General features: G+C 39.1%; 1 protein-coding gene across 1 annotated transcript; it reads left to right on the top strand.

Moving 5' to 3' along the window:
• The first annotated feature begins 72065 nt into the window (after nucleotides 1–72065).
• On the top strand, nucleotides 72066–134493 carry LOC124993561 (uncharacterized). The gene is made up of 6 exons (XM_047565446.1): nucleotides 72066–72071; nucleotides 72198–72308; nucleotides 128852–130350; nucleotides 130918–133243; nucleotides 133307–133770; nucleotides 134144–134493. The coding sequence occupies exons 1-6, from the start codon at nucleotides 72066–72068 to the stop codon at nucleotides 134247–134249; spliced, it is 4512 nt and encodes a 1503-aa protein (XP_047421402.1). The 3' UTR covers nucleotides 134250–134493.
• The last annotated feature ends 9686 nt before the right edge of the window (nucleotides 134494–144179 follow it).

Genomic DNA, 144179 nt, shown 5'->3' with positions numbered 1-144179 from the left:
CACCCTTTTAAATTGTTAAAATTTACTTTAATCATTCTTTTGAACAGGTGCACATGCATATGATATAGATTGCATACAGTGAAAATAATCTTTTCTACTTATTTCTACCAGTTTCCTAAATAGCAATTCTTTTTTTAAAAAAACTTTTAAATTTATTCTAATTATGGTCATTCATGACAGTAGAATGCATTTTGACACTTCGTACACAAACGCTAAATAGTAATTCTTAAAGCTGGCAAATAACTATTAACATCCTCAGTAGTTATTACAAATGAAGTCAAATAAGGAAACAGTTGCTTTTCTCATGCAACACAGGTCAGGAAAGGGGTGTATTTAAGAGTTAAAGAAATGCTCAGTCCTGAACAAAACGGTCTTAGACTGGAAGAGGCCCAAACATGATAACAAAATGCTTATATCAGGAAAACCTAATTGATTTTGGAGAATTATTCTTCAGACTACCCAGCAGAGGTTAAAATTGAAATTTAAATAATTTCAAAAATAAAGAACTAGCACAAGTATCAAGAGAGAAACCAGTCAATGGAACAGAATAAATAGCCTAAAAAGAGACCTTGAAGTATATCAGAACATAATACATGATCCCAAAACAACTCAAAAGTCAATAGAAAGAACCATTATGAACAATTATATACCAACAAATTAGAAAACCTAGAATGGATAAACTTCTGGACACACATAACCTAACCAATGAACTATGAGGAAACAAATCCTAAGCAGACAAATAACAAGGGATAATATCGAGTCAATAATAAAAAGTGTACCAAGAAGAAAAGCACAGGAACAAATGGTTTCACTGATGAATTTTACTAAAATTTTAAAATACTAATATTACCAGGTGTGGTGGCACATGGTTGTAATCCCAGTGACATGGGAGTCTGGGACAGGAGAATCAAAATATCAAGGGCAATCTGGGCAATTTAGCAAGATCCTGACTCAAAATTAAAAGAAAAAATTTAAAAGGGCTGGGAATGTAACTCACTGGTAAAGTGGCCCTGATGCTCCAAAAACGAACAAAAATAAATAAATAAATGATACATAAAAAATAAAACAAACTGAATACCAATTCTTCTCAAACTATTTCAAAGGACTAAAGGGAGGGAATTCTTTCAAACTCATTCTACAAGGCCAGTATTACCCTGATTATCAAAACCAGACAAGGATGCAACAATGACAAAAAGAAAACCACTGATCAGTAACCCCAATGAATGTAAATACAAAAATTCTCAACAAAATACTAACAAATCAATTGCAGCAGCACATCAAAAAGATTATATTTCATGATCACTGAGTGATGCACACCTGTAATCCCAGGAACTGGGAAGGCTAAAGCAGGAGGGATGCAAGTCTGAGGCCGGTCTCAGCAACTTAGCAAGACCCTCTCTCAAAATAAAAAAATATATAAAGGGCAGGGGATGTGACTCAGTAATAGAGTGCCCTGAGGTCCAATCTCTAGTACTGGGGAAAAAAAGAAAGAAGAAAAAAAGAAAGAAAGAAAGAAAGAAAAAAGAAAGAAAGAAAGAAAGAAAGAAAGAAAGAAGAAAGAAAGAAAGAAAGAAAGAAAGAGAGAGAAAGAAAGAAAAGAGAGAAAAGATTATATACCATTGTATGCCATGATCAAGTTGGGTTTATCCCAGGTGTGCAAGGATGGTTCAACATACACCAATCAATAAAAATAAATCACATCAGAATGAAGGACAAACATGATATTATCATATCAATAGTAACAGATAGTATTACAAATTTTAAACTTCTCTACAGGGCTGGAGATGTAGTTCAGTAGTAGAGCACTTGCCTAACATACTCAAAAACCTGAGTTTGATCATCAGCACTCCAAAACAAAAACAAATGAAAAAACCAACCCACAAAATTTTTCTTTTTATAAAATAAAAAACATTTTGAATGTTCATCTTTTATAAAAGATAGGAATACCTAAGCAGCTTGAACATTTATCTGAAGGGTACTGATTACATAAATTAGGACATATGTGTAATATTATATACATATTAAATATGATGCTATATATTTTCTGAAAAAGTGAAGGCTTTCCAATTCTCCTGATCCTGGGACAGAAGCACTTAAGTTAGGTATAGAAGATTTCCTAGAATAACCATGCACTTTTATTCCCACCAAAAAATTTGTAGCTTACTAAGAATGTTATTTTATGTCCTTTTTATGTCCCCAAATCTATTTCTGTCAATTGCACTTGTTATAATTTCACACTTAAAATTATGATTATGCATGCTGATAAAATAACTGATACAGCCAGATGTGGTGGTGTATGCCTGAAATCCCAGTGGCTGAGATAGGAAAACTGCAAGTTCAAGGCCAGCCTCAGCAATTTAGTGAGGCACTAAGCAATTCAGTGAGACTCTGTCTCAAAATAAAAAATAAAAAAGGCTAGGAATGTAGTTCAGTCAGTAAACTGCATCTGGGTTACATCCCCAGTACCAACACAACAAAACAAAAAACAAAACAAACAAAAAAACTTGGTATATTTAAGTAGTATGCTTTGAAAAGCCTTTTCAATAAAGATAAGTCATGAAGACTTGATGTCAAATTAGGAAGAAGCAAGGCAATTTTTAGAAGTTAAAAAAATATATATATACTTTATATTCATAGTATAGTATCTTTAAATTATTAATTCAGTACAAAAAAATTGAAACTGGAAATTCTGTATGATCTATTATAGGTGTGGTTATTTAAGAAAGATGATGTAGAAATTCTCTGGAAGGAAACTAATAAACAGTAGTTATCTATGGAATCAGAAAGGAACAAGATTTTTCACTGTATGGTTTTATACTTTTTAATTTTGTTAACCACATAAAGTATATTGTATATTCAAAAAATAAAAGATTTTAAAGTTGTAGAGTAATAAATAATAACAATAAGAGGAGGGAGAGAGAGAATATGAATATGAATGTATGACAGATTTGCCTGGTTTGTTCTGCTTTTATTTATTAACACTATTGCTGTTTGGCAAGTGATCACATACTTTTCATTCTGATGACCAGGTGCTTCACAGATATACTTTCAATAACTAACAAAATGATGTTAATAGTGTGCATTTACCAAGCATCTTTCATTTGAGAATCTCACTGACTTTTACTATTCCATCATGACACATTTTCTTTTTCTGGTACAAATGATAAAATTGTCTTGTAATATGGTTAAGTGACTACTCCAGATGACAATGTAAAATTAGTAACAGGGCCAACGAAAGAACCTATTTGTTATTGAGACACAAGTACATTAACCACTAAATGGCAGCACCTCTGACCTGGTACCTATTTTGGTCATCAGTACAAGAAATTTACAGAGAGATTTTGTAAAACATGTTTAGCATGATTCTTGAGTACTGACTCAGGACACTGAGTAAGTCAGTGCTACAAATTAGTAAAAAAAATATCAAGAGGAAGGACAATCTCATGAGAGAAAACAAGTTTAGTTTTGGTTGTGCTTAGCCTGTAGGATGGATAACCAGATGGTAATAGATAGGAAATTGCTAGTCTTATGGGCCTAGAATTCATCAGAAATGTCTGAGCTGGGCATCATCAATGCACAAATGATAGCTACAACAATGAAAATAGATGAGATTGTTTTAGGAAAATGTACAGAGTAAGAAGAGACAAGGACATACAGAAGAGCACTAAAAAATATCATGGAGGAAGAAATTGCAGGGAAAGAAACTGAAGAGTGGTCACAAAAGTAGAGCAATAGTTCTATGACATAAGATTGTTATACAAGTCAAGATTTGATGATGGCCAACAACACTGCACATAAGATAGTATTCAAAGAAGAAATGTTCATTAAATTAGGTAACATGGATGTCATTTTTCTTAAACTGCACTGTTAAGATCACCAGTCATAAGGATAGATAACAGAATTCAGTGAGTGAATGTAACTCTTTTGAAAATTTCAATGTTCTTGATCGCCCCCCATAATTACAAGTAATTGGAAACTAAAATAATGAAGGAATATTAATTACTTTTTATATGCCACAAACTACTAGACAAATTTTGTATACTATTTTAACTTTTGCGTCAAGATTTATTTTATAAAGTACTATTATCCTCATCTGAACAGACAAGAAAGGCAAGGCTCAAAAAAGTTAAGTAATAGTGAAGATTGACTGACATCTATATTTTCTAATGCTTTTCATATATTACCTAATTCTCACAGCAACCCTATGATGTGTGCACCAGTGTATATAACTTACCCATTACTACATACTTAATGGTGACACTGAGATTAATCTGTGAGCAGTGCAGTCAGGTCTGATCCCAGCACCTCAAGAGGCTGAGACATGAGGATTGCAAGTTCAAGGCCAGCCTCAGCAATTTGGCAAAACCCTAAGCAACTCAGTGAGACCCTATCTCAAAATAAAAAAATAAGAAAGCCTGGGGAAAACAGGATTTTATTTTAAAAAGTCACTGGACATATTTAAATATGTTTTAATACTATAGCTACTTTGGAGCATCATTGGAGCTTCTTCAAACCTGGTAAAACATTACTGATTTAACTGACAATATCTTCTAAAGTTTTAATTTTTAGGTATAGGCCATAAGAAAAAAAACCTCACTTAACATTCATTTTAAGTAAAAGTGTCTACCTATGTTTCTGTGGAAGAAACTGCTTGCTAGTAAAATTGTGCTTCTTGAAGAAAAAGCCCTACCTCCTTGTGTTGCACTCACTAAGTGCTCTTCCTGGCATGAGGAATTGGCTCAATTCCATCTTTAATTTTACTACACATTTAACAATGTCCCCTTCTTACAGAAGGGATTGTGCATCTGTGCCTTTCATACCAGTTGAATCATAAAACATGTTGTGTGCTATGTGTTTATATATTTAAGATGTACATTTAATATCAAAGAGATATTTGTTAATTTATAATGTATTTGAAACTTATGTTTTTTCATTTGTAAAAATGGGTTGTTTAAACAATCAAGTCTTGTCATACAAGTTAATAAAGGTCTACATTCCCTTATCTGTAATTATAATTTCAAAATTCAAAAAGCTCTGAAAACAAGGTTTTCATAAGTTTGGTGATAAGATTTATTTGCTTACTAATCTAATCTGAACTGATATTGAATCTATTTATTCCATTCATGTATTTTGCTGCAGAAATATTAACATGTTTGATTATAGGGCAGGGGCAATTGTGCCACAGACTCTGAGGGCTAATGTTGAAAAGCACCCAGAAACCACTCCAGACTCAGGTACTCAGGCGAGAGATTTTATTAAGTGGACAGGCAGAGTGTCTGCCCCCAGGGTGAGAGAGAAAGAGAGAGAGAGAGAGAATGAGTGAGTGAGAGAGTGGAAGTGAAGAGAAGAGAGAGAGAGAATGGCAGGGGAGCTATTCTTAAGCAGTGGAATTTCACAGGCTAATAATAATGGACCAATGGCTAGTGAGGAGATTTGCAGGCTAACAATCTGGACCAATGCCTTGACTAGGAATTTCATGGGCTAGTAATCTAGGTTGTAAAATGGTGTGGGGGAGAGAGAATAAGGGCAGCAGCAAAATAGCAGATCTGATGCCAATAAATAAAGTATGTGTTATGCACTGAATTCCTTTCTAAAATATGAAAATTTCATGATTCTGAAACATCTGACTCCAAGGGTTTCACATAAAGGATTGTGGATCTCTATCTTATTAAATAATTTAGAAGGTATTATTTGTTTTAAAAAAAATGTGAAATGCTTTTGTATTCTACTTTTTTACTTTGTGTATTAAATAATTTTTAAATCCTCCACCCCCCCCCCAAAAAAATTCAGCTCTTGGGACTCGGGTTGTAGCTCAGTGGTAGAGCACTTGCCTAGCACATGTAAGGTCTTGGGTCTGATCCTCAGCACGACATGAAAATAAATAAATGTATGTGTCTATCTACAGCTAAAAAAGATTTAAATTAAAAAAAAAAAATTCACCTCTCGCCAGACGCAGTGTTGCATGCCAGTAATCCCAGTGGCTCATGAGGCTGACAGGAAAATCGCAAGTTCAAAGTCAACCTCAGCAAACGTGAGGCATTAAGCAACTCAGTGAGACCCTGTCTCTAAATGAAATGCATAATAGGGCTGGGGATGTGACTCAGTGGTCGAGTGCGCTTGAGTTCAATCCTCGGTACCTGCTCACCCCCCAAAAAATTCTGCTCTTTAGCCGACAAGATGTCAGCTTACGATCTGACTTCCTTAACAAGACTCCCAAAGCAAGAAGTAAAATCAAGAAATCAATAAATGGGGGCCCCTCGAATTGCACGCACTGTCTGACCTTAGTCTGCTGTGTTAATTGACAGAGCAAAGTCCTTTGGGAGATTCTTTCACATTTCTGTGTGGATTCTTCATTGTCATGGGGAATAAATCTTGAAACCCACTCCCCAGAAGGTGAAAAAATATTCTAGACCTCTTCATTTTCCATCCAGTGGACCTTGACCCACATACCCCTACCCCATCCCCAGCAACCGCAGCTTCCATTGGCAGTTTTGCCAGGTGTTGCCTTGAAAAAATGACTACAGGACAGGATTGAGTGGTTGCTTTGGTGGACATGGACTGTTATTTTTGTTCAAGTGGAGCAGTGGCAAAATCCTTATCTGAGGAATAAAACTTATGCAGCTGTACAGTACAAATCATGGAAAGATGGTTGAATAACTGCAGTGAGTTATGAAGTTTCATCTATTCTGGGTTACTAGAAACATGTGGGCAGATGATGCTAAGAAGTTATGTCCAAATCTTCTACTGGCATAAGTTTGTGAGTCTTATGGGAAAGTTAACCTCACCAAGCACAGGGAAGCCAGTGTTGAAGTGACAGAGATAATGCCTCATTTTGCTGTGATTTAACATGCCAGCATTGATGAGGCTTATGTAGATCTGACCCGTGCTGTACAGGAAAGACTACAAAAGCTACAAGGTTGGCCTATCTCAGCTGACTTATTGCCAACCTATATTGAAGGATTGCCCCAAGACCTTAAAACAGCTTGAAGAGACTGTTCAGAAAGGTACTTCCATAGCATCATATTGCTTCTCCTTCCTGCCTTTGGAACCTGCTTTGCTTGATCATGCTGATTCTTCTTGGAATGGTTAAAGGAAACAAAATACATCCCGAATGAATTACAAGTGTGGAAGGATATACAAATTCTCTTATCTTTCTAGGTATATGCATGTTGAGAAACTGTGAAATTACATGAAAATAAATAACTCCTTAGATATAACTAGGGTGGGTTAGTGTTATTAATAGAAGGTAGAAAGTTGATGAAGCACTTCCTTCATCCTCAGATTAATTTACATTATTATAATTTAGTTTCTTCATTTGTAAGCAGGGTAAGTTTTTCTTTGTTTTGCTCCTGCCTTGTTACTGGGGATCAAACCCAGAAGGGCTTTACCACTGAACTACATCCCCAGCCCTTTTTATTTTATTTTGAGACAGGGTCTCACTAAATTGCTGAGGCTGACTTTGAACTTGGGATCCTCTTGCCTCAGCCTCCCAGGTAGCTGGGATTATAGGTGTACACCTCTGCACCTGGTCAGGTGAGCTCTTTTAGGAGAGACCTTCAAATATATGAAGTTGAGCCATTCAAAACTTTTAATCAATTTCTTGCACATTATCATCAGTGGACTGTGCAAGGTTCCTATTGTTTTATTTTACTACTTTTCTCCTTCATAGCGTTTACCCTGTTTCCACCCCAGTGATGTATTTGATATATATTAGATATGTACATACCTTAGAAGTTCTACAGTATCATTTTATGTATGTGCTTTTTAATTATAAGATGTTATTATACTATAATAAATCCCATTTAAAATTTTTTTTCTCTCAGCGGTGATTTTAGAGGTCTATTCTTGGTTGTATTTATAGGTAATTGATGGTTTTTACCTTCAGCATAATCCTCCTGCCTCAGCCTCCCAAGTCTCTGGGATGACAGGAGTATGCCACTGTACCCAGGTCAGCTCTTTAAATGATCCTGTTTTTTCTACCTTCCAAGTCCTTTATGAAATGGGACCTCACCTTCAGAACTTGCTTTGAATAGAAAAATTCTAATGTAAACAAACTTTCCCATTGGATTCTGAAAATATTCTGAAGATATTTTTCAGAGGCAATATACGTATCTTTCTAGAGGGAGAGTAACATTAAATTCTATCAAGTATGAACACTTTCATGACAGGTAATTAGATCTTTTGCAATGTGACTACCAGCTGAGAATGAATTCTGATAAAAAAGAAAATGAGTTTGTTCAGGAGAAAGGATTTCCAGGTTGACATGGGAGGATATGAGTGTTTTTAAGTACACAATTATGCATATGTTTGTGACGTTTGATTTTAAAAAGAAAATACTAAACCCCAAAGTCTCACTACAAAATTTTACCCAAAACGAAACCTATTGCCAAAGATAAAGCAAAAACCATTATTATGGAATTCTACTGATTTTCAAAACTCAAAGTTATTGGAATAATTGAGGATATAAAGAAAAAGAAATTCAACATCAAATAAAATTGATAACAAAAACACAAATTAAAATTAAAACTACCACTCAGAAACATCAACCACTCATCTACAAAGTAATGTTCAAAGATCTCATTTTAATTATTATGATATTATCTAAAAATGATGATATCTTGCAGTTATTTCTCAAATATGTCCTGGGATGCTCCTAAGAGAAAAAACCCAGTGACTTAAATACTATCTATTAACTACTGATGCTAATATTCTCTTCTTTTCACCTCTTGTTTTCTCTAGTCACTTCTAAAACTGCCAGTTTTCACGTAGATTTTGAGGATGAATTCTCACCAGCCTTGTGAGTAAAGGATATAATTCTTTCATCCTATTACTAATTTAAGTAAAGATAATAATAACAAAAGTCTAAATTTAGGAAACAAGATGAAAAATGCAATTCAAAGAGAATCAGATGAAGGAATGATGATTTTCTATCAGGAAAAAACATTAATTACTCCAATCTCATCAAGCTTATATAATTATCACTGGATCACTCTGGTTTCTAGGCAAAAGAATTTCATGATGGAAAGTACATTCAATGTAAGCAAGCACATTGGAGTTTCACCTTCTTATTCAGTAGAAACACTTCCTGGATGAAAGTCAGAAATAACACACTTTTGCCTAAGCTGTTTTTCTCTCTTTGTTCTACCTATTTGTGTGGGTGTGTGTGAATTATGGTTTTAAACCAAACCTAAGATTTAGGGAGGGGAATGCCTCCTGACTGTGGTTGAATAAAAAATTGTCTGGGTTGGGGTTGTAGCTCAATGGTAGAGCACTTTCCTTGAAAGTGTGAAGCACTGGGTTCAATCCTCAGCACCACATAAAAAATAAATTTTAAAAAATGGTCCTCCAAGATGTCCACATCCCAATTCCCAGAATCTGTGAATGTTAACTTTTATAGCAAAGGGGACTTTGGCAATGTGATTAAATTAAGGATATCTTGGTTGATGCAGTGGTGCACACCTATAATCCCATGTATTCAGAGGCTGAGGCAAATTCAAGTTCAAGGTCAGTCTGGGCAATTTAGCAAGACTCTGTCTCAAAAAAAAAAAAAATGACAAGGCCAGGAATGTAGGTCAATGGTACAGTGCCCCTGGGTTCAATACCCAATACTACCAAAAAAGAGAGAGAGAAAGAAAAAAAAAAATTAAGGATCTTGAGATGGCAAGATTATCCAGGTGGGTCCTATGTAGTTAAAGGAGTTCTTCTAGAAGGTATTGAAGATGGAGGAAGGGGCTAAGAACCAAAGAATGCAAGGAATGCAATTCTAGAAGCCAAAAAGGCAAGGAAATGGAAGAATTCCCTAGAATCTCCAGAAGCACAGTCCTGCAGACACCATGCTTTCAGCCTAGTGAAATTTATGTCAGAATTCTGATTTCAAGAACTATAAAATAATCAATTTGTATTGTTTTAAACCATTAAGTTCATAGTCATTTGTTAAATAGTAAAGGTCAGAGAGTGTTCATGTACATACACAAATATTATAGATAAGAATACAAATTGTCCATGATTGTTTCTTCTATGATTTTTAAGTTAAAATTGAGACAAAAATGTTTTGAAGTTCACACTAAACCACTTCAGGAAAAATCCCTAAACAAGTCAGTTATCAGCTCATTCTCCTGGATGACTTGATGTACTTTAGTGGAAAAGTTTGAATTGCTGTCCTAGAAGATTCTCAACTTTCCTCTTAAATCTCCAGCATTTTCTCAACATAGTTTCCAACTCACTAAAAACTCAAAACCAAATGTAAGTGATTGAAAGAACAGGATAGATGCTGAATCAAACTGGGCAAGGAAAACATCAGAAGTGTCAAACTCTATTTCTTGGGCTCCCAATGGTTATGTTGCACACTTATCTTCATTTCATTTCTTTTTAGAATACAATTCCTTCCTTCCTCTTTTCAAGGACAGTCATAGAAAATGGCAATGATTTCTTCAGGGAACTTTAACCATAACTGTTTTATATCATGTAAATATCTATGGTGGGGGTCCTGAATTAAAATTCTACTACCAATACCCCAAACTAATCTCTTTAGTTCATTTTTGGAGCTATTTTAGAAAAGTGAATGAGGGAAGTAAAGGCAGACAAATAAAATCCACAAATAAAATCAATGATAGATAGGGTATAGGAGTGTTATCTCAAAAATGAGGGCCAGATGAATCTCACTCTGCTCTTCTGCTCTGAAGGTCTTGTGAACAAGAATTTATTTAAATTGTAGATGTCAAGTTTCCTTAATCTTATCTCATTAAACATAGGTCACCAGACTTCTCTTGTTCTATTTCTATACCAAAGGGACTAAAGTGGTCACTAAAATGCCATTAATTGTTAAGACTATGAGAAACTGCCATCATAGAAACCAATGGACTGCTAACTTGTCCTAAGTGACTCTCCATCTGTGTTCCATCAGAGCTAACCTCAGGTCTTCTGATACAGTTTTCCAACAGGCTACAGTCAAGTCTTATATTCCTGAAAACCAGTCTGGCTTAACAGGTGACTCAGCATGTATGTGTTCTGATTCATTCTGCATTAATTTCACAGCATTAACTGTCAAAAACTAGCATGATAAATTCCATGAGCAAACATCAAATACCCTATCATCCTATGGCTTTGCTTCCAAAATTATATAAATGAAATCACAGAAACTTTGAACATTCAGATCTACTAATAGCCTCATCTGGATGATACTAAAGAACTTTTCCTTCTCCACAATAACATGCCTTGAGTTGCCAAAGCTACAAAAGAATGTGACTTTTATTCTACAATATACCCAACAGTGTATATTTGGCAAATATATATATATATATTTGTAAAACATACTCATCTAGAAGAAAAGTAAAAGTTTTAAAAATACTGATTTACATGATTAGTCTGTCTTCACCTTGTTATTATCCTCTATCCTAATGATATAATTATCATTTTCAGAGAGTTGAAATACTAAATTTAATTGATGCACATACACAGCAGTTGGATTAATTCATTCATGCCTGAATTTTTGATGCAGGTAAAGAGATCACCATGGAGAAATCAAATATCCTTTCCCTATTCTTTAACCACACTTTCAGCAGGGAAGGTTAGTTTTTCCCTAGCTTAAGCCTGTTTGGTAATAATTATTTGTATGGCATCACCTTTTATTCACAAGTAGTCTTTACCTGGACACAATTTACTAGATTGAGAAGTTTTTGGAAGAGTAGGTTTCACAAGTACACAGAATGTTTCTCCCTTAATCACCTTAAATTAAAAGCATGTATTTCTTTTTCTTTTTAAAAAATTTTGAACTTTGTTTGTTCTAATTAGTTGTACATGACAGTATGGCATTTATACATTTTGATAGATCATACATAAATGGAGTGTAATCTCTCATTTTTTTGATTATACATATTGCAGGATTCACATCGGTCATGCAGTCATACATGTACATGAGGTAATAATGTCTGTTTCACTCTACTATCATTACTTTCCCCATACCCCTTCCCGTCCCTTCACTCCCTTCTACCTAATATAAAGTAACTCTATTCTTCCCTATCCCCCCCACTTATTGTGAATTAGCTTCCATATATGAGAGAAAATATTTGGCCTTTGGTTTTTTGGGTTTGGCTCATTTCACTTAGCATGATATTCTCTAACTCCATCCATGTACCAGAAAATGCCATAATTTCTTTAAAGTTGAGTAATATTCTATCATATATATATATATATACACACATAATAGTCCATCATATATATATATATATATATATATATATATATATATACATTTTCTTTATCCAATCATCTACTTAAGGGCATCATCTAGGTTGGTTCCATAGTTGAGCTTCTATAAATATTGATGTGGCTGCATCTCTATAGTATGTGGATTTTAAGTCCTTTGGGTATAAACAGAGGAGTGGAATAACTGGTTCAAATGGTGGTTCCATTCCAAGTTTTCTGAGGAATCTCCATACTGCCTTCCATAATGGTTGCCCCAATTTGCATTCCCATGAGCAATATGTGAGTGTACCTTTTTCCCCACGTCCTCACCAATGCGTATTATTGCTTGTATTCTGGATCATTGCCATTCTGACTGGCATGAGATGAAATCTTAGAGTAGCTTTGATTTGCATTTCTCTAATTGTTTGAGATATTAAACACTTTTTCATATATTTGTAGATTGTGTATCTTCTGTGAAGTGTATGCCTATTTAGGGATTAAGGTTCAACTCTAGCTCAATCTCTTCTCCAGAGGTTCCAAATGATCTGATCCAGTATAACTCCTTTATTAGAGCTCTCATAGCATATGTCATTGATATACCATTCCTCCTAGTAATAGGAGAAATAGATAAATTGTCACATGTGTCTAATGGTACTCATGTTGGACAAAGCAGGTCTATAATCACCCAGACAGGTTGATGAAATTTGTGGAGGAGGAGGAGGAGAAGGAAGAAGAAAAAGAAAGAAAAAGAAAAATATCCATCTAGTAGAAGAAGTGATAAAGCTATAAAGGAGAAATAGCTGGGCATAGTGGACTGTGGCAGAAGAATTTCAAGTTCAAGACCAGCCTCAGCAATTTATCAAGATCCTAAGCAACTTAGTGAGAATCTCACTAAGTTGATAACGGTTGGGGATATGGTTCAGTGGTTAAGTGCCCTGGGTTCAATGGCTCAATCCCCTGTAAAAACAAACACAAACAAACAAACAAAAAAAAACAAAACAGAAACAGCTGTGAGGAGAAAGAATACTGAGAAAATCTTCAGACTGAGGGTTGCTGTAGCCAGCTGATTTGCCCATTCACCCTCCCCATCATGGGTTCTGACAGTAGTAGTGTTCCTGAAAGTTACAAGGGTACATTTCTATGTTTTGTGTGTGTGTGTGTGTGTGTGTGTGTGTGTGAGAGAGAGAGAGAGAAGGAGAGATTTTATTGTTTTTGGTACTAATAATTCAATTAGTATAAATTGCTCAAAAATAATGCGATTACCTTGTTTTGCTACTAGTTCTATGTGAACTGTTAACCCTTACCATGATCAAAGGGAAAAGGGAAAGAAATAGGGAAAAATATGAAATGAAGATAAATGTGAAAAAAATAAAAATAAATAGGGAGGGGAAAGAAAGGTCCTTTCATTGGCAAGAGTACCATTGACACTGCCTAACTGTAAGAGTTGTGATCAAATTGTTAGTGTTGGGCAATCCAAGATGGTGGACTAGAGGGTGACTGCATCTCCAGTCGCTCCAGAACCCAGGATTCAAGAAGGGGAGGCATTGAGAGGCTCGGACTAAATTAGAGCCACGGGTGAGTCTCCCCCACCGGGTAAAGCTCGGCCTGCGCAGCAGGCCTGGATAGAGGTGGCTTATTGGAGCAGGGCAAGGCAGCTAGAGTCTTCCCCAGGCAGCCCTGCGCACTCCGGCGGTGGGCCCCTCCCACACGGCCATCTTCTCCAGCTTCTCGGAGCAGGCCCCCAGTGACAGCCTTTCTGATCTGAACTAGCTCCAAGTCCCGGAGACAGCGTGGCATTCTCTGGCCAGCAAGCGGCTTCAGGGACCAGGACAGGGCAGCCAGGGACTTCCCCAAGCAGCCCGGCCCCGTGCGGTGGGAGGCGCCTTTCAAGGCTAGCTTCTTGGAGCAGACCACCCAGTGAGAGCCTTTCTACACAGAGCCAGCCACAAGTCCCCGAGCCAAAGGAGAGCTTTGACCGGCAAGCAGCCTCTGGGATCAGGGCAGGGCAGCCAGAGACTTCTCCAGGCGGCCCTGCCCCCTCCAACGGCAGGCTCTTTGCACGGGGCGATTCAAGATGGGGGAATAGAGGGTGACTACATCTCCAGTCGCTCCAGAACCCAGAACTCAAGAAGGGGAGGCATTGAGAGACTCAGACTAAAATAGAGCCACGGGGTGAGTCTCCCCCACTGGGTGAAGCTCGGCCTGGGCAGCAGGCATGGGTAAGGGCAGCTTATCAGAGCAGGGCAGGGCAGCTAGAGTCTTCCCCAGGTAGCCTTGCACGCTCCGGCGGTGGGCTCCTCCCACATGGCCAGCTGCGCGGTGCAGGCCCCCCACTGAGAGCCTTTCCACACAGCGCCAGCTCCAAGCCCTGGAACCAGAAGGGGACTAGAGGCAGCTTTCTGCGGAAACACTGCATTATCAAGTTCCTCCAAGACTTCAGGCTACTGAAGGCTGGGAGGTGATACACTGGAAATCTACAGGGACACTATAAGCCAATAGAGGAAATCTGCAATATCTCAGGGTCCCACTGACATCTGACCAATATGAGAAAACAAGGGAAGAAAATGTCCCAAACAAACCTAGATACTATATCAATAAAACCCAATGACAGCACAAAGGAAGAAATGTCAGAAAGGGAGTTCAGAATGTACATAATTAAATCAATCAAGGAAGCAAATGAGGAGATGAAAGAGAAAATGCAGGCATTGAAAGAGATGAAAGAGCAAATGCAGGCATTAAATGATGGCACCAAACAACAGTTAAAAGACCAAATATATGGGAAGCAAGAATCATTTCAATAAAGAGTTAGAGATACTGAAAAAAAAACAAACAGAAATCCTTGAAATGAAGGAAACAATAAACCAAGTTAAAAACTCCATAGAAAGCAAAACCAATAGGATAGAACACCTGGAAGACAGAACCTCAGACATTCAAGACAAAATATTTAATCTTGAAAACAAAGTTGACCAAACAGAGAAGATGGTAAGAAATCATGAACAGAATCTACAAGAATTATGGAATATCATGAAAAGGCCAAATTTAAGAATTATTGGGATTGAGGAAGGCTTAGAGAAAAAAAACCAAAGGAATGAACAATCTATTTAATGAAAAAATATCAGAAAATTTCCCAAATCTGAAGAACGAAATGGAAAACCAAGTACAAGAGGCTTATAGGACTCCAAATATACAAAATTACAACAGAAACACACCAAGGCACATTATTATGAAAATACCTAACATACAAAATAAAGAGAGAATTTTAAAGGCCCCAAGGGAAAAGAATCAAATTACATTCAGGGGAAAACCAATAAGAATATCAGCAGATTTTTCAATCCAGATCCTAAAAGCTATGAGGGCCTGGAACAACATTTACCAAGCCCTGAATGAAAACAGATGCCAACCAAGAATCTTATACCCAGCAAAACTTACTTTCAGATTTGACCACAAAATAAGATCCTTCCATGATAAACAAAAGCTAAAGGAATTTACAAAAAGAAAGCTGGCATTACAGAACATACTCAGCAAAATATTCCATGAGGAAGACATGAAAAACAACAATGCAAATCAGAAATGGGAGGAACTAGCCTAAAGGAATAACCAAATAAAGGAGAAACCAAATCATGTCAAAAAATAAAAATGAGTCAAATGACTGGGAATACAAATCATATCACAATAATAACCCTGAATGTTAATGGTCTGAACTCATCAATCAAAAGACATAGACTGGCAGATTGGATTAAAAAGAAAAAGCCAACAATATGCTGCCTGCAAGAGACTCATCTCATAGAAAGAGATACCCATAGACTAAAGGTGAAAGGATGGGAAAAAGCATACCATGCACATGGACACAGCAAAAAGGCTGGAGTATCCATCCTCATTTCAGAAATGTGGACTTCAAGCCAAAACTAGTCAGAAGGGATAAAGAAGGACATTACATGCTGCTTAAGGGAAGTATAAATCAGCAAGACATAACAATCATAAATATCTATGCCCCAAACATTGGCTCATCCACATACGTCAAACAAATCCTTCTCAATTCCAGAAATCAAAGAGACCACAACACAATAATACTAGGCGATTTTAATACACCTCTTTCACCACTGGATAGATCTTCCAAACACAAATTGAATAAAGAAACCATAGATCTCAATAACACAATCAACAATTTAGACTTAACTGACATATATAAAATATACCATTCAACAAAGAATGAATACACTTTCTTCTCAGCAGCACATGGATCCATCTCTAAAATAGAACATATTTTATGCCACAAAGCTACTGTTAGCAAATACAAGAAGATAGAGATACTGCCGTGTACTCTATCAGATCATAATGGATTGAAATTAGAAATAAATGACAGAATAAAAAACAGAAATTTCTCCAATACCTGGAGATTAAATAATACACTATTATATGATGAATGGATAACAGAAGACATCAGGAGGGAAATAAAAAAATTCATAGAAGTAAACGAGAACAAAGACACATCATATCAAAATCTCTGGGACACTATGAAAGCAGTACTTAGAGGAAGATTTATTTCATGGGGCGCATTCAACAAAAGAAGTAGAAATCAACAAATAAACGACTTAACACTACAGCTCAAAGCCCTAGAAAAAGAAGAACAGAGCAATACCAAAAGTAGTACAAAACAGGAAATAGTTCAAATCAGAGCTGAAATCAATGAAATTGAAACAAAAGAAACAATCAGAAAAATTAACAAAATAAATAGTTGGTTTTTTGAAACAATAAACCTTTAGTGTGATAAACCCTTAGCCACACTAACAAAGAGAAAGAGGGAGAAAACTCAAATTACTAAAATTCGGAATGAACAATGAAATATCACAACAGACACGATTGAAATACAAAACATAATTAGAAGCTATTTTGAAAATCTATACTCCAACCAAACAGAAAACCTCGAAGACATCAACAAGTTTCTAGAGACATATGAATTACCTAAACTGAACGTGGAGGACATACACAACTTAAATAAGTCAATTTCAACCAATGAAATAGAAGAGGTCATCAAACGCCTACCAACAGAGAAAAGTCCAGGAACAGATGGGTTCTCAGCTGAGTTCTACAAAACCTTTAAAGAAGAGCTCATTCCAATACTCCTCAAAGTATTCCATGAAATAGAAGAGGAGGAAACCCTCCCAAACTCGTTCTATGAAGCCAATATCACCCTTATACGTAAACCAGACAGAGACACATCGAGGAAAGAAAATTTCAGACCAATATCTTAATGAACATCGACGCAAAAATTCTCAACAAAATTTTAGCAAATCACATACAAAAATATCTTAAAAAGATAGTGCACCATGATCAAGTGGGTTTTATCCCAGGGATGCAAGGTTGGTTCAACATCAGGAAATCAATAAATGTCATTCACCATATCAGCAGATTTAAAGTTAAGAATCACATGATTATTTCAATAGATGCAGAAAAAGCATTTGATAAAATACAGCACCCCTTCATGCTCAAAACACTAGAAAAAATTGGGGTAGTGGGAACATTCCTTAACATTATAAAGGCCATCTACGCTATGCCCATGGCCAATATCATTCTAAATGGTGAAAAATTGAAAGCATTCCCCCTAAAAACTGGAACAAGGCAGGGATGCCCTCTTTCACCACTTCTATTCAATGTCGTCCTTGAGACTCTAGTCACAGCAATTAGACAGACCAAAGAAATTAAAGGGATACGAATTGGAAAAGAAGAACTCAAACTATCCCTATTCGCTGATGACATGATTATATATTTAGAGGAACCTGGAAATTGCACCAGAAAACTTTTAGATCTCATAAGTGAATTCAGTAAAGTAGCAGGTTACAAGACCAATGCTCATAATTTCAATGCATTTTTATACGTAAGTGATGAATCTTCAGAAAGAGAAATTAGGAAAACTACCCATTCACAATAGTATCAAAAAAAAAATAAAATACTTGGGAATCAATCTCACAAAGGAGGTGAAAGACCTCTACAATGAGAACTACAGAACACTAAAGTAAGAAATTAAAGAAAACCTTAGAAGATGGAAAGATCTCCCATGTTCTTGGATAGGCAGAATTAATATTGTCAAAATGGCCATACTACCTAAAGTGCTATACAGATTCAATGCAATTCCAATTAAAATTCCAATTATGTACCTTACAGAAATAGAGCAAGCAATTATGAAATTCATCTGGAAGAATAAAAAACCCAGAATAGCTAAAGCAATCCTTGGCAGAAAGAGTGAAGCAGGGGGTATCACAATACCAGATCTTCAACTCTATTACAAAGCAATAGTAACAAAAACAGCATGGTATTGGTACCCAAAATAGACAGGTAGATCAATGGTACAGAACAGAGAACATGGACACAAACCCAAATAAATACAATTTTTTCATACTAGACAAAGGGGCCAAAAATATGCAATGGAGAAAAGATAGCCTCTTGAACAAATGGTGCTGGGAAAACTGGAAAACCATATGCAACAGAATGAAATTAAACCCCTATCTCTCACCCTACACAAAACTCAACTCAAAATGGATCAAGGACCTCGGAATCAGACCAGAGAGCCTGCATCTTATGGAAGAAAAAGTGTCCAAACCTTCAACTTGTTGATTTAGGATCAGACTTCCTTAACAGGACTCCCATAGAACTGGAAATAAAAACAAGAATCAACAACTGGGATAGATTCAAACTAAAAAGCTTTCTCTCAGCAAAGGAAACTATCAGTAATGTGAAGAGAGAGCCTACAGAGTGGAAGAATATCTTTGCCACCCATACTTCAGATAGAGCACTAATTTCCAGAATCTATAAAGAACTCAAAAAACTCTACACCAAGAATACAAATAATCCAATCAAATAATGGGCTAAGGAAATGAACAGACACTTAACAGAAGAAGATCTACAAGCAATCAACAGATATATGAAAAAATGTTCAACATCTCTAGTAAGAAGAGAAATGCAAATCAAAATTACCCTAAGATTTCATCTCACCTCAATTAGAATGGCAATTTTCAAGAATACAAGCAACAATAGGTGTCGGCAAGGATGTGGGGAAAAAGGTACACTCATACATTGCTGGTGTGGTTGCAAATTAGTGCAGCCACTCTGGAAAGCAGTATGGAGATTCCTCAGAAAGCCTGGAATGGAACCACTATTTGACCCAGCTATCCTGTGGCGAGCCGCCTCGCCACCATGACAAGATGGCGCTGGTTTCCTGAAGTGCTTTCTAGGTAAACAAGCCCATATTTGGTTTAGCTAACTGTTGCAAATGGGAGCACCTATGAACATAAGCCAAGTGGCAGGAGTAGATTAGCTATTGCAGAGTATAAAAGTGTATGAATTCGGCTCAAGAGAGAGAAGAAGAAAAACCATGGTTTTATAATATTAAGGTCCTTATTAAACTGCTGAAGGAAGATTCCTGTGTCGTGCTTTCTTGCGGGCGAGGGACACGACAAGTGGTGCCGAAACCCGGGAATCAGAACTTTCAGTGGTCAGGGGGTACACCGGTAAGTACCACAGGTAAGTGGGGTCTGTGGAGCTTCTCTGAAAGAGAGAGCAGGAATCGACTTTGCATAGTCGATCAACAAAGATTTAATCGACTTTGCATAGTCGATCAACAAAGATTTAATCGACCTTGCATAGTCGATCAACAAAGAAAAATATTTTGTTTTCGCTTTCATTCTGCTTGCTCCTATTCTGCTTGCTCTGAATGCTGCTTTCATTATGGGCAATTCTCCATCTAGTTCATTAGTACAGTCTTTAGATTTTTTGTTGCGCTCCAAAGAGCTCAAGGTCAAACGCAGCACTTTAGAAACATTCCTTGTAAGAATTGATAAGGCAGCCCCATGGTTTGCTGTCTCCGGAAGCTTGACTCCTGCCAGTTGGGATAAGTTGGGAAAAGATTTGGATTTCCTTCAGGAGCAGGGACAATTGGAGAAAGGGGTGATACCGCTATGGAAATTAATAAAAGGATGTATTCTTGATGGTAGATGTCAGGAAGCTATTCATAAAGGACAGGAAGTTCTTGAACAACTACATGAGGAGAAGTCCGAGGATTCTATGAGTACTTCCAGTAAACATAGTGCAGGAGAGCAGGTTTATGGAACTATTCCAAAGAGGAGACTGTACCCAGATTTAAAAGCCCTTAGAACACCAGAAGAAACAGGGGAGTCAGAATCAGACGGTGATGAGGAAGTGAAAGAGCTAATGCAGCACTTACGGAAGGTGAAGATAAAAGAAGGGGGAACTAAGAGGCAAAAAGATTTTAGACAAAAGGACTATGAGGAAGAACAGAAGCCAGCTCTAGCCTATGATCCTCCCCCATATGTGGGAGGGGTTCCAGGCACGGGTAGAGCTTTTAACTCTGCAGCTTGGAGGGCTGCCCATGTAGAGTTGGGGTTTGCCTGTCCTGTATTCCAGGACAATGATGGGGGAAGACATCAGGAACCCATAAAATTTAAAATGATAAAGAATATAGCAGAATCTGTCCGCACTTATGGTGTGGATGCTGCTTTTACTATCGCCCAAATAGAGGGGCTCAATAGATTCTGCATGACCCCCTCGGAGTGGGCCAGTTTAGTGAAAGCTTGTGTTTCCCCAGGTAAATATTTAGACTGGAGAGCCTTCGTGTTAGAGGGGGCCAATGAACAGGCTGCATGCAACCAAGCTATGGGCAAACCTGCCTGGGATGTGGATATGCTTCTGGGGCAGGGTAGATTTGCCAATCAGCAAACAGGCTTTCCATTAGAGGTTTATGAACAAATTAATAAGATCTGCATTGCTGCCTGGAAAGCACTCCCTAATAAAGGAGAGGTACGAGGTAACTTAACAAAAATTGTCCAAGGCCCCACAGAAGCTTTTTCAGATTTCGTGGCTAGAATGGTAGATGCAGCAGGGAAGATCTTCGGGGATGCTAATGTAGCTATGCCTTTAATTAAACAATTAGTATATGAACAATGTACAAGAGAATGCAGAAATGCTATTAATCCATTTAAAAGCAAAGACATAGAGGCATGGATGAAAGCTTGTAGAGAAATAGGTGGCCCATTAACAAATGCAGGCTTAGCCACTGCCTTCCTTCGCATGGAAGGACTATTAAAGGCTTTATTAAAGGCTAATGGAGCACCTTTAGAGGTTTCCTCAGCTAGGAAGTTTTTAAAAGCTGTAGAAGACAAAGCCCCTTGGTTTTTAGATAAGGGCTTGTTGGATCAAGAGAAACTATCACAAGAGACAGAAAAAGGCCCCCCTCCTGATCCCTTCCACGCAGCTCCATGGCCACCTAGGGAGGGAACACCCATGTCCTTGAAGCAGTCCTCTCCCTAGGCAGAGAGCTCAGCAGCTCCATTCCTCAAAAGTAGTAAGAAATAATGTTTTGTGATTTTCTGCATTCAAACCTAACCTGATTTCTCAACCAGGAAGAAAAAGGGTTAAAAAGTCCTGGATGATCCTCCCTCCCCCTTGCCTGGCCTTGCTGAAGCCTGCATTGGAATGTAGGCTGCAGCGGTCTCAGCGGGAAAGGGAGGTAACCTGAAGATAAGAAAAAGAAAACAAAAGGGTGTCTGTTTTAAACTTCTGGGTTGCTACACAGAACTAACTCATTTTCCAGGATTCTTGTTTTGTTTTGTTTTTCTTTAATGCTGTATTTTTGAGCTCATAATTTTGATCCTGCATACCTAGGTTAATGATTTTTTTTTCTTTTTGATCAGTTCTATTTTTATTCAACTAAAGTTTTTGAACATCTGTTACATTGCAATGGAGATTCACCTATAAAGTTACAAGGCCTTTGATTTTGTGTTATGTGTATGTTGTGCTGTCTAATGTCATGTTTTGTCTGTATCAAAACTGAGCACTCCTAAAATTAAAATTTAAAAATGGATCCAAATACTTTTATTCACATGATTTAAAAGGCTTCAATTTAAATTGGGTAAACTAATAAAAGTAAAATGTCTTTAGAAATAACTTACAAGTCTCTAGGTGGTCAAACTAATGGAATGTTGATGTTAAACAATGTCTAATATCAATTGTTTCTAGGACTTTTCTTCAACAGGAAAGAGACAGCAAATACTGTTCAGGACACCTGCCTGCTTTCTTGGTTTTTACAGAATAAGTGAATTAGAGTTAACATATATGGGATTACTCAAATGTGTTTGTTGGTGACATCTGATTAATTTGCAAAATTAAAATGCTCATTGTTAAATAACATCAAGTACTCTTAACTCCTTAAATTCCATGGAGTATCATACTTAAACATTATTGGTGTTTTCATAGGGTTTAAACTTGCTTTGTGTCATCACTAAACTAAAAACAAGGTTACTAAGAGTTATGTCCTAACAAGTGGAATTCTATATACAAAGGGTTCTAAAGGTTTCGACTGTGTTTCAATTAGAGTACTATAAACAACAAAATATTTAATCTTATTAAAATAGAGCAATTTATCTAAATTCAGAAATTTCATAAGAGTTGTTTCAGAATGTGAACAAAAAGGGGTCAACAGATAGGAAAGAGAAAATAAAAGGGTCTGGGTATGGAAATATATTTAGTAAAAGGGAAAAGGAAATGTTTCTGGGTAAGAAAGTGCTTGTGTGATGAAATACATGAGGGTCTAAGTAAGTGCTAAGAAAGTCTATGTAAGTAAAGGGCAAGTTTCAACATGTTTGTGTGAAACTAAGTTGGTTGTGTGTATGAGAGACAGTTAAAGCTATTTAAGGTTTTTCCTAAGGTGAAATACTAATGTTCTGATATAAGCCAAAGTTTAATCTACATGGTAAAATAACAAGGATTTCTTAGAAACACTAATTTACTCTTAACTTTGTGTCTATTAAGTTTTATTCTTTAGAACAAGGAATTTATTAAGCTCAGCTATTCTCCAGATTAAACTTGTCTGTAATGGTAATCTTAAACTTATAAAGAGTAAATTTTAATTAGGGATTTATTTCTATCATTTAATGTTCTATTATAGGACCTGCTATCAATGGGGTACATGTAAAATTTGTTACTTTTTACATTGAGATAAAGAACTTCAAATATAAATGTATTTATAAAAGTTAGAGCCTGACTTGTTTAAAGGTTAATTTTGTGAAACATAAAGGTATTTTGCCACTTTATCACACAAAAGGAGAGTTAAAAATTCTCTCAGCCTTTCTTTAATTCATGTTTTAGATACAATGTTAAATTGTGTTAATTATAAAGTTTATATAGACTCAGGAAACAGTATATGTAGACTACTTAATGATATTTAAGGAAGAAACAAAGATCAACATCAAAATTAGAACACTTAAGATTTGTAAGGAGTCACGCCTTACCTGAGATAAGGCTCTGCCTCCCACCTTACTGCATGTTAGAGTGACTCCAAAATAAGTCAGACTTCAGCTTATTTAAAGTTATAATCAAAAGATTGGTTTTTTTGTTGTAAAATTACTATGATCTCAAATAGGGAATATAATGTGGTTCTCAGTCAAAATTCAAGATAGCTATTATACAAGCAGAATATATTTTTACTCTTACTTATTTCATTTTGTAAAGCTGTTACCTATTAATGTTTTGCAGAAGTAGCTGCTTCAAGAACACGCAACCTAGGTAACTTGTGATAATAACAAATGGATGTAACTCATATTGCAGAGTTTGGTTTCCTAAAATATGTTCATGTCTCAGTAGATACTTTTTCTGGAGTTATGCATGCCTCTGCTTTGGCAGGAGAAAAAGGCCATCATGTCGTCTCCCATTGCCTAGAGGCTTGGGCCGCCTGGGGCCTTCCATGCTCCTTGAAGACAGATAATGGGCCTAACAAATAGTGGTAACAGATACCAGAACAAATAGTGGTAACTTCCAGAACTAATACAGACTCCAGTTAGATAAAAGGGTAAATAACTGTAAAGTTATGGACATTGAAGTTAAAGCCCAGTACTCTTACTTTATGACTAGTGAGACTGACTTGCTGGATAATTAAGATCAAACTTAGAGATTGAAATACACAAGGCAAAATAGACCAGTATTTGGATCTTTTGCCCTCAGTCATCCTAAACCCAGGGAATAAGAGGACTTCTCTAAGGAACACTTAAGGTGTTGGAAACTGTAGGTGCCATCAATCCTAACAACAAAGTTTCATCTTTATTTACTCAGTTACAAAATTTGATTTTGGGCCGTTCTGCACCCTTTTATCCTGTACATATAAGAGCTCATACGGCTCTCCCTGGACCTATTGTTGAAGGAAACGCAAGGGCAGATGCCGCTACCCACACACTTTGTTTTCTTTCTTCTCTTGACAGTGCTCGAGACTTTCATAATAAGTTTCATGTTAACTCCCAAACACTTCGTAAGTGCTTCTCTATTCCTCGAGCAGAAGCGAGACAGATTGTCTTAGATTGTTCCCATTGTGTTCCATTTCACCATCTCCCTTCTCTTGGTGTTAACCCCCGAGGCTTGCGACCTCTTACGGTTTGGCAAATGGTTGTAACTCATATTGCAGAGTTTGGTTTCCTAAAATATGTTCATGTCTCAGTAGATACTTTTTCTGGAGTTATGCATGCCTCTGCTTTGGCAGGAGAAAAAGGCCATCATGTCGTCTCCCATTGCCTAGAGGCTTGGGCCACCTGGGGCCTTCCATGCTCCTTGAAGACAGATAATGGGCCGGCGTACACTGGTCAACAATTCACCTCTTTCTGCTCCACTATGGGAGTGCAACTGACTCATGGCTTACCTTACAACCCCCAAGGTCAGGGAATCATGGAGAGAGCTCATAGAACGATTAAAAAACTTTTGCAAAGACAAAAAGGGGGAATAGGAGCAAGCCGTACTCCTAAAGAGCGTTTGTCTTTGGCTCTTTTTACCATTAATTTTTTAACTTTGGATGCACATGATAATTCTGCGGCTGACAGACATTGTTCGCCGCCTGCCCCCCCTTTTCTATTTCTATTATCAAACAGTTCGGAAGCGATTTTAAATTGTTCTAATGACAATATTACCTGCCTGCTTTCAGAGTGTTGGAACGGTAGTGAATCTGTTGCTGTGATTGTAAAAGTACCCACTTTTGTACCTGTCCCAGTGGAGGTCAATCCAGATAATTTTCCGTTGGTGAACCTCTTCAGAGAAAAGAGAGACTTTGGCATTACCGCAGCCATAATAACTGCTATTGCTATCTCTGCTGCTGCAGCCACTACCGCTGCTCTAGCCATGACCAATCAAGTTCAAACAGCACAAACCATTAATCAAGTCATACAGCAAACTGCACAGGTGCTGGAATCCCAGGACCGCGTCAACAGACATATCCTATCAGGGATTTTGGCGGTGAATCAAAGGATCGATTTACTACAAGTACAGTTGGATGAACTTTTCAACATTGCACAAGTTGGATGCATCGGGAATCATAAACACATGTGTATAACTCCAGTAAGATATGAAGAAGCAAAGAATCAAAGCCACTTGATTTCCACCTTTCTTGCAGGCAACTGGTCCCTAGAAGCTGAGAAGATGATGAATCAACAATTATTGCAGATTGCGATTTTAAATGACACTCGTGTTGAGCCTGTTACTTTGAGTCAGTTCTCTAACTGGCTCACCTCTGCCTTTAGTTATTTTAAAGAATGAGTTGGTGTGGGGATCTTTGGATGTATTTGTTTTGCAGGCATTTGCCTTTGTCTTTGGTTTATTTGCAAGCTAAGAGTGCGTCAAGCACATGAAAAGGCGGTGTTAATTCAGGCTGTGTTAGCCATTGAACAAGGGGTGTCACCTTCTGTGTGGTTGGCTAATCTGGCATGGGAATAAGTGACATTTTTAGTATATCTCTGTTAGAGTTAGAATTATCATTTATGCTAGGTGTCTGCAGGGTATTGCTGTAATTAATATGTACTTTTCTTTGAGGACTGTGTATTTGCATCCTGGGGATTTCTTGTACTAATTAAGGCTTCAATTGCCTTGTAACTTCCACCTTTGATCTTGAGCTATAACAATGATGTTGAAGGAGAGAACTGTTACTGTGTGCCTTGTGTTCATTATGGTGCCCCTGTATTGTGCAACATTGGCAAGAAGGGTGATGTGTTTTCCTACCTTTGGCCTTTGCAGTTGCACAAGCTGGATAAGCTCCCCCAAGTATGGTTTTCCATACCGCTATGTCTTCATGGACGCAGGATGCGAGGCAAAGCACTGCACTTGAGAGTTTTATTTTGAACCTCAAGGAAGGCATGCCCTATTGCAGGTGGGTTTGATGTCCACGTCCCACCCTACGAAAAAAGGCATCAGCTTAGGTGATGTCAGGCCCGGAGAAGGCTCCACTCTGGGACTGACGTTCACTATCTGCCACTTTTGCACAGTAGGATAGGGCCTCTACCTTCACCTGTGTTCATAAAATAAAGAAGGGGGAGCTGTGGCGAGCCGCCTCACCACCATGATAAGATGGCGCTGGTTTCCTGAAGTGCTTTCTAGGTAAACAAGCCCATACTTGGTTGAGCCAACTGTTGCAAATGGGAGCACCTATGAACATAAGCCAAGTGGCAGGAGTAGATTGGCTATTGCAGAGTATAAAAGTGTATGAATTCGGCTAAAGAGAGAGAAGAAGAAACACCATGGTTTTATAATATTAAGGTCCTTATTAAACTGCTGAAGGAAGATTCCTGTGTCGTGCTTTCTTGCGGGCGAGGGACACGACACTATCCCACTCCTTGGCCTATACCCAAAGGACTTAAAATCAGCATACTACAGAGATACAGCCACATCAATGTTCATTGCTGCTCAATTCACCATAGCCAGATTGTGGAACCAACCTAGATGCCCTTCAGTTGATGAATGGATAAAGAAACTGTGGCATATATAAGCAATGGAATATTACTCCACCATGAAGAATGATAAAATTATGGCATTTGCAGGCAAATGGATGAAATTGGAGAATATCATGCTAAGTGAGATAAGCCAATCTCAAAAAACTAAAGGACGAATGATCTCGCTGATAAACGGATGAGGACATATAATGGGGGGTTGGAGGGGTTAGCGTTAGGGTTAGGGTTAGGTTTAGGGTTAGGAATAAGGAGGGTGGTAAGAATGGAGGAAATAGGGACTGTATAGAGGGAAAGGAGTGGTGGGAGGGGTGGGGGGGAAGGGAAAAAAAATAATGAATCAAACATCATTGCCCTATGTAAATTTATGATTACACAAATGGTATGCCTTGACTCTATGTACAAATAGAGAAACAACATGTGTTCCATTTGTATATGATAATAAAAATAAATAAATAAAATTGTTGGTGTTTTCATTTCTTGAACAAATATTCATTGATCATCAAATATATGTCAAGAACAATGTTAGGAAGCAGGGTTTTGGTGGTTAAAGAAGGAGAGTCTCCACCTCTTAGGGAACTCAAAAAGTTTCAGGCACTTAACAGGTTAGAGATACCTTCTAAAGAAGTTGTTAAAGGATAACTAAGCTTTCCTGGCAAAGGTGGAGATACTGCAGGCAGTGTGAAGAAGCAGGAAATAAGAAGAGCAAGAAAGATATGAAACGGCCAAATGTCATGGCTCTGTAACTAGGAGATTCATGAGAGATAACATAAATTGAATACTGGAATTCTGAGTAAAATGCCATAGTAACTTTGTTTCTCAAAGATTAAATTAGTAGCAGTGTGGAGAGGCTATTTGGAATTGGAAAACTAAATTTAGACAGAAAGTTTGGCTAGTATAAAAAGTAATCCCCTAATGAGGGATAACACTAGTCTAAATTGTTTGTATCTGCCCAAAATTCACAATGTTTTCTTTGGTAACAGAACTCTTGATTAGTCATCCCTCTATGAATTAACTCTGGTTCATGAGGTTCCAGAAAGCTCTCATCTGACCCTAGGATCCAGGATTGGGTATATAATTTAGACTCAGCTCAGTAGCATATTCCATACCTTGATCAAAAGAACAGGAAAATAAATCAGAACAAAGAGAGTCAGTCCCAGGATTTTTGTTTTTGCCAAAGTTACTGAAACTGCATACTTATTTCTTGTTGGGACTGCAAAAATTTGGAGTTGCTAAGGGTTATAAAAAAGTTTGCCTGGTGATGAAATCAACACATCAGGAAGCAGAGTTCAGTAACAGGGACAAATATTTGACATGGAGAACTTAGATTGATGATGCCTAAAGCAAGACTAGCCCCTGAATTTTTTAAGAAACATAAATAGAGAAAAAAGAAGGCTTCAAAGGAAAAAATCAGGAACAGAGTACAGAATGTTTGGATATGGGAAATGGAAAAGAGGGAAACATCAAATTTCACTTTGAGGCTCTGGCTCTCAGATTGAGTGGAAAATGCTATTAATTGAGACAGAGAACTGGAAGAGAAGTTTTTGGTTAGCTGAATGGTTGTAGTTTAAACACACTAAAATGTATCTTAGCACTTAAATTCTGGTTCTATCTGGATTATTGCACCAGGTATACTGAAGGGTGTACGTAGCTGAATTCCAAGCTCAGAAGTAGACTTTATAGCCTAAGGCTGTCTGGGGTGACAGAACAATGCTAGAAGGTCCATTCCTATAACTGTTTAGTAGTTTCAGTAGATGACATCTATAGAGAAACCCTAGGGAAAGTTAATAAAATGCATTATGGCATTTTGCTAGCAGACAGCTAGCTAGATGGAAAACAATAGGGAACATATGTCATAACTACACTCCCAGGTTGAAGTTAAAAATTAGGCAGCCAGGCATGTTAGTACACACTTGTAATTCTAGCTATTCAGGGGGCTGAAGTAAGAGGATTTCAAGTTTGAGGTCAGCCTGGGCAACTTACTGAGACCCTGTTTCAAAATAAAAAATGACAGGACTGGGGCTATAGCTCAGTGGTAGAGCACCCCTGGGTTCAATCTCTGGTAATTCCAGAAAAAAACAAAAGCCCTACACCTCAGTACCCAATGTTTTCAACTCAGATAGAGGAGCCATGGAAGGAGGAAGAACAGCTCTACTCTTGCAAATAGTAACTTGTGGAGCACAAACCTACCATGTTTCAAGAAACCTGGAGACTGGATGGAAGTAGACAATTCTTTGCACTTAGTATGTACCAGGAACTCTTTGAGGAGCTTTGTGCACATTATATAGAATTCTCACAGCAAAGTGACATTAATGTGGACAATTCTTTGCACTTAGTATATACCAGACACTCTGTGAAGAGCTTTGTGGACATTATGTAGAATTATCACAATCTCTCTAGCTGGCATTATTCTTCCCACTAATTCAGGATAATTAACTTGAAAAAGCAGAGGAGCTTGGATTCAAATGTAGGTCTATCTGACTTTAAAGTTTATGTGTACTTTCACTATATCAACTACTTTCTGAAAATGTACTAAAGTTCTATTCTTTATGTTTAAAAATGATTCCATCTCATCAAGAAGACTGTTTCTGAATTGGGTACTGAGTGGCCATAGAAAGGTTATGTTCCCAGTGACCCAGCCACAATATCCCACTTCTCACACATAAGGCATGTACTTACCAGTTGTCTATGTGGAGCTAAGGAGGCCATCAGTACCATGAAGTCTCATGAAACAACACATTCGAGTCCATCAACTACTAACAGAGAGAAAGCCTATAACAACAATATGAATGACTGTGGGGAAAGCCCCACTGATTAAATTGTTTTGACAAAGTTAGCTAGTTAAGAGATAAGCATCAAGAAAGTAACAGACAGGCAAAGATATTGGAAAAGAAGATGTGCTATTGACCGAATGACAGTCACAGAATAGTATCTATCTATATATTTCATTGTCACTATTAGTATACCTAGAAGCAGCATAGTAAAGATATTAAAAGTTCAGATTCTGGAGCCAGACTGCCTGGTTAAACCCCAGTCCCAACAGAGATTCACTGTATGACTATTTATCCTGTCCATGTCTGAGTTTCTTCATCTGTGAAATGATAGTAACCAGAGTACCTACCTTATGCAATTGTTAAGAAAATAAAATAAATTTATATACATAAGGCTCTTAAAACAGTGCCTAGCATATAGGAAATAAGTGTTTGTTAAATAAAAAACTAATACAGCTCCAGCTTAAAGGGAAACTGAACTTAAATTTGTCACTCAGTCTGCCCAACATGAACTAGTAAAGAAAAATCAAAATGACCCTAAAACTTAAGATTTCACAGACATCTGGAGGAAGACTAAACAACCATATATGAATAAGTAGAAACTGAAAAATGGAAAAGAGAGTAAAATGTTCAGTTTCATTTAGTACACATCAATCATAGATCTCCAGCAAGAACTCCAAAGTTTTGTCAGTTCAGACTTTGTTAAGCCAGCCACAGGGTACCTGTGACATAAAAGTGGAGTCACCATTAAAACAGCAAAACCTCCACCCAGGCACATTTTAATTCTCCCCTGATGATCTTTTCTCAGAGTTAAATCTTCCACCTCTAGATTTTGAACCTCAGCTACTCCTGAGACCATAAAATTATCTGAAATTGCTTCTAAATGTCAAGCAAAACTCCCATAAGCCACATTCCTGCTGTAGCCCTGTCACCATGCCAGCCTCTTTAAGAGGTTAAGATAAGTTTTGTTGTTGTTATTGTTACTGCAGTGATAGTAATGGAACCTAGGGCTTCCCTCATGCTAGTTAAGTACTACTGAATTACACCTCACCCTAAGTAAGAGCAGTTAAAATGAAGCAAACCCAAATAGGAGAAACACCTCTACAGATTTCATTTGATCATTTGGCAAAGCAGTTTTTAAAAAATTAAATCCCAGGATTTGGGGTATAGGTTAGTGGTAGCATGTATGAGGCACTAAATTCAATCCTCAGCACCGCAGGAAAAAAAGAAAACACTGAAGTTCCCTAATTTCCAAAAGACATGGACTCTCTGACAATAGTTCCATATAAATGTGCACTTGCTTAGTTTGCATTGTGGGGAAGAAGCGAAAGGTTGAAGATGAAAAGTAAATGAGAAAGATCCTGTGACTCAGACAGGGGATTCAACATTGACAAAGGGCACACACATAATTTCTGGGTTCATCAGCAAGTCACCATCCCCACGGCATTGCCATTACATACACTCACTTTTCATCTACAGGCCCTTCTTCCCCACACTCATTCCTGCCTTACCTTCTTCCTAGGTTACTCATAACCTCTAACCTTTGCTCCAAGAAATTCTTACCTCACCCTCTTATATTGGTCCAGCCTACTATCACTGCAAGTTTCAGCCAAGGAACCAGTATTGTCCCCTGCTCTTAGCTGTAGACTCAGGCTGTCATGTCCCTCGCCCGCAAGAAAGCACGACACAGGAATCTTCCTTCAGCAGTTTAATCAGGACCTTGTTACTATATAACCATGGATTTTCTTCTTCTTCCTTGAGCCGAATTCGTACACTTTTATACTCTTGCAATAACCAATCTACTCCTGCCACTTGGCCTTTGCTCATAGGCGCTCCTGTATGCAACAGTTGGCATAACCAAAAATGGGCTTGTTTACCTAGAATGCAGCCCAGGCTTTAGCGGAAACCAGCGCCATCTTATCATGGCAGCGTGGCGGCTTACCACAGCTCCCCCTTCTTTATTTTATGAACACAGGTGAAGGTAGAGGCCCTATCCTACTGTGCAAAAGTGGCAGATAGTGAACGTCAGTCCCAGAGTGGCGCCTTCTCCGGGCCTGACATCGCCTAAGCCGATGGAGCTTTCCAAGATTCTTTATTGTTCTATTGTTCCCGCTCAGGGGAGCACACAAAGAATATATATAGTAAGGCAGCCAATCAGAAAGCTATACAGACAAGGCACGAGCTACATGCATGATCCCAATGTGTAAGTGTATGGGGCATGAGCAGATCACGCGCTGCACACGAGAAACAGGAGCCAACAGTTAAGTACTTCCTCATACGGCGTCAGCGCGACTCCTGCTTATTGCGTCATCAGTATGTGCCATGGACCGTACGTTGGCAAACTGCCAGCCGCCATCCTGCTTAGCCTGGGGCTAGGGGTCCCGGGTACCCCGACATCAGGCCTATAAAATTTCACTTCAGCACCTCAGACCTTTTCTCCCACTCTCAATATCCACTTCCACTTCAGCAGTCTCGAATCTGAGCGTCACACTTTTCTGCTCAATGAATTTGACCCACCCCTCCTCAGTTCCAAGTCCTGTCCAGCCCTGCCAATCCCTCTTCACAGAAATTCTTCCCCAACAAGTACCCCACAGCAAGCACCCACAGGTTTGTGCACCTGGCACTTCTTGCCATAATGTCGAAGACCTCCCAAACCTCTCGGTGCTCAAGCCCCTCAACAGTTCCCAACTCCCTTCTAGCCCACCAGCTCTCCTCAGGCAGGTTCTTCCCCCAGCTGCCAAGATCCACTCCCACATATTCTGATTTTTTAAAAGAAGCTGGAACCTAGGCTGGGGTGTAGTTCAGTGTCAGAGTGCTTACATAGCATGTATAAGGCTCTGCAAAAATAAGCAGCTGAAATCCTTTCCAGGTACAATTTCCTAGTTTTAAAATGTTGTCATTTTGGGGGGGGCAATAAATTTTTGAAAATTTCGACATTACACAGGTCAAACAAAATTTTTCTGTAGGCTACAGGTGGCCTTTGGCCCTTAGAGTGTTAGTTTGCAAGTCCAGGCCTAAAGCTGTGGCTTTGAAAACACGGAGGTACAGATTATAGTATTAGGACAAGAGAATCAGCGCTGATCTGTGATGAACTGGATATGGTAAGGGAGGGAGAGGAAGGGATCAAGGATAATTCCATGAAAAACTAATCACTATTAAAAATAACATGACTTTTAGGAATTTTCAGTCTTGGGAAAATTTGTGTGTGTGTGTGAATTAAAAGTAAAATGAGAGAAGCTTTTAATGAAAATTATGATTTCATTTATATAAAAGTGCTCTTTGTTAAAAATTTTCTCATATTTTTCTACTAAAATATTTATGCTTTTTAAGAAATGGACAAGAGTAGTCACTGAGATTTCACTACTTTCTGCCTCTACAAATGTATGAAATTTACTTTTTGACATACAGTATAATCCTAAAGTAATTCAATGTAACCTCAAAATATACTTACTATAATACAAAGCTGTTCCCCTCACCCTTTCTATTGCATCACAACCTAGCTTGTCAGTCTGAAAACTGCTTTCCCCACCCTTTCCATTGCAGCCATTTCCCCACTTCCCAACTACTGTCAGTCTGTGAACATCCTAGCTAGCTATTGGTTCATCAGTCAGCTTGCAAGTATCCTTCTCCATTATTGGTCCCCTGTTAGCCCAGCGGGATTCTTAAAGATAGCTTCACCACCATCTTCTCTCTCTTGCTTTTCTCTCCCCGACTCACTTTCTTCCTCCTCCTTGCTTTCCACTCTCTCTAGCATGTGCCCTTTCTCTTTCCCTTTCTTTTCCTCTCATTTTCTCTCTTACCCTGCAGGGAGATGCTCTGTTTACTTAATAAACTCCCTTATGTGATTTCCCATGTCTGGCGTGGTTTTCGTGGGATTCCTTACATTGGTGCCGTGACTTGGGATGGGTTCTTCCACTGTCTTTTGAGCAAGTGGAACCCCATCTGAACCACAGTGCCCCCCGGACACAGCTTCACCTTCCATTCTGCCCGGATGCTCTGCTCTGCTCTGTATCCATCACCAGGCTTCAGATTGGTGAGTCCCCCAGGCGAATTCCCCTAGGCCGATTCACCCCCAGCCACGACTGGCCCCTTAGTCAGTCTTATCTGCTGGGTAGATTCCTGATTTTATGGTGGAGATTCTCTCTCAGGGTTGAGGCTCATCTCGAGCTCACACTCACACTTGCACTCATACTCGAAAACCCTATATCAGGTCCTCAACTCTTCTCGGCTTTTGCCTGACCCCACATTGATGTTCATGTGATGACACCATCTATGTGCTGCCTTCTCATCTCCAGTCGACTATTCTGGCCTCGGGATTCCCTGGTCACAGACTCGGCTGTATCTGTCTCCACCATGGGTTCTGGGTCCTCCATTCCAGCAGATTCACCCCTGGGAACCCTTCACCTGACCCCAGGCTTAAAGCCATCAAAACTTGATTATTTTTGGCCACAGTACCCTTTAGATAATCAATCCAAAATGTCCATGTAATGGCACACAGCTTCCGTGAGCGAGTGGGCAGATGGAAAGGGATTCCTTATCTTCAATTCTCTTCTTTATTGCACTTCTATGCTCTTCCTGAAAACTCCAATGTCTCCTTCTTCTCCCCCTCTTAATCCCTCCTCCTCCTCCAACTTTGACTCAGTTGTTTCTGTTTGCATTTTTTCTGCTAGAACCTGTTAGACCCTTTCAGATCTCAGTCAAGGCTTACGTTGAAATGTAAATGGAGGAAGGCACAATGGGAGACCAGTCTCAAACCCAAGGAGAAAAAAAATATCCATTTTAAATTTCTCCTGGGCTGCAGCACAACACTTTATATCTCCCTTTTTCTCTTTTCTCTGCCCTTCTCTTTCCCATTTTCTCATGCTATAATTAATGGCCATTATCATTTTTCTTCTAGGACTTTTGTTTTTCTTAAATGCTATATTTTTGAGCTCACAATTTTGACCCTACATACCTAGGTTAATGATATTTGATCCGTTCTTTTTATCTAACTCTAGAGTTATTTTTGAACATCTGTTACATTGCAATGGAGATAAGCATTACAAGGCCTTTGCTTTTGTGTTAAATATAAGTGCGCATAAAATGCGCATAAAATTTAAAAATGGATCCAAATATTTTTAATTCATATGATTTTAAAATGTTCAATTTAAGTTGGGTATACTAATAGAAGTAAAATGTCTTTAAAATTAACTCACAAGTCTCTAAGTGGTCAAACTAATAAAATGTTGATGCTTATAAAATGTCTAACATCAATTTTTCTAGGACTTCTTCAACAGGAAAGAGATGGCAAATACTGTTGGTACACTTGTCTGATATCTTGGATTTTTTACACATGTCTGATATCTTGGTTTTTTTACAATAAGATAAGTGAACTAGAGTCGACATGTATGGGATTACTCAAATGTGTTTGTTAGAGACATCTGATTAATTTAAAAAGTTATTCCATGGAGTAACATACTTAAAAACATTATTCTTTGTATATTAAATGTGTTCATATTTTCCAGATATACAAGTCTTTAAAGCAGAAAATTTATCAAGCTGCTATTCTCCAAACTAAACTTGTCTGTAATGGTAATTTTAAATTTATCATTTACTGTTCTATTATAGGACATATCATCAATAGGGTATATGTAAAATTTGTTACACTGAGATAAAAGAAATCTAAATGTAAATGTATTTCTAAATGTTAGTGAAAGCCTGATTTGTTTAAAGGTTAATATTGTGAAAGCATTTTGCCACATTGCCACACAAGAGGAAAGTTAAAATCTCTCTCAGCCTTTCTTTTTTTTTTTTTTTTTTTTTTTTTTTTTTTGGCGGTGCTGGAGATCAAACCCAGGGCCTTGTGCTTGCAAGGCAAGCACCCTACCGACTGAGCTATCTCCCCAGCCCTCTCAGCCTTTCTTTAATTCACGTTTTAGATATAATGTTAAATTGTGTTAACTAATGTTCATATAGACTCGGGAGTCAATATATGTGAACTTCTTAAAATGACATTTAAGAAAGAATGTAATGCTAAATAGCAAAAATGGGACAACAGTGACTGAGATTGGGGTCTCTGACTTCATGACTGTGGCACGCCTGGTATCTGAGAGTGTTCCTGTGCAGGTGCACAAGATGTCTACCTGCTGTGGCAGTGCCCTCCCTGAGGAGGCTCTATACAGGAGTACTATCAGCTCTGACATTGATCTCAGACACATAGCTCTTGGGCAGGAAGGAATTATTTTCCTAGATAACCAGTGTTTCATCAACTCCCTTCTCTGGTTCCTGCCCACCTTACAGTAACTTTGGACAGTGGACTTCCTTGAGAGCGACACAGAGCTCCTAACATTGCACTTTGCAGGTCTGGAAAAAGTTACAGTAATGTCCTAGTCTCTGTAACTTTCCTGAAAACAAAGAATTATGCTTACATACATATATAAAGATTGCTGACATAACTCTTTAGGTCTGCATTTCCATCAGAGAACAGAGTTCCATCTGATAGCTTAATCTTCAAAATATGTGTTTATAAACCTTTATTTTCTAATACTCCTTTGTCCCTCACTGAACTTGAGAATTTGGTCATGTTGGTCATGGCAAAAGAGGAAGCCCCGCTTTACCTGAGATAAGGCTCTGACTCACAACCCTGCTGCACATTAGAATGGCTCCAAAGTAAACCAGACTTTAACTCATTTAAAGTTGTGTTCAAAAGTTTGATGTTTGTTGTAGAGATTACTGTGATCTCAAACAGGGGATAATGAATAACTCAGTCAAAATTCAAGATAGCTATTGCACAAACTGAACATTTTACTGTTGTGATTCCATTTTGTATTTTCCTTGTAAACTCTAATTGTTGCCTGATCAATATTCTGCAGAAGTACTGCTTCAAGAGCGAACACTGTAAATTAACTTGGAATAGTAAGCCATCACCTATAGGACAGATGATGTAAACCCCAATTAGATAAAAGGGGGTAAATAACTAAAGTCATAGACATTGAAGTTAAAGCCTGGTACTCTTGTTTTATGACTGGTGAGAATGACTTGCTTGATGGTTAAAATCAAACTTAGAGATTGAGATTAAATACAGAGGTCAAGAAAAGTCCATATTTGGGTCTTGCCCTCAAAGTCAGCCTGAACCCAGGGAACAAGTGTACTTCTCTAAGGAGGTTTGCAACTCTGGGTCACACAACCTCCTGATCAAGGAGTCGATGAGGCCACTAAAGGAAAAGCCACTCAGTGCAACTGCTGCAGAGGAGGGTCAAGGAAAAAGGGAGACATCCCTGGTGCTTTCAAGGGAAGCCACCTCATCGAGGAGACCCTGCCTAAACAATGGCACTAATGGAGCTAAGAAGCTGCTCTTACGTTCTCTATGAGTGACCCCTGTGGGAACTCAGTTCACTCTTTAACAGACAGGAACAGGTCACTTTGACCAGCTTGATCTTAAACACCTAGCAAAACAGTTAAAACCAAAATATAGCATTCTTAGGCATTTAAAAGAAATAATAGTTTAATGTAACTTAAGATGTACACTTGTGTTAGCCCACTGGAATAAAGACTAAAAGCTACAAAAGAGAGATTCTTAGGCAAATGTGCCTGATAACTATCAAGAGAAACTGCCAGAGTCAGAAGTTTTAATCAGTTTAAGGCCTACAGACACAGGTAGGCTTAATCTATGTTTGCTAGTATCTCTACTAAATGTCGTGTTTACATTCCTGATAACCTAGCCAATGTTAAAGTTCCCAAATAAAGGCCTTGTCCTCTCCAGCCTTTGCTAGGCCTTGTTATGGGAACAACTCAGTTCTTCCACCCCCTGGTGAGGAATTATTGACTTCTGTCATCTTCATGATATTCATTGGCATTTTCCAGATTCTGCAACATTTATATTGTATCAATCTCATTTCAGTACTCATATCTTTTTGTTCTTCTGTCATAGAAGCACCCATCCCCAAATGCCTTTACAACCTGCTCTTCCCCAATCAGACTTCTACCATGGACCCCTCGATTAACCCAAATTCTAAAAAGGGAACTCCAAACTGCTTTCCCCACACTGCCCACTTCCAGCTCGAAGAAGCCAGAACGGTCATTGCCCCCCTTTCCCTACAGCAGTAAAGGAGTTTAGCAAGAATTGGGTATAGGCAGTTAGTGTAGAAATTGGGGACAGTTAAATTGAGGAAACGGAAGTCCATGAAAACATCTGCCTCTGGAAGTCTGGAAATTGAAGACTGCCCCTGGGAGAATGGACTTTTTACATCTCACCTGCAAAACCAGCCCTAGTCACTTAGGCAGGAAGGAGAGAGAAGGTGAGAAAGAACTGGAGAACAAAAGATTTTCTTATAAAAACAGAAACAGGGGAATGTAATACAAAGGTGCTCCCCCGCCCTTTCCATTGCAGCCAATTCCCTGCCTCCCAACTACTGTCAGTCTGTGAACATCCTAGCTAGCTATTGGTTCATCAGTCAGCTTGCAAGTATCCTTCTCCATTATTGGTCCCCTGTTAGCCCAGCGGGATTCTTAAAGATAGCTTCACCGCCATCTTCTCTCTCTTGCTTTTCTCTCCCCGACTCACTTTCTTCCTCCTCCTTGCTTTCCACTCTCTCTAGCGTGTGCCCTTTCTCTTTCCCTTTCTTTTCCTCTCATTTTCTCTCTTACCCTGCAGGGAGACGCTCTGTCTACTTAATGAACTCCCTTATGTGATTTCCCATGGCATAGTTTTCCTTACACTTACAGTCAGTTTTATTAGGAAATCCTAAAACTGTGATTATAGTAAAAGTTTTGGAAAACAGAATTTTGTTTTTATTTCCACATCTGGGCTACTTGTATTTTCTTTAAAGCAATTAGTAAACATGACAGTAATCTACACTGTGTTTCCATACCCTGTGCTTTTCCATCATCTTAGACTGTCATAATCCTATATCCCTTGTGTGTAATTCCATTGCTTCCCTTATTATCTAATTTCTTTGCATCTCTCTATATTCATAAAGAGTATTATTTAAATTTTTGTGCTGTAACATTATAAAAAGGGTATTAAGTAATATTCTGTGGGGTCTCACTTTTTTTGCTTAATATTATATTCATAAGATTCATTCATGTTGTTATGTGTCACTACAGTACATTGATTTTGACTGCTGCATATTAGTCCATTGTGTGAACAGTTAGTTCATACATTTGTCCATTTTATCACAGTTTATTCATTCTCTCTCCCATTGATAGGCATTTGACTTTCCAGAGTTTTGCTCTTGTAAACTTCTGGGAATAGTCATATAGGTCTCCTCTTATATTTAAGCAAGAGTTTCTCTTAATTGCATGGAATTGCTTATTCTAGTTCTTGTTTTAATCATGGATTGGTAGATGCATAATTTTAAAATAACTACTTATTAAATTATGGCTACTTAAGCCAGGCACTATGGCCCATGTCTGTAATTCCAGCAGCTCAGGATGCTTAGAGAGGAGGATGGAGAGTTCAAAGACAGTCACAACAAAAGCAAGGTGCTAAGCAACTCAGTGAGACCCTGTCTCTAAACAAAATACAAAATAGGGCTGGGGATGTGGCTCAGTGGTCGAGTGCCCCCAAGTTCTATCCCTGGTATCAAAAAAGCAAAACAAAACAAGCACAAAAGGATAATTATAGTCAGTTATTTAAAATAACTAATTAATTAACTAAACAAAAATACCATGTTTGGAAACTGATGAAAGTACATGATGAACCAATTTTGTGCATCTGAGATCCAAATACAAAAAAAATTGCCGAATATACAAAAATATCTGGCATCATGGTTCAATACTATGACAGAAATGCACTGGTCTTAGTTGGAAATTACTGAGTTTTTAATAAATTTTTTTAATTTTTTGCAGGGCTAGACATAGAGCCTAAGCCCTCTCACATGCTAAGTAAGCACTCGACTAATGAACTACACCTCCTTCCCAGAATTTGCATTTTAGAAGTCACAAAACTTGAAGAGGTTTATCTGATCCTGATCAATCTCTTTGATTTGAAATTTACCACAATGCTATTTTTACAAAAACATTCAGTCTTAGAAAACCATTGGTAGAAAGTCAATTTCACTCAAGGATTATTTAATCAAATAATGAATTTTTAAAACCACATTACATTTACATATTTGCCAAAATTTGCATTTAAGGAATAGTATTCTTGAATATCCTAGACAAATAGCAATATAGTCATGAGTATGTTCTCTTTTAATATATTCACTAAAATTATTTTTATAGTATTCAAATTTTAAAAGATTTGCGATGTCTTCCACTGACCACATACACACACATACACACACACACAAAGAATTTGTTCTGACTAGTGTATTTACAGTCTCAAAATATCTCCCAACAGATGACTTCATTATAAATGGGGGAAGATACAATGAAGAAACCTAGCAAGCATCACCCTAACCAAATGATCAAAATTAAGATCACCAATAAGACAAAATGACTCATGTATCTCCTTACGTTAGACATTTAAAAGGGTATGATGTGACTTCATAGTATTCCTGACAAAAATAAATAACCTCAATCTAATCACAAAGTAATAATGAGACAAAACCAAATTGAGTGAAAATCCATGCAACAACTGCCTTCAGACCTCTTAAAAATGTAAATGTCAGCTGGGTGCAATGATAAAGGCCTGTAATCTCAACTACTCAGGGGACTGAGGCAGGAGAATAGTAAGTTCCAGGCCAGCCTGGACAACTCTTAGTGAGACTCTGTCTGAAAATATTTTTTGTTTTAAAAGAGGGCTGGGAACATAGTTCAGTGATATAGCATTTGCTTAGCATGGGTAAGACCCTGTTCAATTCCCAGCATGGTTAAAAAAACAAATAAAAACCATCAAGGACTAATAAAGGCTGATAAACTTTTTTTAGATTAAAGGAGAGGCAGATCAAAGATATGTGCAATGTGAACCTGAATTAGATCCTAGACTGGAAAAAAATTCTATAAAGGCTTTTTTAGTATTGGCAAACTTGGATATGGACTATATATTGTATAATGGTATTACATTAATGTTAAATTTCCTGAACTTGATAGTTTTAGTATGTTTATATTAAAGAACATCTTTAGAGATATATTTTAAAGAATCATGTTTTCTGTAACCTTCTCCCAAATAAACAGCAATAATAATTATGTCTATCTACCTATCTATATGTAGAAAAAGCAAACGTGGCAAAGTTTTAATCATTTGTAAATCTATGTGAAAAGTAAATGTGTATTCATTGTACTATGTTTGTGACTTTTCTTTAGATTCAAATGTTTAAAAATAAGCAAGGATCTTAGTATGGTTTTATTTTTTATGATGTATCCTGATCAAGATAATCAAAATGTCAGTGTTTCACATAGGAATTTCTTAGCTTAGAGTGATTGAATTTTGAATATATTTTAAAATTAAATTGTTTTCCCTGTAGTTTGCCACTTTTATAAGTCTTCTTAGCCAATTTTGCCAAATGACCAATTCACTCAATTTACCAAATATACTGATTTACCAAATTCTTTTTCTTTAATCATGCATATTTTTGGTTTTAAAAACTTTTGAGAGCCAGGGGTGTAGCTCAGTGGTAGAGCAGTTGCTTAGTCTGAGGAAGGCCTTGGGTTTCATCCCCAGTGCTGCAAAATATTTAAAAAAAAAGAAAGAAAGAAAGAGAAAAAATAATTTTTGCCAAGTTTTAATTACCTGATTTTTGTTTTGTCTTTACAAAAAATTTCTACCCTCTCTAAGCTTTTAGTATTGGTTTGTTTATTTACTTACACATGAAAGGTTATTTCATCTTGGACAATGCATACAAATTTGGAATTTTTAATTTTTTTTAAATGAAAATGAATAAACACTTATATACTGAGCAAAATCTTAACAGCTGAGGAATGTTCAATTTGTCCTTGCTCCAACTTCTTACAGTTTTAGCTAGATGCTGAACCCAGAGGAGAGATGCTCTATGTGAGAGAACAGAGTTAGTCCACAGAGCAGATTGGGCTCCTCATCCCAGAGCAGGGAACCTGAGGAGCAGAGAAGCATAAGGAGAAATAGGAATGCCTAAAGGCTCCATGACCCTAGAGTTCTGGCTCCACTGACCCTTCCTAGACTACTAATCAATCCAGTATGAATTGAGGGTATCTTTAAAAAAATTTTTTAACTGTATATGGACACAATGTTCTTTATTTTTTTTATGTGGTGCTAAGGATCATACCCAGAGCCTCACAATGTGCTAGGCAAGTGCTCTACCACTGAGCTACAAATCCAGCCCTGAGGATATCTTTTTAATAGAAATAAATTTTACCTAAATAGGGGGAAATTATGTGATTTATGAAAATTTGTTTAATTTTAGAAAATTCTACAGTTGGCCATTCAAGACCCCCATCCTGCCCAGAGAAGGCAAGACCTAAATAGGAGACAGCTGAGAGGTCCAATCCCTGAGTCCAAGAAAAATTCCCCTTCAAGTTCTCCTGTCTACCCAAAGCAGCTTCACAAAATTAGAGGAAAACTGATAGGGATTTTGGGATCAGAAATAGTCCTTTAAACTTGCTAGCTGGAGTGGGCAGGCTCCTCAATAACTCCTGAGCTTTTTTAAAGGCAAGAGCTTTGCATCTAGTACTATCTTGAACATAGTAGGATCTCAAACTGCTGAATGAATGAATAAACAAATGAAGAGGAGTATAAGGCCCAGAAGTGCTCCCAAGATCACATGTTGAATGACTGAAATGAGTGAAAAAGTTATCACTCAATACAACTGAGGTGTTCCACAACTTTTTTTTTTGCTATTTATTTTTTTTTTTTTTCATTTTTATTGTAAACAAATGGGATACATCTTGTTTCTCTGTACACACCATTTGGGTAATCATACATTTACCTAGGGTAATAGTTTTTGATTCAGTTATTTTTTTTCTTCCCCCCCACCCCTCCCACCCCTCCCACCCCTCTTATCCCTCTATACAGTCCCTCCTTCCTCCATTCTTGCCCCCCTCCCACCCCCCTATATGTGTCATCATCCACTTATCAGCGAAATCATTTGTCCTTTGGTTTTTTGAGATTGGCTTATCTCACTTAGCATGATATTCTCCAATTTCGACCATTTGCCTGCAAATGCCATACTTTTATTATTCTTTATAGCTGAGTAATATTCCATTGTATATATATACCACAGTCTCTTAATCCATTCATCAATTGAAGGGCATCTAGGTTGGTTCCACAATCTGGATATTGTGAATTGAGCAGCAATGAACATTGATGTGGCAACATCTCTGTAGTATGCTGATTTTAAGTCCTTTGGGTATAGGCCAAAGAGTGGGATAGCTGGGTCAAATGGTGGGTCCATTCCAAGTTTTATAAGGAATCTCCACACTGCTTTCCAGAGTGGCTGCACTTATTTGCAGCCCCACCAGCAATGTATGAATGTACCTTTTTCCCCACATCCTCTCCAACACCTATGGTTGCTTGTATTCTTGATAACTGCCATTCTAATTGGGGTGAGATGGAATCTTAGGGTGGTTTTGATTTGCATTTCTCTTATTACTAAAGATGGTGAACATTTTTTTACGTTTGTTGATTGCTTGTATATCTTCTTCTGTGAAGTGTCTGTTCATATCCTTAGCCCATTTGTTGGTTGGGTTATTTGTATTCTTGGTGTAGAGTTTTTTGAGTTCTTTATATTTTCTGGAAATTAGTGCTCTATCTGAAGTATGATTGGCAAAGATTTTCTCCCACTCTGTAAGCTCTCTCTTTGCATTGCTGATAGTTTCCTTTGCTGAGAGAAAGCTATTTAGTTTGAATTTGTCCCAGTTATTGATTCTTGCTTTTATTTCTTGAGCTATGAGAGTCCTGTTAAGGAAGTCTGATCCTAAACCGACATGTTGAAGCTCTGGACCTACTTTTTCTTCTATAAGATGCAAGGTCTCTGGTCTGATTCCAAGGTCCTTAATCCATTTTGAGTTTAGTTTCATGCATGGTGAGAGATATGGGTTTAGTTTCATTCTGTTGCATATGGATTTCCAATTCTGCCAGCACCATTTGTTGAAGAGGCTATCTTTTCTCCATTGCATATTTTTGGCACCTTTGTCTTGTATGAGAAAATTGTACTTATTTGGGTCTGTGTCCATGTCCTCTATTCTGTACCATTGATCTACCTGTCTATTTTGGTGTCAATACCATGCCGTTTTTGTTACTATTGCTTTGTAGTAGAGTTGAAGGTCTGGTATTGAGATACCCCCTGCTTCACTCTTCCTGCTAAGGATTGCATTAGCTGTGTTCCACAACTTTTATCTCTACAACCCACTTTACCTAATTGTTAGCAGTCCAGAGGATGAAGGTTATAGGGTGGAATAGTAAAAATCAAGACCCTTATGCCAAAACACAAAACAAAACAAACAAAAAAAATTGTGCCAAGAGAATCCATGCTATTCTCTGTGACAAGCTGAATATTATTATTTTTTTTATTTATTTATTTTTTGCAGGACTAGGGTTTGAACCTGGGGGCCTCACACATGTTCAGAAGGTGCTCTACCACTGAGATACATCCCCAGCCCTTCTTGATCTTTCTTAATTCAAAACTTCCTTCACCATTAAAGTTCCTTGTACCTCTTGACAGGTATGTCCTGATTCACTCTTCTTTTACAGTTATATTTTTGGCACCGGTAAGAAAGTCAGCTTGACCTTTGAGAATAAGGACTTATGAAATTTCCAAAAGCTTAATAAAAACCGTACATTTCTTCAAGTCTATCCAGGCTTACACACACACACACATATACACACACACAATGTTATGGTTCTTTGCTTACATTTAAGAACCATAACTTCCTGGAACAACTCTTGGTTTTATTCGTGCTACAGATACAAACAACATTCACATGTAGTTTATTGTTAAGGTAACTCCAAAATTACCACTGCAACCCTCCGCTCTGAATTCAAACGTGGAAAGGGAAGATGGGAATTGATGGGTTTTGTTGTTAATGAACATTGGAAAATAAGTTCTTAACAAACACAATGTACAAAACAAGAAATATTTAAAGATATGGGATTACCAAAGCAAAAAATAACCAACTGAGTCATTGCTGTTGAAGTTGGAAATCACATGACGTGACATTTCTAATTAAGCATAAGCTACTGTAGTTTTGAGACACTTTCAAAGTTCTGGTGTGTTTCTATGCTAAAGAAATTTTCAGAATTGAAAAGATGATCAAGATTTATTTGTGAATACGATAGCTACCTCCCCCACTGCCCTTTTTTCCCCCTTAGATGCAAAATGTCTGAGATAGTTTTAAACTGTTATAAGGATAAAATTACTGAAATGCTTTCATATGAGCGCTTTGAGAGAGAAGTAAGAAGGAAGGGGGATCTCACATTTTGCAAACGGGGAAAATTATTAAGCAGGGATTCACCAAACACTGTTTTCTTGTTGGAATAGTTAGAAAAAGTCCCGAATACTACCAATTACCAGCACAAATGAATTAGAGAAAAAAGCAGCTAAATAAGCAGAGGAACTTACCTTCCAAGGGAAGATGAGGTGTTATTAAGATAGTACCGTGCCAAATACTTTGAGAGTGTTGAGAGGTGGTGCAGATATGGTAACAATAATATTCACTTATATTGTTGAGGTGACTCAGTAACAGTCACAGCAGTTTTTGCGTTTGGACGCGGCAACTCCGCATGCGGCAGGTGGAATAGCCTGCCCGGGAGAGGAGAGCTGAGACGCTGTATTGCAATCCACTCTCTCAGGGGTCTGCTCGGCCTCCCCAGGCTGTAGAGCAGTAGGGTGCGCAAAGTTGTGTGTACCGAAACATAGCGGGGAGTCTTTCCATACCCGGAGGGACCGAGGGACACGCAGTATCATGGCATCATTTAAAACGTGATTTTGAAGTTCTCAGGGTCTAGCATCCCCCAACTGGGGCCAAAAGAAGAACTGTTAAGGCTGCGGTCCCTGCCAGCGCCCAGGGCAGTGGCTCCAGTGCGGCGCCCCCGACCCCCAAGGGCCGCTAGGAGCGAAAGCGGCGTGGACCGCTCTTGCCAACTGCAGGTCTCCGTAGCCCCTTCCCCAGACCGCAGTCGCGCGCTGGAGGGCGAGGACTCACCAGCGCGTGCCTGTGCAGCTAGTCTGCGCGCAGAAGTGGAAGGTGGCCGGCCTCTGACTCTGGCCTTCCGAGTTGACTGTTCCAGCACGGCGTCTTTAGCCATGAACAGGTTGGTAACCAGTTGGTGGGATCTACCGCTATGCCGCCGCTGTCGCCGCCGCCGCTGAAAGCCCGCAGCAATGAGAAACTGGACAGAGTCAATGTCTTTGGGTGAGGGGGCCGAGTTGGCTCGAGTTGGAGTCGGGGAGGTGTGGGTGAACCAAGTGGCGCGAGCTGTCAGGGAAGGGGCGGTTGGGAGGAACCAAACTGGGGGTCCAAAGGGGAACCCGGAGCGTAGGCTAGACACCTGATGCCGGGGGTCCAGCCCTAGGGATCCGGGTCCCCTAGGTGGAAGCGGTGTCTGATGTGGGGGCGGGGGCGCCGCGGGCAGACGTTTGGAGGGTCCGTGGGTGCGTGTTCGCTCGTGTTTCCGGAGCGGCGCCACCACTCGCTGGTTACCCCGCTCTTTGTCAGAGAAACTGCGGTTTTCCCTGGAGCGTGTTCTCGGAGGGCGTTATCGGAGGGGAGGCTCTGGCAGCTGTGCTTTCTCAAGAAAGGTCTGAGCTCAGCTGGGTCTGTGATCCGTTAAAAGGAGTGATTCCTGACAAGGGCTTGTTGGGCGTAACTGCCTGGCTTCTGACTGGCGCCCCTGGGGACCTAAAGCGTCTGTGGGAATATCGTTAGGCAAGGACCACATCAGATGTGTGTTAGGTGTGTCTAGAAAAGCACATTCTCCTTATCCTGGCCCCAAAGTAATCAGCTAATTAGAAAAAGGAAGCAAAACCCGAGGGATTTATGTGGATCGCTGAGAAGCAAGGTGAAATGTGTGTGTGTGTGTGTGTGTGTGTGTGTGTGTGTGTGTGTGACTGGGGTCGGGTCCTGCACATGTAAGAAGATTGGCATGATTTTGGTGTGATTACATGAAAGGCAGGATTGGAGATTCATTTAAAAATTTAAATTTAGCACTACTGAGGCATCAGCCTTTGTGTATTTGTCTTAGCTGGTCCAAAATTAATTACATTTTTGTGGGGATTCTAGTTATGGTAGAAGATGTAATCAGGTATGCCTGCTCTATCTTTCCTGCAGTTTTTCAGAGATATGAAAAGTGATGTAAGCTCTAAATATTTATTTAGGATAGTGTTCAGCCAGAGAACATTCTTTTGGTTGCCATTTCTTTCCATTTGTTTTATTTTCTTCTGTTGTGGTTTATCAGGAAAGTTCTTGGTCAAAAGTCAAGAACATTTGTTTTCTGGATTGCCACAGGTCAGAACCCAGTGTGGGAATTAACTAAATTATCAGAAATAATATACTTGCCTTCAAGTATTGTCTTACTGCTAGTCAGTAGAAAGCTTGAAAGAAATGAAGAATCTTTTGACCTAAAGCTAAGAAAATGTATAACATTATTTATTGAGTGTTTACTGTCTGCTAGGCACTGAACTAGGCATTTTATTTGTTGCCTTTGGTTTATCTTCATAATAACCCCATGAGGATTATACCCTTAGTGATAAACAGCATGGAATTTAGAGCCACACTGCCTCAAGTTGTGATGTTGCTTCTTCTGCCACTTACCAGCCATGTGACTGTGGGCAAGTTACTTGTCAGTCAGTGTCTCTTGTTAAAAGGTGATGGTAACAGTTTGTCCACTTCATAGGTTTGTTGTAAATATTAAATGAGTCAGTATGCATGTATAAACTACTTAGAACAGTTCCTGGTACACAATATAAGAACTATACTTTATTTTTATACACACTATATATAAGCCATTGTTGTTATTCACATTTTACAGAAACCCGAGGCATAGAGAAATTAAGTAACTTGCTCAAAGTCATATAGCCAAGCCCATAAATGATGGAACCAGGATTTCAGTTTGCCCCAAGAGCTTCAAGCTATAGGTGATGTAGGGAAATGTTAACTATGTATTCTCATAACTAATCTATTTCTTAAGTATTTCTTAAGCTTATAATTTTTGTTTTTTGTATGTATTTGTATGTATTTTCTTTGGTAATTATGATATTCAAATAGATAAATAAAAAATTTTGTTTTCTCACACTTCAGCAACCTTCTACAGAAAATAGAAGTGGTGAACGTCAAGTAAATGTAATTTATGAAGTGCATTATTCTGTGCATAAAACAATAGAAAATGGAAGAGTGTAACTCTGTAGTTCATGTTAATATATAAAGGTTTCTAAGTTAGTATGGAAGAGAAAGCTAGAGGAGGAAAGGTTATTTCAAGTCTTATGTTTGGTTTTCAGTCTGACATGATTGTGTCTAGGTATAATTGTCTTTTACTACCCCTACAAACAAATCTGTAAATTTATGTTTTTAACAAATTTACAAACAGGAAATAGATTTAAAATGCAATCTTGAAAATGTCTTCAGAGACATTGGAATATTGGAGAATTGAATATTTAAGAGCAATTAGGGGAAGATACAAGACGGCAGACTAGAGGATGACTGCATCTCCTGTTGCTCCAGAACCCAGGATTCAAGAAGCGGAGGCACTGAGAGACTCGGACTAAAACAGAGCCACGGGGTGAGTCTCCCACACCAGGTGAAGCTCAACCTGGGCAGAAGGCCCGGATAGGGGCAACTTCTCAGAGCAGGGCAGGGCAGCTAGAGTCTTCCCCAGGTAGCCCTGCTCCCTCTGGCAGCGTGCTCCTTCCACGCGGCCAGCTTCTCAGAGCAGGCTCCCCAGTGAGAGCCTTTCTGCACAGAACCAGCTCCAAGTCCCAGAGCTAGCAGTGAGCTCCAGCCCACAGGCAGCTTCAGGGACCAGGACAGGGCAGTCAGGGACTTCCCGAAGCAGCCCTGCACCCTCCGGCGGCAGGCTCCTTTCACAGCCAGATTCTCGGAGCAGACCGCCCAGTGAGAGCCTTTCTGCACAGAGCCAGCTCCAAGCCCTGGAACCAGTAGTGGGCTAGGGGCAACTTTCTTCAGAAGCACTGCATTATCAAGTTCCTCCAAGACTTCAGGCTACTTAAGGCTGGGAGGTGATACACTGGAAATCTACAGGGACACTATAAGCCAATAGAGGAAATCTGCAATATCTCAGGGTCCCACTGACAGCTGACCAATATGAGAAAACAGGGAAGAAAATGTCCCAAACAAACCTAGATACTGTATCAATAAAACCCAATGACAGCACAGGAGAAGAAATGTCAGAAAGGGAGTTCAGAATGTACATAATTAAAACAATCAGGGAAGCAAATGAGGAGATGAAAGAGCAAAAGCAGGCATTGAAGGAGGAGATGAAAGATGCAGGCAATAAATGATCGCACCAATCAACAGTTAAAAGACCAAATACGGGAAGCAGGAGATCATTTCAATAAAGAGGGATTTTGAAAAAAAAAACAAACGAATCTTTGTAATGAAGGAAACAATAAACCAAGTTAAAAACTCCATAGAAAGCATAACTAATAGGATAGAACACCTGGAAGACAGAACCTCAGACATTCAAGAAAAAATATTTAATCTTGAAAACAAAGTTGACCAAACAGAGAAGAAATCATGGACAGAATCTACAAGAATTATGGGATATCATGAAAAGGTCAAATTTGAGAATTATTGGGAATGAGGAAGGCTTAGAGAAACAAACCAAAGGAATGAACAATCTATTCAATGAAATAATATCAGAAATTTCCCAAATCTGGAAAACCAAGTAGAAGAGGCTTATAGGACTCCAAATATACAAAATTACAACAGACACACACCAAGGCAAATTATTATGAAAATACCTAACATACAAAATAAAGACAGAATTTTAAAGGCCGTGAGAGAAAAGAAATTACATTCAGGGGGAAACCAATATGGATATCAGCAGATTTTTCAATCCAGACCCTAAAAGCTAAAAGGGCCTGGAACAACATTTACCAAGCCCTGAAAGAAAACAGATGCCAACCAAGAATCTTATACCCAGCAAAACTTACTTTCAGATTGGATGACTAAATAAGATCCTTCCATGATAAACAAAAGCTTAAGGAATTCACAAAAAGAAAGCTGGCATTACAGAACATTCTCAGCAAAATATTCCATGAGGAAGACATGAAAAACAACGATGCAAATCAGCAACAGAAGGAAGTAGTCTAAAGGAATAGCCAAATAAAGGAGAAACCAAATCAGGTCAAAAAACAAAAATGAGTCAAATAACTGGGAATATAAATCATATCACAATAATAACCCTGAATATTAATGGCCTGAACTCATCAATCAAAAGACATAGACTGGCAGATTGGATTAAAAAGAAAAAGTCAATATGCTGCCTGCAAGAGACTCATCTCATAGAAAGAGACACCCATAGACTAAAGGTGAAAGGATGGGAAAAAACATACCTTGCACATGGACACAGCAAAAAAGTTGGAGTATCCATCCTCATTTCAGAAATGTGGACTTCAAGTCAAAGTTAGTCAGAAGGGATAAAGAAGGACATTTCATACTGCTTAAGGGAAGCATAAATCAGCAAGACATAACAATCATAAATATCTATGCCCCGAACATTGGCTCATCCATGTACGTCAAACAAATCCTTCTCAATTCCAGAAATCAAAGAGACCACAACACAATAATGCTAGGCAGTTTTAACACACCTCTCACCACTGGATAGATCCTCTAAACAAAAATTGAATAAAGAAACCATAGATCTCAATAACACAATCAACAATTCAGACTTAACTGACATATATAGAATAAACAATCCAACAAAGAATGAATACACTTTCTTCTCAGCAGCACATGGATCCATCTCTAAAATAGAACATATTTTATGCCACAAAGCTACTGTTAGCAAATACAAGAAGATAGAGATACTACCTTGTACTCTATCAAATCATAATGGATTGAAATTAGAAATAAATGACAGAATAAAAAACAGAAATTTCTCCAATACCTGGAGATTAAATAATACACTATTATATGATGAATGGATAACAGAAGACATCAGGAGGGAAATAAAAAAATTCTTAGAAGTAAACGAAAACAAAGACACATCATATCAAAATCTCTGGGACACTATGAAAGCAGTACTTAGAGGAAGATTTATTTCATGGGGCACATTCAACAAAAGAAGTAGAAATCAACAAATAAATGACTTAACACTACAGCTCAAAGCCCTAGAAAAAGAAGAGCAGACCAACACCAAAAGTAGTAGAAGACAGGAAATAGTTAAAATCAGAGCTGAAATCAATGAAATTGAAACAAAAGAAACAATCGGAAAAATAACAAAATAAATAGTTGGTTCTTTGAAAGAATAAACAAAATTGATAAACCCTTAGCCACACTAACAAAGAGAATGAGGAAGGAAACTCAAATTACTAGAATTCGGAAAGAACAAGGAAATATCACAACAGACACAAGTGAAATACAAAACATAATTAGAAGCTATTTTGAAAATCTATACTCCAACAAAACAGAAAACCTCGAAGATATCAACAAATTTCTAGAGACATATGAATTACCTAAACTGAACAAGGAGGATATACACAATTTAAATAAATCAATTTCAAGCAATGAAATAGAAGAGGTCATCAAAAGCCTAGAGAAAAGTCCGGACCAGATGGGTTCTCAGCCGAGTTCTACAAAACCTTTAAAGGAGAGCTCATTCCAATACTCCTCAAAGTATTCCATGAAATAGAAGAGGAGGAAACCCTCCCAAACTCATTCTATGAAGGCAATATCACCCTTACACCTAAACCAGACAGAGACACATCAAGGAAACAAAATTTCAGACCAATATCTTAATGAACATCGACGCAAAAATTCTCAACAAAATTTTAGCAAATCGCATACAAAAATATATTAAAAAGATAGTGCACCACGATCAAGTGGGTTTCATCCCAGGGATGCAAGTTTGGTTCAACATCTGGAAATCAATAAATGTCATTCACCATATCAACAGACTTAAAGTTAAGAATCACATGATTATTTCAATAGATGCAGAAAAAGCATTCAATAAAATACAGCATCCCTTCATGCTCAAAACACTAGTAATAATTGGGGTAGTGGGAACATTCCTTAACATTGTAAAGGCCATCTGCGCTAAGCCCATGGCCAATATCATTTTAAATGGTGAAAAACTGAAAGCATTCCCCCTAAAAACTGGAAAAAGGTAGGGATGCCCTCTTTTACCACTTCTATTCAGTATCATCCTTGAAACACTAGCCAGAGTAATTAGACAAACCAAAGAAATTAAAGGGATACTAATTGGAAAAGAAGAACTCAAACTATCCCTATTCACTGATGACATGATTATATATTTAGAGGAACCTGGAAATTGCACCAGAAAACTTTTAGAACTCTTAAGTGAATTCAGTAAAGTAGCAGGTTACAAGATCAATGCTCATAAATCCAATGCATTTTTATACATAAGTGATAAATCTTCAGAAAGAGAAATTAGGAAAACTACCCCATTCACAATAACATCGAAAAAAATTAAATATTTGGGAATCAATCTCACAAAAGAGGTGAAAGACCTCTACAATGAGAACTACAGAACACTAAAGAAAGAAATTAAAGAAAATCTTAGAAGATGGAAAGATCTCCCATGTTCTTGGATAGGCAAAATTAATATTGTCAAAATGGCCATACTACCTAAAGTGCTATACAAATTCAATGCAATTCCAATTAAAATACCAATGATGTACCTTACAGAAATAGAGCATAAATTATGAAATTCATCTGGAAGAATAAAAAACCCAGAATAGCTAAAGCAATCCTCAGTAGAAAGAGCAAAGCAGGGGGTATCGCAATACCAGATCTTCAACTCTATTATAAAGCAATAGTAACAAAAATGGCAGGGTATTGGTACCAAAATAGACAGGTAGATCAGTGGTACAGAATAGAGGACATGGACACAAACCCAAATAAATACAATTTTCTCATACTAGACAAAGGGGCCAAAAATATGCAATGGAGAAAAGATAACCTCTTGAACAAATGGTGCTGGGAAAACTGGAAAACCATATGCAACAGAATGAAACTAAACCCTTATCTCCCACCCTGCATGAAACTCAACTCAAAATGAATAAAGGCCCTGGAATCAGACCAGAGACCCTGCATGTTATAGAAGGAAAAGTAAGTCCAAATCTTCAACTTGTTGGCTTAGGATCAGACTTCCTTAACAGGACTTCCATACACAAGAGATAAAAACAAGAATCAACAACTGGGATAGATTCAATCTAAAACGCTTTCTCTCAGCAAAGGAAACCATCAGTAATGTGAAGAGAGAGCCTACAGAGTGGGAGAATATTTTTGCCACTCATACTTCAGAGAGTGCTAATTTCCAGAATATATAAAGAACTCAAAAGACTCTACACCAAGAGTACAAATAATCCAGTCAACAAATGGGCTAAGGAAATGAACAGACACTTCACAGAAGAAGATGTACAATGAACAGATATATGAAAAAATGTTCAACTTCTCTAAGATAAGAGAAATGCAAATCAAAACTACCCTAAGATTCCATCTCACCCCAATTAGAATGATGATTATCAAGAACACAAGCAACAATAGGTGTTGGCAAGGATGTGGGGAAAAAGGTACACTCATACATTGCTGGTGGGGCTACAAATTAGTGCAGCCACTCTGGAAATAAATAAAAAATACCAATCATTATATTAGATAAAGTGAGCATCCCAATAGATGAAGAAGGCACTTAGTAAAATTCAATATCAATTCCTCTTTTAAATATACATATTGAAACAAATTAGAAGTGGACTTCTTTAATCTGATAGAGTGTATCTACAAAAAAAACTGTGCAAGAAATCATGTTCAGTGGTGAAGTGTTGAAGCATTCCTTTTAGAAGCAGAACAAGGCAAGGGTGCTTGCTATCACCACTTAAATTTACATTTGAAATTGAAGATCAAAGACATAAGAATGGGAAAACAAGAAAATACTGACATTATTTTCAGATAAGATGAGAACACAGGAAACCCAAAAGGACATATGATAGTTTATTAGAATTAAGAAATTTAGTTTACTGGATACAAAATCAATGTGCAAAAGTCAATTATTTCATTAAATGATGACAACAAATAGAAAATGTAATCTTAAAAATCTACACTCAAGCAAAACCATAAATTACATATAAGTGACAGAAAGTATAATGCTTTATGCAGAACACTGAATATTTTATTGAAAAGATTTTAATTTTTAATTGGAAACTGTTTATGGATAGAATAGTTTAAATTGTTGAAAAGAGAATTTTAAATGACACTATTTTGAGTTGTGGGTGTAGAGTACTTGCTCACCATACACTGCCAATTTTTTTAACTCATATTTATGAATTTATGAAATACTGAAGTCAGAATATATAGTCCCTAGAAGCTGTAGCATGATTTCCTAGAAGCCATAAAGTGATTTATATACTAATTCAGTCCCTTTTGATGGCAGTTTTGGTTTGTGTATATCATTCAGTCAATAAGGAACATACCCACCAATTTGTTACTCTTAAGTTCTTTGTGGAGATATGCTTTCTATGGAGACATATTTCTTATCCACTTCTAATGAGATTGCCAATCAAGAAACCTGATTAAATTCTAGAAAACTCTTCTCACTTGTATTTGGAGCTCCTGAAATCTTTTGCTAAAGATGAGAGAATAGTTAAAACAGAAAAGCAATTTCAGGTATTTTCCTTTGGTATATGGGTGTTGAAATTATATCAAGTTCTACTAGCAGGAGACTTATTTGAACTAGGAGTCTCTTCATTGCAAATATTACTCAGGGATTTAGACACCACCACCACTCCTCTGTTGCAAATTTCATCAATCTGTTATCTAGATTTCATTGCAGGCTTTGTTTATATTTCAGAGAATGGATGTTTTGCTTGAAGCTGGGAAGGTGGGTTTTGGCGTATGAAAGGTAATTAAGGTAAGGAGGACCTTGACAACTCTGGCTGTAAACTGGAAGAAAATTGGGCAAGTTATTATTATTGTTGTTGTTATTCTTATTACTATTATTACTAGGGATTGAACCCAGGAGCAGCTAACCATTGAGCAACATCCCAGCCCGTATATTTTTTTGAGACAGAGTCTCATTAAGTTGCTTAGGGTCTCAGCTAAGTTGCTGATACTGGTATTGAGCTCACAATTTTCTTGCCTCAGGCTCCCAAGTGGCTGGGATTACAGGAGTGCACCACCATATCCAGCTTTTGAGCAATATTTTTGAAGAAGTGGTAGTCTTGACAGATATTTTCTGCTAAGCTATCTTAGGAATGAGTTTGGTGTTGATTAGTGTTAAAAAAAATGGTGGGGCCTGATGCTGTGGCTTAGTAGTGGTAGAGTAGTGGCCTAGCATGTGTGACACCTTGGTTTCAATCCCCAGTACCATAAATAAATAAATATTTGCATTTAAGCTGGGTGTAATGGTGCACACCTGTAAGCTCAGGGATTCTGGAAGCTGATGCAGGAGGATTGGCAATTTCAAAGCCAGTTTCAGCAACTTAACCAGGCCTGAGCAACTTAGTGAGACCCTGTCTCAAAATAAAAAGTACTGGGGATATAGCTCAGTGGTTAAGCACCCCAGGGTTAAATCCCCAATTCAGGCCCTATCATCATGCTTCTGGGAGGAAGAAGAGAAAAAAATAAAGAAGTCAAAGATATGAGTGGATACTATAAACCTCTCCATCTTGTTCAGGATAATTTTGTGCAAATATGAGTATTTTCTATGCAGATGAACTTTAGTGTATAACTTACAACCTCATTACTAACTATAAGAAGAGCAAGTGTCATACCAAATTCTATCACACACCTAGAAGAGAGTTAAGCAAACATTGAAATGAAAGCTTTCCTCCAGCCTGTTCTGTGACTCACTATAATCCAGGGCTCTTGGTCCTGTAAAGTGCTCTGCCTACAACCTTACCTGAAAAGTTCACTTGAGGCAGAGAGGGAAACATTTCAGAGGCCAGGATTTGTTACCCTTAAAGATGGTAGCATGTAACCAGACATTCTCCTTGACCAGTGGCTCTATTCAGTAGTCTGGATCATGAAGGGATCGATGAGGACCATTCCTAAGGGTTCAAGTTGCAGGCTGCCCTAGTTTCTTACACTCTGTTCTTGCAAAAGACTGCAACATCTCTCAAATTACATTAGCCAATCCAGATAGCTGCAATATCTGGCTGCAGTGGCACATGCCTGAAATCCCAGAGGCCCAGGAGGCTGAGGCAGGAGGATCATAAGTTTAAAGCCAGCTTCAGCAATTTAGTAAGGCCCTAAGCAACTCAGTAAGACCCTGTCTTTAAATAAAATATAAAAAAGGACTGGGGACGTGGCTCAGTGGTTAAGCGCACCTAGATTCAATCCTCAGTCCAAAAATAAATACATAAATAAATAAATAAAAATCTTGAGAGATCTCATCTACAATTTACATAGCTTCACCCAATATTAGCATTTTCCTAATCACTGAATTTCTTTTTTTTTTACTCTATGTAAATTTATGATTACACAAGTGGTATGCCTTTACTCCATGTACAAACAGAGAAACAACATGTATCTCATTTGTTTACAATTAAAAAAAAGATTCCTGTGGTGTTGAATAAGATGTGACCTATGAATAAAAGCTTTTCCACATTATTTGCATTTATATGGCTTCCCTCCAGTATGAAGAGTCTGGTGTTGAGTACAAGTAGAGATGAAATTAAAAGGTTTGCCTTGTTCTTTACATTTGTATGGTCTCTCATCCCTATGAATCCTCTGGTGTCTAATAAGGGCTGCACTATACTTAAAGCCTTTGCTACATTCCTTACATTCATATGGTCTCTCATCCCTATGAACCCTCCAGTGTACACTAAGGTCTGTACTACACTTAAAGCCTTTGCCACATTCCTTACATTCATATGGTCTCTCATCACTATGAAAACTCTGGTGTTGAGTGAAGTGTGAAATTGGTGTAAATGCTTTCCCACATTCTGTACATTTGTACGGTTTCTCTCCTGTATGAATCTTCTGGTGTTGAATAAGGACTGTAGTATACTTAAAGCATTTGCCACATTCCTTACATTCATATGGTCTCTCATCACTATGAACCCTCTGGTGTCTAAAAAGGTTTGTACTATACTTAAAGCCTTTGCCCCATTCCTTACATTCATATGGTCTCTCATCACTATGAATCATCTGGTGTTGAGTAAAGTGTGAAAACTGAATAAATCCTTTTTCACATTCTGTACATTTGTAGGGCTTCTCAGCAGTATGAATCTTCTGGTGTTGAGTAAGGAGTGAGATATATTTAAAATCTCTTTCACATTCCTTAAATTTGTATGGTCCCTCATTATTATGAATCCTCTGGTGTTGACTAAGGGCTGCATTACACTTAAAACCTTTGCCACATTCCTTACATTCATATGGTCTCTCATCCCTATGAATCATTTGGTGTCCAATAAGGACTCTTCTATACCTAAAACCTTTGCCACATTCCTTACATTTATATAGTCTCTCATCACTATGAATCTTTTGGTGTTCAATAAGGGCTCTACTACATGTAATGCCTTTGCCACTTTCCTTACATTCATATGGTCTCTCATTACTATGAACACTCTGGTGTTTAGTGAAGATTGAAAATTGTGTAAATGCTTTCCCACATTCTGTATATTTGTAGGACTTCTCTTCAGTATGAATCCTCTGGTGTTGAGTAAGGCTTGAGGTGTACTTAAAATCTTTTTCACATCCTATACATTTGTATGGTCTCTCATCACTATGAATCCTTTGGTGCTCAGTAAGTTTTGAGATGTAAATAAATGTTTCTCCACATTCATTACAAGTATAGGGCTTCTCTCCAGCATGATTCTTCTTGTGTTTAATAAGGACTGACTTTTGATTGACATCTTCACCACAATCTTCACATCTGTAGGGTTTATCACTACTGTGAAAAAGGGCTGAGAAATCCTTAAATGCCTTAACACATTTCTTAAATCTGTATGGCATTCTTCCCACCTGAATTTTCTTGCACTGAATAATTCTTGTGATTTTATTTAAAGTTCTTCCACATTGTTGATATTTGCAATCCTTTCCTTGAATATGGATGCTTGGAATGATAAATTTTGAGCACTGATGAAATACTTGTTTGCATTTGTTGCCTTTGTAAAACTTCTTTGTTAAATGATCACAATGATATTTTCTGATGGAATGAACATTTTATTCCCAGCTCTGATGAAAATTCTTGGGTTTGATGAGAATACATCATCAGAAAGACCAGGTTTCTGTAGTTCTCCAACATCACATCTCTGTATAAATTCTGCCAAGCAGAGTCCAGGCATTCCCATTCCTTTTGAGAGAAATCAATGGCCACATCCATGAATTCAATGGTTCCATTTCCTGGTCTTCACTCTGCCCCGCATTCTCCCTCAGAGTCTCTCCTTCCCTGTGTCGCACAGAAACCTGGGGCTCCTGAGCACAGGAGGAAAAGCCAGAAGTGGATCCAGAGAATGGCAGCTCCGAGACAAAGGCCAGTGCTCCTAATCACTGAATTTCTGAAAACCAAAAAACTTGGTACAATAACTAACTATAGACTTTGTTCAGATTTCACCAGATGTTCACTAATGTCCTCTCTATGTTTCAGGATCCAATTCAGATGCCACATTGAATTTAATATTATTGAATTTTTAAGAAAGAGAATCTGATAATCTCTTTCTTTTGAATCCCAAATGCTTGGCATAATGACACCATCAGGTCTCTGGGAAGTGTTCAAGACATTCACATTAATTTTCTGGGGTTGCCACATAATGTACCTCTCCCAGTGACACAGGACAAGTGAATCTGAGAAGTAGTTCCAGCATGTCTGTTCATGAGCACTCGGGAAGATGGGCTCCAGTGCTGAAAGCTGAGTGCTGGGCAATTGTTTACTCTTGGGTTTGTGGTACCTGTAACCAAGGGAGCAATAGGGAAGCTAACATTTCAGGGAAGTGGAATGTTGGAACCAACTAAGAAATGCAAGATTAGGTCACCAGCCCTAAATAAAGCAAAGAGAAAGGAAAAATTGTTCAAAAATGTTTTGAACCCCCCATGGTGGCAAGTACCTGTAATCCCAGCTAATTTGGAGGCTAAGACAGGAAGACTAAAACTTCAAATCCAGTCTGGGCAATTTATTGAGACCCTGTCTCAAAGTACAAATCAAAAAAAGTTTAGAGCATTATGATTTGCAAGGTGATGAAAAAAAGTACCTCACACAATTTAGGAGCCAGATAGTAGGTAATGAAAACTTGTAATCTAATTCCTGTGGCCAAGGATGAAAGATGGGCTAGAAAGGAGCACACCAGAGGAGGACTATATTCACAGCCTGAGAATGTGACTTTGAGATATGAAGGACTTTTGGGAGTGACACCCGATTATATATATTCATGATGAGGCCTGTTGGTGTGCTCTTAAGCCCTAAGTTCTAGATATGTGTGAAAGAGGAATATTCTGCCATTATATAAAAGAAATATACAACAAGCAAGCTTTCTCTTGTTTAACAAACACCAGGAGAAAGGATGGAAATCACCTCATTTCAGTGGTGAGTTAATCAGTGTGTACCTAAGATTAATGAAGAATCGAATATAGTATTTGTGTAGCAAATCAATGATTGGACAAAAACACTCCAGACTTTATAACTCAGGTTGGGGTGGAGAGTTTGAAAACAGAAATAAGATACTTGCCACACAGAAGAATTGCAAATAGTTTACACTGAAATCTGGAACCCCATTTTCCTAAGCTAATAATGGTTTCTTGCAACTAACTACTTTGTGTAGAAAGGTTTAATATTATAATGTGCATTCTTATCACATACTATGTTGTTAGTTTATAGAGTGATTACCCCCAACCCCCAATTTCTTGAACATAGTATCTTCATGTCTAGGACCTGGTCAGTCATGCTATTAAACAGTAAAACTTGGAATAATGTCAGTTCTGTAGTACATCGCATTCATAAAGAAGGAAAAATCAACATGAACATTTGATGCAGAAAGGGCATTTTACAAAATTGAATACCTTTCCATGATTAGAAATGAAACACACATGCTCAAACACACACAGATAAAAGGAAACTTCCTCAACCTGATAAAGGGTATTTATGAAAAAAGTCTAACATCATATTTATTAAAGTTACAGTCACAGAAATTAGACAAGAAAAAAATTTAAAAGTATCCACTTGAGAAAGAACAAAAGCTATCTATTTGCATATGGCAAGATCTTGCATCTAGAAAACCCTAAGCCAATTCCTGAATGAACTCCTGTAAGTTGGGAGGCTATATGGAAGGCTGAGACAGGAGGATCACAAGTTGGAGGCTAGCCTGGTCAATTTAGTGAAACCATGTCTCAAATAAAAAAGGACTGGGGATGTAGTTCAGTGGTACATTGCTTGCCTACCATGCATATGGTCCTGGGTTTGATTTGATCCCCAGTAGCACAATCTCATACACACAAAAAATCCTAAGGAATACATACGTGTGCACACACACACACACACACACACACACACACACACACACAATTATAATTAATGTTTCCTTTCTATTTTATGAAATAGTTTGAGATGTACTTTGTATTGTTCAGGCTGATGGGTTTTCTCTTCTCTCATTTCCAGCCTTTGCCAGGAAGCCAGCCAGGTCAGTTGCTGTGATTATTACTGTTGCCAAGTTTTAAGGGTGAGAAAAATGCTAAGTGTCTTGCCCAAGGTCAAAGAGCCAGAAATTGTTGATTCCTGAGCTTGGGTCTCCAGAGAGCAATGCTTTTCTCTACCAGCAGGGATTTGTCCCAGCTCCTCAGAGCCTCCTCCACACCTCCAGGAAACACACTTCTCTGAACCTAAGACAGGCATGCAGAACAGCTGTAGGAAGCAGCAAAAATATATTTATGAATATATAACAGGCATGGGGGTCTTGGCACTCCCAACAGGAGTGAGGGCTCAGATACAAGAGGCACCCATGTGGGGATCAGGAGATGAACTTCAGGTGCACATCCTGGCATCACTGGGTGTGAAGGGGTGAATGGGAGGCTGAGCCCCCAGGGGAGCCTCCTGCTGTGGCATTGGGTTGATGGGAAGCTAAACACAGTCAGTACATGAGGGCTTTCCCTAACCTCCACCCTGCTGCTCACAGTCAAGTCTCTGAGCCCCTGGAAGCAGGACAAAGGAGGGGGCTGGCACCACAAGTCACTGCAAGAGTCTATGGGAGCACTGTGGGTTACCCACACCACTACACCCCTAATGCTCCACTCTATATTTCACATGGGACTTCAAGTAAAAACTTGCATTAAAAAAAAAGAATCTCCTTTAAAACATAAACTACTGGACTAGTCTCAGTTCTCATTAATTGCTGAGGAAAATGAGGCCCAGAAAGGTAAGGGACTGACCCAAGGCCAACCAGCAAGTTTAGCAGTGCAGTCCTTTCTCTTTTTCTATCCAGGGACACCTGGGTATGCTCTGAAGTCCTATGACCTGGACCCTGCACCCTTCAAGACCATCTCTCTCCTTAAGCTCCAAGTGCTTCAACTTCAGGGCCAGTGGACCTCAGGGTCTTCCCCCAACACATGTGCAACCCACAGACACACCTGTCCCAATGCACACCTGCTACACCTCATCTTCTGTAAAGATGCAGCCTTGCTGCTCCCTTGGGCCTTCCCACATGTGTGGAAACCCAGAGTTGGAGACCTGGGCCCAGGATGGTCTGTGGGATGGTGTAGAGAGGAGTAGATCGGCGCACACAGGACCGCCATGGGTCCCATTTGGTTCCTTTCTCTGCAGCCAGACAGCTTGACGCATATACCTGGGGAGTGACAGGCCAAATGCAAGGGGTCATTACCCACCTTGACCTGCTCTCCCTGACCACCTCACCCCTCAGCTTAGAAAGCACAGAGCTCAGGTCTCTCATCCAGGAGCCTCATCAAGTCTGCAGTTCCCCTCTACCCCATTTCTTGCGACAAGAACCAACAAAGGCAAGGAAGAGGGAAGTTTCCAGAGTGCCCTAGAGAAAACCCCAAAGGAAAGGAACAGTGAGTGTCAGGGCTTGGAAGCTGGAGTAAGGGACCAGGGAAGAAGACCCAGCTTCGCCCCACTTCATCAGCCCCAGGGTCCACCACTTGAGCCTCTGATTTACCAACTCACTTGGGTCCCAGTAACGCACAGAGGGTGACATAGCAGTTGCTGGCACAGCCCTTGTCAAAGGGGTTATCACACTGGAGGGAGATGGAGATGGGAAGAGCAGCTCAGAACCAGCAGGATTGGGCAAGACCATCTCCCATTAACCCTAAGTTGGTCAGTTAAGACAGGACTCAACCCAGGCCTGTAGCCAGACTCCAAGGACAGGGAATACAAGAGTGACCCAGGACCTCCTGCCTTCCTGGGCTCTAAGGAAGAGTGACTTCTCTCAACCCACTTGCGAGCAGCTCTCGCCAGATGAGTGCTGACACTACACCCACCTCTCCTGCCTTTTCAGGCTCCCTCATCACTTTTTACCTCCCTTTGCCACATCCTTGCTCTGTCTCCATTGACCACACATGTTCTCCTGCCATGTATTTCTAGATACCTTTTAGGATCTTCCTTGTGCTGCTCAACTGATCCAAAGATGGTGTCAACACTCCACTCCCACTTTCTTACCTCTCAATTTTTTCTAAAACTATATACTTCATTGAATTTCACTATCTGTGAGGGAAGTGGCAGCAGGAATGCCCAGTTACATTTTTCAAATAAAAAATCACATGGTCCAGGAAAATCTGTACTGAAGGCCTTCAGTACTCAAAGCAGTAAAGGTCACACTCAGAGATCAAGTCCTCCCCTGGACACTGACTTCCTTCTCCTCTCCCTTATTCCACTTTCTCCTTCCCCTAAATTCCTTCATCAGCTTCTCCCCCTCCTCCTCCCAGACCAGATTGAGTCTTACCCCACTTAAAGAGCTTTAGCTAGCATATATTCTGTTACAATGGGAAGTGGCCCAGCAGCATCTCTGTCCACTTGCAACTCTGCCACCACCCATGCATACAGACTTTGATCTTCAACACTATTCTCCACTAGAAGGAAATAGGATTCCCCATCAGGACAGCTCTGGAATATCCAACCATGTCCAAAAAGCAACAGGATTAATTGTGCTCCATGAGGTTCTGCCTCCTTCAAGGTGTTCACAGCACTTAAGAAACTAGTATCCTACAGATACAGTGGCACACACCTGTGATCCCAGTGACTTGGGAAGCTGAGGCAGGAGGATCACAAATTCAAGACCAGCCTCAGCAACTTAGTGAGACCCTATCTCAAAACAAAAATATAACAAGTATTGGGGATGTATCTCCAATGGTAAAGAACCCTTGGATTAAATCCCTAGTACAAGGAAAAAATAAATTAATAGCAGAGTATCAATAAATTTACAGAATTATTTTAAATTTACAGAAAGAATTTTCAATTATTAGACTTTTGCCATGGAACCCTCAAGTGACCCAAACATTCCTAAAAGGAAAACCCAAACTACTTGCCCCACATTGCCCCCTCTCAGCTTGAAGCAACCAGAGCAGTCATCATCCATTTCCTCTTACAGCAGTAAGGGTTACCTTCTCAGAGGAGGAGGGATTGAGGCAGGGGGTACAGGGAACAAAAGGACAGTCAGTGTAGATAGTGAATGACTGGGTCAAGAAGATGGGGTGCTGATTCAAGAGGAAATAAAATGCTAAAACCTCCAGAGTACTCCCATCTCCTCCAACTTGTTGCCAAGTTTACCTGCCTCCAGGGAATTTTTCCTCCCAAAACGGAGTTGTTGATGAAGTGCCTCCTGGGCTACTCCCTTTCTCCCTTTCTGGGTAGATATGGAGAGGCACTCCTGGAAGATTCCTTTCCCATCTTTTGGCCACGTAGTTAAGATAAGGGGAGGGGGGCATGAGAAGAAAGGATAAAATGGGAAGGTCAACTCCACTCCTTCAGGCACCAACTTGTAACCCTGCAGCAACCCAGGCAGCATCAACAAAGGATTCTCTAGTAGGGGTGATGGGAAATGAAGAAAAATAAGGAGACAAAAAAGACACAGATAATTTCACAGAAAACTAGGACCAGGTGGGAAAACTGCACTCTGCTGGAGTACCAGTGACCCAAAAATAAGTTTATTACATAGTGTCTCAAAATCAGGAAGTTAAACTATGAGGCATTGTAAATCAAGACTTGTAAGTTGTCAGAGGCTTCTTGTGCATCAAAAAGTTACAGAGCTAGAAACATTTTTCAGCAGCTATTCTAATATTGCAGTGCTGAGAATATTTTGTTATAATCCTGCTATACCAGGACACCCATTGTCCTGGGACCTCTGATAACTGTTAGCATTAGAGCCAAAAGTCAAATCTGATAACATCCTCTCCTTTGACAAGGAATGTTTCCTAAGCATGGCTTTGTCAATACCAGAGAATCAACCAATGATGCAGGGCTCATCCACTCTCCATATTTCTCCATTTTCTGTTTTTTAACTGAAACTGATGCATGTAAACTTGAAGGTGTTAGAACCTGGATTGGATGAGCTTGCAGCTGATTCCATGAAAAAATAAGAGAACAAGCCATATGAGATACTGTTGTGCCCAAAGGCTCGAGACCCCACAAAGACCACCAGAGACCATGATCAAAGCAAGCAACAAAGAGTCATTTATTAGCAAGCTCAAGCCTGGTCCTCTGCGTCCTTAACCGGTGATGCTAAGAGAGGCCCCGAGCCCTCGTTAGTAGGGTTTTTATAATAAAAGGCAAGCAGTTTTACAGTGTTCTTTTAATTGGTTAACATTTGAACAGCTAAACATTAGTCCTCCTCTGGTTGGGTCCTGCCAATCTATTTGATTTTCATTGGGTCCTGCCAGAACTGAACGGTCCTAGTGGAAGAAGGGAGGAGGGAAGGGGTGAACTATGCAGGAGATGAGTCGGGGCTAAGCCCCACTCCCGTCCTTGACGGATAAGGTCTCTAGGCAGCTGCACATTCCTTGGACAAATATCTCTTAACAACCTTGGTAAGCACAAGGGCCCAGCAGTCCTGTTTGTCCTTGAGACAGATAGCAGCACAGATACCACCCTGCTCTCAACATTCCCCCTTTCCAAGAACATTTAGAGAGCCAATCTTGGGTCTCTATTGTTTTAATTCTTGCTGCTTAATGGGCTGATATTGGGCCTTTAGCACCATTAGCTGTACTGTATTTATTCTATCTTTAACAAAAGCAATTAACTTATTGATTATACAAAGTCCTATAGTTAAAGCTAGTAACAACAATAATAGGGGCCCTACCATAGCGGACACCAGAATAGTTAACCAAGGGGAAAAATTGAACCAGGATTCAAACCAGTTCTGACTAGTTTCCCATTCTTTCTTTCTGTTTGCTAGTCCTTCTCTGACTTTTGCCATGCTATCCTTAATTATTCCAGAGCGATCTATATAAAAGCAACATTCTTCTCCTAGGGCTACACATAGGCCTCCTTGTTGTAAGAATATTAAGTCCAAACCTCTTCTGTTTTGCAAGACCACTTCAGCTAGGGAAGTTAAAGATTGTTCTAAATGAGAGATTGAATCTTCCAAACGCTCCATGTCTGCATCTATCACTGCTCTTAGATTGGAGTAATGTCTGTTCTGAGTAACTAAGGAAGCTACTCCAGTTCCTAACCCTCCCAAGCTAGCCCCGAGCAGCAGACTAAGGGTTAATGTGGTATTAGGTTCTCGTTTTTGTCGAATAGGGTTCTGTTTCAGGCCCCATCCTTGTTCAATCATAGTCATAAAACTTTGGTGCTCATGGTAAATTAGCCGCGGAACCAATCTGACTAGAACACAATAATCCTTTGACTGTTTTAACACACTCCAGTGGACGCAGGGGGTGAGTCCAGAGGAGCAAGCCCACCAAGTATCGTTGTGGGGGATTATAAAAGAATTTTCTTCCTCCGGTTTGATTTTCCATGTCGAATGACAGAGGGACCGGCTGGCATAGGGCACTGCTCCTAAACAGAGCCCTTGCCCTGACACTTGTTCTAGGGTTAGGGACTGTGTAGATCGCCAGCAGCAATCCTGGAGCTTGGTGGAGATAGTAACATGTGCTTGCACTGCTACTTCCTCATAATAGGGGGGGGACAGTGTCATAGCAGAGCCAGCAGGACCTGGTCAAATTAGGATAGGTGACATTGAGCACCAGGAAGGACCAAGACAAAAGGCTCAGAAGGGGATGAGCTTCCATTTGAATTGGATCCACAATTGACTGTTCATGGGGTTGTTTAGTTCTTAAGTAGAGGGTACTTAAGGAGTGGGTGGTCAGTTGTGGGGTATTTGGGAGGCTAGTAACTAATTTAATAATTTTTGGACCTTGGGTGGGGGGGATAACTGGAACTCTTTGGGCCAGAAGGTGTAAAATGGGGTTAGGCCCTAATGGCTGGGTGAAAAACTTTATAATCATCCGAACAGTGAACACTACCCCCAAATCAGGTCCCTCAGCATAGAGGCATAACTCCCATGATCGGGTTCTTATCCACTGTTTATCCCGCTTTCCCTTATCAGTGAAGGCGATGGAGAGGGGGTTACACCTATTGTTACATGAAACTGTTTTTTTTCCCTCGCTTGACTTCAATTAAGTCACGAGAGGCTTTTATCCAATAAGCCTGCCCTGTAGTTTCACATCCCCACTTAGCACAGAAATAAGATTCTTCCCCTCCACATTCTTTCTGGTGAGAATAACCAGGGCACACGTAGAAGGGGAGACGCTGAAGTTCCTCCCTCCCGCGGGTATAAGCACAGTTAAATTTTCTTGTTCTCCCACTAACTGTATCTGTAAGGGCCCGCTTACTTAGATATAATTCTTCGTTAACACTGATAGTGCCTGTTCCCACCGAAAAAGCCCTGTTTGCTAAGGTGCAAAGGTCTACTTGCAGTTCAGGCCACCATGTCCATAAAGGGTGGTGTTCAGTCACAGTCAGGTTGGGAACTTTTGCCGCTGGGTTGGTTACTTCCCAGGTGATTTCATAAGGCTGATATGGGCTGAAGTTGGTGGCTCCAAAAACTGGAGCTACAGCTATGGTTATGGCCAGAATGAAAGAACAAAGCAAAAGCAAGAACATAGTCACAGTCTATGGCGGCAAAGCTTGATCTTTAGCGGGTTGTCCTTAGACCTGTCCACTCTCCAGGCAGAGTCATCTAGGGCAGGAAGCACGATGTCAGAAAGGAGTTCAGTCAACTTGGCATGGGTGTGATGAATCCAGGAGGCGATACCGTCGACTTTGAGAGCAGTGGGTGTAGTCAAAATGACCATGTAGGGGCCCTTCCACCGTGGTTCCAAGTTACTCTGTCGATGTCACTTCACTAGGATCCAATCACCCAGGTGGAAGTTGTGAGGAACAGGAGGTGGGCCTGACTCGTACAGACTTTTGAGCTTAGGCCAGACTTCTCTGTGGGCCCTCTGCAAGGCCTGGAGGGAAGATAAAAGTTCAAAATCATCTACATTTTCTTCTTTTAAAAGCCGCTCAGTCAGATCAGGGAGTATTGGAGGCGGGGTCCCAAACATGATTTCATAAGGGGTGAGTCCCATCTTATAGGGAGAATTATGCACCCGATATAGGGCATAGGGAAGGAGAGCCACCCAGTTACCGCCAGTCTCCAGGGTTAATTTGGTTAAGATCTCTTTTAAAGTTCTGTTCATTCTCTCTACCTGTCCTGAGCTTTGGGGTCGATAAGCACAATGCAGTTTCCAATTTGCCCCAAGTACTGAAGCCAGTCCCTGACTTACCTGTGAAGTAAACGCTGGCCCGTTGTCAGACCCTATCATCACAGGAAATCCATACCTTGGCAGGAGGTCCTCTAAAATCTTTTTAGCCACTATCTGCGCCGTTTCCCGCTTGGTGGGGAATGCTTCAACCCATCCTGAAAAAGTACCTACAAAAACTAATAGATATTTATACCCATACCTTCCAGGTTTTACTTCAGTGAAATCAACTTCCCAATATGCCCCTAGCCTATCCCCCCTTAATCTATTTCCTGATTCCCACTTGCTATATCCTGCATTTGTTAACTTACAAACTCTGCAACTTTTGACAATCTGTTCTATCTTATTTTGCACACCTTTAATTCTAATTCCTGCTTGCAGCATCAAGTCCTGTAATTTTCTTGTCCCCATGTGGGTGGTCTGGTGGAGCCTGTGCAACACTTTCTGCCCCATCAGTTCTGGAAGTATTATCTGGTTTTCAGAGTCTTTCCACCATCCATCTAAGCATTGGGCTAGTGGTTGCTGGCAAATCCATGATAAGTCCTCTTCCGTGTAGGTTGGGTCTTTTGGGAGGGTTCGTGGGCCAGAGTCTGGGAGTTGAGCAACCGTGATCAAGTCTCTCTGGAGGGCCACTTCACGTGCCACCTTGTCTGCTAAGCAGTTGCCCCTGGATACTGGATCAGATGGTTTTTGATGCCCAGGGCAATGTACGATAACCAATTTCTTGGGTAACCAGAGGGCGTCTATCAGGGACACAATTTCTTCCTTGTTTTTAATAGATTTCCCCTCTGCGGTTAGCATTCCCCTTTCCCTGTAAATAGCCCCATGAATATGGGCAGTTGCAAAGGCATAACAACTGTCCATGTATACAGTCAATTTTTTGTCTTTTCCCATCATTAGAGCCTTAGTCATGGCTATCAGTTCTGCCTTCTGGGCAGAGGTGCCTATTGGTAGGGGCTCAGCCCAAATTACCTCTGTCTCAGTCACTACTGCTGCACCCGCATACCTTTGACCCTGATATAGAAAGCTGCTCCCATCTGTGAACCATACTGCATCTGCATCAAGCAGTGGATGATCTTGCAGGTCTTCTCTAAGCCCATGAACCTGGGCTAGGATTTCTGAGCAGTCATGTATGGGTGTGTCCAGGTCAGGGTCAGGAAGCAGTGTAGCAGGGTTGAGGGCTGAGGGTGCCTGAAAAATAATTCTGAGAGGATTAAGCAATAGGCTCTGATAATGTGTGAGCCGAGAATTACTGAGCCATCGATCTGGAGGTTGTCTCAGGATTCCTTCAATAGCATGTGGAGTGATCACATGTAATTCTTGTCCCATTGTCAATTTATCAGCATCTTTTACATTAAGACTGTGGCCACAATCATACATAGGCATGGGGGCCAGCCCGCAGCCACCGGATCCAGTTTTTTTGACAAGTATGCTATTGGTCTCCTCCAGGGGCCTAGGTATTGAGTCAAGACTCCTTTTGCTATCCCTTTACTTTCATCTATATAGCAGAAGAACGGTTTAACGACATCGGGAAGCCCCAGAGCTGGGGCTGACAAGAGGGTATCCTTGATTTGTTGGAATGCTGTATCTGCTTCTATTGTCCAATTGAAAGGCTGCTTGTCTTTTGTGGCCTCATACAGTGGTTTGGCTAATTCCGCAAACCCTGGAATCCAGAGTCGACAGAAGCCAGCCGACCCGAGGAATTCCCTTACTTGGCGTGGGGACTGGGGCTTTGGGATTCTTAGAACAGTCTCTTTGCGGGCTTGGGTCAACCATCGTTTACCTTCCCTTAGGAGATAGCCCAAGTATGTTACCTCAGGTCTGCAGATTTGAGCTTTCTTTGCTGACACCCGATATCCCAAGGTGCCCAGTGTCTGGAGTAAATTTTCTGTTCCTTGGATACATTCATCCCAGTTTTCTGCAGCTATAAGGAGATCATCTACATATTGTAACAAAGTTAGGTTGGGATGATTTTGCCTGAACTCACCCAAGTCCTCATGTAGAGCTTCGTCAAACAAGGTGGGAGAATTTTTGAATCCCTGCGGCAATCTCGTCCAGGTAAGTTGTCCATTGATACCCTCATCAATGTCTGTCCATTCAAAGGCAAATAGCTCTTGGCTCTTTGGAGCTAGAGGCAAGCTGAAAAAGGCATCTTTTAAATCCAGCACCGTATACCATTGTCTGTAAGGAGGAAGCGCACTCAGAAGTGTATACGGATTAGGCACAGTAGTGTGTATGTCCGCCACCCTTTTGTTTACTTCTCTTAGGTCCTGAACTTGGCAGTACTCATTCGAGTTGGGCTTCTGTATTGGAAGCAGGGGGGTGTTCCATGCCGATCGGCAAGGACGTAGTACTCCTTGGTTCAGCAGTCATCGGATATGGAGGGTTATTCCTGTTTGAGCTTCCCTGGGCATGGGGTATTGTTTAACTCTAACGGGGTTAGCTCCTGGTTTTATTTCTATATAGAGGGTGGGCCGATGTTTAGCTAACCCAATTCCCCCAGTCTCTGCCCAGGCATCTGGGAACCGCCATACCCAGTCTTCAATGTTTTTATCAGGGGATTGTGGCTGCTGGTGTAACCGATATTCATCCTCCAAAGTAAGAGTTAGCATAGGTAACAATTTTCCTTGCCCATTGGTTACCTGGGCACCTTCGGGGTGAAAATGAATTTGGGCCCCAATTTTGGTTAATAAATCTCTTCCCAACAAGGGATAGGGGCTGTCGGGTATGACTAAGAATGAGTGGGACACTTTTCCCGTTCCCAAGTCTACGGTTGTCCAAGGGCACTTTTTAATCCCCATAGCCCCTTGCACCCATGAGGTGCTTGTTGATATCTTTCCTTGAGGGTCAGTCAAAGCTGAATATTGAGCTCCTGTATCCACCAAAAACTGCACTGGAGTCCCCTCCACTTTCAGAGTTACCCTAGGTTCAGGGAGGGGTTCCAAACCCCGTCGCCCCTAATCATGCATTTCATCTTGGGTGACCAGGACCAATGGTCTCCTAGTTGTCCATTTACCATCTCTGGTTCTATGGTTTCTTTTTTTAGGGCAATCTTTAGCCCAATGGCCTTCCTCCTTACAGTAGGCACACTGATTCCAACCCAGATCATGCACTCTGGAGTTCCCAGGTGGTGGTCAATTACTCGGGAGTCTGTTTCCTTCTTTTTCTGCTCTCCCTCCCTGCACTGCTACTGCTAATGCTTTGGTTATTTCCCTAGTAGCCCTAAGCTGCTTTTCCTCTGGTGCATCTCTGTTATTGAATACCCGCTGGGCTATTCTCATTAAGTCTTGAATACTTTTCCCTTCTAAATCCTCTATTTTTTGTAACTTACACCTTATGTCCAGTGCTGCCTGGTTAACAAAGCTCATTACTACTGCTGCCTGATTCTCTGGGGACTCTGGATTCATAGGACTATACTGTCTAAATGCCTCCACTAATCTTTCTAAATAAGCTGAGGGTGATTCCTGTTTTTCTTGCATGACTGAATACACCTTGGCCAAATTAGTGGGTTTACGAGCTGCTGCCCGGAGACCCCCCATTAGAGTCTGGCGATAAACCCAGAGTCTCTCCCTACCTTCAGCCGTATTGTAGTCCCATTCATCTTGCAGAGGCCTGGACAAGGGGAAAGAAGCATTAATTAAGTCAGGGTTTACAGTAGGTTGTCCATCGTCTCCGGGGACCAACTTTCTGGTTTCCATCTGGATTCTTTCACGCTCCTTGGTTGTGAACAGAATCCAGAGTAGCTGCTGACAGTCATCCCAAGTGGGTTGATGAGTGAACATGATGCTATCTAAAAGGGAAATCAAGTCTTTAGGGTTGTCGGAAAACTTAGCATTTTGATTTTTCCAATTATATAAATCGCTTGTAGAGAAGGGCCAATATTGAAGCCGGGGATTGCCAGCATTGTCTGGCGGCCCAGTTTCTTGGAGCAGCAGAGCAATTGTGGAATCTGGAGCTTCTGGTCAGGAGGAGCCGGCTGCCCACTGGGCTCGGCTCCACGTTCGCCTTGCCAGCCCTCCCGAGCCAGTTCTTTCTTCCTCATTTCCAGCTTCAGCCGCTTCTCTCTGTTCTGCAGCCTCCAGTCCTGAGTCCTGAGGAGGAATAGGGGCTTGCATATAAGGAGGAGGATTAACAAGAAGGGGGTCTGGATCTTCCTCTGGGAGAATAGGGTGGGGAGCTGTGGGCTTTTCTGATGAATCTAACTTCTTTAGGGCAAGCATCTTAGTTGTGGGGGAGGGCGGCAGTGGTAGGAAGGGAGAAAGCCAGGTTGGAGGGTTATTATCTACCAAGTTTTCCCAGGTTAAAATGTAGGGGATTTGATCTGGGTGGCCAATTTTTCCTGATTGGAAGGTTTTATTTTTGACCTTTCGGATAGTTGGAAGGTGGAAGGTTCCCTCTGGGGGCCATCCCACTTGAAGGTGGGCCAATCCGACTTGCAAAAAGTTACAAGTTTTCTTTTACTGATTTCAACTGACAAATTACGTGCTCTGGCTTGAACCTCCTCAAAATGGCTGACCATAATAGTCAAAGGGGTACTTTGAGTTTGGTCCATCTCTATAACAATTAGATATCCAACTATTGAGAGGAGGAGAGATGTAAAGGTTAGATAAGAAAGAAACCGGGCCAGACGACACCGATGTGGGTTGGAAATGTTGTCACAGCAGAGAGCTGCTGCTGGTCGTCTATCCGGTTGAAAACCTGTTTCCTGTATAATTCCAAAAGGATGAAATGAATTTGACCATTGATTAGTATTACTCCTTTCTATCAGGAGATCTATAGACCCGTTTTCCTCCAGATTGGAGATGAGAAGTTTGAGAGTGAGGAACGGTGTGTGGCCGCCGCCGCCGCCGCCGCCGAAGTGTTGGAGGAGGAGTTGGGAGTGAGGAACGGTGGTGAATTATAACAGACTAACACAATGAAGAACTTAATAGAAGGCAAGAGTAAAGACCATATAATACAATACACAAACAGACAGACACATAGCGCGCCAAATCAAAAATTGGCTAGCTGGTACTTTGTCAATAAAAACAAACAATTTCTGATTATATCAAAGAGTTGTCCAGATGCAACACAATGCCCAAATGGGACAAAGAGTTACCCAGATGCGACAAAGTCGCCCGAATGCAGCACAGAAGCTTCCCAGATGCAGCACAGAAGCTTCCCAGATGTGAGAGTCACCCAAATGCGACAGAGTCGCCCAGATGCAGCGCAGAAGCTTCCCAGATGTGACAGAGTCACCAGATGCGACAAAGTCGCCCGATGGGTCAAGGGGACATCTCCCAAGACCCTGCTGGGGTCCTATAGTGCATCCGCCAGGACTATGCCAGCCCAGAACCAGAATCTGCAGGCAATCCAGACCAGAAAACACACGGCAATGCCTTACTCACCAGCCAAAGGTGTCACTTATGACTCTATGATCAGGTGTCTGGGTGGGCTTGGGGCATCCCAGACGAGCCCCCATATGTTGTGCCCAAAGGCTTGAGACCCCACAAAGACCACCAGAGACAACGATCAATGCAAGCAACAAAGAGTCATTTATTAGCAAGCTCGAGCCTGGTCCTCTGCGTCCTTAACCGGTGATGCTAAGAGAGGCCCCGAGCCCTTGTTAGTAGGGTTTTTATAATAAAAGGCAAGCAGTTTTACAGTGTTCTTTTAATTGGTTAACATTTGAACAGCTAAACATTAGTCCTCCTCTGGTTGGGTCCTGCCAATCTATTTGATTTTCATTGGGTCCTGCCAGAACTGAACGGTCCTAGTGGAAGAAGGGAGGAGGGAAGGGGTGAACTATGCAGGAGATGAGTTGGGGCTAAGCCCCACTCCCATCCTTGATGGATAAGGTCTCCAGGCAGCTGCACATTCCTTGGACAAATATCTCTTAACAACCTTGGTAAGCACAAGGGCCCAGCAGTCCTGTTTGTCCTTGAGACAGTTAGCAGCACAGATACCACCCTGCTCTCAACAATACCTTGCAGTATGTTTTAGCATGTTCCACGGATTGAAATCATTTAGGTTATTTAACAACTTTTCTCCAAAATTGTCAGAAGATAGCATAGAAATCTTATTCTTTTGACTAGCTTAGAGGTAACAGTGTAATTGTAAAAAGATCTAAACTAACATTGTTATGATTCCAAATACCTATTAGATGCATCATTTTTTTTAGATTTCTAAATGTTCTTTTTTTAATTTATTTTTATTGTTAACAAATGGGGTACAATTTCTTTCTCTGTACATGAAGTAGAGGCATACCATTTGTATACTTATATGTTTACATAGGGTAATGGTGTTTGATTCATTCTGTTATTTTTTCTTTTCCCTTCCCCCCACCCATCCCACCCCTCTTTTCCCTCTGTACAGTCCTTCCTTCCTCCATTCTTGCCCCCCTCCCACCCCTCTATATGTGTCATCATCTGCTTATCAGCAAGATCATTTGTCCTTTGGATTTTTGAGATTGGCTTATCTCACTTAGCATGATATTCTCCAATTTCATCCATTTGCCTACAAATGCCATAATTTTATTTTTCTTATGGCTGAGTAATATTCCACTGTATATATATACACCACAGTTTCTTTATCGATTCATCAATTGAAGGGCATCTCAGCTGGTTCCACAATCGGGCTATTGTGAACTGAGCAGCTATGAACATTGATGTGGCAGCATCTCTGTAGTATGCAGATTTTAAGTCCTTTGGGTATAGGCTGAGGAGTGGGATAGCTGGGTCAAATGGTGGTTCCAGAGTGGCTGCACTAATTTGCAGCACCACCAGCAATGTATGAGTGCACCTTTTTCCCCACATTCTCTCCAATACTTATTGTTGCTTGTATTCTTGATAATCACCATTCTAATTGGGGTGAGATGGAATCTTAGGGAAGTTTTGATTTGCATTTCTCTTATTACTAAAGATGGTGAACATTTTTTCACGTTTATTGATTGTTTCTAGATCTTCTTCTGTGAAGTGTCTATTCATATCCTTAGCCCATTTGTTGATTGGGTTATTTGTATTCTTTGTGTAGTTTTTTTGAGTTCTTTATATATTCTGGAAATTAGTGCTCTATCTGAAGTATGAGTGGGCAAATATTTTCTCCCACTCTGTAGGTTCTCTTTTCACATTGCTGATAGTTTCCTTTGCTGAGAGAAAGCTTTTTAGTTTGAATCTATTTCCAGTTATTGATTCTTCCTTTTATTTCTTGTGCTATAGGAGTCCTGTAGAGGAAGTCTGATCCTAAGCCAACATGTTGAAGATTTGGACCTACTTTTTCTTCTACAAGATGCAGGGTCTCTGGTCTGATTCCAAGGTCCTTGATCCATTTGAGTTGAGTTTTCTGCAGGGTGAGAGATAGGGGTTTAGTTTCATTCTGTTGCATATGGATTTCCAGTTTTCCCAGCACCATTTGTTGAAGAGGCTATCTTATCTCCATTGCATATTTTTGGCCCCTTTGTCTAGTATGAGAAAATTGTATTTATTTGGGTTTGTGTCCATGTCCTCTATTCTGTACCATTGATCTACCTGTCTATTTTGGTGCCAATACCATGCCATTTTTTGTTACTATTGCTTTGTAGTATAGTTGAAGTTCTGGTATTGCGATACCCCATGCTTCACTCTTCCTGCTAAGGATTGTTTTAGCTATTCTGGGGTTTTTATTCTTCCAGATGAATTTCATGGTTGCTTGCTCTATTTCTGTAAGGTACATCATTGGGATTTTAATTGGAATTGCATTGAATCTGTATAGCACTTTTGGTAGAATAGCTATCTTGACAATATTAATTCTGCCTATCCAAGAACATTGGAAATCTTTCCAACTTCTAAGGTTTTTTAAATTTCTTTCTATAGTGTTCTGTAGTTCTTATTGTAGAGGTCTTTCACCTCTTTTGTTAGATTGATTCCCAAGTATTTTATTTTTTTTGAGGCTATTGTAAATGGGGGTAGTTTTCCTAACTTCTCTTTCTGAGGATTCATCACATGTATAGAAATGCATTGGATTTATGAGCATTAATCTTATATCCTCCTACTTTACTGAATACACTTATGAGTACTAAAAGTTTTCTGTTAGAATTTCCTGGTTCCTCTAGATACATAATCATGTCATCAGCAAATAGGGATAGTTTGAGTTCTTCTTTTCCAATTCATATCCCTTTAATTTCCTTGGTCTGTCTAATTGCTCTGGCTAGAGTTTCAAGGACAATGTTGAATAGAAGTGGTGAAAGAGGGCAGCCCTGCCTTGTTCTAGTTTTTAGGGGGAATGCTTTCAGTTTTTCACCATTTACAATGATATTGACCATGGGCTTAGCATAGATGGTCTTTACAGTGTTAAGGAATCCCTATTTTTTCTAGTGTTTTGAGCATGAAGGGATGCTGTATTTTATCAAATGCTTTTTCTGCATCTATTGAAATAATCATGTGAATCTTGACTTTAAGTCTGTTGATATGGTGAATTACATTTATTGATTTCTGGATGTTGAACCAACCTTGCATCCCTGGGATAAAAACCACTTGATCATGGTGCACTATCTTTTTAATATATTTTTGTATGTGATTTGCTAAGATTTTGTTGAGAATTTTTGCATCAATGTTCATTAAGATATTGGCCTGAAATTTTCTTTCCTCGATGTGTGTCTATCTTCATTTAGGTATCAGGGTGATATTGGCTTCATAGAATGAATTTGGGAGGGTTCCCTCCTCTTCTATTTCATGAAATACTTTGAGGAGTATTGGAATGAGCTCTTCTTTAAAGTTTTGTAGAACTTGGCTGATAACCCATCTGGTCCTGGGCTTTTCTTTGTTGGTAGGCTTTTGATGACTTCTATTTCATTACTTGAAATTGATCTATTTAAATTGTGTATGTCCTCCTCGTTCAGTTTAGGTAATTCATATGTCTCTAGAAATTTGTTGATGTCTTCAAGATTTTCAATTTTTGGAGTATAGATTTTCAAAATAGCTTCTAATTATGTTTTGTATTTCACTTGTGTCTGTTGTGATATTTCCTTGTTTATTCTGAATTTTAGTAATTTGGGTTTTCTCTCTTCTCTTTGTTAGTGTGGCTAAGGGTTTATCAATTTTGTTTATTTTTTCAAAGAACTAACTATTTATTTTGTCAATTTTTTGATTGTTTCTTTTGTTTCAATTTTGTTGATTTCAGCTCTGATTTTAACTATTTCCTGTTTTGTACTACTTTAGGTTTTGCTCTGTTCTTCATTTTCTAGGGCTTTGAGCCATAGTGTTAGGTCATTTATTTGTTGATTTTTTCTTCTTTTATTGAATGTGCTCCATGAAATAAATTTTCCTCTAAGAACTGCTTTCATAGTGTCCCAGAGATTTTGATATGATGTTTCTTTGTCCTCATTTACCTCTAAGAAATTTTAATTTCCTTCCTAATATCTTCTGTTATCCATTCATCATGTAACAGCATATTGTTTAATCTCCAGGTGTTGGAGTAGTTTCTATTTTTTACTCTTTCATTTATTTCTAATTTCAATCCATTATGATCTGATAGAATACAATGTAGTGTCTCTATCTTCTTGTATTTGCTAACATTAGCTTTGTGGCATAATATATGGTCTATTTTAGAGAAGGATGCATGTGCTACTGAGAAGAAAGTGGTCGCTCTTTGTTGGATGGTATATTCTATAAATGTCCATTAAGTCTAAATTATTGATTGTGTTTTTGTTCTTTGTTCAATTTTTGTCTGGAGGATCTGTCCAGTGGTGAGAGAGGTGTGTTCAAATCACCTAGTATTATTGTGTTGTGGTCTATTTGATTTCTGGCATGGAGAAGGATTTGTTTGACATATATGCATGAACCACTGTTTGGGGCATAGATACTTATGATTATTATGTCTTGCTGATTTATGCTTCCCTTAAGCAGTATGTAATGCCCTTCTTTATCTCTTCTGACTAACTTTGGCTTGAAGTCCACATCATCTGATATGAGGATGGATACTCCAGCTTTTTTCTGTGTCCATGTGCATGGTATGTTTTTCCCCATCCTTTCACCTTTAATCTTTTGGTATATCTTTCTATGAGATGAGTCTCTTGCAGGTAACAAATTGTTTGATCTTTCTTTTTAATCCAATATGCCAGTCTATGTCTTTTGATTGATGAGTTCAGGCCATTAATATTCAGGGTTATTACTGAGATATGATTTGTATTCCCAGTCATTTGGCTCATATTTTTTTTGACATGACTTGGTTTTTCCTTTATTTGACAATTCCTTTAGGATAGTTCCTCCCTTTGCTGATTTGCATCTTTATTTTTATCTCTTCCTCATGGAATATGTTGCTGAGAATGTTCTGTAATGCCACCTTTCTTTTTGTAAATTCTTTTAGCTTCTGTTTATCATGGAAGGATTTTATTTCATCGTCAAAACTGAAGGTAATTTTTGCTGGGTATAACATTCTTGGTTGGCGTCCATTTTCTTTCAGAGATTGAAAAATGCTCTTCCAGGCCCTTCTAGTTTTTACGGTCTGGATTGAAAATTCTGCTGATATCCATATTGGTTTTCTCATGAATGTAATTTGATTCTTTTCTCTCACAGCCTTTAAAATTCTGTCTTCATTTTGTATGTTAGATATTTTCATGATAATGTTCCTTGGTGTGGGTCTGTTGTGATTTTGTGTATTTGGAGTCCTATAAGCCTCTTGTACTTGATTTTCCATTTCATTTTTCAGATTTGAGAAATTTTCTGATATTATGTCTGTGAATAGATTGTTCATTCCTTTAGTTTGTTTCTCTGTGCCTTCCTCAATCCCAATAATTCTTAAATTTGGCCTTTTCATGATATCCCATAATTCTTGTAGATTCTGTTCCTGATTTCTTACCATCTTCTCTGTTTGGTCAACTTTGTTTTCAAGATTAAATATTTTGTCTTGAATGTCTGAGGTTCTGTCTTCCAGGTGTTCTATCCTATTGGTTATACTTTCTATGGGGTTTTAATTTGGTTTATTGTTTCCTTCATTTCAAGGATTTCAGCTTGTTTCTTTTTTTTTTTTCAATATCTCTAACTCTTTATTGAAATGATCTTTTGCTTCCTGCATTTGCTCTTTTAACTTTTGAGTGGTGCGATCATTCAAAGCCTGCATTTGCTCTTTGATCTCATTGTTTGTTTCCCTGATCATTTTAATTTTGTACATTCTCAATTCCCTTTCTGACATTTATTCTGCCATGCTGTCATTGGATATTATTGATGTAGCATCTAGGTTTGTTTGGGTCATTTTCTTCCCTTGTTTTCTCATATTGCTCAGGTATCTAGCCCTCTAGTAGTGAAACTCTGAGATATTGCAGGGTTCTCCTATTGACTGTAGATTTCCAATAACTCACCTCCTAGCCTTCAGTAGCCTGAAGTCTTGGAGGAACTTGATAATGCAGTGCTCCACAAGGAAGCTGCCCCTCTATTGGTGGTAGACTTCAGGTGGGGTACATTCCCTGCTAGTGGGCAGAGTCTCCTCCACTTGTTGACTGATGGTCAACCAAATGGGAACTAGACTGAGGGCTAGGGCTTGGCTGGTCTGGGCCTGTGTTTCTGGTCTACCAGCCTGATGGGAAAGCCCACCTGGCAGGAAAGACTCACCCAGTGTGGAAGTCTCTCTTGACAGCTCTCCTCCAAGAACTTCCTTTTGTTCCATAACTACCGCCTGGTCTGGGCAGCCCTCCTCTATGATGTTCCAGGTGTCCGGACCTACAGCCTGGTCCATGGAGCCTCACCCTGTGCTGAAGACTCTTGCTGGATGGCTCTCCTCCAAGAAGCTGCCTGTGGTCCAGTCCTGCCGCCTGGGCCTGGGACCCTCTCTCTGCACTGAAGCCTCTTGCTGGGCAGCCCTCCTCTACAATGCTCCTGGTTCTCCGGGTTCATGGCTGCAGCAGGGGAGTCTCACTGGGCAACTCTACTCCATGAAGTTTCCTGCATTCTGGGACTACTTCCCCATCCGGGGAGCCTCGCCAGTAGGAGAGACTCACCTGGAGGCTCTGAGTTGGTCCTGAGCCTCTAAATACCTCCTCTTGTCAATTTCTGAGTCCTGTCAAAGGGCCTCCAGTCTCCTGTAGGTGTCTCAGGAAGGGAACTTCCCTTCTGATGATGATGGCTAAGCCCTCAGGAATAATTCAAAATTATTTGAATTATTCACCAGCCTCCAAAGAAGCTGGGGAACCCCACTGAGGGTGTGCTGAGTCAGCACAGAGGCAAGTGCAGTGTTCCTCAGCAGTAGGGGGAGAGGCAGGAAGGCTCGGCAATGGTGTTTGACCTCAGCATGGGGGTCAGGCAGGCTGGCTTGCTCTGCACAATGGCACCCAACCAAAGAGAATTATTCTAAATGCTAAAGAGATTATGTCTGAAATATGGTATACATCAGTATAAATCAGTGCATTATGAATTATTATTTACTATTCCCACTACCACTAGAGTGATTTCTGCAGGTATTTATTAGACTATAAACTGTGGTTAGGAAGAATTCTTGGGTAATTTTTTTTTAAATGTCCCATAGAAATGAAATGACTAGCATATAAATAGTCCTTGATAAATATTTGTAGAATAATTTTAAAATAAATGCATTATTTTAATTTAATACTTTCTTAATAACTATTATTAAATTATTTGTTCAAGAATCATTGGACTAAATTCTTTTTTCCTTTTGAACTCATTTTCTATGGATTTCAACATCTGGGGAAGAGGACAGAGATAAGGAAGCAATCATTTTATGTGATTCAGGACAGGGGCTTTGAAACTAGATAAAGTTTTTTTGCTATGTGGCTTTCCAGCCTCAGATTTTTTATCTGTATAATGGGGATAGCACTTAGAGTAATAATTATAACAATAATAGTCTGGGTCATGATTTTCAAAAACACCTTTAGGTGGGTGTATGATCACATGTAAGACAAAATCGGCACACCAGTGTCCCATGTGGTAATGAAGTAAAGCCAGATGAGATCAGTCAAGTGCCTGGTCCAATGTTAGTTAGCTCCATCTCCTTATCCCCTCCTCCATTTAACTGGACACTGAAGTGCAGACAGGTTCTCATCACTTGACTGTGAGGGGGTGGATCAAGCTTCCAAATTTATGAGGTGGCTCCCACACTTGTGTCCTTTCCACTGGGTCCTACAGCTTCCATCAGAGGCCAATGGGGAAGACATCTTCACATTCGTACAAACCTCTTCCTCTCTCCTCACCTCAGAGTCATTTTCACCTCACTGGGTGCCATGCAAAATGAGTTAGCTACAAACATGCCTATTCTCAGGGCCATTGTCCAGGTGACAGAGATCAGTGCCACATGTGCTCAGGATATAAAGACCTGCCCAGGTCAGCAGATCCTATGTTTATATCCTGTGCATGTGCTGTACCATTGCACTCATGAAAGAGCTAGCACTTCCCTGCCTATAGTCTCCCTCTAGGCAGACTTGTTGGCTTGTTGGGGGCAGTCTGAGGTCATATTGCTGCTGCCTTGCCTTGAGTTTTGTTGCCAATGGTAGAGCATTACTAAGGTGAATCACCTCCTATGCAAGCTTCTTTTGTGTCATTGCCAGAGAGGCTGTCTCTGCTTTTCTAATGCAAGGAGCATCTCTGCCACAATCTCACCTTGTGGCTCTATCCAAAAAGCTCAACAAACAAGATGTCCTTGGGGAGCTGGATGGAGAGAGAGAGAGAGAGAGAGAGAGAGAGAGAGAGAGAGAGAGATCTTCCATGTAACTTCCAAATACAAATAACTAGCATGACCAAGCAAAGTGAAGGTGTCTCCTCTGGACTCCACCTCCCTACCTTCCCATCCTGCTGTCACTACTATTCACAAGTCTTGATAACCCTGTTTCAAGAAGTTGACTCTACTCTAAATCTTTTTTGATGCATTTGTAATAGAATCCCCAAATATGTCTAACTCACTATACTGTTTGGGCCCTGAGATCTCTAACAGAGGAGGGGAGCTTCCCCTACCCCTGCCTGCTTTCCAACCCCAGGTTATGTTGGGCTTTCCATTGTATACTTTCAATCCAGTAACTCCTTCTTCCTGGAACACTTCATTTTAATTAGGTAATTAATGATGACTATTGTTTAATATCTGCCATGCCTACCAGAACAGGGGATCTACAAGTGTTTGAAAAATGTCAGGTTTATTCATCACTCTATTTCAGCTGTCTAGTGGAAATTCTGGGAACAAGTTAGGTATTCAACACTTGTTGAATGATAGTTGAACAAATTTCCATTTGGTTTCTACTGGTCCCTTGCAGTTTTGCCCAGCTACAAACCACAAAGCTCAGAAGTGGTAAATTAATCTTTGTGAAGTGCAAATCCAAAGTATTCTTGGCAGAGGGACTCTGGGGGTTGAACCCAGGGGTGCTTAACCACTGAGCCACATCCCCAGTCCTATTTTTTATTCCATTTAGAGACAGAGTCTCGCTGAGTTGCCTTGTTTTGCTGAGGCTGACTTTGAACTCGTGATCCTCCTGCCTTAGCCTCTGCAGCCACTGGAATTACAGGCACACACCACTGTGCCTGTGCCTGTTACAAACCCAATGTTTTATTCCTTTTCTTAAAGTCATGCTCTTTTCCTTAGTTAAAGACTGACATAGATCCTCCTCCTCAGCTCCTGGTCATTTCTCTCTGAGATTTACCATCTTCTGAGTGTATTTAGGTGGCCTCAAGACACCTTGTTACTTATAGCCTCTTTGTTCTCTCATATGAGATTCTTCTTGCATGAAATGTCCTCTTCTCTCGTGCACCACTTAGAGAATTCTGCATGTTTACCTATTAAGACTCCCTGGAACATCTACTTCCAAGTACAGTTGACCATTCTTCTCTGTGTCTCTAACTGAATGCTCCATTTCCTAATTGTCAATTACATATTTATCTTCCCCTAAAGGCATGGAAAATTCAGGACAGGGCTGGGGTAGGTGAGCATGGTGGGCAGTTGGGGGCATGGGCACAGAAGTCAGAATGAGTATTCAGTTGCAATGGATGAATGAACCCATGAAGGAAGCCAGTGGGGGCACTGAGAATAAGGAGCAAAGGACACATCTATACCAGTAACATACCAGTAACAGTGTCATCTTTAATCCAGAGCAAATGCAGGGCATGTTGCATCTGTCAGGGAATCTGAGGCTATGTCCTGAAATAGACTGCACACCTGTGGTTGCCCAGCATCCCTGCATGAAGGGCTGGCATGCATCTTAGAGTCAGGTGCAAATCCAAATTAGACTTGGATTCCCTCTGTAAGCAAACAGCAGGGCAGAGAACAGAAGTTCCTGCTAATTTTGTGTAGACCAATGCTTTCTCAAGCTGACCTAAATCAGCTTGAGAATCCAGCCAGATCCTCAAGGTGCATCAGTCAGGGGCACAGCTGCAGAGCTGTACCTGTATGACTGGGAAGCTGATTATTCGGCCCATTGCATCCATCTGGATTCTGGACATTTTGAAGTAGAAAATAGAAATTAAGGGCATTTTAGAAAGATCTCAGATATTATATTTAAACAGATATGGAATTTTCCTGCAGAATGACCCAGGTGACCATGGATAAGTCATTTAGCTCTCTGGGTTTCTGTTTACTTCTCTATTAAAGGGGAATAATTACAGTATTTATCTTATACTCTACTGAGACTTATGTTATACTAGAACATATACCTGTGTTTACTTCTTATCAAAGAGCATGAGCCCTCAAGTGGGGGAAGTCTTTACTTTATGAGACTTTTGGCAATGCCTAAATTTTTGATTGTCATAATTTAGGGGAGATGTCACTGGTAGAAGATGCTGCTTACCATCTTACAGTGCACAGGATAGCTCATCACAAAAAAAATATCTAACACAAAATGTCAGCGATGAGTTGGAGAAAATCTGCCTTACAGTAAACTTGATCATCTGGAAGCACTAAAAATGGTAGCTCTTAACCTATAATTATTGAGATTCAAGATGGGGCACTAGAGGGAAGTTGTATTCCTTGTTGCTTCATGAGTTGGGATTCAAGCAGAGGAAATATTCTTTGGGAGACAGTCATTGCTGCCACAGATCCCCATTTGTCCCCTGTGATTCCTGTCCTCTGCCAGCATATCACCTAGCTTTTGAGTGCAGATCACTTGCTGACTTCTGCCTATCATCTGCCATTTGCCCATTTGCCCACCTCTTGCCTGCCCATCACTGACTTTCACCTACCCATTGCCCACTGCCTGATGTCCACCCACCAGTTGTCCACCATTAGACTGAAGAGCACCAGCAGACTGCCTCCTGCTGCCCACTATTGCCTGGAAGTCCATTTTCACAGTACCCACAGGTTTGGTTACATGTGGCTGCTGCCATTTTGTGACACCAGACTGGGTCTGCAGGTTTACTGCTGCCACTACTGTCATCTCAGGGCACACAGACTAGGACCTGGAGATATATTGGGGTACCTGCAGGTCTGCTTGTACCTGAGGTCTTTCTGCTCAGTGTGGTATGGCTGCCATCTGGCTGCCTCTTTGCAAGGTCACTCCTTTGTGTGAGCACATACATGGTGGTCTCTCTGTAAGTTGAAAGGGCATTGAGATCTTGGGACTGCAGCAAGACAGGGCCTGGGGAAACTGAAGTCCAGGTCCATCAGATTGTAGCTAGATTTGTGGGGCCAGTCTGGGTCTGGCAAGCCTGTGGAAAACTGGAGACTAGGGGAAGTTCCCTGGGGTGGGGGGAAGCATGGGTTGAAGGAACTGGAGAAAACTGGGTTCTCTCCAGTTCAATGAGTCCTGAAGTGTACAGGGAGAGAAGGGACCCACTACAATGGGTGGGAAGATTGGAAGAGGGTGTGAGGGCATTTTGCTATTGGTTCACCCACCCAACAGGTCTGACGCCCACTGAAATGTAGATAACACCAAACTTCAGACGACCCCACATATTGGTGAAGAAGGGAAGCTGAGAAAAATTTTTTAATTATTTTTTTTATTCTTAAAGACTGCATTTTGATTCATCATAGAGAAAATTTTTGAAAATCAATGGAAGCAATCATTCAATTTTCCACAGAGACTTTTCTATTTTTTCTTCTTCTTTTTTTTTTTTTTTTTCCCTCTGTCTCACACCTCTACCATCTTTGAATCCATATTTTTCATGTGTCAACTTATTAAGGAATGGGGTGTGTAAATAGTATACTACAGTTTTGTTGTGTATTCTTACACCTTTACTTCTTTTAAAAAAATCTATATATATTTTTTCTCTTACCTACCTGTCTCCCTGAATTCTTTTTCTCACTTCTCTCATACTAACAGCCAACCTCTATTAATTCCTCCCTTGCTCTTGCTATAAATTTTTACTTCTATATTCTCTCCTCCCTCATAAACATCACACCTTACACTACTTCCGTTCCCTCATTGTCCATCATTTGAAATGGCAAACCCTCTTAGCAAACTTACTGTTTATATTGTAGACAATAATTGATCATTTCATTTCTGTTTATTGTAACAAAATTGTAAATGCCTTAATAGGAGCCATTTGGTTTAAGGTGATATATTGTTTGCATTGGATGCTGTTAATATTGGTTTCCCCCTTAAAGATAAGGTACTGGAAGCCTTCAGGAACACTATGAGACAAAGGATAGAATCTGTACTGCCCCAGATTCATACCACTAGATGAGAAGAACCACAACATGAAAAAATAAGGGAAGAAAGTGCCTCAAACAAACCAAGATGTTCCAATAATAGAATCCATAGACAACACAGTAGAAAAATGTCAGAGAAGGAGTTCAGAAAATACATAGTTAGATTGATCTTCAAAATGAAGGATGGTATCAGAGAGAAAATATAGAAAGTGAAAGATCAGTTCAATAAAGAGGTAGAGATTATAAACAGAATCAAGCAGAAATCCTTGAAATGAAGGAAATTATAAACCAAATTAAAAATTTAATGGAAAGTATCACCAACAGACTAGACCACTTGGAAAACAGAACCTCAGACAATGAAGACAAAATATATACTCTTGAAAATAAAGTTGACCACATGAAGAGATGGTAAGAAACCATGAACATGAACAGAACTTCCAAGAAATATCAGAAAACATGAAAAGACCAAATTTAAGATTTATCAGAATAGATGAAGGTGTAGAGATATAAACCAAAGGAATGCACAATCTTTTTAATGACATAATATCAAAAAACTTCCCAAAAAACTAAAGAATGAAATGGAAAATCAACTACAAGATGCTTCCTGGACCTCAAATGTACAAAATTACAGCAGACCCAATCCAAGGTACATTATAATGAGAATGAATAACTTACAGAATAAGGATAGAATTTTAAAGGCTAAGAGAGAAAAAAATCAAATTAGGTAGGGGGGAAACCAATTCGGATTTCAGCTGATTTCTCAACCCCCACCCACAATGTCAGCAGGTCCTGGAATAACATATATCAAACTCTGGAAGAAAATGAATGCCAATCAATAATTTTATATACAGCAAAATTAAGCTTCAGATTTGAAGATGAAATAAACCTTCCATGATAAAAAAAAAATGTAAAAAAATTTACAACTAGAAATCCTGAACTACAGAACATTCTCAGCAAAATATTCCATGAGGAGAAAATGAAAACAAAAACAAAAATAATGAAAACCAGAAAAGAGAGGAACTACACTAAAGAAAAGGTCAATCAAAGGAGAAACCAATTCAAGTTCATAACCAAAAATAAACCAAAATGACTGCGAATATAAGTCATATCTTGATAATAACCCTGAATGTTAATGGTATAAACTCATCAATCAAAAGACATAGACAGACAGATTGGATTTAAAAAAAAAAAAAAAAGTCCAACAATATTGAATCTTCAAAAGTTTCATCTCCTAGGAAAAGACATTCACAGATTGAAAGTAAAAGGATGGGAAAAAACATATCACTCACAAGGACTGCATAAACAAGCAAGCAGGGGTTTCCATCCTCATATCAGATAAAGTGGACTTCAAGCCAAAGTTAGTCAGAAGGAACAAAGAAGGACATTTCATACTGCTTAAGGGAAACATACACCAAGACATAATAATTGTAAATATGTTTGCCCCAAATAGTGGAGCATCTATGTACATCAAACAAACCCATCTCAATTTCAAGAACTGAATAGACCAAAACACAATAATACTAGGTGACTTTAACATACATCTTTCACTATTGGATAGAGCTTCCAAACAAAAACTAAACAAAGAAACTAGACCTAAATAATACAATCAATGATTTAGACTTAATGGACATATATAGAGTATTTCATCCATCATTGAGTGAATACACTTTTTTCTCAGCAGCGCATGGATTCTTCTAGAAAATAGACCATGTTATGCCATAAAAAAACTGTCACCTAACACAAAAAAATAAAAATACTACTCTACATTCTATCAGATCATAACAGACTGAATCTAGAAATCAACAATAGAATTAAAAATAGAAGCTACTCCAACAACTGGAGACTAAATGGCATGTTATTGAATGGTGAATGGATAAACGAGGAAATTAAAAAATACTTAGAGGTAAATGAGTACACTGATGCAGTATATCAAAATCTCTGGAACACTATGAAGGCAATGAAAAAGTAAAGTTTAATGCACTGAGTTCATACATTAAAAGAATAAAAAGTCAACAAATAAATAATCTAACATTACATCTCAAAGCCCTAGAAAAGAAGAACAAATCATCACCAAAACAGCAGAAGACAGGAAATAATTAAAATCAGAGCTGAAATCAATGAAATCAATAAAAGAAACAATTGAAAAAATTGATAAAACAAAAAATTGTTTTCTGAAAAAATAAATAAAATTGATAAAACCTTAGCCACACTAACAAAGAGAAAGAGAGAAAAAACTCAAATTGCTAAAGTTTGTGATGAAAAGGAAATGTCATGACAGACACTACTGAAATAGAGAAGATAATTAGAAAATATTTTGAAAATTTATACTCAAATAAAATAGAAAATATTGAAGAGATTGACAAATTTCTAGAGACATATGATCCTCCCAAAATGAATCAGGAGGACATACTCAATTTAAACAGATAAGTTTCAAGCAATGAAATAGAAGATATCATCAAAAGTCTACCAACCAAGAAAAGCCCAGGACCAGATGAATTCTCAGTTGAGTTCTACTAGACCTTCAAAGAAGAATTAACACCAATACTCCTCAAATTGTCCCATGAAATAGAAAAAGAAGTGACTCTTCCAAACTCATTCTATGAGGCTAGTATCATCCTGATACCAAAAGTCGACAAAAACACATCAAGCAAAGAAAACTTCAGACCAATATCTCTGATGAACATAGATGCAAACATTCTTAATAAAATTCTGGGATCAGAACCAGCTCCAAGTCCCGGAGCCAGCAAGGCAAGCTCTGGCCCGAAAGCAGCTTCAGGGACCAGGACAGGGCAGCCAGGGACTTCCCCAAGCAGCCCAGCCCCCTCCGGTGGGAGGTGCCTTTCAAGGCTGGCTTCTCAGAGCAGACCGCCCGGTAAGAGCCTTTCTACACAGAGCCAGCCACAAGTCCCCAAGCCAACGGAGAGCTTCAACCCACAAGCAGCCTCTGGGATCAGGGCAGGGCAGCCAGAGACTTCTCCAGGTGGCCCTGCCCCCTCTGGCCACAGGCTCTTTCCATGGGGCAATTCAAGATGGCAGACTAGAGGGTGACTGCATCTCCTGTCGCTCCAGAACCCAGGACTCAAGAAGGAGAGGCATTGAGAGACTCGGACTAAAATAGAGCCATGGGGTGAGTCTCCCCCACTGGGTGAAGCTCGGCCTGGGTGGCAGGCACGGATAGGGGAGTCTTATCAGAGCAGGGAGCTAGAGTCTTCCCCAGGTAGCCTTGCACACTCTAGCAGTGGGCTCCTCCCACACAGCCAGCTGTGCAGTGCAGGCCCCCCAGTGAGAGCCTTTCCACATGAACCAGCTCCCAGCCCTGGAACCAGTAGGAGGCTAAGGGCAGCTTTCTTCAGAAGCACTGCATTATGAAGTTCCTCCAACACTTCAGGCTACTGAAGGCTGGGAGGTGATACACTGGAAATCTACAGGGACACTATAAGCCAATAGAGGAAATCTGCAATATCTCAGGGTCCCACTGACAGCTGACCAATATGAGAAAACAAGGGAAGAAAATGTCTCAAACAAACCTAGATACTGTATCAATAAAACCCAATGACAGCACAGGAGAAGAAATGTCAGAAAGGGAGTTCAGAATGTACATAATTAAAACAATCAGGGAAGCAAACGAGGAGATGAAAGAGCAAATGCAGGCATTGAAGAAGGAGATGAAATAGCAAATGCAGGCATTAAATGATCGCACCAAATACGGGAAGCAAGAGATCATTTCAATAAAGAGTTAGAGATTTTGAAAAAAAAAAAAAAAAAAAAAAAAAAAAAAACAGAAATCCTTGAAATGAAGGAAACAATAAACCAAGTTAAAAACTCCATAGAAAGCAAAACCAATAGGATAGAACACCTGGAAGACAGAACCTCAGACATTCAAGACAAAATACTTAATCTTGAAAACAAAGTTGACCAAACAGAGAAGATGGTAAGAAATCATGGACAGAATCTACAAGAATTATGGGATATCATGAAAAGGCCAAATTTAAGAATTATTGGGATTAAGGAAGGCTTAGAGAAACAAACCAAAGGAATGAACAATCTATTCAATGAAATAATATCAGAAAATTTCCCAAATCTGAAGAACGAAATGGAAAACCAAGTACAAGAGGCTTATAGGACTCCAAATATACAAAATTACAACAGACCCACACCAAGGCACATTATTATGATTATACCTAACATACAAAATAAAGACAGAATTTTAAAGGCCGTGAGAGAAAAGAATCAAATTACATTCAGGGGGAAACCAATACGGATATCAGCAGATTTTTCAATCCAGACCCTAAAAGCTAGAAGGGCCTGGAACAACATTTACCAAGCCCTGAAAGAAAACGGATGCCAACCAAGAATCTTATACCCAGCAAAACTTACTTTCAGATTTGATGACTAAATAAGATCCTTCCATGATAAACAAAAGCTAAAGGAATTTACAAAAAGAAAGCTGGCATTACAGAACATTCTCAGCAAAATACTCCATGAGGAAGACATGAAAAAGAATGATGCAAATCAGCAACAGGAGGAAGTAGCCTAAAGGAATAGCCAAATAAAGGAGAAACCAAATCATGTCAAAAAACAAAAATGAGTCAAATGACCAGGAATACAAATCATATCACAATAAAAACCCTGAATGTTAATGGCCTGAACTCATCAATCAAAAGACATAGACTGGCAGATTGGATTAAAAAGAAAAAGCCAACAATATCTGCCTGCAAGAGACTCATCTCATAGAAAGAGATACCCATAGACTAAAGGTGAAAGGATGGGAAAAAAACGTACCTTGCACATGGACACAGCAAAAAAGCAGGAGTATCCATCCTCATTTCAGATAATGTGGACTTCAAGTCAAAACTAGTCAGAAGGAATAAAGAAGGACATTACATGCTGCTTAAGAGAAGCATAAATCAGCAAGACATATCATAAATATCTATGCCTCGAACATTGGCTCATCCACGTACGTCAAACAAATCCTTCTCAATTCCAGAAATCAAATAGACCACAACACAATAATACTAGGCGATTTTAACACACCTCTCTCACCACTGGATAGATCTTCCAAACACAAATTGAATAAAGAAGCCATAGATCTCAATAACACAATCAACAATTTAGACTTAACCTACATATATAGAATAAACCATCCAACAAAGAATGAATACACTTTCTTCTCAGCAGCACATGGATCCTTCTCTAAAATAGACCATATTTTATGCCACAAAGCTACTGTTAGCAAATACAAGAAGATAGAGATACTACCTTGTACTCTATCAAATCATAATGGATTGAAATTAGAAATAAATGACAGAATAAAAAACAGAAACTTCTCCAATACCTGGAGATTAAATAATACACTATTATATGATGAATGGATAACAGAAGACATCAGGAGGGAAATAAAAAAATTCTTAGAAGTAAACAAGAACAAAGACACATCATATCAAAATCTCTGGGACACTATGAAAGCAGTACTTAGAGGAAGATTTATTTCATGGGGCACATTCAACAAAAGAAGTAGAAATCAACAAATAAATGACTTAACACTACAGCTCAAAGCCCTAGAAAAAGAAGAGCAGACCAACACCAAAAGTAGTAGAAGACAGGAAATAGTTAAAATCAGAGCCGAAATCAATGAAATTGAAACAAAAGAAACAATCGGAAAAATAACAAAATAAATAGTTGGTTCTTTGAAAGAATAAACAAAATTGATAAACCCTTAGCCACACTAACAAAGAGAATGAGGAAGGAAACTCAAATTACTAAAATTCGGAATGAACAAGAATACAAATAATGCAATCAAATAATGGGCTAAGGAAATGAACAGACACTTCACAGAAGAAGATGTACAAGCAATCAACAGATATATGAAAAAATGTTCAACATCTCTAGTAATAAGAGAAATGCAAATCAAAACTACCCTAAGATTTCATCTCACCCCAATTACAATGTTGATTATCAAGAACACAAGCAACAATAGGCATTGGCGAGGATGTGGGGGAAAAGGTACACTCATATGTTGCTGGTGGGGTTGCAAATTAGTGCAGCCACTCTGGAAAGCACTATGGAGATTCCTCAGAAAGCTTGGAATGGAACCACCATTTCACCCAGCTATCCCACTCCTTGGCCTATACCCAAAGGACTTAAAATCAGCATACTACAGAGATACAGCCACAGCAATGTTCATTGCTGCTCAATTCACCATAGCCAGAATGTGGAACCAAACTAGAGGCCCTTCAGTTGATAAATGGATAAAGAAACTGTGGCATATTTATACAATGGACTATTACTGCACAATGAAGAATGATAAAATTATGGCATTTGCAGGCAAATGGATGAAATTGGAGAATATCATACTAAGTGAGATAAGCCAATCTCAAAAAACTAAAGGACGAATGATCTCGCTGATAAGCGGATGAGGACATATAATGGGGGGTGGGAGGGGTTAGCGTTAGGGTTAGGGTTAGGGTTAGGGATAAGGAGGGTGGTAGAATGAGGAAAGAAGGACTGTATAGAGGGAAAAGAGGGGTGGGAGGGGTGGGGGGGAAGGGTAAAAAAATAATGAATCAAACATCATTGCCCTATGTAAATTTATGATTACACAAATGGTATGCCTTGACTCCATGTACAAATAGAGAAACAACATGTATCCCATTTGTATACAATAATAAAATTAAATTAAATTAAAATAAAATAAAATAAATAAATAAATAAAATTCTGGCAAAGGCATGCAAAACCATATTAATAATATATTGTACCATAATCAATTGGGGTTCGTTCCAGAGACGCAAGGTTGGTTCAACATATGGAAATCAGTAAATGTAATTCATCACATCAATAGACTTAAATATAGGAATCATATGGTCATCTCAATAGATGCAGAAAAAGTATGTGACAAAATATAGAACATCTTTATGTTCAAAACACTAGAATAAATAGAGATATTAGGAACATACTTCAACACTATAAAAGTTAGCTCTGCTAAGGCCAAGACCAACATCACTCTAAATGGAGAAAAATTGAAAGCATTCCCTCTAAAATCTGGAACAAGACAGGGATGCCCTCTTACAGCACTTCTATTCAACATTACCCTTGAAACTCTAGCCACATCAATTCAACAGATGAAAGAAATTAAAGGGATATAAATAGAAAAACAAGAACTCAAAATATCACTATATTTACAAGATCCAAAAAACAAGAAAATTTCTAGAACTCAAAAATTAATTCAACAAAGTAGCAGGATATAAATCAACACTCATAAATCTAATGCATTCCTATACATAAGTGAAGAATGCACTGCAAGAGAAATTGGGGGAACTACCCCATTCACAATAGCCTTAAAAAAAAAAACCTTGAGATTCATCTAACAAAAGAGGCAAAAGATCTCTACAATGAAAACTACAGAACACTAAAGAAAGAAATTAAAGACGACCTTATAAGATGGAACGATCTCCCATGTTCTTGAATAGGCAGATTTAATATTGTCAAAATGGCTATACTACCAAAAGTGCTATACAGATTCAATGCAATTACAACTAAAATTCCAATGATGTTTCACATAGAAATGGAGAAAGAAATCATGAAATTCATTTGGAAAAATAAGAACCCACAATAGCCAAGGCAATCGAAGAATGAAGCAGGACACATCACAATACCAGACCTTAAACTATACTTCAGAGCAATAGTAACAAAAACAGCATGGTATGGGCACCAAAAGAGACAGGCAGACCAATGGTACAGAATAGAAGATTCAGAGATGAACCCACATAAATACAGCCACCTCATACTAGACAAAGGAGCCAAAAACATACAATGGAGAAAAGATAGTCTCTTCGACAAATGGTACTGGGAAAACTGAAAATCCATGTGCAGTAAAATGAAATTAAACCTTTATCTCTCACCCTACACAAAACTCAACTCAAAATGGATCAAGGATTTAGGAATTAGACCAGATACCCTGCACCAAATAGAAGACAAAGTAGGCTTGAATCTTCATCATATTGGCTTAGGATCAGACTTCCTTAACAAGACTTCCAGAGCACAAGAAATCAAAGCAAGAATCAATAAATAGGATGGACCCAAACTAAAAAGCTTTTTCTCAGCAAAGGATACAATCAATAATGTGAAAAGAGAGCCCACAGAGTGGGAGAAAATCTTTTCCACACACAGGTCAGATAGAGCACTAATCTCTAATATTTATAAAGAACTTACAAAACTTTACACCAAAACTACAAAGAACCCAATCAATAAATGGGCCAAGGAACTGTGCAGAAAATTACAGAAAATATACAGATGATTAATAAATATATGAAAAAGTGTTCAACATCTCTAGTAATTAGAGAAATGAAAATTAAAACAACTCTAAGGTTTCATCTTACTCCAATTAGAATGGCTATTATCAAGAACGCAAACAATAATAGATGTTGGCATGGATATGGGGAAAAAAGCACACTTTAACATTGCTGGTGGTGTTGCAAAATGGTGCAGCCACTCTGGAAAACAGTATGGAGTTTCCTCAGAAAACTTGGAATAGACCCACATTTTGACCCAATTATCCCACTCCTTAGTTTATACCCAAAGGACTTAAAATTATACTAAAATGACACAGCCACATCAATGTTTATAGCAGCTCAATTCACAATAGCTAGATTGTGGAACCAACCTAGATACCCTTCAATAGATGAATAATAAAGAAACTGTGGTATATATACCCAATGGAATATTATTCAGTCATAAAGAAGAATATTATTTTGGCATTTTCAGATATGTGGATGGAATTGGAGAATATCATACTAAGTGAAATAAGCCAATCCCAAAAAACCAAAGACTGAATGTTTTCCCAGATAAATGGATGATGATATATAATGGGGTTGGGGGGTGGGGGTGAGAGAAGACTAGAGGAATTTTAGATTACATAGAGGGAAATGAGAGGATGAAGGGGGTGGGGATATGAAAGATGGTAGAATGAGATAAACATCATTACCCCATGTACCTGTATGATTACACAATTGTATGAATCTACATTGTGCACAACCATAGAAACATAAAGTTGTACCCCATTTGTTTACAGTGAATCAAAATGAAGTCTGTAAAAATAAAAGTAATTAAAAATGATTAATAGTGAAATTGACATTTTTTTCTGATTGGATAGTTATGGATCATTTGGCAAAATTAACATAACAGTATTGGTTAAATTTTGTTAAGCAACAAATTATTCCAAAATGCAATGACTTAAAACAAAAAAAAAAATCTGGATACAATATCTTTGGCACTCCTGTTGAGAGGTGGCATTTCTCTTCTCTCCCCTTGAAATCAGAGATGCTCTGCAAACTACTTTGATTAAATGTCACACAAGTGATGTTATGTCAGTTTATGAAATGAACAGCCTCTACTTCCTGCTTCTTGGAAACCCAAAGCTACCATGTAACTTGACTTCTTAAGAGTACCACACTGCAGATTTCAATTACAAGTGACGTGAGTGACAGTTCAACCAGCCACCCCTGCCAAGGCACCAGCCATATAAGTGAAACCACTTGGACTCTCCAGAGCAGCCCATCCTCCATGTGAACACCACTGCTTCCATGTTGTAATTAACACCATGTGGAGAATTATCTGGTTGAGCCTTGTCTCAATTCCTACTCCACAAAATTGGGAGAAAAAATGGTTACAGTTTTAAGCTGTGATGTCCTGGGAAATTTGTTTTGTATCAACACACAACCAAACAGAAGTATCAGATTTTCTCAAGTAATTTATAATGTTCTGATGAGAAAAGATCTTGTAAGTTAAAAAAAATGCAAATCCAAATTGTTGTATTTATAAAGTACTAAGCTACTTCATTAAATGAAAACCAGTATAGTGGCTTTGAATATTATTAAATTTGAGTTACAGAAATAAAAGTTCTTACTACTTGAATGACTTTTGGCAAGTCTTAAACCTCTTGAGCATTTGGATCTTTACCCATATTTGTGAATAATAATATCTAAGGTAGGAAGTTATTCTGAATGTTCAATGGAGAAATACATATGAAAGTGCCTACTCCAAGCTTTAGCATCCACTGACACTTGATAAACTTTTGTTGAATTTTAATACTTTCAGAGGTTAGGAAGGGAAGAATTAGCAAGAACTTTGGGGGAATAATTCATGAAAGACATGAAACTTGCAGTAAATCATAAATTATTATAATGTTGAAATGTTTTTGGCAACAAAACAGGCAACATTTGGATTCTCCATTGCTTTAGAGTGAAATGGAGTTGACCATTGTTCTGACTGGTGAGCGGCCTCAGATGACTGTCCTATAGATCCATCTGTACATGCACTGGCAACTGAGAAATGCTTCACCTATGAACATTGGTATAAGTGAGGATAATTTAGGGGAAATGGACATAGTGATAGATGCCAGATTTCTATAATAAATGGTTGGTCAGTAGGGGAACACCTCTGATGCAAAGTCTTGTGAAATGGATTTAGCAGCTGAATCCAAGCCTGGGAAAGGAGGGAGAGCTAGGTGCCAGCTTCAGGACAGTGACTATGATGTTTAAGCAACTGAGGTAAGGGGTGCTTCCACCTGGGGAGTAAATGGTTGCAAGTTACCCTGAGCAGTCCTGCTGTGGAATCCCCTCTGAAAAGAGAAAGAACATTTCCTTTCCTTAATAAGAATTGTGAACCAGTGGCCTAGAACCAAGGACACACAGAATTTGTCTGAGTGGTGAGTCTGTGAGAGATGGAGGGTAGGAAAGGAGTTCAGGGAGTGGTAACCCTCCCAGACAGGTTGTAGAGGGCCTGAAGTAACAGGAAAATTGGTCTCTGCAATTCATAAGGTGCTAAATGGCTAGGGTGAGGGACCCTTGAAAGCAACAATAATGTTATAAATTTATAAAAATAGAGCACCTGAATTAACAAAAGTTAGATCTAATTTTTTTCCTCCAGTGCTGGGGATTTAACCCAGGGGCACTTTGCCACTGAGCTACATCCCCAGCTCTATTTTGTATTTTGAGGCAGGGTCTCACTAAGTGACCCAGGAAGGCCTCAAACTTGTGATCCTCCTGCCTCAATCTCAGGAGTTACTGGGATCACAGGCTTATGCCATTGCACCTGGCCAATTTAGATCTAAATTCTAGTCCACAGGATGATGAAAGCTGGATTCTTGATTTATAGAGAAATAAGAAAGTAACCTTGGACTGTAAATCTGTCATCCTCCAAGGACTTTTATTTGTATGGTCATAATGTGTCCACAGGAGTAGTTTGAGAACACTTCTTTAGACTGCTCACTTTCTTTCCAACTCTAGATGCATTTTGCCTTTTGTTGCTCTGAAGCTAATAGATGGGCTGTGAATCTGGGAAGGTGATGGCTCCATGGGGCCCTAGTGTCATGTAGTAGCTTGTGAAACTGTCTACTGGGGACTTAACATTTGCATCCCCTAGCTCAACATGATAAGAAGGTGGGCTTTGAGGAGGTAATTATTTCATGAAGGTAGAGGTCTCATGAATGGGAATAGAGGCCAGAGATCTAGCTAGTTCTGAATCTGCCCTTTGAAGATACAAGAAAATAGAGGTCTTCTACCTGGAAGAAGACCTTCAGAAGATCCCAACCATGCTGGCAACCAGATCTTGGACTTCCAGACTCCAGAATTGTGATAAATTCCTCTTATTTTTAAGTCACTGACCTGTGGTACTTTGTTATAGCAGCATGAACTGTAACACAGTTAACAGAGTAACAGAGCAATACATGGTCATTTTAGGAAGAAAAATGAAAGAAAACACATATCCATTAAACCATGGCTAGGTGAAAGGGGAGCTTTGCTTCTAGTTAGAAAAATCCTGGCTCAGTCTTCCAGAGCAGGCTGAGCCCAACTGAATGCCTTCCCCTGGCTCTGTTTACAGGTTGACCTTCAACCCTTCCTCTGATGAGTCATGCTCATCTTCATGTGACTATAAAGAAAATTTCTCCTGAATGTTCTGTCCATTTTTATTCTTCTGGTTGAATAAGGAGCAGTGTGCTTTAAGAGTAGAACCTAGGAATTTTAATAAACAAACAAGCAAAATTATAGAATCTTAGGGCTATGATTTCACAATTTTATGACCTCAGGGTTTCAATAAAACCTTCTGAAACTTGCTGATTCATCTGTGAAATGAGAATGACAGACCTTTCTCACAGGTGTGTTGAAGAGATGGATGTCAAATGCTCTGCAGTGTCATCTGGATGTTCTTTAGATAGATGCTTTATTCTCTATTCCCCAAGTTTGATCTGAAAAAGTTTCATTTGGAATTCAACATTGCCACAGAACTCAGAATTATGAATTACTCTTGAACTTATACTCTTCCAAAGAGTTGTGTTGAGTAGTATGGGGGCTAAGAAACTTCAATATATTAGGGAACATAAACATATAACATGAGTATGAGTCAAGGCAGTTTTGACCAGTGTGGGGTTTCTCAATACCTACTGTGGACTACCAAATTAATAGAGAAAATAAGAACTGTTTATCTATTTCCAGAATGTTCATAATCATTATGGAATTCACCTTAAAATATCCCATGAAGTAGGAAGAGCAGAGATTATTACTGTTACCCAGTTTAGAGGCACTAAGTCTGAGAGAGGTCCCATGTTCAAGATCTGCTTAATACATGAATTTGTGTTCCTGAGAACACCTACCAGAATGAGGCCCATTTCTCTGTAGCCTCCTAAATTTCAAAGTAGTGGCATAGGCACAAGGTTAGAGGAAGGGGTAAATATTTTCTAAAATGATAGATATGTTCAAAGGAAACAAAAATTATTTTTATTTATGCAATCCTTTCAAAAGCAATTGCCATTTTTATGCATTGAGAGTGAAAACCAAGGTTCAACAAGGCTAAGAAAACTCTACCAAGGTTGCATAGCAATCAAGGAGAAAAGTTAGGATTGGAATCCAGCCCTTGTGTCTCCCTCTATGGACCTTCTCTAGGTCCAGTATTTCTTGCCAAAAGATTGCAACTGCATATCTAAAATGACCTCCTCCTCAAATTCTACTAAAATGACAGCACTCAGCAGAAATAGATTTCAGCCTCACAGCCACTGGCATCTCTCTTTGCTCTGTTAACTTAGCTCTTGTGGAGGGAAAGAAAGGCTATAATCAGTGATTTTTCTACTAGAGTGGAAATGACACCCTTAGCCAGTTGGGACCAAATGATTCATGTAGCGCATGGGTTCCATCATTCCTCACAGACTCATTCATCTGTGACTGGCTCTCATTTCCATCCCTCCTGTTAGAATGGGTTCAGATTGTTATCACACAGAGCAAGTCTGTCAATCTGTTCTACATAACAAGCATCCCCTGATTGACTTCAGTTAGATTCAGAAAGAAAAAAAAATTGTCTATTTCAATGTCAGATTAAAGATCTTTTATGGTAGTGGATAACAGAAGATATTTTCCACTCTGTTCCCAAATTGGAAAATTCTACAGAACAATTTGAAGCCACATGGAAGCTGGAAACACTAATAGGAGAAACCCTTGCAAGGAAGCAAGTGAACGATTTTAAATTCTATCTGTTCTGGCTGAGATGACTTTTGACTGTGGCATACATAGAAGAACCATAGGGGGAAAATTTTTCTGAAAAAGATAGGACTGAGGTTTCAAGATGGTGGACGAGAGGGCGGCTGCATTTCATGTTGCTCCAGGACGCAGGATTCAAAAGAGGAGATAGTGAGAGACTTGGGACCAACTCAAAGCCGCCGGGTGAGTCTTTCCCATTGTGGAGGCATCCCAGATGGGGCAATAGCCCCAGAACACAGGGAACTTTGTGAAGTAGAGTTGCTCAGCGAGACGCCCCTCCCCCCACAGGAGCGGTAAACACGGACGACTGGGATCATCGTAGAGGAGGCAGCTCAGCACAGTGCTTGGACTCAGAGCAACCACTGGGGCTCCAGGCGGCTGCCTGAGGAGGAGCTGCGTGGTGAGGTGTTTGGACTCAGAAAGACCGCATCTGAACACCGGGGGGTTGCCCGGAGGAAGAGGAGAAGTGCGGCAGGTCGCTTGGTCTAGGAGTGACTACATCAGAGCCACAGGCGGTTGCCAGAGGAGGAGGCAAGTGGTGAGTTGTTTGGACTCAAAGCGACCACTCCTGAACACCCTGGGGGGTACCCTGAGGAGGAGGAGGAACAGGGTGGGTCACTTGGACTCGGAGTGACTGCCTAGGGCTACGGGCGGTTGGCGGGAGGAGGAGACGCGAAGTGAGTTGCTTGAACTCCTAGTAACTGCGTCAGAAACTGGGCAGCTGTCCGGAGGAGGAGGTGTGTGGTGGGTCTAGGTCTCGGAGCTATTGTACGGGGCTCCAGGTGGCGGCTCAGAGGAGGGGCCACATAGCCAGGCGATTAGGTGCAGACCAGGGTCCCAGGACCGGCTTCTTGCTAGAAGAGCTGCACAGAGACATGCCTAGGGGCAGAGAGAAGTATCCAGGACTGCAGGTAGATTCTCTGAGGAGAAGCAGCCTAAGGAGACTCCTCTGTGAAGGGTGAGGCTCCCAAGCCCAGGAGGTAGGGCCGGGCCCCTGGGAACATTGCAGAGGAAGACAGCCCAGCACAGGCGGTAGTTGTAGATTGAGGGGAACCTCTAGGAGGGGAACTGACCAGTGAGACCTCCCCACTGGGTGAGTCTTCCCTGCCAGGTGAGGTTTTCCCACAAGGATGGTAAAACCAGAGACACAGGCATAAACAGGCCTTGCCTCAGCCTGCAGCCTAGTTCCCCTTTGGATGACCATTGATCAACAAGTGGAGGCACCTCTGCCCACTATCAGGGAATATACCCCACCTGAGGGTCACCATCCATAGAGAGGCAACTTCCTTGTGGAGCACCGCATATCAACTTCCTCCAAGTCTGCAGGCTACTGAAGGATAAGAGGGGATATACTAGCAATCTTCAGGGACATTATAAGTCAATAGAGGAAATCTGCAATATCTTAAGGACCCACTGATTCCTGAACAATATGAGAAAACAAGGGAAGAAAATGCCCCCAAACAAATCTACATGTTACATCAATAAAATCCAACGACAGCATGGCAGAAGAAATGACAGAAAGGGAGTTCAGAATGTACATAATTAAAATGATCAGGGAAGCAAATGATGAGATGAAAGAGCAAATGCAGGCATTGAATAATGAGATGAAAGAGCAAATGCAGGCATTGAATGATGAGATGAAAGAGCAAATGCAGGCATTGAATGATAGCACCAATCGACAGTTAAAGAGCAAATACAGGAAGCAAAAGATCATTTCAATAAAGAGTTAGAGATATTGAAAAAAAAACAAACAGAAATCCTTGAAATGAAGGAAACAATAAACCAAATTAAGAACTCCATAGAAAGCACAACCAATAGGATAGAACACCTGGAAGACAGAATCTCAGATGTTGAAGACAAAATATTTAACCTTGAAAACAAAGTTGAACAAACAGAGAAGACAGTAAGAAATCATGAACAGAATCTCCAAGAACTATGGGATATCATGAAAAGGCCAAATTTGAGAATTATTGGGATTGAGGAAGGCTTAGAAAAACAAACCAAAGGAATGAAAAATCTATTCAATGAAATAATATCAGAAAATTTCCCAAATCTGAAGAATGAAATGGAAAATCAAGTTCAAGAGGCTTATAGGACTCCAAATACACAAAATTACAACATACCCACAGGAAGGCACATTATAATGAAAATACCTAACATACAAAATAAAGACAGAATTTTAAAGGCTGTGAGAGAAAAGAACCAAATTACATTCAGGGGGAAACCCATACGAATATCAGCAGATTTTTCAATCCAGACCCTAAAAGCTAGAAGGGCCTGGAACAACATTTTTCAAGCTCTGAAAAAAAATGGATGCCAACCAAGAATCTTATACCCAGCAAAACTTACCTTCAAATTTGATGATGAAATAAAATCATTCCATGATAAACAAAAGCTAAAAGAATTTACAAAAAGAAAGCTGGCATTACAGAACATTCTCAGCAAAATATTCCATGAGGAAGAGATAAAACACAAAGAAGCAAATCAGCAAAGGGAGGAATTATCCTAAAGGAACTGTCAAATAAAGGAGGAACCAAGTTGTGTCAAAAAAATAAATAAATAATTAAAATTTTAAAAATGAACCACATGACCAGGAATACAAATCATATCTCAATAATAACCCTGAATGTTAATGGCCTGAATTCATCAATCAAAAGACATAGACTGGCAGATTGGATTAAAAAGAAAGATCCTACAATATGTTGCCTGCAAGAGACTCACCTCATAGAAAGAGATACCCATAGACTAAAGGTGAAAGGATGGGGAACACATACCATGTACATGGACTCAGCAAAAAAGCTGGAGTATCCATCCTCATTTCAGATAATGTGGACTTCAAGCCAAAGTTAGTCAAAAGGGATAAAGAAGGATATTTCATACTGTTTAAGGGAAGCATAAATCAGCAAGATATAACAATCATAAACATCTATGCCCCAAACAGTGGCTCATCCATGTATGTCAAAAAAATCCTTCTCAATTTTAGAAACCAAATAGACCATAACACAATAATACTAGGTGATTTTAACATGCCTCTCTCACCACTGGACAGATCTTCCAAACAAAAATTGAACAAAGAAACCATAGATCTCAATAAAACAATCAATAATTTAGACTTAACAGACATTTATAGAATATACCATCCAACCAAGAGCGAATACACTTTCTTCTCAGCAGCACATGGATCCTTCTCTAAAATAGACCATATATTATGCCACAAAGCTACTGTTAACAAATACAAGAAGATAGAGACACTACCTTGTATTCTATCAGATCATAATGGATTGAAGTTAGAAATAAATGAAAGAGTAAAAAACAGAAACTACTCCAACACCTGGAGATTAAACAATATGCTATTATATGATGAATGGATAACAGAAGATATTAGGAAGGAAATTAAAAAATTCTTAGAGGTAAATGAGAACAAAGAAACATCATATCAAAATCTCTGGGACACTATGAAAGCAGTACTTAGAGGAAAATTTATTTCATGGAGCGCATTTAATAAAAGAAGTAAAACTCAACAAATAAACAACCTAAGACTACAGCTCAAAGCCCTAGAAAAAGAAGAAGAGACCAAGACCATAAGTAGTAGAAGACAGGAAATAGTTAAACTCAGAGCTGAAATCAATGAAATTGAAACAAAAGAAACAATACAAAAAAATTGACAAAATAAATAGTTGGTTCTTTGAAAAAATAAACAAAATTGATAAACCTTTAGCCACACTAACAAAGAGAAGATGAGAGAAAACCCAAATTACTAAAATTCAGAATGAACAAGGAAATATCACAACAGACACGATTGAAATACAAAACATAATTAGAAGCTATTTTGAAAATATATACTCCAACAAAATAGAAAATTTCAAAGACATCAACAGGTTTCTAGAGACATATGAATTGCCTAAACTAAACGAGGAGGACATACACAATTTAAATATATCAATTTCAAGTAATGAAATAGATGAAGTCATCAAAAGCCTACCAACAAAGAAAAGTCCAAGACCAGATGAGTTTTCAGCTGATTTCTACAAAACCTTTAAAGAAGAGCTCACTCCAATACTTCTCAAACTATTCCATAAAATAGAAGAGGAGGGAACCCTCCCAAACTTGTTCTATGAAGCCAATATCACTCTCATACCTAAACCAGACAGAGACACATCGAGGAAAGAAAATTTCAGACCAATATCCTTAATGAACATCGACGCAAAAATTCTAAACAAAATTTTAGCAAATCGCATACAAAAACATATTAAAAAGATAGTGCACCATGATCAAGTGGGTTTCATCCCAGGGATGCAAGGTTGGTTCAACATCAGGAAATCAATAAATGACATTCACCATATCAATAGACTTAAAGTCAAGAATCACATGATTATTTTGATAGATGCAGAAAGAGCATTTGATAAAATACAGCACCCCTTCATGCTCAAACCACTAGAAAAAATAGGGATAGTGGGAACATTCCTTAACATTGTAAAGGCCATCTATGCTAAGCCCATGGCTAATATCATTCTAAATGGTGAAAAACTGAAAGCATTCCCCCTTAAAACAGGAACAAGGCAGGGATGCCCTCTTTCACCACTTCTTTTCAATATCATCCTTGAAACTCTAGCCAGAGCAATTAGACAAACCAAAGAAATTAAAGGGATACGAATAGGAAAAGAAGAACTCAAACTATCCCTGTTTGCTAATGATATGATTATATACTTAGAGGAACCAGGAAATTCCACCAGAAAACTTTTAGATCTCATAAGTGAATTCAGTAAAGTAGCAGGATATAAGATCAATGCACATAAATCTAAGGCATTTTTATACATAGGTGATGAATCTTCAGAAAGAGAAATTAGGAAAACTACCCCATTCACAATAGCATCGAAAAAAATAAAATACTTGGGAATCAACCTCACAAAAGAGGTGAAAGACCTCTACAGTGAGAACTACAGAACACTAAAGAAAGAAATTAAAGAAAACCTCAGAAGATGGAAAGATCTCCCATGTTCTTGGATAGGAAGAATTAATATTGTCAAAATGGCCATACTACCAAAAGTGCTATACAGGTTCAATGCAATTCCAATTAAAATCCCAATGATGTACCTTACAGAAATAGAGCAAGAAATTATGAAATTCATCTGGAAGAATAAAAAACCCAGAATATCTAAAGCAATCCTCAGTAGAAAGAGTGAAGCAGGGGGTATCGCAATACCAGATCTTCAACTCTTCTACAAAGCAATAGTAACAAAAATGGCATGGTATTAGTACCAAAATAGAAAGGTGGATCAATGGTACAGAATAGAGGACATGGACACAAACCCAAATAAATACAATTTTCTCATACTAGACAAAGGGGCCAAAAATATGCAATGGAGAAAAGATAGCCTCTTCAACAAATGGTGCTGGCAGAATTGGAAATCCATATGCAACAGAATGAAACTAAACCCATATCTCTCACCATGCACGAAACTAAACTCAAAATGGATTAAGGACCTCGGAGTTAGACCAGAGACAGTGCATCTTATAGAAGAAAAAGTAGGTCCAGAGCTTCAACATGTCGGCTTAGGACCAGACTTCCTCAACAGGACTCCCATAGCACAAAAAATAAAAGCAAGAATCAATAACTGGGATAGATTCAAACTAAAAAGCTTTCTCTCAGCAAAGGAAACTATCAGCAATGCAAGAAAGAGCCTACAGAGTGGGAGAAAATCTTTGCCAATCATACTTCAGATAGAGCACTAATCTCCAGAATCTATAAAGAACTCAAAAAACTCTACACCAAGAATGCAAATAATCCAATCAACAAATGGGCTAAGGAAATGAATAGACACTTCACAGAAGAAGATCTACAAGCAATCAACAAACATATGGAAAAATGTTCAACATCTCTAGTAATAAGAGAAATGCAAATCAAAACCACCCTAAGATTCCATCTCACCCCAATTAGAATGGCGATTATCAAGAATACAAGCAACAACAGGTGTTGGCGAGGATGTCTGGAGAAAGGTACACTCATACATTGCTGGTGGGGTTGCAAATTAGTGCAGCCACTCTGGAAAGCAGTGTGGAGACTCCTTAGAAACCTTGGAATGGAACCACCATTTGACCCAGCTATCCCACTCCTTGGCCTATACCCAAAGGACTTAAAATCAGCATACTACAGAGATACAGCCACATCTATGTTCATAGCTGCTCAGTTCACAATAGCCAGATTGTGGAACCAACCTAGATGTCCTTCAATTGATGAATGGATAAAGAAACTGTGGTATATATATATAATGGAATATTACTCAGCCATAAAGAATGATAAAATTATGGCATTTGCAGGCAAGTGGATGACATTGGAGAATATCATGCTAAGTGAGATAAGCCAATCTCAAAAAAACAAAGGACGAATGATATGGCTAATAAGTGGATGATGACACATAATGGAGGGTGGGAGGGGTTAGTGTTAGGGTTAGAGTTAGGGTTAGGGAGGGGGGCAAGAATGGAGGAAGGAAGAACTGTATAGAGGGAAAAGAGGGGTGGGAGGGGTGGGGGGAATGGGAAAAAATAACTAAATGAATCAAACAGCATTACTCTATGTAAATTTATGATTACACAAATGGTATGCCTTTACGCCTAGTACAAACAGAGAAACAACATGTATCCCATTTGTTTACAATAAAATAATAAAAATAAATAAATAAATAAATAAAATAAAATAAAAAAGGTGCTGGGATTGTATTTCAGTGGTTGAGTGTCCCTGGGTTCAATACATGGTGAAAAAAAAAAAAAACAGGATAACTTGCAAAATAGCAAGTCCATGAATAAAATTTATGTGTGCCCAGATCTAAAATAATATAATAGGGGCTGGGTTGTAGTAGTTCATAGGCAGAATGCTTGCCTAGCATGTGTGAGGTACTGGGTTTGATGTTCAGCACCATAGAAAAATAAACAAAATAAAAGTATAGTGTCCATCTACAACTAAAAATATTATTTAAGTTAAAAAGTAAACAAAATGCTATAACAACATAGTAAAAAAGCAGCACAGTTTTAAAATAATGTTTTTAATTTAAAAAAGATAAAATGTCATCTTCAACTAAAAAAATTGTTTTAAAGATAAAATGCAAAGGACTAGAAACTTTGATGTTGAAATAACTAGTACTAATTGACACAAAACATTTTACACAAATAAAATGCCTACCCTCCCTTTCACTTCAAAGAGCAGTTGTAAGGAATAAAGAAAACATAATCATCTATCTTGAGATCAGGATCCAATGGCAGTCCTCAAAACTCTGCCTGTGCCCTGCACTCTGTGCCACCACATCGCAGTACACTGCAAGTCCCTTTAGTAGTTGTTTCTTCCTGGCTCCATCTAAGGTCATTAATATTACAATTGTTCCTGAGCCTGTGAGGAATTTCAGTCTCAACTGTCTTTTGAATGACATCATGGCTTTGAGAAAAATGTGAAAATGAGAAATAAAATACATAATCTGGGGAAGAGGAAAGATCCAACTTTTAGATATACTAGTTATCCACATTATGAAACAGAAAAGCCAGAAAAATACATGACTGCTCTGGAAAGGAGGATAAAATCTAGAAATAAATAACTTGGTGAGTTAAGTATTCTAACTTTTAAAGAAACCATTAGATTTTCATTTTTCAAAAAAGGAGTTTTTGATGAGTACTCTTTAGGTAAAAATCTTAATTTAATCTTAAATTAATTTTCTCCTACTAAAATATTTAAACTTGTAGGCTTTTTGAAATTATCACTGAACATCAAACACAAACAGCTATTTTTAGAAACACATACGCACAGAAGCATACACCAGGTCACTAGTCAATCACTCATTGATTTTGTATGATATGGTCATGGGACAATGACAGGAGGTGTATCCTCTTCATCACCATCATCTTCCTGTTACTACTGTGATGTTTCTGATCCCTTGGTATTTAGCTGCATTCATCACATAAGCAAAGAAAAGCCACTAAAATTAAAAGGTTAAAATATGATTCTTAATTTTTTTAAACATACTTTAAAGTTATTTTTTCAGAAACTAATTTTTAAATGATTTAACCTCACTGATTCCAATATAATCAATTAAAGAGAAAATTTGATTTTATGAAATATGGAAAATTAAGTATATAAAATAAATATATATGATAAATATTCTTGAGGACTATTTACAAATATATTAAGTGGTTATTTACCTCTGGTGGCTGAATTTATTTTAGAAAGAAAAATAAAAATAGATTTGTGTGGGGTAAACTAAATTAGAACAAGAACTATAAGAAATGAATTAACTTACTGCTGGTGTTCCAGAAGGGAAGCCATCCTTTTCTGAATAAAAAAGAGAAAACAATGTTAACAATTCAAGAAAGAAAACATTTATATGATAAAATTAAAATAATATAAAATAGAGGAGCAAGTGAAACTTCTTAAACTGATTTCATTTTAAGTAGAATTACCTCTTTATAAAAATGACAATAACTGTAATATAAACAATAATTTATATGACTCATCTAATAACTCTCAAATCCTAATGAAACCTTAAAAATACATTTTAAAAACCTGAATTGAAAATTAAAATAGGTGAATTTTATTGTATACATATTATACTTCAATAACATTATTAAAATGTAATGGAGAGACACCAGGCCCAGCCTAGTCTGGCCCCAGCTGGGTCCCAGCCTGGGGTCTAGCACCCATGCTGCAGTTGATCTCTATCAACACATGGGGGCACCTCTGCCCACTAGTATGGATTATAGCCCTCCTAGAGGCCACCATCCCAAGAGGGGCAGCACCCTTCTTGAGATACCACATTATCAAGTTCCTCCCAGGCATCAGGTTACTGAAGAGTAAAAGGTTTGAACAGTACAATATAGTTTTATTGTAGAGTCTTTATTAGTAGTAATGTTACAATTATTCCTATTATACCTACTATTATTCCTACTTTTCTTTTATTAATATTTTTCTCACCCTCTCTATTTTGCTATCATCTGTCTGTCTCTTTGGAGACTCTCCCTTTTCTAATGCTAACAACCAATTTCTTTTAATTCCGCATTCAGTACTCTTATGACACAGTACCTCTATAGATTCACTTCTTATCTCATTAACATTAAATCCTACACCACTCCCCATCCTCTTTGTCAAGCACTAGAAATTGTGGTTCTTATTGCAAACCTATTGGCTAACCTGTAGATAATCAAACTCACAATCTTTGTTTATTAAGACAATATGGTTAATATCTTCAAAGGGATTATTTGAGTTAAGGATGCATATTGTTTGTATGGTGTGCTGCTAATATTGATTTCTCACTTCAAGGTGAGAAACCCGCAGGGACACTATAAGTCTATGGGGGCAAATTGCAATACCTCAGATTTGCACTATTAGAGAGGAAGCTACATGAACAACATGAGAAAACAAGGAAAGAAAGTGTCCCAAACAAATCTATATGCTACATTAATAGAATGCAATGACTAGATGGCTAAAGAAATGTCAGAAAGGGAATACAAAATGTACATAATTAAAATGATCAGAGAAGTAAACAATGAGATAAGACAACAAATGCAGGCAATAAATGATCTCACTAATCAACAATTAAAAGAGAAAATGCAGGAAGCAAAAGATCATTTCAATAAAGAGAGAGTCTGGAAAAAAAACAGAAATTCTTGAAATGAAGGAAACAATAAACCAAATTAAACACTCAATAAAAATCATAGCCAACAGGCTAGATCACTTGGAAAACAGAACCTCAGACATTGAAGACAAAATATTTAATCTTGAAAACAAAGTTGACCAAACAGAGAAGAAGGTAAGAAATCATGAAAAAAACCTCCAAGAACTATGGAATATCATGAAAAGACCAAATTTAAGGATTTTGGGGATTGAAGAAGGCACAGATTTACAAACCAAAGGAATGAACAATCTATTCAATGAAATAATATTAGAAAATTTCCCAAATATGAAGAATATAATGGAAAATCAAATACAAGAGGCTTATAGGACACCAAATGTACAAAATTACAACAGACCCACACCAAGTCACATTATAATGAAAATACCTAACATAAAAAACAGACAGAATTTTAAAGGCTGTGAAAGAAAAGCATCAGATTACATTCAGGGGGAAACCAATACGGATATCAGCAGATTTTTAAACCCAGACCCTAAAAGCTAGAAGGGCCTGGAAGAGCATTTTTCAAGCTCTGAAAGAAAATGGATGCCAACCAAGAATCTTACATCCAGCAAAACTTGCTTTAAGATTTGACAATGAAATAAAATTCTTCCATGATAAACAAAAGAAAAAGAATTTACAAATAGAAAGCCAACACTACTTGTCAAGGTTTCCTGCCTCCAGGAAATTGTTCCCACCAGCAGAGAGTTGTTAATGAGCACCTCCTGGGTGGCTTCCTTCCTGCCTTTCTGAGCAGATATGGAAAATAGGGAGAGGTAACTCCATGGATAGCTCCCTTCCCTCCCTTCAGTCATATGGGCAGAATGGAGGGGAGGTACATGAGAAGAAAGGAAACCTGAAATCTATCAAAGGTGCAGGACACCACCACTACCTTGGGCACCAACTCTGGAACCCCTCCTCTATGGAGCTCTCTCTTTCTCTCTCTCTCTCTCTCTCTCTCTCTCTCTCTCTCTCTCTCTCTCTCTCTCTCTCTCTCTGCTCTATCCTTCAAATAAAACTTTTTGCTCTTGCCTCAGTGTTTCTTGGGTGTTTAATCTTCAACACTGGAGGGAATGGGACCCAATCCTGACTTTCAAGACCAACTTCAGAGGGGGCTCTGCAGGGATTGAAAGCATCCAGAAAACCTCTCCTGATGCGAGAACTCATGCAAGAGATTTTATTAAGCAGACAGGCAGAGTGCCCACAAGGGTGAGAGAGAGAGAGAGTGAATATGGCAGGGAGCTATTCTTAGGTAGCGGAATTTCACAGACTAATAACAATCTGACCAGTGACTGATGATGAAGTACACGGGCTAACAATCTAGATTGTAAAATGGTGTGGGGGGACAGAATAAAGGCGGCAGCAAAATGGCAGATCTGATGCCAATATTCCTCCCTTTTTGTTTTTATAGATACTGAGGATGATGGACTTTCTTCTGTAGCTTCTTCCTGCTGGTTAAGGGTGAAAAGTCTCATTCCTGTAAAAAGGGGATTAGGGATGGCTTTAGGTGGGAGCAGAGTTTTTGGAGCTGCAGGTGTCAATAGTGAATCACAGGTCTCAACTTTGGGTGTCAGGGGTTGGTAGTCTTGAAGAAGTTGTTGATTACCAAAAATTTCTGACTCTAGCAGTTTCTCTTGATATAGTTATCAGGCACTCCTGCCTGAGAATCTCTTTTATAGCCTCCAGTCTTACTTATTCTTGGGGCTAACACAAACGTACATCTTAAGTTACATTTAACTATTGTTTCTTCTTTTAAATGCCCAGGGATGGCTATGTTTTGCTAGGTGTTCAAGATTAAGTTGGTCAAATTGGCCTTGTTCTTATTGCTCTTAAGAGTCAGCTGAGTTCCCACAGGGGTCAATCATGGAGAATTTGAAAGCAGCTTCTTAGCTCCTTTAGTGCCATTTGCTAGGTAGGGTCACCTTGATGAAGTGGCTTCCTTTGGAAGCAGCAGAGATGTCTCCCTTTTTCAATGACCCCCCTCTTTGCAGCAGGTGCACTGATTGACTTTTCATCCTCCAGTGGTCTCATTAATCTCCCTGTTGGGGAGGTCATGTGACCCAGATTTGCAAAGCTCCTTGGAGAAGTTCTCTTGTTCCCTGGATTCAGGCTGAGTCTGAGGGCAAGAGCCAAATTCTGGACTTTTTGGCCCCTTTATTTTAATCTCAATCTCTAAATTAAACATCCAGCAACCCAGCCTCATCAGTCATAAAGAAAGAGTACTGAGCTTTAACTTCAATGTTTATGACTTTACAGTAATTTACCCCCTTTTATTTAATTGGGGTTTATATTATCTGTCCATAGTTGATGGCTTATTATCTCTAATTTAGGTTGTTTATTCTTAAAGTAGTACTTCTGCAAAACATAGATCAGGCAACAGGGTTTACAAGGAAAATACAAAACAGAATTCACAACAATAAAAACATTTAGTTTGTATAATATATATCTTGAATTTTGGCTGAGCTTTACATTATATCCCCTGTTTGAGCTCACAGTAATTTTACAACAAAAAACAATATTTTGAACATAATTCTAAGTAAGATGAAGTCTAACTTATTTTGGAGCCATTCTGACATATAATAAGGTGGAAGGCAGAGCCTTATCTCAGGTGAGATATCTTTACAAATCTTAGGTAAGGTTTTCTAGTTCTGAAACTGATCTTTTGCCTCTCTAAATATCATTTTACAAAGTTTACATATATTGTTTCCTGAGTCTACATGAATGTTAGTCAACACAATATGATATTACATCTAAAACAAGAATCAAGAAAAGGCTGAGAGAGCTTTTAAATTTCCCTTTGTGTGGCAAAATGCTTTTGTTTTACAATATTAACCTTTAAATGAAACAAACTCATTAATTTTTAGAAACATGTTTACATTTAAATTTTTTATTTCAGTGTAAAAAGTAACATAAAATTTACATATACCCAATTAATAACAGGTCCTGTTATAGAACATTAAATGATATAAATAAGTCCCCAATAAAATTCACTATTCTTATCAGTTTAAAATTATCATTACAGACAAGTTTAGTTTGGAGAATAGCAACTTGATAAATTTTCTGCTGTTGACTCCATGTTTCTTGGGTGTTTAATCTTCAACACTTGTATACCTGGAAGATATGAACCCATTTAATATACAAAGAAGAGTGTCCATTTCACAACTACCTTGATATTTTTATATTAACCAAGTTTAGCTTTTAAAGAACTCTAACAGTTGTTGTTTAACCATAATTGTATAAAGCCTAATTTTTAAGACTAAAGAAGAAAATTAACAGACACAATGTTAAGAGAAAATTAGTGTTTTCAAGAAATCCTTGTCATTTTAACATATAGATTAAACTTTGGTTTATATCAGTCCATTAATATTTGACCTTAGGGTAAAACCTTAAGTAGCTTTAACTGATTGTTTCACATACAACTTTGTATCTTAGTAACATACAAAGTTGTTGAAATTTTCCCTTTTATACATAGACTTTCTTAGCACTTACTTAGAACCTCATGTATTTCATCACACAAAGACTTTCTTACCCAGAAACATTTTCTTTTCCCTTCTACTAAATATATTTCCATACCTAGAACCTTTTATTTTCTCTTTCCTATCTGTTGACCTCTTTTTGTTCACATTTTTAAAACAACTCAAGAAATTTTTGAATTTAGATAAGTTACTCCATTTTAATAAGATGAAATATCTTGTGTCATTTATAGTACTCTAATTGAAACATAGTTGAAACTATTGGATCCCTTTGTATATAGAATTGTACCTGTTAGGACTTAACTCTTTGTAACTTTCTTTTTAGTGATGATGCAAAGCAATTTTAAACCCTTATTTGTTAATCTATAAAACCATCAATAATGTTTAAGTATGTTACCCCATGAAATTTAAGGAGTTAAGAGTACTAATGTTATTTAGCACTTAGCATTTTAACTTTGTAAATTAATCATATCTCTAACAAACTCATTGAGTAATCCTATATATGTCAAATCTAATTCACTTATTTTTCTGTAAAAAACAAGATATCAGACAAGTGGATTGAATAGTATTTACTGTCTCTTTCACATTGAAGAAAAGTCCTAGAAACAATTGGTGTTAGACATTTTATAAACATCAACATTTTATTAGGTTGACCACCTAGAGATTTGTGAGTGAAGTAATTTTAAATATATTTTACCTGAATTTGTTTACCCAATTTAAATTGAACCTTTTAAAATCACATGAATTAAAGGTGTCTGGATCTATTTTTTAAATTTTAATTTCATGAGAGCTCATTATTTGTGTTAATCTTGATATCATGTACATGATATTTGGATGCACATATACAGAGATGACAGGATATCAGAAAACACGATATACACATAACACAAAAACAAAGACCTTGTAGCTTTTTGTAGATGAATCTCCATTGCAATGTTATAGATGTTTAAAAAAAACTTTATAGAGTTGAATAAAATATAGAAATGGAGCCTGCCTGCCCCTCCATTGAGGTTGATCCAGTTGCTGAGCCCGCCCACTCCTCCACCAAGGTAGGACACCGGCACTGAGCCCACCCCCCACTGCAGACAGACCAACGCTGAGGTCCCCAGCCTGCCCCCACATGAAGGATGGAAGCTGGTAGCTGAGCCTGTCAGCCTGCCCTCCTACTGCTGAGGGACACTGCACCTGCTCCATGCTGACTCAGCACACCCTCACTGGGGTTCCCCAGCTCCTTTGGACACTGGTGCAGGCATTTTGAATTATTCATGACGGTATGGCCATCATCATTAGAAGGGAAGCTCCCTTCCTGAGACACCTGCAGGAGACTGGAGGCCCTTTGACAGGTACCTCTATTTACTCAGTTACATCCTGCACTTTTCCCCATCTTCTTGTTCACAACTAGAAATACTGTAAATGGTAATTGAACTGATCCTGTTTATTTTAATAATGTTAAAGTCTTTATAGGGGTTATCTGGTTCAGGGTTACATTTTCTCTGTATTGGGTGCTACTGGTATTGATATCCCCTTAAAGAAGAGGTAGTAGAAACCTGCAGGGTCATAATAAGCCTGCAGGGGGGGAAACTTCAGTATCTCTGATCTTCACTGGTAGAGGGGAATATATAGAAACAATATGAAAAAACAGGGGAAGAAAGTATCCCTAACAAACCAAGATACTATTGCAGTAGAATCCAATGACAACATGGCAGTAGAAATGACAGAAAGAGTTTAGAATCTGCATAATTAGAATGATGATGAAGTAAAAGGTGAGATAAGAGAGCAAATGCAGGCAATGCATGATCATTCCAGTAAACAGTTAAAAGAGCAAATGCAGGAAGCAAAAGAACTCTTCAAAAAAGAGATAGAGATTCTGGAAAAAAAAAACAGAAATACTTGAAATGAAAGAAATGATAAATCAAATTAAAAACTCAATAGAAAGCATCACCAACAAAATAGACCTTGTGGAAGACAGAATCTCAGATAATGAAGACAAAATATTTAATCTTGAAAATAAAGTTGAAAAAACTGAGAAGATATTAAGAAATCATGAATGGAACCTCCAAGAATTATGGGATATCATGAAAAGACCAAATTTAAGAATTACTGGGATTGAGGAAGGCACAGAGATACAAACCAAAGGTATGAACAACCTGCTCAATTAAATAATATTAGAAAATTTTCCAAACCTGAAAAATGAAATGGTGTTTTGTCCAGCAGAACTGGCACGGAGAAAGGAGACACCACTAATCTTTAGTTTGACGAGATTTATTGCATCCTCCCTGTTTCTCTGTCTCCTTTGTTCTCTCTCTATCTTCCTTCTACCTCCCTCTCCCTCTCTTCCCTCAGGCTCCTAGCTTATCAGCCAATTATAGCAAAGCTTTCTCTCATGCAGGAGAGCATGCAGAGGAATGCCAGCATAACACTATACGAATCACAAGCTGTCCACACGCAGCATGATATTAGATAGCCAATCCTTGAGCTTGGCGTTAACACATCATAAGTCTCCAAGGAATTAGTAAGCAAGCAGCCTTTTGGGGTACTTCCTTATTTTGGTAGCCAGTGCCCTTTGGCTCACTGCCAGACACAATGCCCCTCAATAGGCTCCCCCTTTTTATTATTAAAAGAAAAGGACAGTGACTATGTCTGTCTTAGGTGCCAGAGTCAGACTTTATCCTTACCCATCATTGGGAGTCAAAGAGCTGTTGGCATGCTTTGATCCCTGTCTTAGGTTGGTATAAAGTCCACCCTGTGCTTACCCATCTTTGACTACCAGCCCTATAATTGGGAGAGCCAAATCTGTGAATCAGGACCTTGGTCTATGACCATAAGGGCTTGCCATACCACTAAGGCTTGCTGTCTTTGATGACTCCTTAGAGACAACAGATATCTGAGCAGCAATAATAACAGCAAGAACAACAATCTCATCATAGCAAAACTTCCCATCCATTGTTTACCAAATTGTAATGCTGACTGCAAGAAACTAATGGCTTCTGGCATACCCAGGACCTTGACCTGAGTACTATTTACCACAAATATAGAATTTCTTAATAGGGTAGTCAAATTAGTAAACTCTTTAGTCCATATCCCATAAGCATGCTTCCAAGCTGTTTGGACAGATTTGCAGCAGCAGTAATATTAGAATAGGGTGTAGGGGTAACACATAGTGCTTGGGCATGCACTAGACAGCCCATCTGTGCAGTAACAGTCAACATGTCCACTTGTTCTTGTAGTAAGTCCACTCTATGGTTTAGAATCAGGATTCCTGTGGTGAGATGTGCATTGATGTTTTCCTGGGCTGTCAATGCTTTGGCAGTGGCTTGTGACAGATTGTTGAGTGCGTGAGCAGTAGGTATAGCAGTTCCTAGGGCAAGTCCAGCAGCAGTGGCAGCAGCCGCAGCAGCCACTGCAGTAACAGCGATGGCTATAATAGCTGAGATGCCAAAATCTCTTTTTGCTCTCACGGTTAGGGAATTCCACTCACTATGATTTAAGGTCACTGGGACTGGAATAAATTTAGGAATCCTGGCAATCACAACCAGAGGAAATAATGAAGCATCCCCACAACTAGATACATAACACTCTTGGTTAGTGCAGTTAAGGACCTCAGTATCATTATCATTGTTATTAGTAATGTTAATATTAAACTTAGAACTGTTAGAATGAACAGGAATGGAGACATGACATATACGGGAATGGGGGGAAAGATTGATAAAAGGAAGAGTAATTGGCCACACACCTTGTATAACTATAAGCAGGGGTATCAACTCCCTTTATATAGGCTTGCATTATTCTGCACCTTTGTGAAGAGATAGAAAGACTGCCCCCTGTATCATACTAATCGGACTAATGTCCATACAAGCAGACGCACTACAAAGAGACCACACTAAAGAGAATAGTCATTGGTAGCAAAATTAGCATCTCAGTGGCATATCTATATGATGCATTTGTATTTTTTAATATTTTATTAACAGTTTCCCAATCTATGGCAAATGGCCCAAAGGAAAAGTAAGGAGTCACCTTATAAGCTGTAACATCTCCTTGACACCTATCCCATTGAATAGATCCAACATTGTCATAAGAAATTGGTGTACAAGTGGGACCCCATCTAGGTTGTTGTGTATAATTTACACTACCAATGGCTTTAGTTATATTTAAAGCAAGGCCATAGTATTTCTTTCCTTGATAATACCCATAAGAAAGATTCCAATTGGAAGTAAGCTACACACAGGGCAAGGCACCATTGGTGGTTTCTGAGGTGGCTAACCAGAGGAAGAAAAGACTACCCCTTAACTTGAAGTTTAGACTAGTAATAAGTGGCCTTACAGTGGAACTAGCTGGTAAGTAAGGGCTACCTAGAAGTACTGTACTAGGAAATAATTGAGGTAAAACTTGTGCATCATGAGTGATAGGCAAGGGAATAGGACATATGGATAGCAGTCCCCAGAATGTGTCCCCAAAAGTTTTAGGACGAGTTAACAACAGCAGGCTTACCATCACCATTATTTTGTGTTTCAGTGCCATTTTCTTTCTCATGGATTGTTCTTACCAAGTGCTCCAGGACCCAGATAGGTTTTTGTTGGTCCTGAGGAAAAACACAAACAGATCCTCTTCCCCAAATTAAGACTGGGTCAGGTCCTTTCCAGGACCCAGTCAAGATGTCTTTCCACATTGCTTGTGGATGGCCACCAGACTTTCCAAAAAAATGTCTATCAGTCGCAGTACAGTCCATAGCATCCAAATTTTAAAAATTGAGGGTGAATAAAGCAAGGTTAAGTCTGTTCTTGGGAGGGGCTAATGCCTCTATTCCCCCCTTTTTGTTTAGTTAAGCAGACTTTTAATGTTTGGTTAGCCCTTTCCATGATAGCTTGTCCTTGTGGATTGTAGGGCAATCCTGTTAGAATGATAGATATTAAATTTTGAACAAAACTGTTGAAATGAAGAAGTATACGCAGGCCTATTATCTATTTTAAATGATTTTGGCCTTCCCATAGTAGCAAAGACTTGAAGGCAATGACTGATGACATTTTTATTCTTTTCCCCTGTGTGGGCGGTAGCAAATATATATCCTGAGTAGGTATCTACAGTTACATGTACAAATATTAAAGTACCAAATTTGGGGAGATGGGTGACATCCATCTGCCATAGATGATTTGGAAGGAGTCCTCTAGGATTGACTCCAAAATGAGGAACAGATAAATGAGGCACAAAGGCAGGACACTGTTTTACTATATTTCTGGCTTGTTCTTTTGTAATGTTATATTTTATTTTGAGAGTAGTAGCTTGACATGAAAATCTTTATGGAAATTAATTGCTTCTTTTACAATATTAAATATATGAGGATCTCGAGTAGCTGAGTCTGCAGTAGAATTTCCTTGAGCTAAAGGCCCAGGTAAGCCTGAATGTGCCCTGATATGGCCTATATATAAAGGTTCTTTGTGAGCCCACAGAAGAGTTTGTACTTGATGAAAACATTGTTGTAAGGTAGATTGAGAACTAATGGGTCCAGCTGTCTCAAGCCATGGCACAAGCTGGGCAATATAGAGACTGTCAGTATAAATATTTAAGGGTTCCTCAGGAAATGTTTGTAAGGTAGTTATTATTGCTTCTAGTTCAGTTTTTTGAGCAGACTTATGAGAAGTAATAATAATCTGTACTTTATCAGAAACTACTGTAGATGTACTGGAGGAGGAGCCATCTGTAAAGATTGTTCTTGCTGCTGGGATAGGTTGAGTCTTAACAACCTGAGGGAAAATAATGGGATGTCTATTGAAGAAGCTGACAATAGGTGAACTTGGCAAGTGATTATCAAATGTGGCCATGGTGGAACAACAGACAATTGTCCAATCTTTATTATTGTTAACTAGTATTTCAATCTGTTTTGCCGTGTACGGGACAATAACTGTCTGAGGATGAACTCCAAAAACTCGAAGGGCTGTCTTAAGTCCTAATGTAACTAGATTTGCCACCATCACAGGATACAGGGAAACAACATTTTGGGGGGACACTGGCAAATGGATCCATATCAGAGGTCCAGTTTGCCATAATAGACCTGTAGGAGTATATTTAGAATCTAACACTATGAGATTAAAAGGCAAGGATAGATCAACTCTATCACTATGAGCATTTTCTAAAGCTTGTTCTACTAACCTCAAGGTTTTTCTACCTTCAGGAGTTAAATTTCTGGGGGATGCAAGGTCTGAATCTCCTTGGAGAATATCAAACAGAGGCTTAAGTTGACCAGTGGTGATTCCCAAATTTGGTCTTATCCAATTTATATCACCTAATAATTTTTGGAAATCATTTAGATTCTTAAGCTTTTCTGTGGTTAATTGAATTTTTTGTGGCCTAACACAGGTATCTAATATTTGATGTCCTAGAAAGGTAATAGGGCTGCAGGTTAGCACATTTTCTGGGGTCACATGTAATCCCCATTTTTCTAGGGTTTTAATAATATTGTCAAATACCCTTAATAAAGTCTCCTGTTCCCTATGAGCCAAAAGAATATCATCCATATAATGGAGACAATAAAGTTCTTTATAATTCTGTCTAATCTGTGATATAGCCTGGCCAACATATATTTGACACATAGTGGGGCTATTTGTCATTCCCTGGGGTTTAGTCCTGTGGGTCCTTCAGGGCAGTCTTTTGAAGTGTCCTTCTTGTCCACACTTAAAGCATGTTTTTTCTTTAGCTCCTGATGGCCCCTGATTTGGCCCATGAAGAGCAGCAGCTATTACTTGTCCTGTTATGCCTGCATCATTGATATCCCTACAGACCTTTATATAGGTACTTAAATCTTTATTTTCCCATGGTCTTATAGTTTCTTTACATGGTCTTATAGTTTCTTATAGTTTATTTGCTTGCTCATAAGCTAATTGTTTTATTACAGGCATTGTTTGTTCTGAATCCCCAAATACTCTAGCAGCAGTTTGAATTAATCTATTAACAAAATCTGCAAATGGTTTGTTACTTCCCTGAATCACCTTGGACAACTGTCCCTGTAAATCTCCTGTCCCTTGAATTAACTTTCAAGCTTTTGTGGCAGCAGCAGCAATTTGTGTGTACACACCAGGATCGTAAATAATCTGCTGCTGAAAACCTTCATAGCTTCTTTCTCCTGTTAGCATTTCTACATTTCTTTGAGGAAAGCCTGTGGCAGCATTATAGCATGCCATTTCTAATGAGGCTTCCTGCCATGCAGTTTTCCACACTAGTTATTGCCCCCCCAATAGCACAGCTTTACATAGCCTTTCCAATCTTCCAGCACTAGATTTAGTCCTGATACTGATTTCAACATACTAATCGTAAATGGGGCCTGTGGGCTATATGTAGCCACTGCTTCCTTAAAATTTTCTACTGTTTTGAAATCTAGAGGTTGGTGGAGTCTTTATCTATTTTGGTCCTCTAGCACAGGGAAGAATTGTGGGACTGCTGAGGTTTCTTTAATGGGGGTTTCTTCTCCCTGTGGTGAAAAACCCATCTGATGTATAGCATGAGCTAACTCCTCCCAAGGCTATCTTGGGGGATATAGGGGGAAGGCTGCCTGGGGGTGGGGGAAGCTGCTGCCTCTGGGAAGGGATTGGTGTTCCTTCCTGACATAACTGGTGGGGGTGACTGTGTCCTTGATGCTCTTTCTAATTCCTCCCTGGTAAGCCCCTCCTCCTCTTCTTCCTCTTTATGAGAAGTTACACTTAGTTGTTCCTTTATCTCTTCCAGACACATATTTGCTTCTTCTACTAAAGTTTTTATTCTACCTTTCTCAGATGTTAGACATTTCTTAAAGAGCTGCCACATGAGAAAAGTACCTCTAGGTATTGGGGATTGCTTTTCTGCTTTGATAAGATCCTCTTTATCATGTTCCCATTGTGGAATATTTGGGATTCCCTCTTCCAAAAACCAAGGACTAACCTTGGCCAGAATGGTTACATATGCTGTTACAGTAGATAGTTTTACAGCAGTTCCATTAGCCTTAAGTACATCTTGTATGATTCCTATCATTTTATTTTTTGACACTTGTGACCCCATCTTGGAGTTATGAGAACTCTTTTTACCGGGATTATGTAGCCTCCCTTTACCAGGGTTATGCGGACTCCCTTTACCGGGGTTATGTGGCCTCCCTTTACCAGGGTTATGCAGACTCCCTTTACCAGGGTTATGTGGCCTCTCCCTTATACATTCTGGCCAGAGATTTCTGGGAGGTTATCCTACAGTTTTCCTATAGCTTACCTTAAGTTACTTAGTTTTCCTATAGCTTACCTTAAGTTACTTACCTGGGAGGATGCAGAAGGAGAAAGAAGTTCCCTGTATGGGCCACCACTTGTTCCATCCAGCAGAACCGGCATGGAGAAAGGAGACACCACTAATCTTTAATTTGATGAGATTTATTGCGTCCTCCCTGTTTCTCTGTCTCCTTTGTTCTCTCTCTATCTTCCTTCTACCTCCCTCTCCCTCTCTCCTCCCCCAGGCTCCTAGTTTATCAGCCAATTATAGCAAAGCTTTCTCTCATGCAGGAGAGCATGCAGAGGAATGCCAGCATAACACTATATGAATCACGAGCTGTCCACGCGCAGCATGATATTAGATAGCCAATCCTTGAGCTTGACATTAGCATGTCATAAGTCTCCAAGGAACTAGAAAGCAAGCAGCCTTTTGGGGTGCTTCCTTATTTTGGTAGCCAGTGCCCTTTGGCTCACTTCCAGGCACCATCTTGTCCAAGATGGCCCTCAACAAAATCAATTATGAGAGGCCTTCAGAACACCGGGTGCACAAAATTACAACAGATCCACACCAATACACATTATAATGAAAATATCTCACATACAAAATAAAAATAGGATTTTAAAAGCTGCAAGAGAAAAGCAAAAGTTTACATATAAGGGAAACCCAATACAGATATCAGCAAATTTCTCAGCCCAGACTCTAAAAGCAAGAAGGGCCTATAAGAACATGGATGCCAACCAAGAATCCTATACCCAGCAAAACTAACCTTCAGATTTGAAAATGAAATAAAATCTTTCCACAATAATCAAAAGTTAAAAGAATTTACAAATAAAAAGTCTGCCCTGCAGAACATTCCCAGCAAATTATTTCATGAGGAGGAAGTGAAAAGAAACAATACAAGTCAGCATAGGGAGGAACTACCCTAAAAGAAAAACCAATCAAAGGACAAGTAAAACACAAAAAATAAGTCAAAATGACCAGGAACACAAATCATATCTCAATAATAACCCTGAATGTCAATAGCCTAAACTCCATCAATCAAAAGACATAGACTGGCAGATTGGATTAAAAAAGAAGAACAAACAATATGCTGCCTTCAAGAGTCTCATCTCATAGAAAAAGACATCCACAGACTAAAGGTGAAAGGATGGGGAAAAACATACCATGCACATGGACCCAGTAAAAATGCAGGAGTCTCCATCCTCACATCAGATAAAGTAGACTTCAAACCTAAGTTAGTCAGAAGTGATAGAGAAGGACATTTTCACACTGCTAAAGAGAAGCATAAAACAGCAAGATATAACAATTTTAAATATTTATGCCCCAAACAATGGAGCATCTATGTGTATCAAACAAACCCTTCTCAATTTTAAGAATCAAATAGACCAAAACACATTAGTAGTGGGGGACTTTAACACACTGCTCTCACCACTGGATAGATCCTCCAAACAAAAACTGAACAAAGAAACTATAGAACTAAATAATACAATCAATGATATAGACTTAATGGCTATTTACAGAGTTTTTCATCCATCACTGATGGATTTCTTCTCAGCAGCTCATAGATCCTTCTCCAAAATAGACCATATGCTATGCCACAAAGAAGCCATTAGTAAATACAAAAAAAATAGAGATACTACCGCGTATCTTATCAGACCATAATGGAATGCAATTAGAAATGAACGATAAAATAACAAACAAAAACTACTCATACACTTGGAGATTAAATAATATGCTATTGAATGATGCAATGATAACAGAAGACATCAAGGAAGAAATAAAAAAAAATTCTTAGAGGTAAATGAGAACAATGACACAACATCAAAATCTCTGGGACACTATGAAAGCAGTACTAACAGGAAAGTTCATCACATTGACCTCATACATTGAAAAAATAAAAAATCAACAACTAAATAACCTAACAATATAACTCAAAGCCCTAGAAAAAGAAGAACAGATCAACACCAAAAATAGTAGAAGATAGAAAATAATTAAAATCAGAGCTGAAATCAATGAAATTGAAACAAGAGAAAAAATTCAAAAAACTGACAAAACAAAAAGTTGGTTCTTTGAAAAAGTAAACAAAATTGATAAACCCCTAGCCACACTTATGAAGAGAAGGAGAGAGAAAACTCAAATTACTAGAATTCATGATGAAAAAGAAAGATCATGACAGACACCATTGAAATACATAACATAATTAGAAGCTACTTTGAAAGTCTATACTCCAACAAAATAGAAAATATTGAAGACATTGATAAATTTTTAGAGACATATGATCCTCCCAAACTGAATTAGGAAGATGTACACAATCTAAACAGATCAATTTCAAGCATCAAAATAGAAGAAGACATCAAAAGCCTACCAACCAAGAAAAGTCCAGGACCAGATAGATTCTCAGTTGAATTCTACAAGACCTTTAAAGAAGAACTGATACCAATACTCCTCAAAGTATTCCAGGAAATAGAAAAGGAGGCAACCTTCCAAATTCATTCTATGAGGCTAGTATCACTCTGATACCAAAACCAGATGAAGACATTGAGGAAAGAAAACTTCAGACCAATATCCTTGATGAACATAGATGCAAAAATCCTTAACAAAATACTGGCAAATTGCATACAAAAATATATTAAAAAGATAGTGCACCATGATCAAGTGGAGTTTATCCCAGGGATGCAAGTTTGGTTCAACATCCAGAAATCAATAAATGTAATTCATCACATCAATAGACTTAAAGTTAAGAATCACATGATTATTTCAATAGCTGCTGAGAAAGCTTTTGATAAAATATAGCACACCTTCATGCTTAAAACATTAGATAAAATAGGAATAGTAGAAACACACCTCAACATTGAAAAGGCCATCTATGCTAAGCCCACAGCCAACATCATTCTTAATGGAGAAAAAATGAAAGCATTCCCTCTAAAAACTGGAACAAGACAAGGATGCCCTCTTTCACCACTTCTATTCAACATCATCCTTGAAACACTTGCCAGAGCAATTAGATAGATCAAAGAAATTAAAGGGATACAAAGAGGAAAAGAAGAACTCAAGCTGCCACTATTTGCTGAGGACATGATCCTATATTTGGAAGATCCAAAAAACTCCACTAGAAAACTTCTAGAACTAATAAATGAATTCAGCAAAGTAGCAGAATATAAAATCAATATGCACAAATCTAATATATTTCTATTCATAAGAGATGAATCCTCTGAAAGAGAAATTAGGAAAACCACTCCATTCACAGTGGCCTCAAAAAAAAAAATACTTGGGAATTAATCTAACAAAAGAGGTGAAAGATGTCTACAATGAGAACTACAGAACATTAAAGAAAGAAATCAAGAAAAACCTGAGAAGATAGAAAGATCTCCATGTTCTTAGATAGGCAGAATTAACATTGTCAAAATGGCTATTCTACCAAAGGTGCCATACAGATTCAATGCAATTCCAATTAAAATCCCAATGACATTCCTCATAGAAATAGATAAATCAATCATGAACTTCATTTGGAAGAATAAGAGACCTCAAATAGCCAAAACAATCCTGAGTAGAAAAAGTAAAACAGGAGGTATCACAATACCAGACATTAAACTATACTACAGAGCAATAGTAACAAAAACAGCATGGCATTGGCACCAAAATAGACAGGCACACCAATGGTACAGGATAGAAGACACAGAGACAAAAACCACATAAATACAGCTAACTCATACTAGACAAAGGTGCCAAAAACATACAATGAAGAAAAGATAGCCTGTTCAACAAATGGTGCTGGCCAAACTGGAAATCCATATGCAGTAAAATGAAATTAAACCTGTATCTCTCACCTTTCACAAAACTCAACTCAAAATGGATCAAAGACATAGGAATTAGACCAGAGACCCTGCACCTAATAGAAGACAAAGTAGACTTGAATCTTCATCATGTTGGCTTAGGATCAGACTTTCTTAACAAGACTTCCAGAGCACAAGAAATCAAAGCAAGAATCAATAAATAGGATGGACCCAAACTAAAAAGCTTTTTCTCAGCAAAGGATACAATCAATAATGTGAAAAGAGAGCCCACAGAGTGGGAGAAAATCTTTTCCACATGCACTTCAGATAGAGCACTTATCTCTAAAATTTATAAAGAACTTACAAAACTTCACACCAAAACTACAAAGAACCCAATTAATAAATGGGCCAAGGAACTGGACACTTTATAGAAGAAGACACATAGGCAATTAATAAATATATGAAAAAATGTTTAACATCTCTAGTAATTAGAGAAATGAAAATTAAAACAATTCTAAGATTTCATCTTACTCCAATTAGAACGACTATTATCAAGAATACAAACAATAATAGATGTTGGCATGAATGTGGGGAAAAAGGCACACTTTTACATTGCTGGTGGAGTTCCAAATTGGTGCAACCACTCTGGAAAGCAGAGTGGAGAATCCTCGGAAAACTTGGAATGGGCCCATCTTTTGACCCAGTTATCCCACTCCTCAGTTTGTACCCAAAGGACTTAAAATCAGCAAACTACAGTAACACAGCCACATCAATGTTTATAGCAGCTCAGTTCACAATAGCTAGATTGTGGAACCAATCTTGATGCCCTTCAACAGATGAATGGATAAAGAAACTGGTATAAATACACAATTTAATACTGTTCAGCCATAAAGAAGAATGATATTATGGCATTTGCAAATAAATGGATGGAATTGGAGAATATTATGCTAAGTGAAATAAGCCAAGCCCAAAAAACCAAAGGCTGAATGTTTTCCCTGACAAGTAGAGAATGATATATAATGGGGGTGGGGGTGTGTGGAGAGAGAGAAGAATGAGGGAACTTTAGATTATGTAGAAGGAAATGAGAGGGAGGGGTATGAAAAATGGTGGAATGAGACAGACATCATTACCCTATGTACATGTATGATTACATGAATGGTATGAATCTACATCATGTACAAACATAGAAATGAAATGATATATCTCATTTGTGTAAAATGACTCAAAATGCACTCTGTAAAAAATATTAAAAGATAAAGTTAAAAAAAATTTTTAAATAGAACTGATCAGAAAAACACCTAGGTATATAGGATCAAAATTCTGAGCGTGAAAAATAGAGCATTTAAGAAAAACAAAACAAGAGTCCTAGAAGAAAAAATGATAATGGTCATTAATTATAGCATGAAAGTTAGAAAGAGAAAGGCAGGGGGGAGAGGGAGAGAGAGAGAGAGAGAGAGAGAGAGAGAGAGAGAGAGAGAGAGAGAATGGCAGGGGAGCTATTCTTAGGTAGTAGAATTTCATGGGTTAATAACAATGTGACCAATGACTAAAGAGGAAGTTCATGGGCTAACATCTAGGTTGTAAAATGTTGTGGGGGGGGACAGGAGAAAGGTGGCAGCAAAATGGCAGATCTGATGCCAATAGGGATTATCACCAGGATAATCTCCTCCACACCCCACATCTTTCTGAGGTGCACCTTTCTTTTTTTCTGGAGGATAATAATGGGCATCCATCAGTTAATTAAATCCAGTTAGTGCAAGCTGCCATCCTACAAAACTTGGGTGACAGAATCCATGGCCTAGGTGACTCCTAATCACCTGTTCTGCAGGTCAGGCAAGTTGGGTTCTGCCAAAGCTGTTTCTCAATATCCTACCCAGACTCAGATCATGTCTGGTGTGAGTACCCAGTGTTCCTAATCCCAGTCTGCCTTTGGATGCATGGAGACAGACAAAGGGTTGGAACAATTTTGAGATTCTGGCCAGGGCCACTCCCCAGTGAGCCTCAAAGTTTTTTCTCCCAACTCCTCTCCTGATCACCCTTATGGGTTATCCTGTGGAAACTGGTGGATAAAAAGGAACTGTGTAAGAGCCCCAGTGACAAACACCTCCAAATGAGCTGGATTGCACTCTCTCATACTCATTCCTCCTGAGTGGTTCCCTCTCCAATCAGACTCTAGTCTTTAAGAGAGGGACATTTTACAAGGAATGGTTTGTAAAGAAATGCCCAGGTTACCTTCATTTGCACGTTAAGCCTTTACAAGCCTGTAGGGATTCTCCCTATTGTTTTTTCTGTGCTCCATGAGTTTCTTTGACTGCAAAAGGGCAGCATTTTCAATTCACTCCTCTGGGAAATGGGCATTTAACATAAAATGACCACTAGATGTCCTCTTTACCCTCCATGTTACCAAAAGCTCTGTCCTTGTCCCCAATGCCAGTGCCAATTCAATAATGAGGACACAGTTTTGAGAAAAAGGAAAAAGAAGTTTTATTGCTTTGCTAGCAAAGGAGAAACATAGGGGACTCCTGTCCCAAAAGCTGGGATTTCTACCCATCAGGAGGAACTGGAAGATTCTTTTTGTGTGGTACTGGGGACTGAGCCCAGGACATTGTGCTTGAAAGGTAAGCAGTCTACCAACTGAGCTATATCCAAATGGGGATATTTTAAAGGAGCTCTTCAAAGGCTACATTCCAGATGTACCCTGATTTGGGGGAGTGTCCCAGTGTGAGATGAAGATGTAATAACATTCAGTTGTTAATGTGGGAGATAGTCAACTCCCAGATCCTCAGCAGGCATCTCCTTCCTGTAGAGCACAGATAACTCAGGGTAACCTTGTTCCCTGCCCCCAGGTTAGGGAGGGGGAGAGGGAGAAGAGAAAATGGAAAACTTGTCCCTTTTAAAAAACAAGTCTCATCTATATTCAAAAAGGCAAGTGGACCACTGCTACATTCAGTTTCCTTTGGCCCACAGAGTAGAGAAATAGATCTTTTTTTTGGGGGGGGGGGGGAATTTATGGTAGCATGAGGGTTTAGCCATGCCTCTGTGTCTGAACTCTCCAGGTTCTTTGGCATGAGGCAAAACAAACACATTTGTTCATTCTGTCAATAATGCCAGAAATAGAGTTGGTGAGAGACAGGTTTGCTGTCTATCAGAAGCTCATAGGGAGAAGTCCCTAAAGAAAAAAAAATGGAGTTTTCTCTGGTCAGGGTGCCTGAGTTCCATTTTATCATACTCAGATGGGAGCTTCTTTCTCAACCGTTATGTTCACCACTAGCTTACATACTGAAAAAATTGGGATTTTCAAGTTGTTCAGAGGGGAGCCTTTCCCTCAAAAAAGAGAAGTGGAAACTGTTGGCTGCTAGAGGCTCTGGGAGTTAGATGCTCAAAAAGTGCCTCATTTTCTTCTGCTGCGAGGCCTGGGAAATGACATAATCACAGTTGGAAAAAGATGTCTCATAATTTTCTGCATCAAACCTGACCTGATTACCAAGTAGGGTAATGAAAACTGGCCTCTAGAGGAAACATAAACTAAAGGGCCACTCCTTAAGAGATTAATTTTACAAAATAAAACAAAATGATTAAAATGCCCTATGTATGAGGTTTTGCTTCTCAAGCTAAGAAATGTAACTTCCCTTACTTCTCAGCTTCTGCCAGATCTCAATTTCTCCAAGACTTACAGAGCATGCAGAGCTTGCAAGATTTACAAGACTTGCAGAAAACTGGTTTGAGACCTAAAGGGGGAAAAGGTGTCACTTTTAAATTCAAGCCACTGTGGAATCTACATGGCTAGCTATCTTATCTGGTCTTACACTCTGTCATCCTGCTTCCTTAACAAGTTCCTCCCTAAACACTACAGCACAGGAAGAAAAAGTAGAATGATTGTTATGTGGCACAACTTAAGAACAGACCAATCACTACTGAGAAGTCCAAATATGAGAATTTTTATTAAGCTGACTGTCTCACACAATGCCCCAAAAAGAGCTATTGGGAGAACAGCCCTGACCTTACAAACCAACATCATGAGATCTGAAATCATTAGCAGAGGGGGAAATGGGTCAAAATTACCATACTTAGGTTCAAATTAAAGAATAGTTACTAATATCTAGAAAATTGCTGTTGACATCACTGTTGACATGGTAGAGTGCTTAGGAAAATAGGAAGCAAAGAGAGAAGAACTTTTCATTCTACAAGAATTGCCATTTTGTCATTTTCTATTGCCAAACAAGTCATGCTAATTAACTGATGATGGGTACAGAGGTGCATTGTTCCCATGGGAGAAGCTAAGCAAACTGTTGATGGGTACAGAGGCAGGGCATTCCCAGGGGAGAAGCATTTCCTATGTAACATGGAGTCTCAGAGCAAAATGGAGTCTGTTTATGAAAGATAGAGACACCGGCTTCCCCAAATTGCCCACAGCCCTGCTCTTCCGCACCTGTTTAAACACAAGCTTTCCCAAACTGCCCACAGCCCCGGTTGTAAAAATGGTAAAGAATGTATAAACACAGACCTCTCTCGTCTTATCTGTGAAGGCCAGGGGAGCTGACCTGAGAACAAACTTTGCTAACGATAACCCTCCTCCCGGAGGTCAGAGCAACTCAGAACTTAAGATAACTTGCTTTACAATTGTATATGTTAGCTATTTAGGAAGAACACTGTATAACTGCTTGCCTTTTATTATATAAACCCTGCTAACGAAGGCTGGGGGGCCTCTCTTAGCGTCACTGGTTAAGGACGCAGAGGACCAAGCTCGAGCTTGCTAATAAATGACTCTTTGCTGCTTGCATTGATCGTGGTCTCTGGTGGTCTTTGCGGGGTCTCGAGCCTTCGGGCACAACATATGGGGGCTCGCCCGGGATACCCCAAACCCACCTAGACACCTGATCATAGAGTCATTCAGCCGGTGAGTAAGGCATTGCCGTGTGTTTTCTGGTCTGGATTGCCTGCAGGTTCTGGTTCTGGGCTGGCACAGTCCTGGCGGACGCGCTATAGGACCCCAGCAGGGTCTCGGGAGACGTCCCCTCGACCCGTCGGGCGACTTTGTCGCATTTTGGTGACTCTGGCATCTGAGCAGCTGTGCTGCATTTGGGCGACTTTGTCGCATTTGAGTAACTCTTTGTCCCATTTGGGTGTTGTATTGTGCCTGGGCAACTCTTTGAGATCGGAAATTGTTTTTGTTGGCTAGCCAATTTTTGATTTAGCGCGCTACGTGTCTGTCTGTTTGTGTTTTGTACTGTGTGGTCTTTACTCTTGCCTTCTATCAAGTTCTTCATTGTGTTAGTCTGTTACAATTCACCACCGTTCCTCACTCCCAACTCCTCTTCCAGCGCTCCTGTGGCGGCGGCGGCAGCAGCGGTGGCGGCTTGGGGCAGGCGCCAGCCACATCCCCTGGCCACATCCCCCGGCAGCGGCGGCGGCTGCGCACCGTTCCTCACTCTCAAACTTCTCATCTCCAATCTGGAGGAAGACGGGTCTATAGATCTCCTGATAGAAAGGAGCAATACTAATCAATGGTCAAATTCATTTCATCCTTTTGGAATTATACAGGAAACAGGTTTTCAACCGGATAGACGACCAGCGGCAGCTCTCTGCTGTGACGACATTTCCAATCCACATCGGTGTCGTCTGGCTCGGTTTCTTTTTTACCTAACCCTTACATCTCTTCTCCTCTCAATAGTTGGATATCTAATTGTTATAGAGATGGGCCAAACTCAAAGTACCCCTTTGACTATCATGGTCAGCCATTTTGAGGAGGTTCAAGCCAGAGCACGTAATTTGTCAGTTGAAATCAGTAAAAGAAAACTTGTAACTTTTTGCAAGTCAGATTGGCCCACCTTCCAAGTGGGATGGCCCCCAGAGGGAACCTTCCACCTCCCAACTATCCAAAAGGTCAAAGATAAAATCTTCCAATCAGGAAAAATTGGCCACCCAGATCAAATTCCCTACATTTTAACCTGGGAAAACTTGGTAGATAATAACCCTCCAACCTGGCTTTCTCCCTTCCTACCACCGCCGCCCTCCCCCACAACTAAGATGCTTGCCCTAAAGAAGTTAGATTCGTCAGAAAAGCCCACAGCTCCCCACCCTATTCTCCCGGAGGATGATCCAGACCCCCTTCTTGTTAATCCTCCCCCTTATATGCAAGCCCCTATTCCTCCTCAGGACCCAGGACCGGAGGCTACAGAAGAGAGAGAAGCGGCTACGTCCGAAAACGAGGAAGAAAGAACTGGCTCGGGAGGGCTGGCAAGGCGAACGCGGAGCCGAGCTCAGCGGGCAGCCGGCCCCTCCCGACCAGAAGCTCCAGATTCCACGGTCGCTCTGCCGCTCCGAGAAACTGGGCCGCCAGACAATGCTGGCAATCCCCGGCTTCAATATTGGCCCTTCTCTACAAGCGATTTATATAATTGGAAAAATCAAAATGCTAAATTTTCCGACAATCCTAAAGACTTGATTTCCCTTTTAGATAGTGTCATGTTTACACATCAGCCTACTTGGGATGACTGTCAGCAGCTACTCCGGATTTTGTTCACAACCGAGGAACGTGAAAGAATCCAGATGGAAGCCAGAAAGTTGGTCCCAGGAGACGATGGACAACCCACTGTAAACCCTGATTTAATTAATGCTTCTTTCCCCTTGTCCAGGCCTCCGCAAGATGAATGGAACTACAATACGGCTGAAGGTAAGGAGAGACTCCGGGTTTATCGCCAGACTCTAATGGGGGGTCTCCGAGCAGCAGCTCGCAAACCCACTAATTTGGCCAAGGTGTATTCAGTCATGCAAGAAAAACAGGAATCACCTTCAGCTTATTTAGAAGGATTGATGGAAGCATTTAGACAGTATACTCCTATGAATCCAGAGTCCCCAGAGAATCAGGCAGCAGTAGTAATGAGCTTTGTTAACCAGGCAGCACCGGACATAAGGCGTAAGCTACAAAGAATAGAGGATTTGGAAGGGAAAAGTATTCAAGACTTAATGAGAATAGCCCAGCGGGTATTCAATAACAGAGATGCACCAGAGGAAAAGCAGCTTAGGGCTACTAGGGAGATGACCAAAGCATTAGCAGTAGCAGTGCAGGGAGGGAGAGCAGAAAAAGAAGGAAACAGACTCCCGAGTAATCGACCACCACTTGGGAACTCCAGAGTGCATGATCTGGGTCAGAATCAGTGCGCCTACTGTAAGGAGGAAGGCCATTGGGCTAGAGATTGCCCTAAAAAGAGGAACCATAGAACCAGAGATGGTAAATGGACAACTAGGAGACCATCAGTCCTGGTCACCCGAGATGAAATGCATGATTAGGGGCGACGGGGTTTGGAACCCCTCCCCGAACCTAGGGTAACTCTGAAAGTGGAGGGGACTCCAGTGCAGTTTTTGGTGGATACAGGAGCTCAATATTCAGCCTTGACTGACCCTCAAGGAAAGATATCAACAAGCACCTCATGGGTGCAAGGGGCTACAGGGATTAAAAAGTGCCCTTGGACAACCAAAAGAACAGTAGACTTGGGAACGGGAAAAGTGTCTCACTCGTTCTTAGTCATACCTGACAGCCCCTATCCCTTGTTGGGAAGAGATTTATTAACCAAAATCGGGGCTCAAATTAATTTTCACCCTGAAGGTGCCCAAGTAACCGATGGGCAAGGAAAATTGCTACCTATGCTAACTCTTACTTTGGAGGAGGAATATCGGTTACACCAGCAGCCGCGATCCCCTGATAAAAACATTGAAGACTGGGTAAGGCGGTTTCCAGATGCCTGGGCAGAGACTGGGGGAATTGGGTTGGCTAAACATCGGCCCGCCCTCTATATAGAAATAAAACCAGGAGCTAACCCCGTTAGGGTTAAACAATACTCCATGCCCAGGGAAGCTCAAATAGGAATAACCCCCCATATCCGGCGACTGCTGAACCAAGGAGTACTACGTCCTTGCCGATCGGCATGGAACACCCCCCTGCTTCCAATACGGAAGCCTAACTCAAACGAGTACCGCCCAGTTCAGGACTTAAGAGAAGTAAACAAAAGGGTGGCAGACATACACCCTACTGTGCCTAATCTGTACACACTTCTGAGTGCGCTTCCCCCTTACAGACAATGGTATACGGTGCTGGATTTAAAAGATGCCTTTTTCAGCCTGCCTCTAGCTCCAAAGAGCCAAGAGCTATTTGCCTTTGAATGGACAGACATTGATGAGGGTATAAATGGACAACTTACCTGGACGAGATTGCCGCAAGGATTCAAAAATTCTCCCACCTTGTTTGACGAAGCTCTACATGAGGACTTGGGTGAGTTCAGGCAAAATCATCCCAACCTAACTTTGTTACAATATGTAGATGATCTCCTTATAGCTGCTGAAAACTGGGATGAATGCATCCAAGGGACAGAAGATTTACTCCAGACTCTGGGCACCTTGGGATATCGGGCGTCAGCAAAGAAAGCTCAAATCTGCAGACCTGAGGTAACATACTTGGGCTATCTCCTAAGGGAAGGCAAACGATGGTTGACACAAGCCCGCAAAGAGACTGTTCTAAGAATCCCAAAGCCCCAGTCCCCACGTCAAGTAAGGGAATTCCTCGGGTCGGCTGGCTTCTGTCGACTCTGGATCCCAGGGTTTGCGGAATTAGCCAAACCACTGTATGAGGCCACAAAAGACAAGCAGCCTTTCAATTGGACAATAGAAGCAGATACAGCATTCCAACAAATCAAGGATGCCCTCTTGTCAGCCCCAGCTCTGGGGCTTCCCGATGTCGTTAAACCATTCTTCCTCTATATAGATGAAAGTAAAGGGATTGCAAAAGGAGTTTTGACTCAATACCTAGGCCCCTGGAGGAGACCAATAGCATACTTGTCAAAAAAACTGGATCCAGTGGCTGCGGGCTGGCCCCCATGCCTACGTATGATTGCAGCCACAGCCCTAATGGTAAAAGATGCTGATAAATTGACAATGGGACAAGAATTACATGTGGTCACTCCACATGCTATTGAGGGAATCCTGAAACAACCTCCAGATCGATGGCTCAGTAATGCTCGGCTCACACATTATCAGGGCTTATTACTTAACCCTCTCAGGATTATTTTTCAGGCACCCTCAGCACTCAACCCTGCTACACTGCTTCCTGACCCTGACCTGGACACACCCATACATGACTGCTCGGAAATCCTAGCCCAGGTTCATGGGCTCAGAGAAGACCTGCAAGATTATCCGCTGCTTGATGCAGATGCAGTATGGTTCACGGATGGGAGCAGCTTTCTACATCAGGGTCAAAGGTATGCGGGTGCAGCAGTAGTGACTGAGACAGAGGTGATTTGGGCTGAGCCCCTACCAATAGGCACCTCTGCCCAGAAGGCAGAACTGATAGCCATGACTAAGGCCCTAATGATGGGAAAAGACAAAAAATTGACTGTATACACGGACAGTCGTTATGCCTTTGCAACTGCCCATATTCATGGGGCTATTTACAGAGAAAGGGGAATGCTAACCGCAGAGGGGAAATCTATTAAAAACAAGGAAGAAATTGTGTCCCTGATAGACGCCCTCTGGTTACCCAAGAAATTGGCTATCGTACATTGCCCTGGGCATCAAAAACCATCTGATCCAGTATCCAGGGGCAACTGCTTAGCAGACAAGGTGGCACGTGAAATAGCCCTCCAGAGAGACTTGATCACGGTTGCTCAACTCCCAGACTCTGGCCCACGAACCCTCCCAAAAGACCCAACCTACACGGAAGAGGACTTATCATGGATTCGCCAGCAACCACTAGCCCAATGCTCAGATGGATGGTGGAAAGACTCTGAAAACCGGATAATACTTCCAGAGCTGATGGGGCAGAAAGTGTTGTGCAGGCTCCACCAGACCACCCACATGGGGACAAGAAAATTACAGGACTTGATGCTGCAAGCAGGAATTAAAATTAAAGGTGTACAAAATAAGATAGAACAGATCGTCAAAAGTTGCAGGGTTTGTAAGTTAACAAATGCAGGATATAGGAAAGGGGAATCCGGAAATAGATTAAGGGGGGATAGGCCAGGGGCATATTGGGAAGTTGATTTCACTGAAGTAAAACCTGGAAGGTATGGGTATAAATATCTATTAGTTTTTGTAGATACTTTTTCAGGATGGGTTGAAGCATTCCCCACCAAGCGGGAAACAGCGCAGATAGTGGCTAAAAAGATTTTAGAGGACCTCCTGCCAAGGTAAGGATTTCCTGTGATGATAGGGTCTGACAACGGGCCAGCGTTTACTTCACAGGTAAGTCAGGGGCTGGCTTCAGTACTTGGGGCAAATTGGAAACTGCATTGTGCTTATCGACCCCAAAGCTCAGGACAGGTAGAGAGAATGAACAGAACTTTAAAAGAGACCTTAACCAAATTAACCCTGGAGACTGGCGGTAACTGGGTGGCTCTCCTTCCCTATGCCCTATATCGGGTGCGTAATTCTCCCTATAAGATGGGACTCACCCCTTATGAAATCATGTTTGGGACCCCGCCTCCAATACTCCCTGATCTGACTAAGCGGCTTTTAACAGAAGAAACTGTGGATGATTTTGAACTTTTATCTTCCCTCCAGGCCCTGCAGAGGGCCCACAGAGAAGTCTGGCCTAAGCTCAAAAGTCTGTACGAGTCAGGCCCGCCTCCTGTTCCTCACAACTTCCACCCGGGTGATTGGGTCCTAGTGAAGCGACACCGACAGAGTAACTTGGAGCCGCGGTGGAAGGGCCCCTACATGGTCATTTTGACTACACCCACCGCCCTCAAAGTCGACGGCATCGCCTCCTGGATTCATCACACCCATGCCAAGTTGACTGAACCCCTTTCTGACATCGTGCTTCCTGCCCTAGACGACTCTGCCTGGAGAGTGGACAGGTCTAAGGACAACCCACTGAAGATCAAGCTTTGCCGCCGCAGACTGTGACTATGTTCTTGTTTTTACTTTGTTCTTTCATTCTTGCCACAACCATAGCTGTGGCTCCAGTTTTTGGAGCCACCAACTTGAGCCCATATCAGCCTTATGAAATCACCTGGGAAGTAACTAACCCAGCGGCAAAGGTTCCCAGCTTGACTGTGACTGAATACCACCCTTTATGGACGTGGTGGCCTGAACTGCAAGTAGACCTTTGTACCTTAGCAAATGGGGCTTTTTCAGTGCGAACAGGTACTATTAGTGTTAATGAAGAATTACATCTAAGTAAGCGGGCCCTTACAGATACAGTTAGTGGGAGAACAAGAAAATTTAACTGTGCTTATACCCGCGGGAGGGAGGAACTTCAGCGTCTCCCCTTCTATGTGTGTCCTGGTTATTCTCACCAGAAAGAATGTGGAGGGGAAGAATCTTATTTCTGTGCTAAGTGGGGATGTGAAACTACAGGGCAGGCTTATTGGATAAAAGCCTCTCGTGACTTAATTGAAGTCAAGCGAGGGAAAAAAACAGATTCATGTAACAATAGGTGTAACCCCCTCTCCATCACCTTCACCGATAAGGGAAAGCGGGACAAACAATGGATAAAAACCCGATCATGGGGGTTACGCCTCTATGCTGAGGGACCTGATTTGGGGGTAGTGTTCACTGTTCGAATGATTATAAAGGTTTTCACCCAGCCATTAGGGCCTAACCCCATTTTACACCTTCCAGTCCAAAGAGTCCCGGTTATCCCCCCCACCCAAGGTCCAAAAATTAGTAAATTAGTTACTAGCCTCCCAAATACCCCACAACCGACCACCCACTCCTTAAGTGCCCCCTACGTAAGAACTAAACAACCCCATGAACAGTCGATTGTGGATCCAATTCAAACGGAAGCTCATCCCCTTCTGAGCCTTTTGTCTTGGTCCTTCCTGGTGCTCAATGCCACCTATCCTAATTTGACCAGGTCCTGCTGGCTCTGCTACGACACTGTCCCCCCATATTATGAGGGAGTAGCAGTGCAAGCGCATGTTACTATCTCCACCAAGCTCCAGGATTGCCGCTGGCGATCTACACAGTCCCTAACCCTAGAACAAGTGTCAGGGCAAGGGCTCTGTTTAGGAGCAGTGCCCCATGCCAGCCGGTCCCTCTGTCGTTTGACATGGAAAATCCAACCGGAGGAAGAAAACTCTTTTATAATCCCCCACAACGATACATGGTGGGCTTGCTCCTCTGGACTCACCCCCTGCGTCCACTGGAATGTGTTAAAACAGTCAAAGGATTATTGTGTTCTAGTCAGATTGGTTCTGCGGCTAATTTACCATGAGCACCAAAGTTTTATGACTATGATTGAACAAGGATGGGGCCTGAAACAAAACGCTATTCGACACAAACGGGAACCTATTACCACGTTAACTCTTAGTCTGCTGCTCGGGGCTAGCTTGGGAGGGCTAGGAACTGGAGTAGCATCCTTGGTTACTCAGAACAGACATTACTCCAATCTAAGAGCAGCGATAGATGCAGATATGGAGCGTTTGGAAGATTCAATCTCTCATTTAGAACAATCTTTAACTTCCCTAGCTGAAGTGGTCTTGCAAAACAGAAGAGGTTTGGACTTAGTATTCTTACAACAAGGAGGCCTATGTGTGGCTCTAGGGGAAGAATGTTGCTTTTATATAGATCACTCTGGAATAATTAAGGATAACATGGCAAAAGTCAGAGAAGGACTAGCAAACAGAAAGAAAGAACGGGAAGCTAGTCAGAGCTGGTTTGAATCCTGGTTCAATTTTTCCCCTTGGTTAACTACTCTGGTGTCTGCTGTGGTAGGACCCCTATTATTGTTGCTACTAGCTTTAACTATAGGACCTTGTATGGTCAATAAGTTAATTGCTTTTATTAAGGAAAGAATAAATACAGTACAGCTAATGGTGCTAAGGGCCCAATATCAGCCCGTGAAGCCGCAGCAAGGGTTAAAGTAATAGAGACCCAAGATTGGCTCTCTAAATGCTCTTGGAGAGGGGGGAATGAAAGATAGAGACACCGGCTTCCCCAAATTGCCCACAGCCCTGCTCTTCCGCACCTGTTTAAACACAAGCTTTCCCAAACTGCCCACAGCCCCGGTTGTAAAAATGGTAAAGAATGTATAAACACAGACCTCTCTCGTCTTATCTGTGAAGGCCAGGGGAGCTGACCTGAGAACAAACTTTGCTAACGATAACCCTCCTCCCGGAGGTCAGAGCAACTCAGAACTTAAGATAACTTGCTTTACAATTGTATATGTTAGCTATTTAGGAAGAACACTGTATAACTGCTTGCCTTTTATTATATAAACCCTGCTAACGAAGGCTGGGGGGCCTCTCTTAGCGTCACTGGTTAAGGACGCAGAGGACCAAGCTCGAGCTTGCTAATAAATGACTCTTTGCTGCTTGCATTGATCGTGGTCTCTGGTGGTCTTTGCGGGGTCTCGAGCCTTCGGGCACAACATTTAGTCATTGCCCATACAGCCTGGCCTGTAATTTTTCCATGGAGTCAAATCTGTCAGTCTGCCACAATGATCTTGAAGCCAGAATTAAGGACAGGTAGTTAGTGTAGAAATAGGAAATCAGGTCAATTTGAGGAAATGAAGCCATAAAGCCATCTGCCTCTGGAAGTTGGAGACTGCCCCTGGAAGAATGGAATGTCAAGGATCTCCGGAGCCCATTGATTACCAAATTTACCTGCCTTTATCAAGGACTGCAAGCATGGGGCTGCTAATTAATGCCCCCTGGGCCCTTGCCTGCCTGAATCACCTTGGCCCTCCCCCTGCCCATGGCTTCTCACTTAATGCAAAACCAGGCCTAGTCCTGTAGGCAGGAAGGAGAGATAAGGGGGGAGAGAACTGGAGAACAAAAGAGACTTTAATCTATAAAAGATGTAGGGTGAGCACACTTCTTGGGACTTTTAGAACATCAGCCATGGCCCCCATCTTCCTGCCAGGAGAAGTCTGTATTATTACCTTTAAATAAAACCTGCTTAATATTCTTGCCTTGGCATGCTTCTCTAGTGTTCAATCTTCAACATTAGAAGGAGCAGAACTCATCACCAGTAAACAGCGGTATCAATCTAATATATACAAAACTTCTTTACCTTGAGACTTTTTACCTGAGGATTTAATGACTCTCACATTTTTTAGATATCTGAACTGACTCTAATCTGAGTCAAAAGTGCACTCCGGTCTGATAAAGATGTTCTGCATGCTCCTTTTCTAGAGTAATTACAGTCATGTCATTTTTTTAAAACTACTCTTTTGGGTTTTTTTTTTTTTTCCTATATTTGTGAGCTCATGGATTTATGACAAATTTACATTTGATCCTGCATGCCTAAATTAATATATTTTTCTGATGTCTTATTTTAACTAACTATAGAGGGTTTTACACCGCCTTAGTTCAAAGGTCAATTTTTCAAGGGTTGGCTCTCAAACACATTGGAAAATCTCCTTTACAAAATCTGAAGGACATTGACATGTTGATATCAGGAATAAATCTGATAGCCTTGATTTGAGTGTCCATCACGGCTGTCAGAATTTACATCTGGCATTTCCAACTGTTCAGATCTGCCCTAAATTTAAGTCCTAATGTAAAAGTCTGAGAGGCTCTATTTTAATTTCTAACAGAATAAATCTAATAAAGGCTTTAATAAACATCTATATCATTGCCTCCTACCTGTGGATATCTCCTACAAAAAAACTACAATATCTCTGTTTTCTGTCTGGTTTATGTATGTGTGCACACCTGTGTGTTTTCTTGTGTCTACATATGTGTTGTTGTGTCTGTGTATCATGTACATGATATCAAAATTGGCATATAGATCAATAAGAACTCATAAATCAAAACTTAAAAGAAAAATGAATCCAAATACCTTTTGGTTCATGTAACTTTAGAGAAGTTCAATTTAAATGAGGTACACAGAGGAGAGTAAAGATATCTTTAAAATTACTGAGGCAAGTTTTTCTAGGTGTTCAGACAATTAACACAGTGTTGACTTCTATAAAATGTCTAGAATGTAATATCCATTGCTTCTAAGATTTTTCTTCAACAGAGAAGAGAAGATTACTACTGTTAACTACACTTGGTTTTTAAAGTTAAAAATAAGGAAATTAGAATTAACATTAATGGGAGTAATTATAAGTGTTAGAGGAGACATCTGATTAATTTTCAGTTAAAGTGCTAAGACATCAACAATATAAAATCAAGTACTCTTGACTTCTTAAATTTTATAAGGTAATTACTTAAACATTATCTGTGTTTTTATAAATGGGTAAATGAAAATAGATAAGATTGCTTTGTTTCTGTCTTCACTAAAAACAAGGTTACTAGTTTTGTGTGAAAAAATAAAAAGTTGTAGAATTTCTAAGTAAGTTGCAGAAGGTTTGGGGAGGATAAATTTCAAAAAGTTTGTGTTTAACTAAATTGGTTATATATAAGGAGCACAAATGGTTAAAGCTATTCAAGGCTCTCCTTAAAGACAAATATCAATGTACTTATATAAATGGAAGCTTAATCTATGTTTTGAAGTAATAAGAATTTCTTAAAACATTAATCTGCTCTTATCTATCAAGATGATCTCCTGAGTCTGTTGTTTAATTATTTAGAGAAACTAGTCTTAAGGGAATTAGGATTTGTACAATTCTAGTTAAACAACAGCTGTTATTTTAGAGCATTACACTACATTAAAGTGTCTAATTTTTTCTTTAAAAGCTAAACTTCATTAATTTAAGAATATCAATGTAATTGTGGTGCTGTTATGTTCTTCAAACTAAAGTTAACAGTAAAAGTTTGGGATTATGAAAATTGAGTTTCTTGGTTCATACTATTATACAAACTAAAAACATGTTTACTTTTGTTAATTTCATTTTATATTTTTCTTATAAACTTTATAACTATTGTCTGTTAGTCCTTTACAGAAGTACAAATTTTAATGTACCAACCTGAGTTAATTTGAGGTAATAGGCCATCACTTAAAGGACAGCCAAGATGTAAGCACTAATACTGATCCCAAACTAAATAAAAGGGTAAATAATTGCAAAATTACAGACATTAAAGTTTAAACTCAGTGCTCTAAAGACTGGAGAAACTGCCTTGCTAGATATTTAAGACAAAAACTTGAAGATGAAAGTCAATAAATAAAATGGCCAAGAAAGAAAATAGCCAATATTTGGCTCTCATCCTCTGAGGTAGCTCAAAACCAGGGAACAAGAGGACTTCTCTAATGGATTTGTAACTCTGGGTCACATGACCTCTGATCAGGGGAATCAAAGAGACCATACTAACAATGAGGAAAAGAGAGAAAACTCAAATTAATATTCATGATGAAAAAGGAATTTCATGAAGGACACTATTGAAATAATCAGAAACTATTCTGAAATTTTATACTCAAATAAAATAGGAAAATTGAATATTGACAAATTTCTAGAAACATATGGCCTACCCAATGTGAAATGGGAAGACATACACAACTTAGACCAATTTCAAGCAATGAAATAGAAGACACAATCAAAAATCTTCCAATTAAGAAAAGTCCAGGGCCAGACAGACTTCTCAACTGAGTTATACAAGATTCTCAAAGAAGAATTAACATAAATACTTCTCAAATTATTCCATAATAAAAAAGGAGGAAACCCTTCCAAAATAATTGTAGTGAGATAGAATCACCCTGATACCAAAACTAGACAAGACACATCAAAGAAAAAAAATTTCTGACCAATATCCCTGAGGAACATAGATGTAAATAATTCTCAATAAAATCTGGCAAATTGCATAGAAAAAGAAATTTAAAAGATAGTACACCACAATCAAGTGGAGTTCATCCCTGGAATGAAAGTTGGTTCAACATACAGAAATCAATAAATGTGATATATCACATCAACAGACTTAATAACAAGAATCATATGATTATCTCAACAGAAGAAGAAAAAGCATTTTACAAAATACAGCACCTCTTCATGGTCAAAACACTAGAAAAACTAGGAAAGGTATGAAAACACCTCAACAGTATAAAAGTTATCTATGCTAATCCCATGGCCAACATTCTAAATACAGAAAAATTGAAAACATTCTCCCTAAAAACCAGAACAAGAGAGGGATGCCCTATTTCACCACTTCTTTTCAACATCATTCTTGAAACTCTAGCCAGAGAAATCAGACAGACAAAAGAAATTAAAGGGATACAAATAGGAAAAGAAGAACTCAAAATTATTACTATTTGCCAATGACATGATTCCATATTTAGAAGTACCAAAAAATTCCACCAGAAAACTTCTAGGATGTATAAATGAATTCAGCAAAGTAGCAGAATATAAAATTAATACCCATAAATGCATTTCTATACATAAGCAATGAATCCACTACAAGTGAAATTAGAAAAACCACCCCATTCACAATAGCCTCAAAAAAAAAAAAAAAAAAGAACTTGGGATTCAATCTAACAAAAGAGGTAAAAGATCTCTACAATGAAAACTACAGAACATTAATGAAAGAAATTGAAGAAGACCTTAGACAATGGAAAGATCTCCCATGCTCTTGGATAGGCAAAATTAATATTATCAAAATGACCATACTACCAAAATTGCTGTACAGATTCAATGCAATTCCTATTAAAATCCCAATGGCATTCTTCATAGAAATAGAAAAGGCAGTCACAAAATTCATTTGGAAATATAAAAGACCCAAAACAGCCAACACAATTCTTAGGAAGAAGAGTGAGGCAGGAGATCACAATACCAGACCTTAAATTGTTGAGAGAAATCCTAGTTCTTGACTGGCAGCAGTGAATGTCTCAAGTGTATAAGGAAAACTTGCAGGGAGGAGCATTCTGCTTTGGTCACCTATGAAAGCACACAACTCCCCCAAACTGATTCAGTGTTACCAAGGGAATCTGTATAGGAACCTGGTGGTCTGATCCCCCATGGCACATTGTGATTAGGCAAGAAACCTATAAAATGTACAGCTGTTCCCAAAATAAATGAGTTTGCAAGCTGCTCACCACAAGCTTGCTTCCACCCAACTCCCAGAGTCTAGATCTTGCCTCCACCCTGCTTACCCCATGTATGCACTAGTCCAGCACAAGAGAAACTACATTAAACTACACTACAGAGCAATAGTTTAAAAAAAAAAAGAAAGAAAGAAAAGAAAACCATGGTATTGGCACCAAAATAGACATGTAGACCAGTGGTACAAAATGAACACACAAAGACAAAACCACATAAATAGATAGCCTATTCAACAAATCATACTGGGAAAATTGGAAATCCATATGTAACAAAATGAAATTAAATTTCTATCTCTCACCCTGCACAAAAATCAACTCAAAGAGGATTGAAGACTTAAGCACTAGAACAGAGACCCTTCACCTACTAGAAGAAAAAGTAGGTCCAAATCTTCATCATATCAGCCTAGGACAAGACTTCTCAGCAAAGGAAACAATCAATAATGTGAAGAGAAAATGGGAGAAAATCTTTACCATGCACATCTCAAATAAAGCACTAATCTTCAGGATATACAAAGAACTCAAAAAACAAAAAAAAAAGAAAGAGAAAGAAAGAATGAAAGAAAGAAAGAAAGAAAGAAAGAAAGAAAGAAAGAAAGAAAGAAAGAAAGAAAGAAAGAAAGAAAAACAAGAAGAAACAAAATTGATCAACAAATGTATGGAAAAATGTTCATCTCTTGCAATTACATCTCATGCCAGAATGACAATTATCAAGAATACAAGCAATAATAAGTGTTGATAAGGATGGAGGGGAAAAGGTATACTCATATGTTGTTCATGGGACAGCAATCATTTTGGAAAGCAGTATGAAGATTCTTAAGAAAACTTGGAATGGATCCACCATTTGACCCAGCTGTCTTACTCCTTGGCATATACCCAAAAGACTTAAAATCAGCATACTACAGTGTCACAGCCACATCAATGTTTATAGCAACTCAACTCACAAAAGCTAAATTATTAAATCAACCTAGACACTCATCAACAGATGAATGGATAAAGAAAATGTGGTACATATACACAATGGAATAGTACTCAACCTTAAAGAAGAATGAAATGATGGTATTTGCAGGTAAATGGATGGAACTAGAGAATAGTGTGCTAAGTGAAGTAAGTCAATCCCAATAAACCAAAGGTCAAATGTTTTCTCTGATAATTAGATGCTGATCCATATTGGGGGGTTTGTAGGGAAGAATGAAGAAACTTCAGATTATGCAGAGGGGAGTGAGGGGAGGGTTGGGGTGATGGTCTTGGGAAGAATGGTAGAATGAGACAGACATTAATTACCCTATGAACATGTATAAAATAAATTTTTAATAAAAAAGGAAAATAAAAATTAGAAAGTGGATTTTGATTTTAAAACTTCATAAAAACTGAAAAAAAACAAAAATCAAAAATCAAAAAATTTAAAAATAATAATAAAGTAAAAATAAAATAAACAAGAAAATGAAGCAATATAAATATATATGCCCCATATGTTAGTGTACCTAGTTATCTTTTAAAATACTCCTTGACATCAAATCCCAAATAGAGCATGACATAAAAATACTGGGTGATTTCAACACACCAATAGACAAGTTATCAAAGTATAAAAGCAATAACTACATATCCAACCTAAAAATACTCTAAATCAAATGGACCTAATATATATCTACAAAATATTTCAGAACAAAACAGCTAAATTTACCATCTTCTCAGCAACTCATGCTACCTTTTCCAAAATAGACCATATTTTAGGTCACATTGGAAGTTTTAGCAAATATAAAAAAAAAACTCTCTATAATCCCATGCATCCTATCAGAACATAATGTAATGAAGCTACAAATCAACAGCAAGAAAAATAATAGAAACCACATAAACACATGGAGATTAAACAATACTCTTTAGGGCTGGGGAGATAGCTCATTTGGTAGAGTGTTTGCCTTGCAAGAATAAGGCCCGGAGTTTAATCCCCAACACCGTAAAAAAAAAAGGAAAAAAAAAAAAAAAAAAAACAATACTCTTTAAAATGAAGAATGGATCAAAGAAGAAATGAGAGGAGAACTTCTTAGAAAGAAATGAAAACAAAGATATATCAAAATTTCTGGAACAGTGAAAACTGTACTAAGAGAAAAATTTATTGCATTGAGTGCCAAATTTTTAAAAACAGAGAGAGAGATCCCAAATAAATAAGCTTATGTTCCACTCTAAGGTCTTAAAAAAAAAAAATTAACTCCCAAATCAGTCAAAGACAAGAAACAAAAAATATCATAACAAAAATCAATTAAATTGAGAATAAAAAACAATGCACAGGATCAATGCAACAGAGTTTGTTCTTCGAAAAGATAAATAAGATTGATAAAGTCACAGTCAATCTATCTCAAAGAGAAGACCCAAACCAACAAAATTAGAGATGAAAAAATCACCACAGAAACTTGTGAAATTTAGAGGACCATTAGAAATTATTTTGAAAATATATACTCTAATAAACTTCAAGATGTAGAAGATATTTTTCTACACATATGATATTGATACCGCCGTTTACTGGTGACGAGTTCTGCTCCTTCTAATGTTGAAGATTGAACACTAGAGAAGCACGCCAAGGCAAGCATATTAAGCAGGTTTTATTTAAAGGTAATAATACAGACTTCTCCTGGCAGGAAGAAGGGGGCCATGGCTGATGTTCTAAAAGTCCCAAGAAGTGCGT

The sequence above is a fragment of the Sciurus carolinensis genome, chromosome 9 (genome assembly GCF_902686445.1).
Source record: "Sciurus carolinensis chromosome 9, mSciCar1.2, whole genome shotgun sequence".
In the NCBI taxonomy this organism is placed as follows: Eukaryota; Metazoa; Chordata; class Mammalia; order Rodentia; family Sciuridae; genus Sciurus; species Sciurus carolinensis.
The sequence above is the reverse complement of the archived record's forward strand: the minus strand, read 5'-3'. Positions and strand labels throughout refer to the sequence as shown.

Bases quoted from the DNA above. Each gene is read 5' to 3' on its own strand.
- LOC124993561 (XM_047565446.1), top strand. The intron at 72,309-128,851 runs GTGAGGAACGGT...CCTTCTATCAAG, and splicing joins TGTTGGAGGAGGAGTTGGGA to TTCTTCATTGTGTTAGTCTG. The intron at 130,351-130,917 runs GTATTCAGTCAT...CCCCGAACCTAG, and splicing joins CCCACTAATTTGGCCAAGGT to GGTAACTCTGAAAGTGGAGG.